This window comes from Mytilus trossulus, chromosome 9 (assembly GCF_036588685.1).
Source record: "Mytilus trossulus isolate FHL-02 chromosome 9, PNRI_Mtr1.1.1.hap1, whole genome shotgun sequence".
In the NCBI taxonomy this organism is placed as follows: Eukaryota; Metazoa; Mollusca; class Bivalvia; order Mytilida; family Mytilidae; genus Mytilus; species Mytilus trossulus.
Genome location: NC_086381.1, coordinates 12,323,889 through 12,429,544, shown reverse-complemented (window position 1 = coordinate 12,429,544; position 105,656 = coordinate 12,323,889). Strand labels below are relative to the sequence as shown.

Sequence of the window (105,656 nt, the reverse complement as noted above, 5' to 3'; positions counted from 1 at the left end):
AACCCCTCAATCTCTAAATATTCTAAAAATTTAGCGAATCATTGTAACCTATTAAATCCCAAATAAATCAAATCTATAGGAATAGCTAATTCGATATTGAATAAAACATTGTTTGAAACCTTCTGAAACAATCATAATTTGTTAAAATGAACAGTGTATGGTTATATCTTTTTACGATACAATAGATAGAGTAAGTAACATATTGCAATACATATTCTACGAATCAATCAGTTGAAAAGGTATGTCTCATTATCTATGTCATACAAACAAAAGAACGACACATCCTACTTGGATATGACTCGCATTATCATAAAGTTCTGCTTTCGCGATGTTGATATGGCTTATAAACGCATGTAAGTTTGTTTCATATCTAAAAACCATGATATTATTAAAGAAATGAAAATTTAATTAGAATCTTTGAAATGGTGTATATCTTAATGGTAACTGTTTTTCTTTGTTACATATTTGTTTTTATTTTTTATAGTGAATAAGATAATTGCACAATCATAACTATTGAACCCCTATTTTTTTTACGTTTTTACCTATTATGTCTATGTGTTGTGGTCACACACTGTTGTCAATATAATGGAATCATATGCGACTGTCATTAAAGAGGTTTAGATAGCTTTGAAACAAGGTTGAATTCAACATTTTCTACATAAATACCAATTAAGAAACATGACAGTTGTTATCCATTCGTTTGGTATTCTTGAGCTTATGAATTTATCATTAGCTTAGAGAGTTTTTGTTTAAATATTTCTAGGAAGTCAGTATTTACGTATTTTAATTTTTTCTAAAAGTAATAAACAAATTTATTACATAGGTGGTAGATAAAAAAAAAGTATCGAAGTTTAACCAAGACGTAGAAGAGGAACAACTGTAAAAAGTCACTATTTTAAGCTTTATCATAAATGATTAGTTTAGATTAAATAAATCATAGGGATATAATCATAAATATCTTAAACTGAATTAGATGTTTATATTTTTCAAGGTGGATAAGATATTTGTAAAATGTAGTTTAACTCACAATCAATTGGCGTTATATAGATTTACATAAACGGTGCCAATTTTAATAGAGGCTTGACATTAGAGACGAAAGATACTAAAAGGATATTCAAATTCATAAGTTAAAAACAGACTGATAATGCCATGGTATTAAACGAAAAGCGACAGCAAAAAGAAAAAAACTAGTACACAAAACACAACATAGAAAATTATAGACTGACCAACACAAACTCTGTTGATTTCACAAGCTCCACTAAAGCTGATGACCGTAACAGCATTCACGGTCATCCCAAGATGTCGGTTGAAAAATTAGGTCAGTTTCTGTTTTGTCTATTAAAGTGTTTCTTTATCATTTTCTTTACAAAATCACACATTGAAACGATGTAAATTTATTAAAGAATCACTCGGAAATCACAAATTACTTCCGAGAAATGTGCATGAAACGGGAAATTCGATTTGAAAAAATCGATAAGATGACCGTAACATAAAACAAGGATGAACGTGATTGGTACAAGATGACCGTAACTTGTAAAGGATGACCGTAATTTGTAAAGACTGATTGTAATTTATATAGGACGACCGTAACTTTTATAGGATGACCATCAATTCAAAGAAATATTCGTATTGTATTCAAAGCTTTTTTGTTGAGTTTGTCGATCTTTCATAAATTTCTTTTTTTTAAACTATAATATAATTGGCCGTATTTTTGATTTATTACAATGATAGTAAATTGCATGTTTCTCGTAAACAATGAAATATTTATTGATAACGACGTTAAAATTTTTACACAAATTGACAGCGATACGACGAAAATTTGAAGAAACATGAATGTGTCACTAGTACACGGATGCCTCATCTACACTATCATTTTCTATGTTTAGTGGACTGAAAAAAATGGGATAAACTGTAATTTGGCATTAGAATTAAAAAAATCATACCATAGGGGAAGTGTGTACTAAGTTTCTATTTAATTAACTTGAAGCTGGACAAACGGACAAACAAACGGACAAACAGACGAACGTACACACAGACCAGAAAAACATAATGCCAATAAATGGAGCATTAAAAACATTAATAATACATACGAATATTTGGTAATCGAGCCCATGTGTATGGTTCCTGAGGAAGCAGATTAAAATCTTAATTTGTCTTAATATATGCAGACGGGAACACTTTTGAAATAGAACAAAAGAATCGAAGCTCTTTGTTTATCGAGAAAGCGATAAATGTTTACTGTTATGTTTGATATAGTAACAAAATTTTAAAAAGTTAATAGAAACAACTAAAACGACAATTTTCTTCTCAATTACGAAGTGATTTATTTAAAAAAAAAACATTTGCATAAGTTTTCAATGTATCTATTACATACTAATGCAAAACAATAAGATATCAAGTCGACGACATGGGTATCTAAAAGTTGGATGTAGAAAATGCATAACCTCCGATTTTTTGTTTACCACGGACAGAGAACATATCAATCTTTTAGTTCAAAAATATTTGTGTCTGCCCTTCCATTATGTGAATCATTAAAAAATTCCCCCAAATAGGTAACGATTGTATCGAAAAGAGAAAATCGAGTGCACCTTTTTATGTTAGGGCATGTTTGGGTGTATATTTTGTCTTTAAAACGTACAAAGCAAGAGTATTTGATATAGCATCTCGCTTCAGATTCTATCATTTTTATATATCAAAGCTACAGATTGACTTTATAACGTAAATAAAATGACAGTACAAAAAGATGAAATATATGGGTCAAGTAAAATACCTATCTAATAAATCGCAAGAAGCAGAGTAGGTGTGTTCGAATAGCCTTTTTTTTCTAAAAGTACTTGACGACAGTCTTTTAATTTGGATAATGAAAATGGACATCTTCGAAAAAATATATGATTTTCTTGTGTGTGATAACTAGGGTTTATAATATTCAACCACTGAAAATGTTTAGTCTGCCCGTCCACGAAATATTTAATTAAATTTTTTTTAAATGCTGAAGAATTTTCGAAAATTACACCTGACATCCGAACAGACAATATTTTTTAAGGTTAATCAGTGCAGACAAGATCATTAACTGATGCTCATTAGCTAGTAGATACATTTGTCTTTTAAAATATAACTGACATTTAACGATCGATCGTTATAGTGCTATGTGGATATAACGATCGATCGTAATGGTGCTATGTGGACAAATTTACCAGTTTTCAAAAGCAAAATTGGCAGAGCGTCATCCCTACAATGGCTTCCATTTCTACGATTGTGAGCATAAACTGGCGTAATAGGGAGATAATTTTGAAGAAGTAGAATCCCGACTGTATGAATAACATTTCTGTATATATACAAATTGACAACGTTCCGCCTTGTGATACGCTATTCGTACAATATAAAAAAGAAGATGTGGTATGATTGCCAATGAGACAACTATCCACAAAAGACCAAAATCACACAGACATTAACAACTATAGGTCCCCGTACGGTCTTCGACAATGAGAAAAGCAAATATGTAACACATAAACAAACGAAAACCACTGAATTGACAGGCTCCTGACTTTGGACAGGCACAAACATAAATGATGTGGCGGGGTTAAACATGTTAGCGGGATCCCGATCCTCCCCTAACCAGGGACAGTGGTATAACAGTACAACATAAGAAGACTATTTTAAGGATCTACTTTGCTGGAGCTCACCTTCACTTGTTAAGACGTATGATATTTTCATAATATTTCTGTTATTTTATTTGCACGACAAAATGGAAGACGATGTAATATCAATGGGTGTACATGCATTGGCATTTTTAAAAATGTTCATTTATTATATGTCATTAAAAGGAATCCAAAAAATAAAAAAAATCTTTTGTCGAGCAGTTGGAGGCTGTGCACCGCATTTTTTTCATTATACTTGTAAGGTGTCATTTTATCGCGCTTTTGTAGCATGTTTTCCCTACCTGTTCATTTGCATGTCTTTTTGCAAATTCATTTTAAAAATTAAACCCTCTACTGTAAAAAAAAAAAGATACATATGGTAATCTTTGCATTTGAAGCACGTCTTATTTTCTTCTACCTACAGGATAAAACTCTCATATTAAGATGTTTATATCAACACGATTAATCATTTGATACAAAAAGGTAGTTATATAAATACGGATATTTCTTAGAATGTCATCTTTTGAAAGTTACGGTCATTATTTACAGATTACGGTAATCTTAAAAGCAATTACGGTCACCCTTGTTATGAATCGCTGATTCTGTTATTGTAATCTCGATTGTGATTTACGGTCATCTGAGCGATTTCTCATATCGAATTTCCCGTTTCATGCACGTTTCTCGGAAGTAATTAGTGATTTCCGAGTGATTCTTTTATAAATTTACATCGTTTCAATGTATGATTTGTAAAGAAAATGATATAGAAACACTTTAACAGACAATACAGAAACTGACCTATTTTTTCATCCGACATCTTTGGATGACCGTGAATGCAGTTACGGTCATCAGCCTTACCCCAGTGAAGCTCTGGGAGGGTAAACTAATCCTGCTCTACGTGAGGCAACCCTCGTGTTGCTTTTATACGTTCAATCTCGGTAATAAATCTAATCTGGTTAGTCACATTTGAGGAAAAGATTATAACTACCATAATTGCATTGTATATATTTATCAAACAACAACAAAACCTTTACTTGATCTTCTACCCTTGTTAGGAGCAACGGTGGCCAAGTGTTCTAAGTAGTTTTTCTACTCTTGTTAGGAACAACAGGCGTCAAGTGGTCTAAGTAGTTCTTCTATACCCTTGTTGGGAGTAACGGTGGTCAAGTGGTCTAAGTAGTGCTTCTACCCTTGTTAGGAGCAATGATGGTCAAGTGGTCTAAGTAGTTCTTCTACCCTTGTTAGGGGCAACGGTGGTCAAGTGGTCTTAGTAGTTCTTCTACCCTTGTTAGGAGCAACGGTGGTCAAGTGGTCTAAGTAGTTCTTCTACCCTTGTTAGGAGCAACGGTGGTCAAGTGGTCTAAGTAGTGCTTCTACCCTTGTTAGGAGCAACGGTGGTCAAGTGGTCTAAGTAGTTCTTCTACCCTTGTTTGGAGCAACGGTGGTCAAGTGGTCTAAGAAGTTCTTCTACCCTTGTTAGGAGCAACGGTGGTCAATTGGTTTAAGTAGTTCTTCTGTCCTTGTTAGGAGCAACGGTGGTCAAGTGGTCAAAGTAGTTCTTCTACCCTTGTTAGGAGCAACGGTGGTCAAGTGGTCTAAGTAGTTCTTCTACAGCAATTTCTTGCCAGTCAACATTGAGGTTATTAGTTCGAATCCCGCTCGTGCGAGTGTACTCGACTCCTATCTTAATGATCTGTAGCTAGCTACAAAAATCCGGTTTAATCAATCATTTTATACATAAGGAAATGCTGGAACCAAGTCAGGAATATAACAGTTGTATTCCTTCGTTTGGTGAGTTTGAGCTTTTTGATTTTTGAAAGGACTTTCTGTTTTGAATTTCCCTTTGAGTTCGGTATTTTCGGCTTTGTTACTTTTGACCTACATATTCCGAAACTTGTAATTTAATTACAACATAATATCAATCAGTAACAGATAAACGTCTTCTTTTGTAAGTTGCAATTAAAATTTTACTAAAGAGAATAACCTCGTTATTCACAATCAAGATCAGAGGGATTGAACAGAAGTCGACAGTTTTTCTATTTATCCTTACTTCTGATTCTATTACAAGATTATGCACAATCAAGATCACAGGGATTGAACAGAAGTCGAAGTTTTTCTATTATCTTTACTTTTGATTCGTAACGCAAAAACACACGCATATTTCCTTCGTTCCTCTTTAGTCTTCCAATTTGTTCACAGAACGACAATACTATAGAATGCACGTAACAATGAATTCAGTGTTAATTAAATGACTTGTTTGATCTGTGATGTCTTAAAAATACAATATCTAATTTTTGATTTAAAATATAACTCTAAACGTATTTGTGATCAAGAGACCAAAAACTAACGAACGTTGTATGTCTTTCAAAGTCGTGTTCTGGTTAAATATATCAGTAAATGCTGTGTAAAATTATATTTCAAAAGGGTGATGAACTTAATTATTTTCAAACAGAAAGTTGTAAACGGTAACAACTACTATACATTGTATAATTACCAATACTTAGAACAAAATTTTACAAAACTTTTTCTTTAATTCCAGATTGACTGTTTTATGTATACCGATCGTTATGGTGACAATTTATGCAATACTTCACGAAAGTAAATATCTTTCAGCCACCACGTCGAATGTGGCCGATAAAACTAAACAAAACAATACTGTGCATAACTCCGTCATTTCTATAGGTGTTTCCGTTTCTCCGCCCTCACTGTCTCAAAAAAATGAATCAAAAGCTTTTTTGGGGAAACGAATATCTGAAAAGAGTATCATGCTTACACCGCTTTCAGACCCTAGATTGATTTCAACGAACGTTTCATTCGAAATTAAAACGACCAAAGTATCTTATAAACGAGTAGCATTTCTGAAAGTCCACAAGGCAGGAAGTACGACAGCACAAAACATATTTCTACGTTATGGTGAATCTCGCAACCTCACATTTGTTCTTCCAATAATTCGACAAGATCATTGGGATAATGTTATTGGTATAGAATCAACATTGAATGACAAAAATATTCTACCTTCCCCACTAAATAAAACATTCGATGTATTATGCTGCCATGTTTTATACAACAGTGAAGCTTTTCATAAGTATATGCCAAATGACACAGCGTATGTAGGCATTGTTCGTGAACCATTTAATCAGTTCTTGTCGACCTTGAATTATTTCGGAGCTCCATATATTTTTGAAAAAATAAAAGCACTCAATAAAGTTTTAAAGTATCTACAAAATCCTACTCAGTATGAACATGGTTTACCATATAAGTGGTCAATGACAAACAACAGAATGGCAGTTGAATTTGGATTTCCTTCCAATCTCTTCCGTCAATATTCAGAAGATGAAAGTATGGAATATTTGAGGAAACTTGATAAAGAATTCCAGTTTGTGATTATAATGGAATATTTCACTGAGTCTGTAGTTATGATGAGACGTATATAAGCCTGGACTATAAAGGATGTCTTGTATTTCAGGCAAAACGCGGCACGACAGTCATATTCATTCGCCGATAACACTCACAGATATATGTACGAAAGATACGCTAAGTTAGACTACGACTTGTACCATTTCTTTTACAAACGCCTGTGGTCACAGATTCAAAAGGAAGGTCTAGACTTTCATTTAGAATTGTTATATTTTGATCGGTTACGTAAAGAAGTAGAGGACTATTGCAGGTCGAAAGTAGATAAAAGAAGCAATTATATAGTCGCAGCTTCTAGGTGGTCTGCGGCATTTGTGGTTTCTCGAGACGATTGTGATTATCTAGATATGTCTGAGTTGTTTTTTGTGGAGAAAATAAGAAGGCGTCAATATGGTATTCAAAAAAGAGGAAATTTAATGGAAGAAATGTTTAAACAATCATAAATGATTTTTGTAATATCACAGAATGTTGTTCTTGGACATATTACCAGTTATATTACATCACTCATACTAGTAGTACACAAATTCTCTTTCGGGACAGACAAAATTGAAATACACCCATGTAATAGCACTCTAGCTTTAATCGAACATCTGTAAATTTCATCTATTGGGAAACTGAGAAACCTTTTAAGTTCATAGAATGGCTTATTGTCTTGCCCATCTGTCATTTGTATGTTCTATTATTCTATTTTTACAGCTTTCTGAGCAGTTTACCTTGGGTTAACAGATACAATGTACATGTTTCACATTTGTACATGCCAGTTTTCAACCAATGTTTAAAGTCTTTTAGGAAAGAACTGCATTTCAGAAGACATACACTTCTAAGAATAATCCCTGTTTGTTTTGTTTCTGGAAATTTTAAATTGATATATTATAGAGTGCAATAATCCTCCTGTTTCAATGCAAACTCATATACAAGCAAATTTTTGCTCAAAGTGGTATAATAAAAAAAAAATCACCAAAAGTTTCATTTCTGCAAGTGTGTTGGTTAGTTTAAGTATACTATGCCATTGAAAGCACAAATTGCGCCAAAGATGGATGGATTTTACATACTTTCTTACTTAAAAGGAGTGCACCAATAAGCATAGAATATAATATACATAAACTCCTTATAGCGGATTCATGTTCAAGAATATTGGACATTTTCAAGCGAGATAACCAAAGTTGTTTAAGAATTTTCTATAAAAACTCTGATAGTCTTAAATTTCTCACCGAGATATAATCCTATTATGACACATGATAACTCGTATGTGTCTTTTAAGTAAGTCTTTATAATTTTGGTAAATTGACATAACCTCGGTTTTGAATGTATCTGTGTTATTATATTGTTAATTTTTTTTAAATGTATCATGGCCACGGTATATCAAAGTCATAAACAAAATACGTCATTTTGATACAATTATCTGTATCAAATCTCTTCAAACTCGATAGAACTTTCAATAATCAATTACCACTTATTATTTCTAAATGATGAAAGTGGGCAAAGCAGAAACTATTATAAAGTCAACATTTCTATTATGTCGATCCATTTGTATACTGTGCATACGACATCTGTCGAACGGAGGTTTGGAATTTGCATTTCAAAATGCAAAGTCGACAACAGAAATCATTGATTCAAAATATTTTTTCTTGATAATTAGATTGTTTCATTATTTTTACAATGTTACCTGCTATGGAAAAACTAACTGCGACGAAAAATGATTTTTTAAAGATTTTTTCAAAACATCAACACATAGTCAAAGGTACCAAAACCACAATAGAAACATAGGGGGTATATATTATTTTCAAATGGCCATTGACAACAGTAAACGCTGAATTAATTTTTTATTCTGAAGAATCATTTTTGGAAATCCTTCTTTAAGTTCACTTGCTATGGAGATTTTTATCACACTTAAGGTAAAACGATATATTGAAAATTATAACAGGGTATAAGTGTTTTGCGGAAGCCGATAAGGGCCATTAAAAAAAAAATAATGTCGTAATTTCGACATAACATGTCATAATTTCGACATGACATGTCGTTATTACGACATCGCTATGTCGTAATTTCGATATAACATGTCGTTATAACGACATCGCTATGTCGTAATTTCGAAATATCATGTCGCAATAACGACATCACTATGTCGTTTTAACGACATAGCTATGTCGTAATTACGACATCGCTATATATGAAAGAATATGTATTATGATTGGCAAGAGACTAAATGACACAGAAATTAACAACTATAGGTCATCATAATGCCCCAAATAATAAGAAATGCCCCGCATAGTCAGCTATAAAAGACGGAGGAAAGATACCAGACTGAGAGGGAGAGTCCCCGAAATGCTGTGTGGTAGATAATGTTATTAATTAATTATAAGCTCCCTTGGTAAAACTCCAAATTTCATATTTAATGTATTTTATTGTTAAATTATAATTTACATGAAGCTTAATAAGTATATATTTGTTAATTGCATAGCTTTTGCAATTTGAATTCATTGGTTAAAGATTTCTATTTATATTGTAAAGTTTGATCTTTGCATCGTCACAAAATCTTTGGTTACCTTCTTTGGATACCTTCAGTGAGAATCTTATATGTTTTATAGATCCAGGTAATGATTGGAAGATACCGATACCAGCTGTGCAGCGAGACATGTTGGATATAAAACTTGATAAGGGAAGTTAATGGAACTTGTACTACCAAGGCAAGCCATTCTTTCTATCTCCCTATACATAAGGCAAACTATATGGCTTCTTGGAAAAATTATTGCTCTATTTCTACTTTCAAACGTTGGCCACAATGTTCCTACAACCCCTAGGATTTAAAACAGAATCCACAATTTCGTCCGATAAACAAAATAAAAAGGTTAGAAAACATGAACCAATATTAAAACAAATTGTTTTGAATTATGTTTTTACAGCTCTTGATCATCCTAAGTAATATTAAGAATATTTGAGGATTGAAATGACAAAGCTATGTGAAAAAACGGATGTCCAACGTTACATTTATGAAAAACTGTTTTAACTCTTATGTATAGTGATCCTATTTCTTATTCTCGGATCTTCTTGATTCTTGGCAGGAACAACGACATGTGTCGATTCTTTGTGGCGTTAAAGCCGTTATTTTACCAGATTTCATTTGACTCGGTGGCTGCATATAAAGCTGGAATAAGAAAACTGTCCGACGTTTTTCGTTAACTCAACGACTGAAAGTAGATATAGCAGAAAATGAATAAAAAGAGTAAGACAATAATAATATCTAATAAAAGTACAAATATTTGCCTCATTTGAGTTCAAATATTAGTAATTCAATAAAATCTTCTCTACACAGTCGTTTTTCAAACGGTAGTCATTTTGTCCAAGTTGATATTTCATTTTTCAAAGCAGTTAACGCGTATTTTTTATAATTTATCAAAATATGCCAAGATTCTCTTCTTATTAACTACATGTTTGGGTATTGAAGGAATAGAATACTTCCATACTTTACAAAACGGTAGCCAATTTGTCCAAACGTCTGAAAACGTCGATAATCCTTAAGACGCTAATTTCTGACGTTACATGTGCTAAAGTTTTATTTAAATGTTCATGATAATTAAAACAAATCGTGTTATGAAATTTTGAAAAAGAGGTGGATGATTGCTGCCGAAAAAAACAATTCATGTTGCTATAGACTCCGCCCGGGAACACAGGTTCGACACAGGTTAAGTTTTGCAATTTTTATAATCGTATGTAGCTTTTAACGAGTTATTTAAAAGAATTTGGAAATGGGGATAAAATCCCATTACATGAACTTCGTCCAACTTTTGCAAAGACAAACTGGAGACACCAAGACAGTCCTCTAAATGTAAAATGCGAATTGAAATTTATGTTACGGAAGCACTCCGAAATAGATCATTTAAAGTCGTCACTTCAGTAACTTAAGGTGCAATCACCAATATTAAAAGACTTAATACCAGTTCACAGAATGTTTTACTTCGCGATTTGTTATGCTATTCATGTTATAATTGTCGTGATGAAAGTAATTCCTGTACTAGCGAAGCCGGAACTTTTCATCAATATAAACTTGTGCATGAAATGAAGGTAATTGAAAGATGAATCCCAAACAGCGACGAAACCCGTTTCATCGAATTAATAAAACCCGGGATTATATTTGCCGTTTACGCGGACGATCCAGGAGTAGATTACTATATTTTAAAATGTATATATCTAAAGATGACTTGAGAAATAATTCTAAAGCCAAGGTTCAATTAGTTGAAGGGGTGTATTTCGACAACATATGTGCCAGGGAAAATACAATTCTATTCAAATTTAATCAAGGGTAAAAACGTTCGATTTACTTGCAGAGTGTCGGATATATTTGTATTGGGGTTGAATTAAGATATAGAAAGTTTACAATGACAGATGATATCACAGTGGATGATATGCACCTTGAAAGATAAACATCCTATGATAAAAAAAAATATGTACTTCCGTCCCATCTTTCCTTCCTACATTACTTGCGACAGTACTGCATTTTTAGTTGAAATAACTTAGGGTAAACATTATCAAATCGATTTCCACTACTCGAGGTAGTTTTTGATAAAATGACATCACAAAACGAACAAAACCAGAATCAACAACCAAAAAAAAAACCGAATAAAACTTGCAAAATTAATCGAATTCAACAACCCTCTTCGACACCGCTTTTTAAGTGTAACGTGTTGTAGGAACATTGTTCCCAACGTTTGAAAGTAGAAATAGAGCAATCAATACTTCAATTCATCCTTATTACAAGAAGCCATGTAGTTTCCGCTTATTTACAGAGAGAAGGGATGCTTGACTTGCAAAGTCAGTCCCTTATATCAATCCACAGCATGTTCTTCAACTAATAGAATTTTAATACCACCTTGTCTGGCTGTACAGCACTTTTAATAACAATTTCAAAGACTGAACTTAAGACTAGCAAATTTTATTTCTATTCTAATTCATTAAAACTTTCAATGGAATCTATAAACATATAAGTTTCTCACTGAAGTCGGCATCCCAATGGGAACAAACTGTGCCCCTCTACTTGCTGACTTGTTTCTTTATTATTATGAGGCTGACTTCATGCAGGAACTTCTTAGGAAGAAGGATAAGAAGTTAGCAATATCCTTTAACTCTACTTTCCGCTATATAGATGACGTTCTTTCACTAAACAATTCAAAATTTGGTGACTATGTGGATCGCATCTATCCCATCGAATTGGAGATAAAGGATACTACAGATACAGTTAAGTCGGCTTCATATCTTGACTTACATCTAGAAATTGACAATGAGGGTCGGTTGAAGACAAAACTTTACGACAAAAGAGATAATTTCAGCTTTCCAATTGTGAACTTTACATTTCTAAGTAACAACATTCCAGCAACACCTGCATACGGGGTATATATCTCCCAATTGATACGATATTCCCGTGCTTGCGTTTCCTATCATGATTTTCTTGATAGAGGGTAACTGCTTACAAGGAAGCTATTAAACCAAGAGTTCCAAATGGTGAAGTTGAAATCATCCCTTCGTAAATTTTACGGACGCCATCACGAGTTGGTTGACCGTTATGGAATAACCCTTTCACAAATGATATCGGATATATTCCTTACGTCGTAACTACAATCTCCTTCCCTTTCATGAATTTGACCTACCGAATTAGACTATTTACCGGATTTGTAATCACATAAGCAACACGACGGGTGCCGCATGTGGAGCAGGATCTGCTTACCCTTCCGGAGCACCTGAGATCACCCCTAGTTATTGGTGGGGTTCGTGTTGTTTATTCTATGTTGTGTCATGTGTACTATTGTTTTTCTGTTTGTCTTTTTCATTTTTAGCCATGGCGTTGTCAGTTTGTTTTAGATTTACGAGTTTGACTGTCCCTTTGGTATCTTTCGTCCCTCTTTTGTCCAAAGAAGGTAACCAAAGACTTTGCAACGATGCAAATATTTAACTTTACAATATAAATAGAAATCTTTAACCAATGAATTAGCAAAAGCTATGCAATTAACAAACATATACTTATTAAGCGTCATGTAAATTATCTAACAATAAAATACATTAATTATGAAATTTGGAGTTTTACCAAGGGAGCTAATAATTAAATGATAACACTGTCTGCCATACAGCATTTCGAGGACTCTCCCTCTGGTATCTTTCCTCCCTCTTTTATAGCTGACTATGCGGGGCTTTTCTAATTATTGGGGGCATAATGATGACCTATAGTTGTTAATTTCTGTGTCATTTAGTCTCTTGCCAATCATAATACATATTCTTTCATAAATAGCGATGTCGTTGTAACGACATAGCTATGTCGTTATTGCGACATGATATGTCGAAATTACGACAAAGCGATGTCGTTATAACGACATGCTATGTCGAAATTACGACATAGCGATGTTGTGATACCGACATGTTATGTCGAAATTACGACATAATTTTTTTTTGAATGGCCCTTATCGGCTTCCGTAGTGTTTCCCGTTTACATCAATGATAACTAGTTATAAGATTTATCAATGACATAGCACGTGTACTGATTAATGTAAGAAAATAAGGCCGTTTTCAGACTAAACGCCATGTACAGTAAACATGTTTACAATTAGTTTAAAGCAATGTACACTGGTTTGACATTAAATTGTTTCACATCTATACACCTTGTTTAATTACCTGTATATCAGATTTGTTCACACTTGTAAACCTTATGTCATTTAAATGTTCATTACGTAGAACCAAATGCATTTTTTCGGACAACTTTCCTTACAGTTAGGGTACGACTATTTGACTTCAAAAAGGGGGGATGGATTTTTCCTTGTAAAATATTCTGATCCCTAAATTGATAAACAATTATCCTGGTCATACAGATGATGAACAAATATTCTGAATCCAGAGTTTCAACATACATTACAGTGTAAAATATTGAAGAAAAAAATCATACATGATTGCTAGCATCGAAAAAAAAAACGAATCAAAATATTCGCGTGAAAAAAAAATCTGACTCAGTAAAAAACATATCCCCCTTTTTTTAAGTTCAATGGTACGGTTGCCGCTTTATGAAAGCCATTTTGATGATTTGCAGTAGTTTAAATATACTAAAGATGTCTCGATTACACTGCAGAAGCGTGTTTACAGACGAAGAAAGAGGATTGAGATGTTAAAGATCCCTATAGTTAATACATATCTATCTTTTCTATTTATTTCAAATGGTATTCTTCTGCTATAAGTGTTTGACAAAGGGAGGGGGTAATGATTTCTTTTTTATTTCTAAAGTTTGTTTTAATGGATCTGAGATACTAGACAAACAATACAATTTACCTCGCACTGTTTTTTTAGAAATGTAATTTAAGTGAATCGTTGTTTGAATAAATACCAAGGGCAAATATTTCTGTGTACGTTCAGTCGATTCAGGAAGACCTTTTCAACTGAATAATGTGTTCGGCAATAATGATGTTTTGAGTCGTGATAAGGGGTTTAAAACTACGGAAAGTTTTTTTTATACCAAATACATATATCAAGTTCAGACAAATATTTCTGTAAATAATTTCAGTAATAATTGTTAAAAATTTGTCGTTTGTTAATTGGTTCATAGTATTACTCGTTTCTGTGTTTTTTTATATATATAGAATAGACCGTTGGTCTTCTGTTTGAATTTCTGGGGCTCTTTATAGCTTGTGGTTCGGTATAAAGCAAAGTTCTGTATCGAAGGAGTACTTTGACCTATAATGGTGTATTTTTTACTTATTGTGACTCAGTTGGAGAGTTGTTTCATTGACACTTAATACCACATATCTTCTTATTTCTATTATATGTTATGATGATTCCCATTTTATAAAAATGTATTTTACTTGGGGATAAAAAAGGCGACTCTGATGTTTTGTTTATCTGTAATTTATGTCACTTCTAAGGATCCACTGTACCTAGTCTTATGTAGCGTCCTACGTAACTTATATGGAGAAACCTGTGTTTTTGTAACTCGATATAGGAAGATGTTCTGTGAGTGCCAATGTGACAACTCTCCATCCAAATAACATTTTATAAAAGTGAATCATTATAGGTCAATGTACGGCCTTCAACGCGGAGCCTTGGCGCACACCAAATAACAAGCTATACAGTTCCCCCAAAATAACTAGTGTAAAACCATTCAATCGGGAAAAGCAACGGTATAGTCTATATAAAATACGCGAAAAGAGAAACACGTAAAATTTACGTACACAAACGACAACTAGTGCAAATTAGATTCCTGACTTAGGACAGGTGCAAACATGTGCAGTGGAAATAAATGTTTACTATTTTTTGTCTGTTTGTCCATTTCATTTTAAGCCATAGCGATGTCAGTTTATTTTCGATTTATGAGTTTGACTGTTCCTCTGGTATCTTTCGTCCCTCTTTTAATAGTACCAATAGAACAACATCACAACATAGAAAAACACACGATAAAATATCAATTGAAAGGCTTAAGGTGGTACCTACCCTAACACTACAGGGAGGTAACTCGGTAAAGTCAGCTTAACGTTTTAATTACGTTGTGTTGTAAAAGAATATTAAGCTTCTCAATGATCAAAATTAGTGTTTGTCAAACTGCTATATACCCAGTGTATTTTTTCTGACAAACGGTTGGTTCAAAAAAAAATATTTTTTTATATTTTTGTTAAAGGGTCAAAGTAAGTACTTCGACAAAATTTTATGAAAATTAAACGAGCCAAATTAATTTTAGTGCAAGTGTTGGGTGCCACCTTAACCCAACCAAAAAACGTAAATTAACACACTATTAACGAATACATTTGATCTGCGCTACATGAATGTAAATACATTGTTAATAAAATATTAGGGACAAACATTCAATGGCAAAAAGCAAACAAACAAGTAAAAAAAACATTATGTTTATATAGATTAGACCGTTGTTTTTCCCATTTGAATGGTTTTACACTAGTAATTTTGGGGCCCTTTATAGCTTGTTGTTCGGTGTGAGCCAAGGCTCCGTGTTGAAGGCCGTTCTTTAACTTATAATGGTTTACTTTTTAAATTGTTATTTGGATGGAAAGTTGTCTCATTGGCACTCACACCACATCTTCCTATATTAAAAAAAACATGGCAATACACCACCGTGAAATATTTAACCCTAAGAAAATAATCACTTTTGAAAGAAAGAAAAAACGGTTTTCGGGATATATACAGGTTAGTGAAAAATAACTTTGTCGTTTTAGGTATACTACTTCTGTCTATATAAATCTTCCAATAGTTTAGAATACCAAGAAAGGTAATTTAATTTTAAAGAAATCGTTATTTTATTAAATTGGTTATTGTACATGGTGTAGGTCGAAACTATGCAAATGAAACATTTGAAAATCTTTAATATGTCCAGCATAGGTAATTTTCTGTATTATGGTGAAAACTTGAGTGATTTATAATGTACAATATGTAAATGATTACTAGTAAATGTTTAGAAAAGTCAATGAAAGATTCGATATAATGATACCAATTTCATAATATCAATGAAAAACAAACATTAAAGAATTATGCAACGTAAAAATTCTTACAAAGATAAGATAAGATAAGATAATTTTTATTAACCAATCATGGTGCCCAAAATTTGAGCTATACAATCAAATGAATAAATTACAAAATAAAGCACAGAAAATGATAAGAATGTGTCATATATATGTAATTTATAAAAAAAATATTTATAACAGGATTTTTTTCATTTTGAATCGGATAGTAATTCTAATATTTCTTTATTGTTTTATTAGTCTTTGCAATGTTATAAATATTGTACGCTCTTTGTTTATGCCTAAAGCTCTAGAGATGTGTGTAAGTTATCTATATTTGTTTGTGCAGCATTACCTGAAAGTAGGAATTTGTGTCCTTATTGCATAGATAACAAAATAGTAGAACAATAATTCCAAAGCTTATGAGACTGCGTGGAATCGAGAATCCGGAAGTAGTAAATTACGTTCGCTTCTCTTGTTTTTTTAATTTTTGCTAGGTATTCAGAATTCTCTGGTTTCATACATGTAGTGGCATTAAAAATTTCAATGTGACGAGGAACTCCCGCACCCGGAAGCGTCCTTTAGTTGACCCCCTCAAAAAATATGTATTTTGAAAATATGTTCAGTGATAATGGACGTCATACTCCGAATCATACACATGAAACTAGAATTAAAAATCATACAAGACTTAGAAAGACCAGAAGCTCCTCACTTGGGAAAGGCGCAAAATTGCGGCGGGGTTAAACATGTTTTTAAAGATCTAAACCCCCCCCCCCTTATACCTCTAGCCAATGTAGAAAAACAAAAGCACAACAATGCACAGTAAAACTCAGTTTAAGAGAAGTCCGAGTCCGATATTAGAATATGAAACAAAAGAATATGAAACAAAAGAATATGAAACAAAAGAATATGAAACAAAAGAATATGAAACAAAAGAATATGAAACAAAAGAATATAAACAAAATGACAATAATACAAAAATAACAATAGACTACTAGCAGTTACTGACATGCCAGCTCCAGACTTCAATTAAACTTATTGAAAGATAATGTCTTCATCATAAGAATACCAGGCATAATCCCTCCTGTTAGGAGTTGAGTATTATACCATTATGAAAAATATGAGAACATAAACAGTGTCATTCCAACAACTGGTTTTAGAATAAATGTGCTTAATTCCGATGCAAAGACCCTACAAGTAAATAAATATTAAAGCCAAAATATGCAATCTTTAGTTACCTGACAATATAAGCGTAACTATTTCTCTTCTTAATAAGTCTGTTCAAAGGTTGTGTTAGCTTTTGAGGTGAATACTTACATGTTTGTGCTTTATATTACCATAAAAAATTAGATGTGAAATACCTGAACGTAAAAGATGTCTGCATGTTGAGTTATATTTACGAATGATTTCCTTATACCGATGATAAAATTTAGTAAATGTTTTGACTAGTTTGTGATTTCGAAATCCTGGTGTAATATTTTTTTTCAGTAATTCATAAATTTTTCTTGCTAAAAGCTAATACGTTGTTACATACACGAGCGAATCGTACAAGTTGAGATATATAAACGCCATAAGATGGTGACAAGGGAACATCATCATCTTAAAATGGATAATTAACGATAGGAAATGAAGCATATGATAAAAAGGTCATAGCATGTCATTTTTCACATCGCAGGTAATATCATCCCTCGGTCAATATCAGCCCTCGAGCCATGCTATGCAATAATCTGATATTATCACGCATAAAAGATAAATTTTCTGGCCCTATATATATATTTTTAATCATTAACAAGGTATCCAGTTACTGAAACAGAATATCCGGAAAGAAGTATTATCAGTAATTGCTTTGAGGGATATATGTAGTGAACGTTTCCCTCTCTTTTTCTCTTGTAAACAACTATAAAATGGTTTGTGAAATCCAAAAGAAAAATTACTCGCTAATCTTGTAATTTTGGATAATAAAACTTCTCTTTTCAAGAACCAACTTTGTAATGATATTACGTAATCTTTATCACACCAGGCGAAGAACTGATGCCGAGGGGTGGCGAAGAGGGGCAGATTTGAAGTCAATTTGGAAATGAATATTTGAACACAGGCGGACATGGCGGCTTGACATTTTACCTCAGCATGGAGGAATAAGTGCACAGTTATGGTTTCAATTCAACTGTATATCAACATAAAAAGAGTTCCAAACTGCTTGCCATTAAAAAGAAGAAAAAGAAAAAGACACGCCGTGTTTCCGTGTTTTCGTATGTTTGAAGCAACATTGAATTGCTCCGTTCAATAAACCTGGAATATTATCTTGCTTTTTACTATACCTACGTGCTATATAAATAAAGGTAATAGTAGTATACCGCTGTTCGAAATTTATAAATCGATTGAGAATAAACAAATCCAGGTTACAAACTAAAATTGAGGGAAATACCTTCAATATAAGAGGAATAAAACGAAACAACAGAAACACTAAAGAGCAACAAAAAACCAAACGACAATGCAAAACACACAGAAACGAACTATGAGATAACAATGGCCATTTTCCTGACTTGGTACATGACATTTTAAGAAAAGATGGTGGGTTGGTCCTGGTATTGTGGCTAGCCAAACCTCCCGATTTTATTACAATGTTAAATATAACACTAAAATGACAATGTTACATGACAGTGCTACAATACAAATAAATAGAATAACGCCAAAGTATCAGGCTTATAATTTAATACGCCAGACACGCGTTTTGACGACATAACCCTCATCAGTGACGCTCAAATCAAAATAGGAAGAAACCCAAACAAGTACAAAGTTGAAAAGCATTGATGAGCATGTTTTGTGTCTACATACGACTCATCAGTGACGCTCAGGTCAAAATAGTAAAAAAAGCCAAACAAAGATGACGAGCATTGATAACCAAAAATTACTATATAATTGAAATACACGTCACACCGAAGTGATAACTATCCACAGAATAAAGAACACGTAAAACAACCTAGGTCAGCACATAAAAACAGCATAGCCGAACAACGGATTGTTTGTCACTAGATAGACGCACAAAAGTGACGTCGCAGATAAATTTCCAAAAATTTCCAAAAAAATAAGATACAGTTCAAGATTAGGTTTGTATAACGATATGTGATGTATTTGATAACAATAAAAAATACAATAATATTGTAATATAATTGTGTTATTAATTAGATAATTAATTGTATCATCTAGATTTGTCGGTATTTCTTTTTAATCAAACTGTAAACCAAATACATCGCATAAGTTTAGTTGCCCCAAACTAAAATCTAATAAAAAAACTGGGTGATTAATCATCTTTACCCTCACGAAAATAAAATAAAAGTTAGAACTACAACTACAGTATACATGTATTTTTCTGATTTACAATTATATATATACAATAGTTATCAAAGGTACCAGGTATATAATTTAATACGCCAGACGCGCTTTTGACGACATAACTCTCATCAGTGACGCTCAAATCAAAATAGGAAGAAACCCAAACAAGTACAAAGTTGAAAAGCATTGATGACCATTTATGGGCATTTATACAAAAGACAAAACTGAATATGAATTCATTGTGGTAAGGGAGTCCTGGTTGTCTTCTCCTTTTGGCTAGTTTTTACATTTCTTGGATACAAGTGCGACTTTTTGCATGCAGGTTTACCATTACAACACTACTTTTAAAGTCACACGACTACCTTCATATAAACAGTTGTTTATTTTATAAAACGTGGACATTATTTTTGTCAACTTTTTCCAAGGTTGATTCAGTAGTTTGATACAAACGGCTTTTATAATTTCATGGTTAAGGTATTGACTTGGGTTAATTGATAGTCTAATCTTTAACTAAGATGTATTAAAAGGATGAAAGTAACATCTTGCAAGACATATTAAAATTAATTAATCAATTAGGTCATGCATGTTTGTCTCAATAAATGTATCAGTGCACAAGGATAAAATATTTTTTTTAATGTTATAAATGAGGTGAGCTACTGAAAAGTACTGAAAACTGGAATACGACACAACATTAAAACCTTGGTTATTAATTCCAGCAATGTGTAAAAAACAGATGTAAGTCATGTTTTTAAGAGTTTTCAATGGCAATTTTAAAAAGCTACTGTAGTGAGTTATCAAAAGTATCAAGCTTATAACTGTTAGTATTTGTAGTCAGTCAATGGAATTAGTTTTTCATTTGAGTAAGTATTGTTTTATCATCATAAGATTCCGATGGAAGCTGAATAATGTAAGAGTTGATTTAGGTTTGTTCAAAAAGACACAAAATTTAATATAAAATGTTCTTAAAGGGTCAGCCGTTTTGATTCCCGCCGTGTAAATCGTGTTCAAAAATATATAGAAGAGTCACGTTGAGTGATAAGGCATACCAATAAAGTCTATTAAAGTAGTTATTCAATAGTTATCAAAGATACCAGGCTTATAATTTAATGCGTCAGACCCACGTTACGATACAATGTATGATATTATCAAAAAATTGGACTTTTTGTTTGACAATATATTTGTTGAGTTTGGGGGATTTATATTTCAACAGAGAGTCGGTATTCCAATGGGTACTAATTGTGCACCCCTGCTGGCTGATTTGTTTTTGTACTCGTATGAAGCAGAATTTATTCAGAACCTTCTAAAAGACAAAAAGAAAAAGCACCTTGCGAAATTCTTTAATTTTACTTTCCGATATATTGATGATGTTCTATCGTTGAATAACCCATACTTTAGCCAATACTTACATCTCATATATCCCAGTGAACTTGAAATTAAGGATACTACTGATATTAGAAGGACTGCTTCATACCTTGATCTTTTCCTCAATATTGACGTAGATGGACGACTTCACACGAAAATCTATGATAAACGGGACGATTTCAACTTCCCAATTATCAATTTCCAATTTCTAAGCAGTAACATACCCTCTGCCCCTTCGTTTGGTGTTTACATATCACAATTGATACGAAATTCACGTGCTTGTTCACACTATACGAACTTCATATACAGGAGTGTGCTCCTTACGCAGAAACTGCTCCAACAAAGTTATCAAGAGGACAGATTGAAATAGACACTCCGTAAATTTTATGGACATAATCACGAATTGGTGGATCCATACGATGTGTCTTTAACCAAACTAGCTAAGGACATTTTTACCACATGGTAGATTGTGGTTTGTCATTATGTCGTATAATCTTTCAATTACCAAACGTGACTTATTCCCGATTGTGACTGTTTTGTTGATTGTGAATTCGCATTACTATAAGACGTGTCACGGTACTTGTCTATCCCAAATTCATGTATATTGTTTAAATGTTTAATGTTATATTTGTAATTCTCATCGGATTTTGTCCCATGTGTTGACGTCTTTTTTTATTATATTTATGTGTTATGGAAGGAAAAATTAATCACCGCCTTCATTTATTAAATTTAATTTTGTTCAACGTAATCTGTACGATAATTTACGTTTGAAGTTGGATTCATAACATACTGGACATATATATATATTATAGTTAATTGCTATTAATAAGTATTGCAATATGCATGCAATAACCGTTTTATTGTATAGCAATATAAAATTTGAAACTAAAAATTGGTTTAAACTAAGATTTTGTCGTTGATGACGTCATGAATATTGAAGATTTATTGCACTAGTGCAATATTAGAATTTATTGCACGCTGACTTTTGGTTACTTTCTGTGGGAAATATTATATTGCTATACAATAACAGTATTTAGTTCTAATATAATCTTTTATCATATGTTTAGTAGTAAATACAGTAGTTTTGCATATGTGATAAATAGCCTGCTGTTTAATCCACATCGCGCATATTTGATGCGCACCCTTTATCGCATACCCTTTATCGCACCCCTACCCTTTATCACACCCCTGGTTTTTTTTTTTAATATAATCAGTTTTATTTTTATTTTTGCTCAAGAAAAATTTTCCTCAAAATAGGTAAATTGTTTGAATGACGTCACGAACGTCACGTTTTCTATATTGTATGTGACGTCACGAATGTCAAGTTTTCATATTTTTTGCATACTAAATGCAACTATGAAAAGTACAAAACACACAAATAAATACAATAATAAACAAAATATTTTTTAAAAACAACAGCACGCAAATTGTAAGGTGCTTCGGATAAGTAATTGATCAGTTCTTTAAAAGGCCTTTGAAACAAGACAAAAATAGAATTGAAGGTACCCCAGTGCTATGGATCAGAAAACAGTTCATATAATATAATACTCTTCTGTTGAAATATATGATAAAGCGTATAATACATGGCAAAATCCGTATCATATGCCGTATCACCCTCGACCAATATCATCCTTCGGGCCTAAAGGCCCTTGTGCTGATATTGATGTCTCGGGATGATACGACATATGATACGGATTTTGCCATGTACTATTCTCTATAAATCAATCCTAATTCTATCTTACTTTTGAATTATAGTTTTTCATATGTGACGTCATTTTTTAGCTGTTTCAGAAATTTCATAAATTCAAATGTGAGGTAATTTTTGTGCCTTTTCGCCATCGTATGTGACGTCATTTTAATGATTTATTGCGTTGAGGCCTGGACTGAGTCGGGAGTGTCTATTCTGTGTTGGTCTTAGCATTATGTATTCGGGTTTAGTTTTCTGTAATTATTCAATACTTCAGTTTCATTATGTATATCTCTTTTATATTCATTTGATAAAATTTACTGTTTACAATAGCATTGATTGTTCTAAATGATAAGATGTTCTTATCCCAAGCATGAAAACATAGCCGTATTTGACACAACCTTTTTCAAATTTTGATCTTCAGTGCTGTACAACTTTGTACTTTTTTCACTTTTGATCTTATATATTTGGGCTTCACTGGTGAGTCTTGTGTGGACGAGGCGCGTTTTTGGCGTATTGAATTTTAAACCTGATGCTTTTTGTTATCTATTAATCATGTGTTTCTTTGTCTAATATGTTCTCCTATTTATTTGTATTGTAGTCCTGTAATATTATGTTGTCATTTCAATGTTATATTAAACATTGCCATTAAAGTGCGAGGTTTGGTATGTCACAAAACCAGGTTCAACCCACCATTTTTTCCCTTTAAAAAATGTCCTGTAACAAGTCAGGAAGATGGCCATTGTTATATTATTGTTCGTTTCTGTGTGTGTTACATTTTGACGTTGCGTCGTTTGTTTTCTCTTATTTTTGATTGTAAATTCACATTGCGATAAGACGTGTCACGGTACTTGTCTATCCCAAATTCGTGTATTTGGTTTTGATGTTATATTTGTTGTTCTCATGGTATTTTGTCTGATGCTTGGTCCGTTTCTGTGTGTGTTACATTTCAGTGTTGTGTCGTTGCTCTCCTCTTATATTTAATGCGTTTCCTCGGTTTTAGTTTGTTACCCCGATTTTGTTTTTTGTCCATGAATTTATGAGTTTTGAACAGCGGTATACTACTGTTGCCTTTATTTAAATCACGTTGAGGTCGAATTTGTATTTTTCAGACTTAAATTCATTTACCGTTGTCTAGTGTGAGATTAATAATTTACATACAACTGCAGTTAGATATTCAGAACACCTATGCAATATATATTTTGTTTATTTCAGATTCAAGGTTATCACATTTTCTGTACTTTTGGTGGCACTCTATGTACTTCTGCAGGATACAAACTACCTTCGTTATGTGAATTCATATGTGGGAGACAACGATGAACAAGATAAAGAGCTTAATCAAATCTTTGAGGTCGAACCTTTTAAAAATGTTGATAAATCTTCGCTAAACACGACACAAAATCAAAATATCACTTTAACAAAACATACCGAAGAGTCTAATGGGCATTCAACACTTCCAAAACCTAGTTCGATCTCGACGAATGATACACAAAATATTGAATTGAGCAAAACATTTTTCAAAAGAGTGGCGTTTGTGAAAGTTCACAAAGCAGGAAGTTCAACCGCACAGAACATTTTTCTACGCTACGGTGAATCTCGCAACCTAACGTTTGTAATGTCGAGAGTTCGAGACCATCAATATGACAACGTTATCAGTTTACAGTCATCTTTGAATAACGATAACATTCTTCCTCCTCCGACAAATAGAACATTTGATATTTTATGCTGCCATGTTTTGTATAATAATGAAGCGTTTAATAAGTATATGCCAAATGACACAGCGTATATAGGTATTGTTCGCGAACCATTTGATCAGTTCTTGTCAACTTTAAATTATTTTAGGCCTACTCATATATTGAAAAACATTATAGCTGAAAACAAAGTTTTAAAGTATCTCCAATATCCTACTCATTATGAACATGGTTTACCATATTGGTGGTCAATGACAAACAACAGAATGGCTGTTGAATTTGGTTTTCCTTCTAATCTATTTCGTCAATATTCAGCAGAAGAAAGCATGGAGTACTTGAGGAAACTTGATAAGGAATTCCAGTTTGTGATTATAATGGAATATTTCACTGAGTCTGTAGTTATGATGAGACGTTTATTAGGCTGGACTATAAAGGATGTCTTGTATTTAAGGAAAAATACAGCACGAAAGTCATATCAATTTGTTGACAATACCAATAGGTATTTATACGAAAGATTTGCAAAGTTAGACTACGACTTGTACAATTTCTTTTACAGACGCCTGTGGTCACAGATTCAAAAGGAGGGTTTAGACTTTCAATTTGAATTGTTATATTTTGGTCGATTACGTGAAGAAGTAGAGGATTATTGCATTTTTAAGGCACATCACAGCAAAGGTTATTATGTCGAAACCTCGAAGTGGTCTACGTCATTTACAGTTACTCAAAAAGACTGTGAATATCTTAACATGCATGAGATGTCGTTTGTTGAAAAAATACGACACCGTCAATATAACTATCTTGAATAAGATTCATTAATTTGTAGATGTTAGAACATATCGGCTACAAATAGGTTTAATGCGCTCTAGAACAATATTGATTCCTACATGCATGCAGAACGTTAAAATAAGAAAAACAAACGACAATCTGAATTGCATTAATTTAAATAAACAGTTATTTTTTTTTGCTGAATTAAAATGAGTCTTATGTGAGAATTGCTAATTTGCCTACCTTTTTAAAGTTAAGACCATTTTAACATTTGTTTGTAAAATATGAACTGAGAGACACCATTAAGTCCAAATGTTTTATCCCTAGGCTGTATCATATCACTTTCTCGTGATTTGCATTGAACATTATCGAAAATATTCCAAAAAGTACAGACCCCGTCGACCAAAAAACAATATACTTACAATGCAGAAAATACATTTCACTGACCTCTACAAAATCGCTACGGAGCTCGGCGTGTACCTGTACAGTTATATAAATAGACAGTATATACGAAAGGCGTAAGATAGAAAAATTGTATATATTTAAAAAGGAGAGTGACCGCATTATGTTGAAATGGAACCCTTTGTAAATTGATTTAAAGATAAAGTACCACGAAAACATGTCGATTAAGAGGGGAGATACATACACATCGTATCGGTCAACTATCAAAGCGGGACGATGATCGACCGTACAACACACAGAGGGTATGTTGCACCTATAAAGAAGTAAGACGTTGACAATCTGGAAAGTTGAAATCATTACGTTTGTCCTAGGTTCTTTTGATTTTTTAAAGATGGCCATAAATGTAAATATCTGGATCAAGATTAAGGAATAAAGCAAGTTTTGTTAGTATCCGTAATTTTCGTTTTTGGTTAACAAGGATATATGCAGTGGAGGCCAGCGCTGGAAAATAGTGTTTTGATTGACAGGACATCATCAATACATTTAAAAGTAAAGTACAAGAAAGTCTAAAGAAGATTTTTTTCTTGTATTTGAGAAGAATCTGTTCTCTTCTTCAATTAGAGTTTATAATAAAGTCGACCTGTAAAAGTGCATTTTTAGTTCCAATTGAAATATAGAAGGTCTGTTGAAATTTCGTTTCGATCAGTTCAAGAAAAAAATTGTGAGGGTTCCGCGGAACCCAGTGCCTTGTCTTCTGTATGAAGCTACAAAATTTTCGGTTCTCCCTCGAAACCATTTGTGAGTATGGTCTTGAGAAACGATGATAGTCCGTCGGAAGGGGACGATAAATGGCTGACCCGTGTAAAGTGAGAGCCATATCTCTTGCACGTAAAATACACCATAGTAGATTTCGAAAAAGAGTAGGCTCATGCCGCTCCAAGGCAGCAAAGTGGGAATGGATTAATAAAAGTTGCGCCAACTTGTTTTCCAATCCATTATAAATAGATATGATTAAACTAAAATTATTAAAATTTCATACACTTTAACCACAGAGTAAATGTAATGTTTTTACTCGCAGAAAAGTCCATTTATAAGTAAAATGCAAATAAACATGATTTTTGTTTCACAAAACTTACTTCTAGATACTATCTTATGATCATAAAAAAGCTTCTGTCCATGTTTGGTAGAAAGCCAGGATAATTTAAGAAAGTTATTAAAATTTCAAAAACATTGCCCACAGAGTGAATATTTGACGACCACAACGTAGACGACGACGACGACGACGGAATATACGATCGCTATGTCTCGCTTTTTTTTTTAAAGAACACTAGTATGTAAAGGCGTTCACTCATTGTACTACCAAATTTAAGGCAAATGTTTAAACACAATACCTAGAATTCAGTGATAGTCTTGTTCATATTGGAAAGAAGATATGTTAACCTATTGTTAGCATCATCACCAGGGAAGATGACAATCGAAAAGAAATTGACCAGATGGATAGTTTATCTATTTTTTGCATCTAGAGTACAAGTTAATCTCGTGTATGGATTCCCACAACTTCCATTCTTCTCTTTGAACCGTCGTGTAATACTTGTCCCTGCTAACTTTTGGTAAAGGAGAAACCCAAAAGTATAAATGCTTTCCGGAATCTGGTCGTACCCTTTATTTTGTAGATGATATAATTTCTTAGTGTTGTGACATCAGGGCACAAGTAACAAATACAAAGGAGTTGGTCAAACTGATTTTCCATCTGAGATTATGTCCATGGATTTTAATATTGGCAAGTCTTTACGGAGAGGGTAAGATGGATTGGATAAGGCATATTCCACTTTTTTGTGTTCACAACATGATGAGGAAATGGTTTTTACTTGGCTAAAGCCTTCGGTTTTCACTATTCTTTTTGCATTTCTAGGGAAAACTTCAGTTTTACATTCAACCGTCTTCAGTTCCTCTCAACATGTCAGTGAAAAGGGAGCAAGACCAAAATATCTTCCTGAGAGAAGAGGTTCATAAGCTCCTTTGGAAAGCTGGTATAGGAGTTATAAAGTAGTGAGAACTTGATTTATTAGTTAGTGCATCGGACTACTAACACAAAGGTTCCTGGTTCGATTCCCGTTTGGGATGAAAATTTAAGGAACTCAATTTTCGGCTCTCCCTCGACACCATTTGCGAGTATGGTCTTGAGGAAACGATGATAGTCCGTCGGAAGGGGGCGATAGATGGCTGACTCGTGTTAAAAGAGAGTCGTATCCCTTGCACGTTAAAGACACCCTTGTAGATTTCGAAAAAGAGTAGGATAATGCCGCTACAAGGCAGAACTCGCATCCGCAAAATGGAAAGGGATTAATATAAGTTGCAAAACTTGTTTCCCAATCCACTATAAACGAATATGTTTAAACTAAACTTAACTTGATTTATACTCAAGCAATTTTTTTTTATCTACAGGAAAAGTGACTATATGAGACCTCTAATACATCTTTCCTACATGAATAGGCATCTCATTTCAAGTTGGAGACAGACATATATATATATATATCAGTGGTCCATTTCATTTGGGTATGTCACGGTAGAAAAGGGATGATCACTGAACTAGTATACTTATATATATATATATATATATATGTATTTAGGGGCCAGCTTAAGGACGCCTCCGGATGCGGGAATTTCTCACTACATTGAAGACCTGTTGGTGACCTTCTATTGTTGTCTGTTCTATGGTCGGGTTGATGTCTCTTTGACACATTCACCATTTCCATTCTCAATCTTATATGTCACCGGACTTGACAAATGTGTGTATACATATCCATATCTAGGTCAAATTCCACAAGTTCATTCGGTAAGTATGGTAAGATGAAGTGTATTCGTTCTATTATTTTTTTACCTATCTGCAGGTATTTACCAGATTTTCCAGGTATTAGTTTCGTATTGACACATCCACTGGATTTGCATCATCCTTATCTGGACGATTCGTCACTGAAGAATATTTTTCTAACCCTTATGGGGGATTGACACTCAATTGGATATATATTCACTGCTCAGAATGAGATTTCTCCTGGAAAAATTCGGATAGGGTCCCCAGACAAATATTGTGAACTTTCCTTCCTAAATTCCCTACTTTCTTCTAAAAGATTTCATACAAGGTCAATACAATCAAAACCAAGGAGTAAACAAAGACTCATAAAACCAAAGGACATTTACATCAGTTATAAATAATAATTAAGAAACAACACGAACTCCACTAAAAACCGGGAGTGAAATCAGTTGCTCCGGAAGGGTAAGCATTTCCTTTACCGTATACGGCACCCGTCGTGTAATTTCTTTTTTAAGTTCGGTAATGATGGAAGGTTATTATGACTGAGGAAGAATATCATATATGATTTCTGTCACACTTTTGTCATAATGGCCAATCAGCTCATGCAATGGCGACCGTAAAATTTCTTATGATGACCTTAATCTGAATGATTAATAGCCTTGTCTTAGCAACTTTTTAGAAAGCAGTATTCCTAGTTCAACAAAATCAACGTTCTTTGAGCTAGTTCTAGAGTAACGAGGACAGTAACGTATCAATTGATACACATGTACTCCATATGCTGGTGCCGCTGATATGTTGCTACACAGAAATGGAAAGTTGACTTTAAGGAAAATTAAGATCATCGTGTTTGTCATAAGTTTTGGTATCAGTAGTCATTTCAAAAATGGTCTAGATATGAAGCAGATTTATCTAAGTCGGTAGTATCTTTAATTTCATGTTCACTTGGATATATTAAATCTAAATCACTGATTCTATTGTTCTTAAGAGACAGTACATCATCAATATACCGAAAGGACTTAGGTGAAATAAAAAGACTAGGCTAATTTTTTTCTCTCCTTTCTGTACAAGACCTTGGATAAATTCTGCTCCGTATGAATATTCAAACAAATCGGCAAGTAGAGGAGCGCAATTGGTACCCATTGGGATTCCAATAGTCTGATGGAAGACCAAACCTCCAAATTCAACAAATATGTTGTCAATTAAAAAGTCCAACATGGCAGTGATATCCTCGTCGGTATATTTTCTCATTGACTCTGTATGATTTTTCACAAAGTAAGCTGAATTCCAGCCCAAACTAGATATTTAAAACGTCTACTGTCCTTTTTGTTAAAGAAACATAAACTGACGAGTTCTTTCAGTCGAGCTTTAAGTTTAGTATGTGGAATAGTAGTATAAAGAGTTGAAAATCAAAGGTCTTAATGTCGGTACACTGTTTTAATGATTGAGATTGTAAATTCACAAATAACTCTTCTGAATTTTTCAGTATCCCCATCTGATTAACACCACTTCTTGAACATGCCATTTCGGAATATTTCTGATGTCCTTCTTTGACTGCAGTGAGTATGGCAGTAAGAACTTTGAAAAGGGGTTTAGTTGAACAATTGGAAAAACCTGCAAAATACCTTTGCTTATTAGGAATCTAATATAAGGATGGAAGATCCTGGTCTTCAGCCTTTGGATTAACACCAAAGGAGATTAGAACCAATTTGTGGTATTCCAAGATCTCTTGCTTCGTAAGCGTACTTAGTGTATATGTAGGATTTTCAAGTGTGTTATTTATCCCCAGTTCCTTAATCAGGCAGTCAATGTAGTGTTTCTTGCAAACAAATCAATATTGTTTGAAGCTTTGTCAGCTGGAACGACAACATATTTGTAATGGAGGCAAGACAACTCATCTATGACCTGAGGGTCTTTAAAGATTGAAGGAGCTATGGTGCTCAATGATCTTTTAAGCTTACTTACTCTTATCTGAATCAATGACCTCACTGATTTTATCCACTCCGAAAGAGTGTCAACCTCAACCTTTTCTCTTTTTGCTCAGTCTTTTGCATAACCCTCAACAGAATCCATTAGTAGTTTGAAGTTCCGCTTCCAATTGATTGGCTGTGGCTATCTGCATTTCGGACCCTTGGACAAAAGTTGTCTCAACATGTAGTTGTTGACTATGTTTATGTCTCCAGAAATAACATGGCCAGCAGGATTATACACGAAATGGGAATGTGAACAGGCACAATCAGGTAGTTTAGCTTTGAGATCATCAATATTTAGATTCTGCAACACTTTTTTTGTGATTAAATTGTTTATATGCAACAGGGTTGGTGTAGGAATACGATACTATAGGAGAAGATTGATCCTTAAAGTAAGAAGGAATGTTGTTTTTTACTCATTTATGGTGAAGAATATTACTTATATTTATAGCTTCAAAACCCTTGTTTGTGAACTTCAAATTGAAGAATGAACGTTTTTGCAGTTCCTCTGAATGTTCAAAAGCGGGTCTGAATAATCTATGGTAAGCAATATCCATCACCATGGCAACTATTTTATACTTCGTAGATGGACTATCTGTAGTGTGGCATTCTTCACACGCTTTTAATAGAGAGTTCAGTCTAGAAAGCGGAAGTGAGTACATATTAGAGCGAATGTGATGAATTCCGAGAGGTTTATTGATATGTTCGGTATGGCCATCTATAGAAACATTATGCATATGCATATATATATATGTCAATGGTTCCTCGGCCGACGAAGACTCCTATTGAATAAATCCGTCACATTCACAACTACAGATAGGGCTACTCAAGTTACCTACAGTGTCTATTTTATCGGTACATCCATAAGGTGTTGCGGTAACTAATTCTCTGATCCAGTACTCTTCTTTTTGTCTGCGAAACGGTGAACTTAATGTTGGATCGAGGATTTCAGAAAGAAAAAATCATTCTGATATTGTTGTTAAGGGGGCTCACGGGTCTGAATCGATTTTTTAAAATTTTATACAGGATTTCAATACATTTTTCTATAAATGCACTTTGTCTTATACTTAATATAAAAATGAAATAAAAAAAATGGTGTCACCGTTCATTTAAGCTCACAATCTGCCTTCGAAAGAAGCATACATTTTTGTTAATGTCCTTTTTTTCCTGTTGAACTAAAAGGAGAAATAGCGGTAATATCGAAATAAAAAAAAAGTACTAAATTACAGAAATCGCTTAAATTTTACAATTATTTAGTTTATGTACAGCTTATTCGAAAACAACAATAAAAAATATATAGGTCACCGATGTGTTAAAAAAGATATTTCAATTTTAATGCTAAAAATGGCATTTTTGCATCAAAGGGAGATATTTTCGAGCTTTTTCAATGATATCTACATTTTCAAAGTCAGCTGGGGCCAACACTAATTGATTTTTGGACTGATTTTTGTGCCATATGATAAATGAACAACTACTAAAGGTAATAAATACAATTTGAAATGAAAAATAGATGTTTAATTTTGTTCTGTGTATTGCACAAGTTACTGTCTTCAATAATCTATATACTATTGCTTTATTAAATCTTTCTTGCAATAGAGCAACTAGTGTGTGTTTGTAGGGTGGCACTTTTAGATACTACTAAGTAATAGAATACATTAATCAAACCAGAAAAGAAATAGTGTAGTATTAAACTAAGTGCTATAAATAGCAGTAAACTTAAAAAGATATTACAAAGAGGGGTGAAACAGATGAAAATAAATATTGTTCAGGGAAATCAAATTAAAATACAGTTGTACACCAAATCAAATTGATATGCCAACTTATTTTGGAATTTATTTACCTATAACTAGTATGTCTGTTTATTTTCCTCCCACATAGTTATAGATATGGTGATATTCTATGTGACTGTCATTCAAGTGAGAGGTTTAGTCAACTTTAAAGCCAGGTTTAATCCACCATTTTCTACAAGGAAATGTCTGTTCCTTCACAGTCAGGAATATGACAGTTGTTTTCCATTCATTAGATGTGTTTGAGCTTTTGATTTTGCCATTTTGTAATTTTGTAAAGGAGTTTCCATTTTGAATTTCCTGTAGTTCAGTATTTTTGTCATTTCACTTTTTATATGCATACCATAATTCATTTACCAAACTTAATTTAATACTATCAATGGATGTGGATTTGACTTACAAGAAAACCATAAGTCATAAACTATACTTAAATAGCATATCGTTATCAGTTTGTTCTTTATTGAAACAAAAGACAAGAACTTCTACCATACGTTATTCATTCACAAGGGTATATATATACTCTTGACATATAGGGTATATATATACTCTTGACACATATAAATTGCAATATAATAAGTATGAAGAACAATATGACAAGATTTGTGATTTATTTGTTTATTTGTGTACATCCACCCAGAGGACAAAGAAACAATCATATATCTACATATCACAGAATTATAAACAAAAATCACTAGCAGTCAAACATAATTATCATGTATAACTCATCATTACCTGATGCCTCTATATCTTTCTATAAAATCGTAATGGTCTATCATTGGTAAGACAAGTCATTCAATATATTAAAATAATTCTAAAGAACTGACAATAGAATATAGAAAATTATCTTATCAAAATTCAGATTTACACATCTTTTTCTTTTGCTAGTTGAAATAAGTGTAAATGTTTTAACTAACCGACAGCCCTTATCCAATACATAGTCTAATATCATTACTTTAAAATCATCTACAAAAATACAGTATCAATGAGACTCTAAGGTTATGTATGTCAAACTATTTTTTTCTAATATCTGACACATAAATATTGGCTGTCAAGAATGGTTTCATACTGTAAGGGGCTCAGCTTTAATGATACTTTAAAGCAATAGTAAAAATATTAGCCAAAGAAACATGCATACTCAAATATAATATTATATTAACGTCAAACCTGATTTTTAATAGGTTATCTGTGAGACAATATTATAGAAATGTTAAGTTACACATGATAACAAAGATCAATTAGATCCACATCCACTTTGGTATGATTCAACAATGTGGAATAATCATTACACTTCTATTTCTCATTTAATATGAACCTCAAATTCAAAAACACAATATAAAATCATAAATAAAAACTGTAATATAAACTGGAACTGGATATTAGTGAAATAATGGAAAAGTGGCATGCAAAACTACCCCAGTCTGTTGTTGGTGTATTGGAAGGCATCACTTAAAAAAACATTTAAAAGAATAGCTACAGTGCATGAACATTTTCAAGTTCAAATTTACTCTCCCTTTCAATTAAACTTAGAAATAATTTCCCCATGTCCATGTACTGTGGATACTTTTTGTGGGATACTACTGTGAAAGCAGAAATTTTCGTGGATGATTTAATTTCCTTTATTTCGTGGAAAGAATATTGCAAACTAAATTAAAATTCACCCGAAAATCTAACCTACATATCATATCACTTTCATTTACTGGAAACCACGAAATTGAATCCCCATGAAATCTTATATAGACACAAAACAACTAAATTTAACCACTAGAAATTTAAGGATTTTGCAGGTAAAAGTGAACAACAATTTTTTGTACAACAAAATATAAATTTCCAATAAACTAAAATCAGTCAAGTATTGAAAAGAATACAATTTTCATTAAATCACAAAATAATGGAACCCACAAAAATGAATGAATCCACAGTATTAAACATATTTAAATCAAGGAACGACCTGATACATACTGTCGGGTAAATAAAGGTCAGTTTATCAAACCAACAACAAAATGAGTTTAATAGTATTCCCTAAGTGTATGATATAATAAGTTTAAATAAAAACACAAAAAAAATTGTGTAACTAAATTAAGTCAGTCTTTGCTATTTTTATTTTCATGATTCATGGGTGAACTACACAAAATAACTAATAAATAAAAAACAGATGAATAATAAATAAAATGGAAAACAAAAACTGTGAATATGATGGAACAATCTAAAACAAGACAACATTTTATTGCTTGAAAGAAAAATCAATTTTCTCAGCATTTTTTTATGGATTTTCAAACGAACACATGTAAGAAGTTTCTCTGCAATATCAACAGGTCATCACGAAATAAACTCATCATAAATACCAGGATTGAATTTGTTTGCAAGGAATCTTCAGTGACACTTGAATCAAAAGAGTTAAAAAGACCAAATACAGTATGAAGTTTCAGCAAATAGAACTTGCTAAATTGTATTAATTTTGTCCAAATTTCGATCTCTTTCCATGAATCATTAGACACAGTTTTAAGCACTTTTGTTGATTAAATCAAAATAAAAAAAATAAGTCCTACAATCACATTATTGTTTGTGGTTGATTTCTAATTAATCATTTGTATATTTTGATGGGAGTCCGGTCTATTAGTTGAAACCAGAGTTATCCACAAAGAAACAGACATTTTTTATCACAAACTGTTAGTTAATGGCACACTGTTATTTTTACATCTTAACATGGGTACAAGGTTGAACAATGCATGCTGGTAGTCTACCAGATATCATAGTTTTTCCTCTAATAGTACAATAGTAAATAACAATCGTAAAATACCGAAAGCATTGTAGCATATCAATTAGCTATTTACAATCATCTCTTTTGAAAAGGGAAGATCAACTGAATGTATACTGAAGCTTTCTCTTCTTACATGGACAAATATTAGAGGTCAAAAATATATTAGAGGTCAAAAATAAAAAGCTTACATTCTGCGTGCTTATGTCAATACAACACAAATTTTGAAGCAGAATGGTGCCTAAGGTTAAGTTTGACCTAGCTGATCAACTTCGTAAAAATGTTTCCTCAAAAATGGAAATGGTAAATAAAACAACACAGTGAAAATGGAATGTGGTACAATCATCATGAGAAATACAGACATGTTACACCATCATGAGAAATACAGACATGTCACACCATCATGAGAAATACAGACATGTCACACCATCATGAGAAATACAGATATGTCACACTGTCATGAGAAATACAGACATGTCACACCATCATGAGAAATACAAGACATGTCATGCCATTATTAGAAATACAAAGACATGTCATTTTGGATATCACATTTATAATACTACCTGGTTTAAGATAAAATACATCTATTACTGGAAAAACTGAATATTTATTTGGTCTTGGCTGATTTCAATGTTATATACATGAAGTTATTTTTTCGAATCCAATTTCAAATGACTGGTTTAAACTCAGTACTTTTTTTGGTAATGGTATAATGGCTGTTAAAATATTAGAACTGAAAAAACAAAATGAAAATAATTTTTTTTGAACAAAATGAGAAAAATACAATTGTTGTTTATTATAAATGGTTGTTAAAATGTCTGTATGTGAAACACTGAAATCAACATGAGGTACACACACCTATGATGATGTCATTTATAAAGCCCTGCTGTGTGGAAATGCCACCATACAATAAGAGTCATAGAGTTCATAATTTAATGTTAATATTTGTAGATGATAACGTTAACTTTCAAAACTAATCAACTTTTACAGAAAATATTTCTATAGCAACCAAAAAACTTGGGTTTGTCTAGTCTAGCTAACTAGATTGCCAATGATAAAATCATGACGTAACACCAAAATAACTATCTTTACACAATCTATAAATAAATGACATGTTTTGGCTGTAGACCTTCAAAAGCTTTATGTGTCTCTGCTAAAATAATAAATTAAAAAAAAGTGTAAATTCTTTTTAAAAAAATTGCCACTCATCTGATTAATGCTTTTTTGTTTTTCTATTTAAACATACAAGGTACTTGCAAAAAAAAAGACATTTTATTTAGATAAACCTTAAAAACAGATCAATTGTTTTACTTTACTAATATAGTTGTAAAATTAATCTGAGAAAAGGGTTTATGTTTTATGTATCTTAACACAAGTACCATGTATTTCTAAACAGGTGCATCGTTCAGACTGTTCCATTATCTTTTAAAAAATTCTTGCCAAATACAAATGAATGAGTATTTGGTTAACACTAACTTGTAAAAAAAACAAGTCATCAAAATTCTATTTTTAAATGAAATCATGACAGCAATGAAACCAAGCATAACACAAGGATGATTTATTTATTCAATGGATGAGTATTTTGTTAAAATGAACCAACGAAACGCTTCCAGTTGATTTTGAAATTTTAAGAAAAAATTTGAATAGTTTATTCCTGGAACAGCCCAATAAAGTTCTTCTTAGCAATTGAACTACAAACAAATTTGATTTGAATATTTTTAAATTTAAAATTGTTTTTGACTTCTCTCTTTTAAATATTGCATAATTTTTATTAATACAATCTAATTTTGCCACTACAACAAAAATATAAGCTTCCAAAAAAGAAAAGAAAGCACCCAATTTGTATGTATTGTAAGTAAATATGGATTTTAAAAAGCATTATATAAAACCGCCTTCACTATGGGTTATATAAATGTACATATTTAAAATGAACAGTAAATGATATTAAAAACCTCTGAGAAATAATCAAATGGAATTCTTCAGACAATTGTCAGCAGTTAATATATAATTAATATGCGTTAAAGTGTTATCATTTAGGTATGCCCATCTGAAACTCATATAACACTTGTAAATTTTTGCTTAATTTTCTGTTTCCTCTAAAGCAAGTCAACTGCAGTAATACATTTGGAGTAAATGCTCTTTCAATTATTGCCTACATTCCTCAAAAATGTTTATTTTAGATAATTTACAGAGAGGTATCAATAATTCAGTTATTTACGTAAATTCCTTTAAATGCTATTTATATAATTTGTAGCATGAGGATTAACATTGATTAATGTATAGATTTATATGGAAATAAAATATAGACAGATATTTTTGTAGGCAAATCTAATTACTTTAATATTAATGTAGACGATATTTTCATTTTGTAATACTGTAAAAAATTATTTTCAACTAATAAACCAACTGCTCAAAATATTTGCCCCCAGATTAATTCCTTTAGAAGAAATTTCCCTCTGTAAAAAAAAATCAAAACAAACACAAAAGCTAACAAATCTTCTCTTTTTTCCATCACTATTAAAAGCATCAATGTAAAATGCAGGCCAGCTGTGTTTATGGAGTAAATGGCACACTATTAAGATTTGCTGTATGTTTTATGATTGCTTTGGGAACGGTTGTTTGCCTCTTTGTGTTAATCCTTCGAATCGTTTGTACGTATAGTTTATAAACACCCAGTCTTTATATTTACTGTCTTTGTCACTTTCACTTGATATCTGCTGCTGATTATTCTGGTTTGTAGCTATAAATAGAACAAAGACATAATGATTGTAGCTATAAATAGAACAAAAACATAATGATTGTAGCTTTAATAGAACAACAACAACATTACAATGGTGTACAACACCAGAGGCCAAGTTCGGATGGATATCTAGAGTAGATGGGATTGACATGGTCATATATAACACCTGTTATGATTGGATATAGCTTTCCTGCCATTAACATTCGAGGAGCCCTGGGTTGTGGCAGGATTCCTAGAGATCGACTCGATATCCCGGATGTTATGACGTCAATCCAATCAAATTTGAATGTAAACATATTCAGAGTAGGGGCCCGGTAATCTAGAGACCTTACTCATCATGATTATGAACTGTTCATATGGAACTGTAGTCAGAACTCGAGTTCCATCCCAACTTGGCCAGAATGACTCGCTTTTAAAATATACTTTTTTCAAATATTTAAATTCTTGCATCATTGATAATATGACCTGGTCTGGCTGGTCATAGAAAAGACTTCATAAATATAATTTACTGTTTCTTTGCCAAGCATGCAGCATAACACAAAGACATGTCAGCTCAAACTAAACTAAATGTATGAAAAGGGGGAAATGCGTCTTCTTGGAAACTATGGTCTGGTGACATAGCATGTTCAAAATAAAGTATGTTGGTCTTGTTAAAAAAAAAAATTGTACATATCTCATTCATATATGTTAACCTTCTAAGAAGCCATTGTTTTCTGGTTCACATTGAGCAACTATCAATCAATCAATAAATCTATTCACAACAATGTTAGCAGCAAAATACCCAAATTTCTCAGTGAAGCAATTCCTGTAAACTATGTAACATTACCAACATAGCATATGTAAATAACATAACATCAAAACATACAGAAATAATAGTATTGTTAGTAAGAACTATATTTCAGTTAAATTCATAAGAATAAATGATATAACCAGAATGATTGATCTTGAAGATTAGTTCAATTTTCAATGAATATGGAAAGTATACAACTGTTAGTCAGACATAATTGATATGTTTCTTTCCTAACATGTATAAGATCTTTATAAATCAAAATATTCAAATAGTTCACTTACGCCACTTGAGATCAATTTCTGGAAAATCGTCGAAGTTTGATGTATCGTCTATACTTTTAACATCTACTGGAATGGCTGCTGGTCTCTCCCTGTAAAATATACAAATATGTTTATCAAATTGCGTTGAGACACTTCATCCTATAACATCAGAAATCAAATCTTTATAAAAAGTCTGTACAAGAATGTGTCCTTAGAACAAGAATGCCCCAATTGCACTATCATTTTATGTTTAGTGGACCTTGAAATTAGGTCAAAACTCTAATTTGGCATTAAAATTAGAAAGATCATATCATAAGTAACATGTGTACTAAGTTTCAAGTTGATAGACTTCAACTTCATCAAAAATTACCGTGAACAATTTTTTTTTAACTTGAAGCAGGACAGACAGACAAAGGGACAAACAGACCAGAAAACATAATGTCCATAAATGGGGCAAATCAACTCTCAGAGCACCTGAAATCACTCTGGTTTTTTGTACTTGTAGGGTTCATGTTATTCAGTCTTTAGTTTTTTTATGTTTCGTTTTGTATACTGTTGCTTTACTTTTGTTTTTCATTTTTTTGAAACTGCATTGTCAGTTTGTTTCAAACTTATGAATTGAGTATTTCTTTGGTATGATCTGCCTCTCTCTAACATTAAATCAAAGTCGCAGATAGTCAGAGAATTCAATTTCCTTTTAAATTTTATTTTTTTCAGACATATCATGTTTGTTTTTTTGTTTTCTTTTAATTACAATAAATTAAGAAATCAATATTTTTACTATCACAGCTTATGTCTGTGTGTGCTTTCTTAGTTTTTCGGAAGCTTTGATCAAAAGTAATTTGCTGATTTCATGAGTATGATAAACAAAATACAAGGCAGTAAATAGTCCAGTTTTCTTTTTTATAGTAGGTTACGATGGAGTAAAACTTCAACCAGTTTTCCCATGTCATTTTCAATTCAACTTCAACCAGTTTTCCCATGTCATTTTCAATTCAACATCAACCAGTTTTTCCATGTCATTTTCAATTCAACTTCAACCAGTTTTCCCATGTCATTTTCAATTCAACTTCAACTAGTTTTCCCATGTCATTTTCTATTCAACTTCAACCAGTTTTCCCATGTTTTTTTCTATTCAACTTCAAACCAGTTTTCCCATGCTATTTTCAATTCAACTTCAACCAGTTTTCCCATGTTATTTTCTATTCAACTTCAACCAGTTTTTACACGTTATTTTCTATTCAACTTTAACCAGTTTTCCCATGTTATTTTCTATTCAACTTCAACCAGTTTTCCCATGTTATTTTCAATTCAACCTATTGAGAAGGTGAAGGAAATGTAAAAAGTGTCGTTCTATTTGTATTTGTTAATTTGAAAAACATGTGAAGTAAATAAAACCATACACACCTGATATGTTCCCAATCAACTCCTTTAAAAAATACATGTGATTTAATTTCATCTATACTATTAGCACCTATTCTATGTTCTGGATCACAGCAAAATCTGGAAATATATATCATAATATATACACTTTTCATGAGTACCCAAAATAACATATATATCACTATATATGTACAATAAAATTTCCAAATAAATAGCAAGAATTACAATGGCCACCATGCATTAAGAGAAGGCTTAACTCAAGCAAAAAATATCTGATATATGAAAATTTTATATTCTAAACTGATTTCTTTAATGATATTTGTCATATCTGGGTTTCTGTCTCACTGACATATATACCAAACATTTCCTTCTTTTATTATAATGGCAAACTTTGAGATATTAATAGGTTAATTCTTGTCCAAACAAAAACTTGCTGATACATATCAAGCATCTTACAATATTGGTTAACAATTATAAAATGTCTCACATCTAAGTCTTTGGTCTATGTTGTGTTTTGTGAGCTGTTGTTTATCTGTTGGTCCTTTTCTTTTTTAGTCAGGGATTTGTCTATTTTTTCTTGTGAGTTTGAAAGTCTATTCTGTATCTTTTGCTTGTCTTTTATTTCAGAGATGTAATGCGTTTTTGACACATTTTCAACCGTAAGGAGGCATGAGGGTATAAAAATTTCAGAAAAAAATTAAACATTTTTTTTTCTTTACAAAGGAGTAGGTCCGGTAAGACCCCTTTTTGGCCCCAAAATATAGCAGTTTTACAAAATTGTTAAAATGTAAAGTGGCCACATTCGTGTTCATCCAAAATATTGAAATGGAAGTTGTATTTGATGATAAAACATAACATATATAAAGATTGAGGATGAACACGGATGCGACCACTTTCGTTTTTGACAAAAACCATCTGAAAAGTGACTTTTTTTTCTCATATTTAGTAAATTTTTCATATTTGGGCTTGAATTGGATGGTTTTAAATGACTCAATAAATTAAAATCGTTCACATACATTAATTGAATCATATGAAATAGACACTTAAGTGTTTAAAAAGTGGTCAAAATCTTCCGTCAGATGAAACTGAAATTTGAGGCCAAAATCAGTCCTTACCGGACCTTCTCCTTTTATTTATTACTTAATTAGTTGTTACTTAATCATATGGTACAGAAACAATCAAAAAAATAAAATTTCGTTTTGACCGCAGATGACTTTCAAAATGTATATATCATTGAAAAAGCTCAAAATTATCTCCCTTTGGTGCAAAAATGTCATTTTTTGGGCATTAAAAATGAAATATCTTTTTTATTTCATCTGTAACCTTTTTTTTTTTTTTTTTTATTATTTTCAAATAAGCTGTACTTAAACTTAACAATTGTAAAATTTGAGCTATTTCTATAATTAGTTCTTTTTTTATTTCGATATTACCTCTATTTCTCCAATTAGTTCAACAGAAAAAAAGGTACCTTTACAAAAATGTATGCTTCTTTCGAAAGCAGATTGTGAGCATAAATGAACAGTGACCCCACTTTTTTATTTTATTTTTCTATTAAGTGTAAGATAAATTTCATATATAAAAAAATATAGCAAAATCCTATATATATTAAAAAATTTTTTTTATTTAGACCCGCCAGCCCCCTTAAGGTAATTTTGATGAACATGCTATCTGAATTAACAAAGAGCGCAAGGGCTTAATGGTCAATTTAGATACGACATGAACCTTCTCCTTTGCACATGGCTCTTATATGTATTCTAAGACTTACCTTTGAATGAGTTCCCTAGCTTCATTAGATATAGGCATTTCTGGAGGGAATATTAATGTTTCTCTCCAGTTCATAACCTTCCGGTATGTTTCTTGTGGATTTTCAGAACAAAATGGTGGGTAACCTACAATTAAATTTTTTTACCTTTTTTTTAGATGTAATATTGTTAAGGCATTTTTACTAATTGTTTGTTGTTGCTTTGATGGGTAGTGATCTAACTGATGTATTCCCCATATCTTATCAAATGCATAGCAAAACTACATGATATCATCATATATATATAACAAGAATGTGTCTTAAGAAGACGGATGCCCCACTCGCACTATCATTTTCTATGTTCAATGGACTGTAAAATTGGGTAAAAAATCTAATTTGGCATTTAAATTAGAAAGATCATACCATAGGGAATATTTGTACTAAATTTCAAGTTGTTTGGTCTTCAACTTCATAAAAAACTACTTTGACCAAAAAAAATTTAACCTGAAACTCTCACTTTAATTTTCTATGTTCAGTGGACCTTGAAATTGGGGTCAAAAGTCTTATATGGCTTCAATTAGAAAGATCATATCTTAAGCAACAGGTGTACTAGGTTTCAAGTTGATTGGACTTCAGCTTCATCAAAAACTACCTTGACCAAAAACTTGAAGCTGAAGCCAGACGAACAGACGAACTAACGGAGGCGCAGACCAGAAAACATAATGTCCCTCTACAATCATAGGTGGGGCATAATTAAAAACAAGCATTTTGAGAGTATTGCATGGCATACATACTACACAGCTACTTTTGCATAGGTACTATTAATGTACTATTTATGTACCACAAATCTGTAGTACTGGAAATCTACTTTTAATATTCAGTACTATTGTGTTACTTATGAATTATTGTAATATTTAAGTACCTGTATTTTACAGTACTTGATTTGTACTTAAAATTTAAGTACTACAGATTTTTGGTTGCATGGTTTCATTTTCAGCATTTTGAACGTTTGTCTTTTTCAAATCTCATGAAGTTATGATGTTCAAACATGGAATACTGTGATCATTGTTGGTATCATTTTTGTACCAATATTTTGAGTACAAATCAAGTACTGGATAATACAAGTACCTAAATATTACAAGTAAATTTTCAGAACTACAGATTTTAAGTATAGAAATAGTACCTATGCAAAATTAGCTGTGTAGTCACCTACAAGTTAAAATTCAATGTACTGAAACAAAATGTGACCGTAATCAATATTTTTTTATGGTGTAAACTATATAACAAATCAATATCTTAGAGCATGACAAAAAATAGTGTGGAAAGCTGATTATTTTCCAAGTCCAAGGACTATAACTCTGTACATAATAGTCAGATTTGAAGAAAAAAATCACTTCTTTTTTTTTTTTTTTAAACTGTATCAAATTCTTAAATGTGTGGTCTAGAAAATGTGTAGGTATGGTTAAAAATACTTAGGTTTTCAATATCCTACCTTTCTTACATTATAAAATTGTTATAAGTATAAAATTTAACACAGGATAATTTACTGCCACATGAGCCATACAATGTCCTTACCTATCATCATTTCATACATAATGACCCCTAGTGACCACCAATCACAGCTTGTGTTATAACCGGTTTGCATAAATACTTCTGGTGCTATATAATCTGGAGTTCCAACTGTGGAGTATGCCTAAAAAAGAAAACAATAACATCCAGTTAATTAAAAGTCATTGAAACAGCTGTTTTTACAAAGTGCAACTTTTAGTATGAATGAAAAATTGGCTTAATAAATAGGTTATGATATAACAAATGTTAATAATTCTATTTCTAATGAAGAACTGGCTTAATAAATAGGTTATGATTTAACAAATGTTAATAATTCTATTTCTAATGAAGAACTGGCTTAATAAATAGGTTATGATATAACAAATGTTAATAATTCTATTTCTAATGAAGAACTGGCTTAATAAATAGGTTATATTATAAACCAGATGCTCCGCAGGGCGTAGCTTTATACGACCGCAGAGGTTGAACCCTGAACGGTTGGGGCAAGTATGGACACAACATTCAAGCTGGATTCCGCTCTAAATTTGGATTGTGATTAAATAGTTGACACAGCATAGGTTTCTGACACAGAATGAATGTATTCAAATGAACTTAAAATTTTTGTTTTCTCTTAGAGCAATTCACTATGCTGTTGAATATTAATCCTCTCAAAAAAATGTTTGAAGAAATTTTCTTTTTATTTATGAAATTTCAAATGAGAAAAATTGAACCCAATTTTTTAATCACATCCCCCTTTCCCTTATTCCAAAACTAATTTCAATTAAAATATTCTAATGGAGTTTGCAACAATTACTACTCATTTAAATACATCATAAAATATTAAGATGTAAAAAAAATTGCTTGTTATCACTGAATGGTAAAGATTATTTAAATTTATCAGTTGGTAGTAAAAAGTGAATATACATTGTATATTGTATATAACAAAGATTTAAGTTGATTCTGGACAAAGAAAGATAACTCCAATTAAAAAAAATTCTTGCAGATATTTCTTGCTTACTATACTGGACAAAGAAAGATAACTCCTAGTTAAAAAAAAATTTGCTATTTCACAATATTGTGAAATTAGATATTTCTTGCCATTGCACAATACTGTGCAATTGAAAAGACTTGCTATTGCACAATACTTAATATAATAATTTTAGATCCTGATTTGAACCAACTTGAAAACTGGGCCCATAATCAAAAATCTAAGTACATGTTTAGATTCAGCATATCAAAGAGGCCCAAGAATTTAATTTTTGTTAAAATCAAACTTAGTTTAATTTTGGACCCTTTGCACTTTAATTTAGACCAATTTTAAAACTGGACCAAAAATTAAGAAACTACATACACAGTAAAATTTGGCATATCAAAGAACCCCAATTATTCAATTTTTGATGAAATCAAACAATGTTTAATTTTGGACCTCGATTTGGGCCAACTTGAAAACTGGGCCAATAATAAAAAATCTAAGTACATATTTAGATTCAGCATATCAAAGAACCCCAAGGTTTCAATTTTTGTTAAAATCAAACTAAGTTTAATTTTGGACCCTTTGGACATTAATGTAGACCAATTTGAAAACGGGACCAAAAATTAAGAATCTACAATCACAGTTAGATTCAGCATATTAAAGAACCCCAATTATTCAATTTTGATGAAATCAAACAAAGTTTAATTTTGGACCATTTGGGCCCCTTTTTCCTTAACTGTTGGGACCAAAACTCCCAAAATCAATACCAACCTTCCTTTTATAGTCATAAACCTTGTGTTTAAATTTCATAGATTTCTATTTACTTTAACTAAAGTTATTGTGCGAAAACCAAGAAAAATGCTTATTTGTGTCCCTTTCTGGCCCCTAATTCCTAAACTGTTGGGACCGAAACTCCCAAAATCAATACCAACCTTCCTTTTGTGGTCATAAACCTTGTGTTAAAATTTCATTGATTTCTATTAACTTAAACTAAAGTTATAGTGCGAAAACCAAGAAAATGCTTATTTGGGCCCTTTTTGGCCCCTATTTCCTAAAATGTTGGGACCAAAACTCCCAAAATCAATACCAGCCTTCCTTTTATGTTCATAAACCTTGTGTTAAAATTTCATAGATTTCTATTCACTTTTACTAAAGTTAGAGTGCGAAAACTAAAAGTATTCGGACGACGACGACGACGACGACGACGACGACGCCAACGTGATAGCAATATACGACGAAAATTTTTTCAAAATTTGCGGTCGTATAAAAATGTTAATAATTCTATTTCTGATATAACAAATGTTGATAATTCTATTTCTAATTTAGTCAGTATGAATGAAGAACTGGCTTAGGCCAGGATTTTTTAATTTGTTGGTTTACGGATCCGCCGACCCGATTTTGCCGATTTCCAAAATAAAAATAAAATCGAATTTTCAGGCTTTTTTTTATTCTCGCGACCCTAACAAATGCATTATCCCTGAAAAAAAAAAAAATGTCCTTTTTTATGAAATGAAATGCATTAATCACTAACAGAAGTGATGACACTTTCTGTTGTGAAAAATGAAACTTTCAGTTTAATTTTCTAAAAATAAACAATTATTAATGACCTTGAAATGTCGTTTGTGCAAATAATTTTGCGGAACGAAACCTGTGTTTAAAACCAATTACACAATAAGTTAGTTTTCCTTATTTGTCACCAGTCCGTAAGATGCATGTTCTCATATAAATAGACTTGTCCAAATGTGGACAGGTGGAAGTTCAAGACATCAAGTTAAAATACTGAATTTTAACAAATCATTTGATATTTTCTTGTTTTATAGATAATAAAAAAATATTGTCCATTTGGATAAAAAACGGGACTGCATGACAACAGATTATTTAACCTGATATTTCAGTGGACAAGTCTATTCCGTTTTTGACACGTGTGTTGAAACTTTTTTTGGTACGAGGTTTTTACTCTTTTTTTTTCTTTATAAGTTTTCGTGCTTATTATTTTTCACCAAGTTTTGATTAAAAGCTAAGTCAAATAACTGACGTGAATCTGTTTTTCTTGTTTGTGAAATGACGATTTAATTTTCGTCTTTGTCAGTGTACCCCCCCTTTTTTTACGGGAAATTATTAGACAATGTCATGCGATGTTTACAGCTGAGCAATAATATTTCATCAAACTAAAATTTAAGAACGATGAAAAAATAGTATGACAAACATATTATTAGAAAGGTGAAATATATTTTTATTTTGCATATCAGTTTTCTGTCTTGAAAGATCTTTTTTTTTCTTTTTTTTCTGACCGACCGACCGACCCGACTTTTTCATGGAGAAAATCCGTAAACCAACAAATTAAAAAAACGTGGCCTTAATAAATAGGTTATGACTTGTCACCATCAAATTAGTTATTAGCTAGTATTACTGGCAGACCAACAGTTAAACTGAATGTCTCTTCATTTGAATATTACATACCAGAGCTCTTCTATTCCTTTTCCAGCTTTCGGCCCTCCTCTTAGAATCCATGGGATTCCCAGCTGAAAGAATGGGAAAATAAATTATTAAACATTTATCAAAAATAATTTCTCTTTACCAGTAATTCTATGAAGACCACTTTTTTAAATCCTCATTATAATGTCTTGTCTCAGTGATGTATATCCCACATCTTTTTTTAAAAATCCTATTTTGATGTCTTTTTATGGTGAACATATGTGTTGTTGGTTAACAGATAAAATCTATATGTATGTATGACTTTCTGCAAGTAAGGACTATATATAATACAAACTTACAGAAATCACTAGATTTGGCATTTGAGAGATCCTTATAATATTCTGTTCTATGGGACTTTTTCAAGCCTGTACATAAACCAAAGTCAGATAATTTGATATGTCCCTGAAAAATACAAAATCATGAATTTAAATTGTGAATTTTACTTAACTTTGAACAAAACAAACACATTGATTCATTCTCATTTTATTTATTATTGTTCATTTCAGTATTTTTTGTAATCTTGGTTTCCTATAAGGAGGGTGGATGTGAATTGCTTCAAGTATTTGTGTCAGCAGATTGCAAATGAATACAAGTGAAACTGTAAGCTATTGCTCACTGATGATATCCCCGCTGCAAGTGGATAACATTACTAGTGTAAAAATATGCAAGTGTTCTGTAAACAGGAAGTTGTCGAGTGATGAATCTGAAGGTACCAGTCTTGTTTTACAACTCTAATTTCCGGTGCATGTCAAAACATGGAGGAAAACAAAATAGTGCATGTTTTTCTGAATTTTTTTCTGAATTCAATTTTTTCTGTTTGATTATAGGTTTATGCAGAATTGAAACATATATATAGACTTTAAAAAAAATCTTGCATCTTTTGGGGATATCAATCAAGGAAAGTGGAAGGATATCATGTTTACTGGAAGTGGTGCGGCCTAGTAAAAATAGCAAACAGAAAGTAGAAAAAAAATGTTTTGACTTCAGGATTGCGTAACTTTTTATTCTTCGTGGTAACACTCTCACAATTTCGCATTAGTACATACATAATATGAACATGAATTTTTTTTTCTATGTAGCATTTTTTATTTTTTTATTTTCAAAGATCAGCTGTTTAGCATGTAAGCCTATGGAGCAGCCAATTACAAGACTGCAACCTGAAAATGCATCACATGAAATAGCGAACTTATTTCAAGTTTGAAACCAAATTTAAGAAATCCTTTTAGTATAGTTCATGAGAAAAATGTGACAAAAATTTTCAACTTGGCTGTCAGGTGTAAAATGATACAAGTGTTCGTTAAACAGGAAGTTGTTGAGTGATGAATTTGTCAGAGGTAAAACAGTACAACCCCTTTTTTTAAAAAGTGGGGGAATAATAATTAATTAACATTAATTAACAAGCTAACCAATTTGAATCATTGACATTATTTAGTGTTTCAATTTTTAACGTACTTTCACATTTGTTCATTTTTCTATGCTATGCTGTGCAATGCTTATTTAATTAAGTAACAGTAAGATTTGATTTTCAAAGATGTCATTTATTCCACTCTACCCTGATCTCATTCATAGAAGGCATACAATGTGGGAGTAGGATTTAAAACAGCAAAAACATACCATGACATTGAATTTAAAGAGGCATACAATGTATTTGTATTATACCACGGTTGTACCCTCAAAGCTTTTTTGAAAAGCATCATATCAGAATATCAATCAAATCATTGGAATACAACTTCATATAATTTTGTCTTTAGTTTCTATGTTGTGATTTGTTTTGTGTCTTTTAGGTTTTTTTCATTTTTTGGCATGGCACTGTCAGCTTGTTTTCAGCTTATGTGTATGCATATCCTTTAGGCATCTTTTGCCTCATTTCTATGGATTATTTTAAGGTAGCTGGCAGCATTCCCCTTCCTGGAAATGTTTTTCATTGTAAAATCACTAACCCCTAATTGTTTGTTTTACACATACAATGTAATACTCACTCTAGCATCTAACAATAAATTATCTGGTTTAATATCCCTATGTATAAAGCCTAATTTATGAATGGAATCTATAGCCACAATTGTTTCTGCCACATAAAACTGTGATTGCTCATCCGTTAAAGTGTCTTTCTTCATTAACAATGTCATCATGTCACCACCAGGTAAAAATTCCATTATGAGGTATAAATTTTGTTGGTCTTGGAAAGAATAAAACATTTTCACAACCCAGGTATGATCTGCTTCTACTAAAATATCACGTTCTGCTCGTACATGAGCAATCTGAAAGAAACAAATTGCAGATTAGAGACAAAAAATAAATTACTTACAAAAATAAATAAGTTGGAATATTAGAAAATTGAAAGGTTAATGTTTAAACATTTGATATTTTTGTATTGACATGTTTGTTCCATTGTTCTTTTTATCTTTGATATGTTTTTCTTTGCTTTATTTTGATGTAGCAAATTTGATGGAGTGATAACATGCATTATTTGTACACAATTTTCATGTAAATCAGATGTTCCCATTGAAATTGTGGGAGCATTTTTTTTCAGGGTCATTTGCAAAGTGTATGACATCCGACAAACAAAATGACAAGCAAAAAGTGCACAAAAATATCATTTTGGACAAAGGAAATCTAGATGGTATGAAGTTCGGTTCACCATGCAGTACTGATAAAAAGTGTGACAAAAAATATTTGTCAAACAGTTGAATACAATACAATCCCTACTACAAGGTCATTACAGAATAACATTTCTCTAATTCTATGGAAATTTATCCCTTTTCGAACCCATTGTATAAAAAAAATTAATCAACGTGTGGTTGCTGGTGATCTCAGAAGATCATTGGATGATTTTAAGGGTCATGACCTTTTTGGCTGACTGGATGAACCAAAATTAATGAAATTGACAACTTCGTGCAATGTGAAAGGCACTCGAAGGGGATTTTCGGTAAACAAAAAAAGAAAATGTCTTTTTAATCATTAGAAAAACAGATTCTTACATAGTTACTCGTGGATTATTGGATAAATCCAATCTCGATAGTTAAATTATAAATTTTAAAGTACTCGCCGAGGCGGCTCGAACTTTAAAATTGATAATTTAACTATCTCGATTGGATAAATCCGATAATCCACTGGTATCAATGTAAGAATCTATATTTCTCTAACTCTTCTTCAATTTATCCCTTTCGGCACCCATTGTATAAAACAAATTTAATCATTTGATCTCAGTACTTCATTGGTTAAAATCAGATTATGACGTCTAATTTTCTTGCTTTTCTCATAATTTCCTATTGTGACGGCATGGAAAAAAGTGACCATGCCTGAAGAAGTCACAGAGAAAGAACACATCTTTTTGCAGATCATTTGAAAAGAAGGAATAATTTTGCCTGCATAATGTTAGAAAATCATAAGAGAAACAGATTCCATCACCAAATCTTGTGTAATACGATATTTATTTCACTCTCCACAATTTAATTTTTAAAATTTAACTGTCTTGAGTAGATAAATATCGTATTACACTTGATGCAGTGGTAGAATCTATATTTCGACTTATAAAACAATTGTATTAACTATATAGTATTACTTGTGCTATTCAGGTTTTAAATTTTTTATTTTTATTGTTCTACCAAGTACTTTTTTTCTTATACACTTGTAACTTAAAACATTTCTGAGTAATAAACTTGATGGTATACTCAGAAAAGGCCACATTAAGAATGAAAATGTAGGACAAAGATAACACATAGCTTAGAACTGTATTGTTATATAAAGTGGAGTGTCATATAACACAATAATGTACAGGTTGTGTTAAGCATACCCATAATTCATAGTATTGTAAAACAGGAAGAAGGTGAAAATATCATTGCTATTATTTATAATTCATGTCTTCTTGAGAAAATGATCAAGGAAATTGCACCAAATTTAGACTTTTTAAACTTTTGCAATAAAATGATATTATCTCAGCTGATACTACATTTGTATAATCTTGATGCATTATTTTGGACTTAAAATTATATGCCTGAACAGATTTTCAGGATGCAGAATGCAGACTCGTGTTAGTTAGAAACATGAATATGTGTCTATAGGACACCACACCACAATCCCATTATCATATTTTCATACTTACTGACAGAAATTAGGGTCTAAACCATAATTTAGCATTAAATTTAAATTACTATTTTTCATAGAATATAATCATCACTTTCCTCCTCAGTCAAATCTATTTATCAAGACTTTTGAATAGGCAAGCTTCAGTGTTTATCAGCATATGATTATCTATATAGATGTCTTCATTTAATAAAGGGAAAAACATTAAAAACAAATTGTATTTCTGTATCTTAATTTTCTAATTTCAGTTATCTACACTGATCATAGAGATAGCAGATTAGGCCCTTACTCCCTAATATCTAAATCAAATGTTAATCAATATCACGTTATTGGGTTTACCTAAAAAATATCACAGAAATATCATTATTGAAAATCTGGACATAGTGCACATATACAGGGGTGATGATGTTGAAGGGGGTTATAAACAACCTTGACTGGCTATATTAAAGGCCCTCGGACAGTAGCAATACAGGGATCAAATCATGTTCTAGCTTAATCTGGGATTAAATAATGATATAACCATAACTTGATCAAAATCTCTCATATACATTGAAAGACCCAGAACTATAGTCATACCTGATCTTTCTCCAGCATGTCAGCTTTTCGTAAAATTTTCATGGCATATACATGGCCAGTATCTTTCTTCTGTACTAATCGTACCTAAAATTACAAAGTCAAAAATTAGTTTATACTAACAATGGTCATCACATTAAATATAAGTTTACATATACAATGGTCATCACATAATTATCTTTATTTTCTATTTTAATAAAATATAATACACAGAAGTTAATAACACTTTCCTAATGATACATAATTAAAGACAATTTGTGGAATAACTATCACCTTTATGGTCATACATAGTCACGACTTCTTCTTTCTGACTTTAATTTGTATGCCCTTTTCTATCATATGAGATTGTTCTAACAGCTTAATCTCATAAGGGTATTTAAAACATCATATTATCAATATATTTTTCATGATGTTATTTTATGTATCACAATATTAAATTCTTGAAAATGAGCAACTTAAAATTACTGTGCCTTAAAATTATTAATTTGTTAAAAAAAATATGTTTTTTTATAATTATTTATGAATATTTTTCACAATCAGTACATTAAAAATAATGGTTTTTATATCTAACCAAAATAATAATCATCTTTCTTGTCAACAACTTGCAGGTCATATTCCAGGAAATTTGTGATGATGTAGGTCATTCTATACCCATTAACAATTTAATGTAGTAAATTGTACTAAATAAACTCTCATGCAAGCATGATATATCCGTCTATTAACCAATTGTAAAATAATCACTGTTTAAAGGGAACACTTTACCTAAATTAATGGTAACATAATGTAAACATTTAACCTGAATGAATTGTAGTTTTGATACCATGTATATAAATCTTCTGTACACTTTTTAGTAAACTTAACAATACTTTACTTATTTTGTTCATGATGGTCTGTCTGTTGGCTGTGTTTTTAAAACAATGTATAACAATTAAATTTCTGTATTACTCAGTTTAAGTGATAGTCCCATCTATTATGGCCACAAACTTTACAGTCAACACCCTATCCTTCAAACAGTTTTTGGGGAAACACAATTCCTATAATTTTATGGCTTTCAGTTTCATTTGAGGAAACTATAGTGCTCTATTTATACCTCCATACCATGGTGAGTAACTGACAACTTAACCACATGCTCAGAGCAAACCAATGGGGAGCAACTGATCACTGGAAGGTAAGTTACTGATAACTCAAACATGCTCGTAGCTAATCTTGGCTGAAGAAACTTACAACTTCAACTCATGATGTTAGCCAACCTATGGTGAGAAACTGTCAACTAATATTTATAATAGTAGCCAACCTATGGTGAGTAACTGACAACTCATATTCATAATAGTAGCCAACCTATGGTGAGTAACTGACAACTCATATTCATGATGGTAGCCAACCTATGGCGAGTAACTGCATGACAACTAATATTCATGATGGTAGCCAACCTATGGTGAGTAACTGCATGACAACTAATATTCATGATGGTAGTCAACCTATGGTGAGTAACTGACAACCCATATTAATGAGGGTAGTCAACCTATGGTGAGTAACTGACAACTCATATTAATGATGGTAGCCAACCTATGGTGAGTAACTGACAACACATATTCATGATGGTAGTCAACCTATGGTGAGTAACTGACAACTCATATTAATGATGGTAGCCAACCTATGGTGAGTAACTGACAACACATATTCATGATGGTAGCCAACCTATGGTGAGTAACTGACAACTCATATTAATGATGGTAGCCAACCTATGGTGAGTAACTGACAACTCGTATTCATGATGGTAGCCAACCTATGGTGAGTAACTGACAACTCATATTCTTGATGGTAGCCAACCTATGGTGAGTAACTGACAACTCATATTAATGATGGTAGCCAACCTATGGTGAGTAACTGACAACACATATTAATGATGGTAGCCAACCTATGGTGAGTAACTGACAACTCATATTCATGATGGTAGCCAACCTATGGTCAGAAACAGACAACTCATAACTGACAACTCAAAAACTTGTTGGTAGAAAACTAGTGTCTAGTAACTGACCACTGAAACACATGTTAGCAGTCAACAGATTGGAAAAAATGACAACTCTAACTATTCTGGTTGCCATCTAAAGGTTAGAAACTGACAACCCAAACATATTCAACTGGCTACTCAAACACATGACAACTCAACTCAACCATATGCTTTCAACAATTTTTGGTGAGTAACTGACAACTAAAGAATTGCTAGATTGAGTACAATTTCTAATGTTTCAAAATGACCATGACTTGATAGGTTAGTGACCTATTTTATACCAAAACGGATTCCCTTGCATGATAGCATTAGATAGGGTAGCAGTCATACCTTGGCAGTAAACCAAGTTAAATGTCACTTAACTTTCCAATGAAGACAAATTCCCTACAGATAGAAACTAAAATTGGGTTGAAGAAATAGAGGCTACAAATGTTCTGAAGAGGTATCCAAATTATTAATATGAGACATTATTATGAAAGCACTAAATTTTAAGTTCTATTTCAAGTTCAGGCGACATTTATGGGATACCGGATTACAAGGTGTATTTGACATTTTATGGTATTGATTTATTGGGAGGGTGCACAGATAATATGTACAATCTCCAATCAATAACCTTACTTTCATGTTAAGTTTACGTTAAACAGGAAGTGGATTACAAATTAAATATTTGAACACTTAAAAGTTTTAAACACAATAAATAATATCAAACCTTATTTTTGTTTGCTTTCAATTTTACCCAGAGTGTCTCTACGCTAGTTTTCTATAAATAATTTACGATATCTAAAGTACCACCTGTAAACCTTTACGCACTTGGTTTAGAAACTAAATTTAAATAGGGTTACGGAAAGAACATATGGACTAATTATAAGAAATGATTAAACATAGTTCTTCAAAACATTTAACCAAACTTTGTGGAAAAATAGTTTTAGTCTAATACAAGAAACTAATTATATAACCGTTCCTTTCTTATTCTAAATATTTATTTTATCTAAATCTTTCAAAAAAGATCAAAGTCACATCTTTTTTACTGCTACAGTAATTTAACATTCTAGAATAGGAAGTTACAATGGAGATATTTTTTCAGACACATCTAATAACCAGTGTCGGACAGTCCAAAATAAAACCATAACATGTCTGTTTGAGATGTGTTATTTTTCCAAAATGGAAAAATATGCATGGATTATATCGATCTTTCATACTTCAAACATTATAAAGAGCACTTAATCGATGAGAAATCAAAACTTTAATTAGCATGAAGGGTCCATAACTTTGTTAAGGGTGTGTCACTCTAATAAAATTCATGACTTAATTAAAATTTGGTGAATAAGATTTCCTCTTAAGAAATTTTATTGTTCTGGATGAAATAAATTTATATGAAGTAAGGAAATAAATGTATTTAAAACAATTTATATAAAAATATATTATAATAGTTTTATTTAGACAGGAAGGAGTTAGCGGGATATTATAAACAGGATCACTACAAAATACTACTTAAATAGTCAAAAATAACTGTGTAATTTCCTTCAACTATTTCCCCCTTCTGTGTCTAATCTTTTTACTTTGTTATATACAACGTATAATCTTCCCATTTATGCCATTCATTTCTACTTAATTAACATGTGTTTATTCAACTCAATACCTTTTTTGGAAGACATGGTTGGGCATTATAAAACTGAATTACATGTATACCATACAACACAAGGATATTTACTATTACAGTATTATAGTAAAACTGTAGTCTAAAGTTACTATATCAATGAAAAAAGTCATTCACCTTACACCAATTAAATCAGCAAAATTTACGATATTATTCAAACCACCCTTAGACACTAAAAAACCAAGGACTTACAATTTTATTGGCATAATTCAAAACACCCTTGGACTTTAAAAACCAAGGACTTACGATTTTATCCAAACTTTTTTTTATCAGGCTGATTTAGATATTTATGTCATTCAACTCCAATAAGACACAGCTTGAAAGTCCATTGATTACGATTTGAATAACTTTTTGTCATGCAAATTAAAATCATTAAATAATTGAAAATGTTTACAGGAATTCTGGTCGTAGTAGATATTAATGAATACAGGTAATGATGTTTATTATCTGTAGACATCTGTGTAAGGTTCATGTATTATTGATGCAATATTATACTCAGAGATGGGGTCAAATTCATGCTGAATCATTGTGTTTATAAAAGTTATAGAAAGCAACTGATTTATAAACCTCCTGGTACATGTATTTATGGGTAATCTTACACAATGTCACTTAATGCAACTAAACTCCATTCTGGCATTGAATAATAATTATTTCATATACTTACTTTTGTTGCTAAATAATCGTTTGATGGACAAGTTATCAGCCATATATATTTAAAGAGCTTTTCCTTATCTTTAATTGACTCCAATAATTGTCTTGTAATTTAGCAATGCTACCTGTATACATCTATTGCATATTTCCTTCATTTCCGCTATCTTATTTTAATACAATAATTCAAATAGGAATAACAAGTTCAAAAGTTCAAACATCACTATTACTGTTTATACTGTTAATTCAATTTTGTTTCATTTTGGTGAATCCATGTTGATTGTCTTATCTATTTTTAAATAGTTCTCCGATTTTACAAATGAAAAACGTTTTATGTTTTATTTTGAGAATTCATATTTTGAAATGATAACTAATTAATAATGCAATTAAAATGTATACAGGAACATGTTGAGGAAACAAATAATCAATTGTTTTTACACAAATTTCTGAAAACTGCAATGCATTTTTCAAAAACTTAAAAAGTCTTCATGAGAATTAAAATGCAAGTAGATATTGTTTAAAATATATATGATTTCTGTATCAGTATACAGAGAGTCTAAAATCATACCTCAATGCATTCCAGATATTTCTGATGTACTTCAAGGACATGGCTGGCATCTAGCGTTCTAATTTTCAGTAACTATATTATAATTCATATACTTGCTATGTAACAACCTAACCTACCTCTCCAAAAGCTCCTCGACCTATAACTTTAAGAGGTTCAAAGTCATCTACTCCTAGCCGCGATCTCTTTAGACGTAAAAATTCTGTTTCTTTTACTGCATGCTGTTGTCTTAGGTCTTGCTTCTGCAAAGATATTGAAATAATGTATCTATTTATATAAACAATTTACTAACAATGAGCATGCTTTACTCAAAGCAAAATGTATTCTCAATTAAATTGATTTGTTTCCCCTGACAATTTCCAGGTGCATTGTTAGTGCAGTCATTTTCTGCAACACGCTTTAAATAGCACTACAGTATTTTATCAAAAATAAGCATCTTAGACCCCGTTCACACTAGGACATTTTTATCCATTTAAACTAGACCGGTTAACTTTAGATCGGTTTAGGGGCTAATGTGAACGCTTTGAATCGATCTTCAATCGGTCTAAACTAAAACACCAAAAGAGGTAGTTTAGTTTGAATTGATCTAAAGTAAACCGATCTTACTTTAAATGTGAATGCAGAGATCGGTTTGAACTAGTACGATTGAATCGAAAATAACGTATGCGCATGTAAAGCGGCAAAACTATCTCAGAGGTTAGTTGTTTAACCCATATTTCTCTGTTAAAAGATCTTTAAAACAAACTGTAAAGATGTTGTCTTCGTCATAGCATAGATTTGCAAAATCTGTGTCTTTTTTTTAATATGTTGATTTTTTCTTTGCAGGAACCGCAATATTTCCGGCGTTGTGTTGTAACTTCGTTGCTACAGTTGTTTTTTTTCAAAATTAAAGAAAACTGCAATAACACCAGTATCAAAATTTTAACTTGAAATTCAAGAGAAACAATAAGTTTATCCAATTTTTTTCCAAGTGTGTGTATCAGTGTATCAACACATGAATTTGATAAATCAGTTCTATTTATACACATTGTTTACAGTTTTACGGGCAAAAAGGTTAGACCGATTGCGTTTTTAATTGTAGTGTGAATGCAGTGGTTCAGATTAGACCGATAGAGATCGATATGATTAAAGATAATGTGAACGCTAACTGGTTTTATTTAGATCGATAAAACAAAAATGCTAGTGTGAACAGGGTCTAACAATGACCAAAACCATTGGTTCATATACTAATGAATTTTCCTGTTCACACAACATTTGTCAATTAATTAGGGAGGGTAGGAGGGGTCCTGATCCCGAAATCCTGGGCTTAAAAACACGAAATCCCGAGGTCCCGAGATTCGAAAAAAGAATTCCTGGGATCCCGAAATCCCCAGGTAAAAAACAGCCAATCCCGGAGTCCTTATAAAGGGTCTATCCCCCCTCATTAATGTTCTATAACAATCAACCAATGAAACACTATCAATCATGGCACCCATACCAAAGACATTAATATCTTCACACACTTTTATTCCTTATTATTGTTTTGAATGGCACTCCTTCCACATGGCTAAAACACACTGCAACATATGATCAGGTATGATTTGTAATTGGGAATAAATTGAGTTTCTGCCATACCATCATTTTTTAAGTTCTCAAGGACTTTTTACTTTCAAGTCACCAAAAAAGTTTCGAACATTGATAATCAACATTAAAACATATGTAATGCTTTACTACCAAGCATTGATGATCTTAGATAAGCTTAACTTCATACTGGGAACTATTAGAATGTTACATGACATGTACATGAATGGAACTCAGCATTACACACAATTCTTGAATTCATCAGGATTTTGATAATTTAAAATAATTTATTCTTATTAACTATATTTGAGAGATCTTACAATAAATGAAAGTTGTAATTATATTCATGCCACAAGATAGGTCAAAGTTATACAATTAGAAAGCTGCCTCACTAACATCATACAATTATGGCCTGTAGAAAAGGTGATATAATCAAAATTGTCAACCTCAAAAGGTTATTACCCTACAGCTGGAAGTGAAGTTACTTTTTATTGTTGGTTTAGACATGGATGTAACCAACAATAGGTCACCATAGGACATTCAACAATCAGCATAAAAAAACATACTGTATTAAGTCAGCTATCAAATATTACAAAATATAAAACAACTGAATTGATTACAAATATTACAAAATATAAAACAACTGAATTGAATACCTCATTTACAAAAGAAAATCAACGACAAAAAAACCAAATATGACAGAAAGCAACCAAAGACAACCGTCGATTTAAAGGCTGTCCACTTGGGACTCATAAAAAATATGGAGGGGTTAAACTTGTTCTGGATTGCTCAAAGTTTATTTTATAAAAAACTTAATTGGTATAATTGGCATAAATTGTATTTAGGGAAGGTGATAAACCTCAAATATTTTTTGGGAAAGAAGGTTAATTAATCAAGTGTGTAGAAGTCCTCGACATCTCTGTCAAATCTATATCATGAACATCAACTTCCTTTGTATTACAGTTTTAATTAACATGCATTTACATAAATGTAATTAGGAGTTAAAAGCATATATACATGAAAATTTTCATTACAGCTTGTTTTTTATATCATGACCTTTACTTCTGAGGATGTCACATTAATTCAAACACATGTATGTAATGATTTTTACTATGGTAAACAAATTGTATAAATATAAAACTTTTAAGGTAACTATTTATAAACATCTGTGACAACTATCATGAAACTTGTATGATCTTCATTATATTATTTAAGGGGGCTCGGGGGTCTAAATGAATTTTTTTATTTAATATAAGATTTCTCTATATTTTTCTACAAATGAACTTTATCATATCCTTAATAGAAAAATGAAATAAAAAAATGGGGTCACCGTTAATTTACGCTCAAAATCTGCCGTCGAAAGAAGCATACATTTTTGTTAATGTCCTTTTTTTTCTGTTGAACTAATAGGAGAAATAGGCGGTTATATTGAAAATAAAAAAAGGACTAAATTACAAAAATCGCTTAATTTTTACAATTATTTAGTTTATGTACAGCTTATTCGAAAACAACAATAAAAAATATAGGTCACCGATGAGTTGAAAAAGATATTTCAATTTTAATGCCAAAAAATGTCATTTTTGAACCAAAGGGAGATAATTTAGAGCTTTTTCAATGATATCGACATTTTAAAAGTCATCTGGGGTCAACACCAATTGATTTTTTGGAATTATGTTTGTACCATATGATTAAGTAACAACTACTGAAGGTAATTGATAAAATTTGTGATGTAAAATAAAAGTTTTTTTTTTCTTCTGAAAATCTTATAACCGCGAGCCTCCTTAAGTGCGAAAAAATCATTTACAACTTTTCCATACACTGGTGAAAAATTTGCATCTACACCAGCCCATATCAGAGCTGCTTTGCATATATATTTACCTGTTCTTCTGTCAGGCCATCTTTGTCCATGGAATGTTCTAAAATTCTGTATCTAGAAAGAGAAAACAATAATAACTTTTATTTTTTTTAATTAAGAAGAATAGGAAGTTTTATTTTTTTTGTAATTTTGTTTTGACTGTCTTATGTAAGAGATAATGCTTTAAATTGGATAGTCCCTGATGTTAATTATTCATAAAGTATTTTAAGAAAGCAGTCAAAAATTATCCAAGGTCTTTCAGACATGTGGCAATGCATGTCCAGTAATAAATGGTTTGGTCCAGTCTCAGAGTTCAGTTAAATGTCATCAATTACTAAACCAAATGACTAGTGTAGCTGTAAGCAACCATTGTGCAAATGCATCTCACAGTATAACATTCTTTACACATGAAAATTGAAACTCTTCAGAAAGCTCGATTTATAGTACATGTGAATTTTTTTAAATATAGGGCCAATATGTTTAAGAATATAAATAGTATTCTGCACACGAATATTTGATTTGCCATGACTCTGAAAATATATCACATTATACCATATTTCAGTAAGCTCTGATAAAAAGTGTGACCATAATTTGATGGGATGGTCTGACAGACAGAGGTTAACCAGTATAAATACATCCTTTATAAATATGCAAGACAGACTTTTCTCAATCTGAGTGACTACTGAGAAACAGACTTAACTTAAATTTTACTACACTCAATACATAAATATTCATGATTCATATACATTTGTGATATCATCACATCCTTATATTCAAGATGTCATATTTATTTATATCCCCTGAGAACCTTATCATTAAAAAATTCTCATAAATATTTTATTCTTGTGATTTCATTTTTAAGTCTTCATTTCTATTTTAAAATTGTTTGCTTCTGTTGGCGAATCACTTCAAATCTATTGAATCCATATTCCATACAGGGGAGACATTTTTTCATGATATTCCATGGCTGAAAATCTAACCTAGGGTTAATTTTCCAAGGGTTTCATTTGATAATATGACACATGGTATATAAGTATACTGGAAAGGATCTGAATTCATTTTTTTTTATATCAACACTTGAAACATTTCATAATAAACACTAATTATGTATTGTATCGGAAAACAATTTGACATCAACATAGAAGTTTTAATTATAAGTAATTGTTTCTTATACCAGTTATCTACTACACAATAGATAGTACATATTTTCTTAATCTGCCAGAGTGAAAATCAAATATTTTTGTTCACTCAAATGGTAGATGTCCAATCAAAATGATGAACAACACGCAGCATGACAAGAAGTGATATTGTTTGATCCTAGATGTATATAAAACCCCTAGATGTTGGTATAATATCTATGGTTTGATCTAGTGCTATGCAGTCATATTATATTTTCTGACCTTCAATTAGTTAATTAAAACATACACCCTAATGATAATTTGATTACTTTTATTTACGACTGAACATAACAACTATAGGTAAGCCACAAAAATCTCTCTGTAGTGTTGTAAAAATCTATACAGCCATAAAGCCAAACAATTGAGAATTTACTGGCAATTCTCACAACAGTTATAACATTCTGTGATGTTTACAAGTCAAACAATTGTGTAATAATAGATAACTTCATAAAGACAGAGATGTAAACAAGAATATCTTAATTATATACAAGTGTAAAACCCTTGTAAAAGATGTACACAACTATTTTCCAGAAACAAATTAGGATGATTTTTTAACAATGCAATAAAATAAATTACTGACACAGAGATATGTCTTGCATGTATGAAGTTTTGATAGTAAAATTAAAATGGTAACTCTTTTACATTCAAACTCTGCAAAACTTTCAATGCCAATCATAGGTGGATTTTGGTGCCCCACTTCTGTGGAAACATTTGGTTGATTATATAGGGAATCACTGAAGCATGATTGAAGCATGCTCTCCCTTATGAATTTGAAATGTTCTGGGTCCACCACTGCCAATGCATCATAAATGAGGTCGAAGGCCAAATGGTCTCCATGGAAATGATACTTCAAACAGGAGTCAAAATCCTGGATCTGCACTTTGCCAACAATATATATCTATTTTACTAGCTTAGCCTTTCCTCCTCTTTCTATTCCATGTTCTGATTACCAATCTTTATATGACTGCTCTATTAATTAACCTAGGGTCAGTGAGAACAATCTACATATATTTTACTAGCCCCCCCCCCCCTCTTTCTATTCCATGTTCTGATTACCAATCTTTATATGACTGCTCTATTAATTAACCTAGGGTCAGTGAGAACAATCAACATATATTTTACTAGCCCCCCCCCCCCTCTTTCTATTCCATGTTCTGATTACCAATCTTTATATGACTGCTTTATTAATTAACCTAGGGCCAGTGAGAACAATCAACATATATTTTACTAGCCCCCCCCCCCCCTCTTTCTATTCCATGTTCTGATTACCAATCTTTATATGACTGCTCTATTAATTAACCTAGGGTCAGTGAGAACAATCAACATATATTTTACTAGACGCCCCCCCCCCCCCCCCCCTCTTTCTATTCCATGTTCTGATTACCAATCTTTATATGACTGCTTTATTAATTAACCTAGGGCCAGTGAGAACAATCAACATATATTTTACTAGCCCCCCCCCCCCTCTTTCTATTCCATGTTCTGATTACCAATCTTTATATGACTGCTCTATTAATTAACCTAGGGCCAGTGAGAACAATCAACATATATTTTTACTAGCCCTTTTTCCCTCCTCTTTCTATTCCATGTTCTGATTACCAATCTTTATATGACTGCTCTATTAATTAACCTAGGGCCAGTGAGAACAATCAACATATATTTTTACTAGACTTTTCCCCTCCTCTTTCTATTCCATGTTCTGATTACCAATCTTTATATGACTGCTCTATTAATTAACCTAGGGCCAGTGAGAACAATCAACATATATTTTTACTAGACTTTTCCCCTCCTCTTTCTATTCCATGTTCTGATTACCAATCTTTATATGACTGCTCTATTAATTAACCTAGGGCCAGTGAGAACAATCAACATATATTTTTACTAGCCCTTTTTCCCTCCTCTTTCTATTCCATGTTCTGATTACCAATCTTTATATGACTGCTCTATTAATTAACCTAGGGCCAGTGAGAACAATCAACATATATTTTACTAGCCCCCCCCCCCTCTTTCTATTCCATGTTCTGATTACCAATCTTTATATGACTGCTCTATTAATTAACCTAGGGTCAGTGAGAACAATCAACATATATTTTTACTAGCCCTTTTTCCCTCCTCTTTCTATTCCATGTTCTGATTACCAATCTTTATATGACTGCTCTATTAATTAACCTAGGGCCAGTGAGAACAATCAACATATATTTTACTAGCCCTTTTTCCCTCCTCTTTCTATTCCATGTTCTGATTACCAATCTTTATATGACTGCTCTATTAATTAACCTAGGGCCAGTGAGAACAATCAACATATATTTTTACTAGACTTTTCCCCTCCTCTTTCTATTCCATGTTCTGATTACCAATCTTTATATGACTGCTTTATTAATTAACCTAGGGCCAGTGAGAACAATCAACATATATTTTTACTAGACTTTTCCCCTCCTCTTTCTATTCCATGTTCTGATTACCAATCTTTATATGACTGCTCTATTAATTAACCTAGGGTCAGTGAGAACAATCAACATATATTTTACTAGCCCCCCCCTCTTTCTATTCCATGTTCTGATTACCAATCTTTATATGACTGCTCTATTAATTAACCTAGGGCCAGTGAGAACAATCAACATATATTTTTACTAGACTTTTCCCCTCCTCTTTCTATTCCATGTTCTGATTACCAATCTTTATATGACTGCTCTATTAATTAACCTAGGGCCAGTGAGAACAATCAACATATATTTTTACTAGACTTTTCCCTCCTCTTTCTATTCCATGTTCTGATTACCAATCTTTATATGACTGCTCTATTAATTAACCTAGGGCCAGTGAGAACAATCAACATATATTTTTACTAGACTTTTTCCCTCCTCTTTCTATTCCATGTTCTGATTACCAATCTTTATATGACTGCTCTATTAATTAACCTAGGGCCAGTGAGAACAATCAACATATATTTTTACTAGACTTTTCCCCTCCTCTTTCTATTCCATGTTCTGATTACCAATCTTTATATGACTGCTCTATTAATTAACCTAGGGCCAGTGAGAACAATCAACATATATTTTTACTAGACTTTTCCCCTCCTCTTTCTATTCTAAAGAGTACACCCAACCACGACAGTACCTGGTTTGTTTGTTTACATTGTGTCTCATTTGAAATTACTTTACACAGTCTTGCTAAAGATAAATACGATAGAGATTAATATTGAACTTTAAATGATGACTAGGAAGAAGACGAAACCAAGCACAAAACGCAAGCTTATGGATTCGTCACAGAATACCGATTCTTCGTTCGATTTAACTTCCAAACAGCCATACAAGAAATCAAATAAAAAACAAAATAAACAACAAAAGGCTAGTAATTCAGTCGATTATAGTGAACAAGGAAATATTTCGTCCCAGATGACACCTGACAATTTCATACAAAACCAAAAACAGCAAAACAGCACACCATATCCGTATCCGTACCCTCCCCCTTTTTCTGGACCCCAACCTGTGCATTTTAGCCAATTTACACCGCCCGTTGCGGATAGTAGTATTCTCAGTCATATTATGTACAGCATCAGTTCTATTGATTCTAGATTGAGTAAACTTGAAAGTATGGATAAAAAACTGGATAAATTTGACGGTCTTTGTGAGGCAGTTGATAGTTTATTCACCAGGGTAAAAACATCCGAATCTGATGTTAAAAAACTCACTACTCAAGTATCTGAATTAAATAATACGTGTGACAGTTTTAATATCAAACTTGACGAATTAAATGCAGAAAAGGATAGTTTGTGGATTGCACAGGCATCTGGGGGTTCTGGTAGTCCAGGAAAGGGGTCGAAATTAAAGAAAGAAATAGCTGAAATACATAAACAAAACAGCGAGTTAAAGTCTACCGTGTCCGATTTGCAATATGAGGCTACAAAAAACAATCTAATATTCTACGGTATTGTAGACATGCCAGGTGAGGATGTCCAACATCTGCTTAGTGGTTTCGTTCGCGATGAAATGGATGTTAAGACAAATATCAATTTCCGCAGCGTTCGACGTATGAATAGCAAATACAAGCCAAGGCCAATAATTGCAACTTTTGACAATTTTAAACAGCGTGAGGTAGTGAAGTCATCTGCTTACAAATTGAAGAGCTCTCCGTTCGGTCTCAGTGTACAGTATACACCAGCTGTTCTCGCTAAAAGAAAACAATTGCTCCCAATTCAAAGAGAAGCTCGTGCTCAACAAGCTAAAGCAGTGATGATCAGAGATAAACTGTATATAAATAACGAGCTTTTCGATCAGATTAAGCACAAACAATTCTTACCGAAAACGGAAACTCAGATACCGAATGAGAAGATCGATGTTGATACATGTACTGACAAGACAACTCATCAAACTGACGAGAAGCAGGCTACTACCAAAGAAGACTAGGATAGCGTTGGAGGTTTTGTGTCTCATTCAAAAAACTATGACAATTTGAAAGTAATTTCTTGGAACGTGAATGGTGGTATTCAAAATAAACTTGATAACATTGCATTTTTGAATTTTATTTGCACATATGATATAGTTTTTCTTACAGAATGTTGGTTTAATAATGATTTTAGTTTTTCTATTCCTGGTTATGATTGTTTTTTGTATGCTAGACGCAAGTCTAAATCTACTCAAGGAGGAGGTATTGTAATTTTAATAAAAGAGTGTTTTTCTAATAAAATTTCTATTGAAACATGTATTCATGATACAATTATATGGTTGAATATTGAAAAGGATATTGTTACAAGTGATAAAAACTTATTTATTGCTTGCGTTTATATACCCCCTGTCAAATCGAATTTTTATAAACTTTATAATTGTGATTTATTTGTTGATTTAGAAAATAGTATTGAACTTTACTCTTCACTTGGTGATGTTATACTTTTGGGTGATACAAACAGCCGAACTGGGGCAATAGATGACTTTGTGAGTAACGATAGTATTCATACTACTATAAGGAGTAGACTTGATGATATTTTTGATTATTCTGCTGATATAGAACTCAATGTAAGAAATAATCCTGACAACAATACGAACTGCTATGGTCCGAAACTTATCTCGCTATGTAAAGCCTCGGGTTTGAGAATATTGAATGGCCGGCATAAAAATGGTTTTGCGAATGATTTTACATTTTGTGGTGCGAATGGAATGAGCGTTATAGACTACCTATTAGTCCCAGTGTCACTTTTCCCGATAGTACGTCAACTTATTGTGTCTAATTTTACAACTTTTTCCGACCACGCATTTCTACATATACAACTTTCATTACTGTGTAACAAACAAAATTCAACACTGTATCCGGATGATGAAACCAGAGAGAATCTGTCGCAGGACAAATTTAAATGGAATGATGAATTAAAAGAACAATGTAGAGATTGTTTACTGAATAATATGGAAAAGATAAATATGTGTCGTGAACGCATTGACTTTGATGGGCAGCAATTACTCGACAATTCGTTGGCCGAATTCACTAGTACGTTAAATGTCATTATGGCACCATTTTTTAAAAAGAGGTCAAACAATTATAAATCTGACAGATCTAATATTTGTGATGATAAACCTTGGTTTAACGCCCATTGTAAAGACCTTCATCGCCGCTATATAAAATGTTTAAATATATTTAATAGACTAAAATCACAACTGAACCATAGTAATTTAATCCGAGCGAAAAAGGACTATAAAACACTAGAACGTCGCCTGAAACGAGAGTATATGCGCACCGAAGGAAACATGTTAGACATAATGAGACTTACAAACCCAAAATTGTTTTACAAGAAATTTAAAAGGAAAGCGTCTCCTAAACATGCTGTACCATTAAAGTTGTTCCATGAACATTTTAAGTCATTGTGCTCATCAGACACAGATGCTGTACTGGACGACAGCCAATTTAATAACACTGATGGTGAATGCGTCTATGAGGAACTTGATAGAGAAATTACAGAAAATGACATTTTGAAAGCTATTCGTAACCTTAAACGTGATAAAAGTCATGGAGTTGATGGAATTCTTAACGAATATTTTATTGAATACAAAGATGTGTTTATGCCTGTATTACTGTACATTTTTAATGGAATTTTACAGTCCGGAATTTTCCCTACGGACTGGGCTAAAGCCATACTTATACCTATATTCAAGAAGGGCAATGTGCTTGATCCGAACAACTACAGAGGGATTAGTTTAGTCAGTAATTTTGGAAAGTTGTTTACGTCCGTTCTCAATCAACGTTTAATAGACTGGTCGGAAACGTTTGATATTGTGACCGATGCCCAGTTCGGCTTTCGCCCCGGTCTGGGTACAGTAGATGCTATTTTTGCTCTTACATCATTAATTTTCAAATCTTTATCAGCCAAAAATCGTTTTTATTGTTGTTTTGTAGACTACACAAAAGCTTTTGACACTGTTCAAAGATATATGTTATGGTATAAACTATCAAAAATTGGAATACAAGGTAAATTTTTAATGGTTATCAAAGCAATGTATTCTAATGTAACTTCTTGTGTAAGTGTTGATGGGTTCAACTCTGATTATTTTACTAATGAAGTAGGTTTGATGCAAGGTGAAGTCTTATCACCGATATTTTTTTCTATGTATGTCAATGATTGTGAAATGGCTTTTATAAATAGTGACTCAATTCCTTATGAGATGAAGGAACTAAATTTATTTTTACTAATGTACGCTGACGATATGGTTATTTTTTCAGAAACTGTATCTGGGTTACAAACATTACTTGATACTTTGTATGATTATACCTCCAAATGGTCACTTAGTGTGAATATAGCAAAAACGAAAATTGTTGTTTTTAGAAAGGGTGGTAAAATACATGACAATGAAAAATGGTATTATAATAACCAGGAAATAGAAGTTGTAGATAAGTTTAGTTATCTTGGTATTTTGTTAAATTTTAATGGTAAATATAATGTGTTACAGCAGAAACTCTCAGAACAGGGTAGAAAAGCTGTGTTTGCCTTAAGGAGAAATGTAAAAGATATATATTTGAATTTTGTAACTTTACTTTCACTTTTTGATACTTATATAAACAGTGTACTTTGTTATGGTTGTGAAATTTGGGGTGCTCACAAGGCACCAGCTATAGAAAGGATACATCTGGGCTATTGTAAAAATATTATGAAAGTAAAAAGCTCTACTAGTAATGTCATGGTGTACTATGAGCTAGGTAGATTACCATTATTGCACACCAGAAAATGTCGAATGTTTAAATACTGGTTTAAGCTGTTATGTACTACAAACTGTATTTTGAAAAACTGTTACTTTTTTTTATATGACGATTTACAAAAATGTCCAAATAATAAGACAAATTGGTTGTATTTTATTAAAAATGAGTTGCTCAGCATAGGTTTAGGTGATATTTGGTATAATCAAGGTTTATTTTTAGATAGTAAGCTCTCCAGTAGTTTTTACTTGATAATTAAACAACGCCTGTTTGATTGTCTGAAGCAAGATTTTGACAGCCAAATGAATAATTTAATTAAATGTACAAGTTATAGATATATGGTTCAAAATTTTTGTTTACAAAATTATTTATGTAAACCAATACCAGTTATTTATAAGACATGTATTACCAAAATAAGACTTAGTAGTCATGATTTAGCTATAGAATGTGGGCGCTATTCTGCAATTCCAAGAAGTAATAGAATATGTAGTTTTTGTAAAAACGACATTGAAGATGAGATGCATTTTATTTTAAAATGTCCTACTTATCAAGGTCTTAGATCTTATTTTATAAAACCATATTATTGGAGAAAACCTTCTATGTATAAATATATACAATTAATGAGTTCTAATAATCTTAAAGAATTATGTAATTTGGGTAAATTTATATTTCGTGCACAAAAATTAAGATCTAACATGATGTAATATGTTTAACACATTACCTTCTGCTATCTATGTATACTTGTGTAGTTTATATGTTGTATGCCTATAGTTGTTATGACTTTGGTAAATAAAGATATATATAAGTTATTCCATGTTCTGATTACCAATCTTTATATGACTGCTCTATTAATTAACCTAGGGCCAGTGAGAACAATCAACATATATTTTTACTAGCCCTTTTTCCCTCCTCTTTCTATTCCATGTTCTGATTACCAATCTTTATATGACTGCTTTATTAATTAACCTAGGGCCAGTGAGAACAATCAACATATATTTTACTAGCCGCCCCTCCCCCCCTCTTTCTATTCCATGTTCTGATTACCAATCTTTATATGACTGCTCTATTAATTAACCTAGGGCCAGTGAGAACAATCAACATATATTTTTACTAGACTTTTCCCCTCCTCTTTCTATTCCATGTTCTGATTACCAATCTTTATATGACTGCTCTATTAATTAACCTAGGGCCAGTGAGAACAATCAACATATATTTTTACTAGCCCTTTTTCCCTCCTCTTTCTATTCCATGTTCTGATTACCAATCTTTATATGACTGCTCTATTAATTAACCTAGGGCCAGTGAGAACAATCAACATATATTTTTACTAGACTTTTCCCCTCCTCTTTCTATTCCATGTTCTGATTACCAATCTTTATATGACTGCTTTATTAATTAACCTAGGGTCAGTGAGAACAATCAACATATATTTTACTAGCCCCCCCCCCCTCTTTCTATTCCATGTTCTGATTACCAATCTTTATATGACTGCTCTATTAATTAACCTAGGGTCAGTGAGAACAATCAACATATATTTTTACTAGCCCTTTTTCCCTCCTCTTTCTATTCCATGTTCTGATTACCAATCTTTATATGACTGCTTTATTAATTAACCTAGGGCCAGTGAGAACAATCAACATATATTTTACTAGACGCCCCCCCCCCCCTCTTTCTATTCCATGTTCTGATTACCAATCTTTATATGACTGCTCTATTAATTAACCTAGGGTCAGTGAGAACAATCAACATATATTTTTACTAGCCCTTTTTCCCTCCTCTTTCTATTCCATGTTCTGATTACCAATCTTTATATGACTGCTCTATTAATTAACCTAGGGCCAGTGAGAACAATCAACATATATTTTTACTAGCCCTTTTTCCCTCCTCTTTCTATTCCATGTTCTGATTACCAATCTTTATATGACTGCTCTATTAATTAACCTAGGGCCAGTGAGAACAATCAACATATATTTTTACTAGACTTTTCCCCTCCTCTTTCTATTCCATGTTCTGATTACCAATCTTTATATGACTGCTTTATTAATTAACCTAGGGCCAGTGAGAACAATCAACATATATTTTTACTAGCCCTTTTTCCCTCCTCTTTCTATTCCATGTTCTGATTACCAATCTTTATATGACTGCTCTATTAATTAACCTAGGGTCAGTGAGAACAATCAACATATATTTTACTAGACGCCCCCCCCCCCCCCCTCTTTCTATTCCATGTTCTGATTACCAATCTTTATATGACTGCTCTATTAATTAACCTAGGGTCAGTGAGAACAATCAACATATATTTTTACTAGCCCTTTTTCCCTCCTCTTTCTATTCCATGTTCTGATTACCAATCTTTATATGACTGCTCTATTAATTAACCTAGGGCCAGTGAGAACAATCAACATATATTTTTACTAGCCCTTTTTCCCTCCTCTTTCTATTCCATGTTCTGATTACCAATCTTTATATGACTGCTCTATTAATTAACCTAGGGCCAGTGAGAACAATCAACATATATTTTACTAGCCCCCCCCCCCCCCCCCTCTTTCTATTCCATGTTCTGATTACCAATCTTTATATGACTGCTCTATTAATTAACCTAGGGTCAGTGAGAACAATCAACATATATTTTTACTAGCCGCCCCTCCCCCCCCTCTTTCTATTCCATGTTCTGATTACCAATCTTTATATGACTGCTTTATTAATTAACCTAGGGCCAGTGAGAACAATCAACATATATTTTTACTAGACTTTTCCCCTCCTCTTTCTATTCCATGTTCTGATTACCAATCTTTATATGACTGCTTTATTAATTAACCTAGGGCCAGTGAGAACAATCAACATATATTTTTACTAGCCCTTTTTCCCTCCTCTTTCTATTCCATGTTCTGATTACCAATCTTTATATGACTGCTCTATTAATTAACCTAGGGCCAGTGAGAACAATCAACATATATTTTTACTAGCCCTTTTTCCCTCCTCTTTCTATTCCATGTTCTGATTACCAATCTTTATATGACTGCTCTATTAATTAACCTAGGGCCAGTGAGAACAATCAACATATATTTTTACTAGACTTTTCCCCTCCTCTTTCTATTCCATGTTCTGATTACCAATCTTTATATGACTGCTCTATTAATTAACCTAGGGCCAGTGAGAACAATCAACATATATTTTTACTAGCCCTTTTTCCCTCCTCTTTCTATTCCATGTTCTGATTACCAATCTTTATATGACTGCTCTATTAATTAACCTAGGGCCAGTGAGAACAATCAACATATATTTTTACTAGCCCTTTTTCCCTCCTCTTTCTATTCCATGTTCTGATTACCAATCTTTATATGACTGCTCTATTAATTAACCTAGGGTCAGTGAGAACAATCAACATATATTTTTACTAGCCGCCCCTCCCCCCCTCTTTCTATTCCATGTTCTGATTACCAATCTTTATATGACTGCTTTATTAATTAACCTAGGGCCAGTGAGAACAATCAACATATATTTTTACTAGACTTTTCCCCTCCTCTTTCTATTCCATGTTCTGATTACCAATCTTTATATGACTGCTCTATTAATTAACCTAGGGCCAGTGAGAACAATCAACATATATTTTTACTAGACTTTTCCCCTCCTCTTTCTATTCCATGTTCTGATTACCAATCTTTATATGACTGCTCTATTAATTAACCTAGGGCCAGTGAGAACAATCAACATATATTTTTACTAGCCCTTTTTCCCTCCTCTTTCTATTCCATGTTCTGATTACCAATCTTTATATGACTGCTTTATTAATTAACCTAGGGCCAGTGAGAACAATCAACATATATTTTACTAGCCGCCCCTCCCCCCCTCTTTCTATTCCATGTTCTGATTACCAATCTTTATATGACTGCTCTATTAATTAACCTAGGGCCAGTGAGAACAATCAACATATATTTTACTAGCCGCCCCTCCCCCCCTCTTTCTATTCCATGTTCTGATTACCAATCTTTATATGACTGCTCTATTAATTAACCTAGGGCCAGTGAGAACAATCAACATATATTTTTACTAGACTTTTCCCCTCCTCTTTCTATTCCATGTTCTGATTACCAATCTTTATATGACTGCTCTATTAATTAACCTAGGGTCAGTGAGAACAATCAACATATATTTTTACTAGCCCTTTTTCCCTCCTCTTTCTATTCCATGTTCTGATTACCAATCTTTATATGACTGCTTTATTAATTAACCTAGGGCCAGTGAGAACAATCAACATATATTTTACTAGACGCCCCCCCCCCCCCCCCTCTTTCTATTCCATGTTCTGATTACCAATCTTTATATGACTGCTCTATTAATTAACCTAGGGTCAGTGAGAACAATCAACATATATTTTTACTAGACTTTTCCCCTCCTCTTTCTATTCCATGTTCTGATTACCAATCTTTATATGACTGCTCTATTAATTAACCTAGGGTCAGTGAGAACAATCAACATATATTTTTACTAGCCCTTTTTCCCTCCTCTTTCTATTCCATGTTCTGATTACCAATCTTTATATGACTGCTCTATTAATTAACCTAGGGTCAGTGAGAACAATCAACATATATTTTTACTAGCCCTTTTTCCCTCCTCTTTCTATTCCATGTTCTGATTACCAATCTTTATATGACTGCTCTATTAATTAACCTAGGGCCAGTGAGAACAATCAACATATATTTTTACTAGCCCTTTTTCCCTCCTCTTTCTATTCCATGTTCTGATTACCAATCTTTATATGACTGCTCTATTAATTAACCTAGGGCCAGTGAGAACAATCAACATATATTTTTACTAGACTTTTCCCCTCTTTCTATTCCATGTTCTGATTACCAATCTTTATATGACTGCTTTATTAATTAACCTAGGGCCAGTGAGAACAATCAACATATATTTTTACTAGCCCTTTTTCCCTCCTCTTTCTATTCCATGTTCTGATTACCAATCTTTATATGACTGCTTTATTAATTAACCTAGGGCCAGTGAGAACAATCAACATATATTTTTACTAGCCCTTTTTCCCTCCTCTTTCTATTCCATGTTCTGATTACCAATCTTTATATGACTGCTCTATTAATTAACCTAGGGCCAGTGAGAACAATCAACATATATTTTTACTAGCCCTTTTTCCCTCCTCTTTCTATTCCATGTTCTGATTACCAATCTTTATATGACTGCTCTATTAATTAACCTAGGGCCAGTGAGAACAATCAACATATATTTTTACTAGACTTTTCCCCTCCTCTTTCTATTCCATGTTCTGATTACCAATCTTTATATGACTGCTTTATTAATTAACCTAGGGCCAGTGAGAACAATCAACATATATTTTTACTAGCCCTTTTTCCCTCCTCTTTCTATTCCATGTTCTGATTACCAATCTTTATATGACTGCTCTATTAATTAACCTAGGGCCAGTGAGAACAATCAACATATATTTTTACTAGCCCTTTTTCCCTCCTCTTTCTATTCCATGTTCTGATTACCAATCTTTATATGACTGCTCTATTAATTAACCTAGGGCCAGTGAGAACAATCAACATATATTTTTACTAGCCCTTTTTCCCTCCTCTTTCTATTCCATGTTCTGATTACCAATCTTTATATGACTGCTCTATTAATTAACCTAGGGCCAGTGAGAACAATCAACATATATTTTTACTAGCCCTTTTTCCCTCCTCTTTCTATTCCATGTTCTGATTACCAATCTTTATATGACTGCTCTATTAATTAACCTAGGGCCAGTGAGAACAATCAACATATATTTTTACTAGCCCTTTTTCCCTCCTCTTTCTATTCCATGTTCTGATTACCAATCTTTATATGACTACTCTATTAATTAACCTAGGGCCAGTGAGAACAATCAACATATATTTTTACTAGCCCTTTTTCCCTCCTCTTTCTATTCCATGTTCTGATTACCAATCTTTATATGACTGCTTTATTAATTAACCTAGGGCCAGTGAGAACAATCAACATATATTTTTACTAGCCCTTTTTCCCTCCTCTTTCTATTCCATGTTCTGATTACCAATCTTTATATGACTGCTCTATTAATTAACCTAGGGCCAGTGAGAACAATCAACATATATTTTTACTAGCCCTTTTTCCCTCCTCTTTCTATTCCATGTTCTGATTACCAATCTTTATATGACTGCTCTATTAATTAACCTAGGGCCAGTGAGAACAATCAACATATATTTTTACTAGACTTTTCCCCTCCTCTTTCTATTCCATGTTCTGATTACCAATCTTTATATGACTGCTTTATTAATTAACCTAGGGCCAGTGAGAACAATCAACATATATTTTTACTAGCCCTTTTTCCCTCCTCTTTCTATTCCATGTTCTGATTACCAATCTTTATATGACTGCTCTATTAATTAACCTAGGGCCAGTGAGAACAATCAACATATATTTTACTAGCCCCCTCCCCCCCTCTTTCTATTCCATGTTCTGATTACCAATCTTTATATGACTGCTCAATTAATTAACCTAGGGCCAGTGAGAACAATCAACATATATTTTTACTAGACTTTTCCCCTCCTCTTTCTATTCCATGTTCTGATTACCAATCTTTATATGACTGCTTTATTAATTAACCTAGGGCCAGTGAGAACAATCAACATATATTTTTACTAGCCCTTTTTCCCTCCTCTTTCTATTCCATGTTCTGATTACCAATCTTTATATGACTGCTCTATTAATTAACCTAGGGCCAGTGAGAACAATCAACATATATTTTTACTAGCCCTTTTTCCCTCCTCTTTCTATTCCATGTTCTGATTACCAATCTTTATATGACTGCTTTATTAATTAACCTAGGGCCAGTGAGAACAATCAACATATATTTTACTAGACGCCCCCCCCCCCCTCTTTCTATTCCATGTTCTGATTACCAATCTTTATATGACTGCTCTATTAATTAACCTAGGGCCAGTGAGAACAATCAACATATATTTTACTAGCCCCCTCCCCCCCTCTTTCTATTCCATGTTCTGATTACCAATCTTTATATGACTGCTCTATTAATTAACCTAGGGCCAGTGAGAACAATCAACATATATTTTTACTAGACTTTTTCCCTCCTCTTTCTATTCCATGTTCTGATTACCAATCTTTATATGACTACTCTATTAATTAACCTAGGGCCAGTGAGAACAATCAACATATATTTTTACTAGACTTTTCCCCTCCTCTTTCTATTCCATGTTCTGATTACCAATCTTTATATGACTGCTTTATTAATTAACCTAGGGCCAGTGAGAACAATCAACATATATTTTTACTAGCCCTTTTTCCCTCCTCTTTCTATTCCATGTTCTGATTACCAATCTTTATATGACTGCTCTATTAATTAACCTAGGGCCAGTGAGAACAATCAACATATATTTTTACTAGCCCTTTTTCCCTCCTCTTTCTATTCCATGTTCTGATTACCAATCTTTATATGACTGCTCTATTAATTAACCTAGGGCCAGTGAGAACAATCAACATATATTTTTACTAGACTTTTCCCCTCCTCTTTCTATTCCATGTTCTGATTACCAATCTTTATATGACTGCTTTATTAATTAACCTAGGGCCAGTGAGAACAATCAACATATATTTTTACTAGCCCTTTTTCCCTCCTCTTTCTATTCCATGTTCTGATTACCAATCTTTATATGACTGCTCTATTAATTAACCTAGGGCCAGTGAGAACAATCAACATATATTTTTACTAGACTTTTCCCCTCCTCTTTCTATTCCATGTTCTGATTACCAATCTTTATATGACTGCTCTATTAATTAACCTAGGGCCAGTGAGAACAATCAACATATATTTTTACTAGCCCCCCCCTCCTCTTTCTATTCCATGTTCTGATTACCAATCTTTATATGACTGCTCAATTGATTAACCTAGGGTCAGTGAGAACAATCAACAAAGGTATAACACACACCTGTTTCTATTTATCTTTACCTATAATCTAATTAAGGCATCAGGTTAATGTACATCCTCTATCTACTATTTAATGTAAACAATATACAACATCTGACCACCTTTACACAGTCGTAATACAATGTAGATACATGTTGCCAATCAACTGCCTTTCAAATCATACCATTTCATCAGAATTTATAAAACATTCAAATTCTCTTTTCATCTATGTTTTCAATAAATGTACAGGTTGATTTATTCTAATTGCTAAAGTTCTACCCTAGAACAATAATTGGGATGACTTTTTTAAAACGCTTTTGAATTACTTAGCATACTGCATTGTCTTCATATGATGCTTTGGTCCTTTTAATAATTCTTAGTCTAGTTAGCAGACAAATTGTCTCAACTACTTAAAATTATCATAAATGAGAATTACAAAAAGTTAAAATCTCATGTAAACAAACATTAATAACTTCACAGAAATAAATCGTTCTGTTTTAAAAGAACCAACACCTAAGTCATGTTTTACATCACAGATCAGAATTGAAAGAGGTTCAAGGCAATGTTATTTTGCATGAAAGACTTTTTCAGCTATAGTTGTTGAAATATTAATTCAAAGCCATAAAAGTTTATTTTGTTATGGAAATAAATAGTAATAAAGATGTCTCTTAAAAGTAATATTGATAAATATATTTCTGTGTATAGACAAAATGAAATGAACAAAGTATAAAATTATGCAACCAAACCATTTTCAAATAAAGGTTTGATCAATTACCGGTACTCATTTAAAGATCTATAGAAGAATTAACCATGCAAGGGGATTGAACTATAACAGGGTATCATTGACATAAGAGAGTTTAATCTTATGTATACACATTACTGGTAACATGTCAATAATATCTTCCAGACAGTATTAGGTAACCATAACTTTATGCTCTAAAAGTTCAGTAAAAACATATTAGTATGATCATATGCATGTTTATAGATCATGCCAATAGTTTTCCATCAATTAAATTAAGAATCACCAGGTAGAGACCTGAACTCCTAAATTAGGGTTCTTTGAACTTACTTAGGTAACACATTCTAGTCTCTGTTTTTCAATCAAATTTTAACTGATACATAGTTTATTGAATAAATGCACATTTATACCCCAATGGGGTTGAAGGCATATATAAATGAACACAATACATCATACAATGATAGCAATATACGACGAAAATTTTTTCAAAATTTGCGGTCGTATAAAAATAACAACAAAAGAACAAACATTATATACATTAAGTATCTATCATGCAGTTGTTGAGTCCACTCTCCTCAGTGACCATGACTTTTTAACAAATGGAGCCGTATACTGCATAATTGACAGACACAATAAATACTATGGATTCTTTTAATTTTCGTGATACCGATTCCATAGATTTTGTGGGTTAGAACCTTTAGACATTTATTACAGATCTTAATGTTCAAAGAAATGCAATCAGCACCAAATAATTTTTTCTCAATCCACAAAATTTTTTACTTTAATAATGATCAATAATGAATGAACCCACAGTACTTATAAGTTTTGTAGAGACTTACTTAGAAAATTCATAAGAACGGCAAATGATACTCCATAATAAAACAGATGGCATATTTACCAAAAACAAAGATTGATATACTCAAATGCAGAATGACCTCTAAATTTGATTAGATAATAAATTCAAGGCTTTTATGAATGGGCTGCTCTGGCTCCAAAAAAAGTTGGAGCCAGAAAATCGCCAGCTGCTATATTTTAATTGTCGCCAGTTTTTAGATTATTGCCTCTTCAAATGCACACACAATTTGATGACTTTGCTTTTTTCATAAGGAATTTAAAAATTTTGTTCAACTAAAATCATATTACACACATGTTCATGTCAAGGTATATGTTCGACAAGAATAAATGAAAGTAATACATGTAGTAAAACAGAAATTAAATGCACATTTGGTTCCTGTTGGTTTAATATTTACAATATCAATATGTACTTCACATTTTATCAAGTATACTATTAATACTCTTAACTACCTAATAAATTACATGTATAATGACTTGCAAAAAACACTTTTTAAAACTACTTTAATCTGAAGTATAACCCAATAAACCAATTTTTCTTGATATTCACATGATTTTAAACACGGATATTAATATATATCCATATAAAGTATTAACATTTGGTATACTGATGAATAAAAATCGTTCAATGTTAATTTAAAATTCATCAAGATTTAATATTTCAAAACAATTAAAAATTTATATAGGTACATATGTCATTAGTTCTTTTTATAAAACAAATCTGACGACTACGTGCTTCCACCTTATCTCATATCCTTGTAAATCACGAAACAAGTCCATTATAGTTCAAATTCATGAATATTTATTTGGGAGTAGCGACGCATATAAAAAAGATCTGAATCCATAAACTACTTGTACCCATAACTGCGTAATATAAAAAAAATCCATTAAAAATAAAATGTCATTTAATTTTTTATTTGAGTGTGCATAACCAATGAATGTAACTCGAAATATAACACCAAAAAGAGACCAGGAAACAATTTAAAACTGTCCTATCTCTTGACTTAGTAAATTTTGTCACATTTATTGCTCTGCTTAATACAAAAAAAATATGACTGTGTGTGCAATAACAAGGCGAATCTCTCTATTTTTCATATTTTTCAAGGAAAAACTCCACCTTCCTGAGATGACAAAGTCTATGTTTAATATGGAAAACCCAAAATTCCATCTGATAAGATCTAAAATATAAAGTTGGACATTCACACCTTAACATGATACAAAATAATTCTGTCAACTATTTTCTAAACTGATTTTGTATGGACAAAAATAGGTGATAACTAAAAATTTTAAAAAATGTGTGAAAATGTTATCCCTATAAACTCATGGCAATTTAATAACTATTTCTCACTGTAAAGGTGTTTTATATTTGCTTCTTACTGAAGGTCAAATGTTGACCTCTGTGAGAGTTTTGTGGACTTCCTGTCTCATTAACATGTTTTCCACTTTTAATCAATTAGACCAAATGTTCAAACACAGATGAAGACCACAACCATCAATTTTAATGCTTAAAACATGATTGCCAATGAGACAACTATCCAACAAAGTCCAAATGAAGTGGATTTAAGCACCTGTGGAATGAATGCCAATGAGACAACTATCCAACAAAGTCTAAATGAAGTGGATTTAAGCACCTGTGGTATGAATGCCAATGAGACAACTTTCCAACAAAGTCTAAATGAAGTGGATTTAAGCACCTGTGGTATGAATGCCAATGAGACAACTATCCAACAAATTCCAAATGATGTGGATTTAAGCACCTGTGGTATGAATGTCAATGAGACAACTATCCAACAAAGTCTAAATGAAGTGGAATTAAGCACCTGTGGTATGAATGCCAATGAGACAACTATCCAACAAAGTCCAAATGATGTGGATTTAAGCACCTGTGGTATGAATGCCAATGAGACAACTATCCAACAAAGTCCAAATGAAGTGGATTTAAGCACCTGTGGTATGAATGCCAATGAGACAATTATCCAACAAAGTCTAAATGAAGTGGAATTAAGCACCTGTGGTATGAATGCCAATGAGACAACTGTATCCAACAAAGTCCAAATGATGTGGATTTAAGCACCTGTGGTATGAATGCCAATGAGACAACTATCCAACAAAGTCTAAATGATGTGGATTTAAGCACCTGTGGCATGAATGCCAATGAGACAACTATCCAACAAAGTCCAAATGATGTGGATTAAAGCACCTGTGGTATGAATGCCAATGAGACAAATATCCAACAAAGTCTAAATGATGTGGATTAAAGCACCTGTGGTATGAATGCCAATGAGACAACTATCCAACAAAGTCCAAATGATGTGGATTTAAGCACCTGTGGTATGAATGCCAATTAGACAACTATCCAACAAAGTCCAAATGAAGTGGATTTAAGCACCTGTAAGTCACAATACAGACAGATCAGGATAATTAAGATTGCAGTGGAATTAAATATGTATGTGACTTGTTAGCTCTCAATCCTCCCTACCTTGGGACAGTGGTGTTACAGTGAAACTTTAAAGCAAACTGTAAAACAAATCAATTAGATATTATTGAGAAGCAATAGTTCACTTGAACTGTACATTGTTAAACTGATTGTGCAAGACACTGATGGGATACAAAGTTTGAAATGTTGTAGTCTGATTGTCTGCTTTAATACATTGTAATTATTTCTCTGGGGATGTTTTGTTTAATTCTAAAATTCTGAATTTTTAATATCTTGATTAAATATAAATATCTTTTTATACTCTAAGTGATTGCACAGATAAAGTTAAAAATAATGTATAACCACATGTCTATTGTTGGAGACAATATGTTCCCTGATGAATTGTTTATTTTTCTCTCTCTGGTTACTGTATTAAAGACATATAACCCAATTAGCTTTAATCCACATCTATCTGATGAACTGTTTGATAAACAAAATAAGAATCACGTGAGGATTTTTTTTTATCAATGTTAATTAGTCTTTCAAAATTAATATATATAGACTAAGCAGTTTTTAGTGACAGAGAGCAATCCAACAGTCAAAGTAAAACAGACTAGCATACAGTCTTTAAGTCCATGGATAAAGAGTTAGAAAAGCAAATATTACAAAGACTACTACCAACATAGTTCAAGGCTAACATAAATGAAGCATTTCACTGCTAACTAACAGCATAATGATCCCTGTCCCATTTAGTTCATCTAAATCTTGATTCTGTCTTTATCATCATATGAATCAAAGAAATGTATAATAATCACATGATACAATCTAACAGCCATTATTGACATTAGATCAGCAAGAGACAAATAAAATCTCACTTTATATTACTTTTAAACATCAAGAGATTTTACAGATTAATTCAAGAGTAATTTCATGACATTCTACGAACATCTTGAAAAAAAGACCAAAAGATTTGATTCAAACAGACAAGATCTAATGTCCACTACACTGCAAACAGACAAGATCTTCTGTCCACTTTACAGCAAAGATCTGCTGTCCACTACAGAGCAAACAGACAAGTGATCTTCACAGTACCATACATACTTTCTGGTATCTTGATAGTAATAGCAGATGCTATATAGACATGATAGAAGTTCACTAAATCATTCTGTCCTTCATACACAGAAAATAAGAGATGCAGGTGAAAACCTCAGGTGAAAACATTCTGATTGTTGATTATTGACAAGATCAGATAAATATACTATCTTTTTATATATAAGCCATCCAGCTACATTTATATACCATAGATTCTGAGATCAGAGGAAGATTTATCCCAACCACAGCATGTATATTGTAAAAACAATTATATAGTACATATAACAAGACACATGATTGATGGCCATTGCCTTTGATCTTTTTCTTTGTATACTTAATCGGTTATAATAGAAATATACATCACTTCCTAATTGCCGGTTAAAATTACAAATTTTTGGAATGAAAGAAGAACTTTATCACAGTATCAAGTACATTTGTAGAATGATACCTGTTTTTTTCATGGTTTGATACATTTTCAACTGTGATATTTTTTTAATGTGGATTGCAAAATCAAATCTCCATTGGACATACATGTGCATATCAATGATGATCAAAACTATGTATTTGTACTTGAAATTAAATCTAAAAAAATAATAAAATACAGGGAGAATCTGTCCATGGGACACTAATGATGACCCCTTTATAACATTATCAAGGGATATTACTCACAAATGTTACAAGTGATGCAAGCCAAACTTGATCTGTATGTTGTGGTATTTATTTAAGTATTGAGTATAAGTTTCATAACATTTGGTTGATGCAAACTTAAGTTAGAGATTGAAAGCTAATTTTAAGATGTGTGTAAGGATCTAGGGAAGGATAACACTTATAGAATATCCACCCTCTACCATAGTGGGGGCATAAAAAACAAACTTATAAGCATGCTAAATCATATGGTATAATAAATAAAGAGCTTCCAAATCTAATACAATCAAATACATTTTTGTAGGTAGCTGATTTTAAGTTTGGCAATGGGGCCATTGAATGGTCCATCTATAATATCAAACATTATCTACAATAAATCACTACTGTGTTTAAAGGTTTAAAAGTGGGAACATTGGGACTTTTGTTACAAAAACAACTGTATCATATGAATGAGTAAACTCATAGAAATGCTCTGTCAGCATTTAATAAATCAAAAATGACTAAGAAAATTTGTGTTTTACATTGTAAATTTGTGTTTTCAACTTTTTTAATCGTGTAAATTTGTGTTTTCAACTTTTTTAATCCACTTTTATCAAAATAACAAATAACATGTGCATGCAACAAAAATAATAAAATTACAAAACTAGATGAAATTACTGCTATCAGAATTAAATTGAACTGCTCTATGCTATGCAAAGTTAAGACCATTAAAAATGCATGCTGTTAATATAAGGGACAACATCAAAAGTTCAATGTAGGATAAAAAACTTAATTCACATAGTTTTTTCACTGACCCCCACACCCCTCTTTAACTTAATTTGGGAAAAATCGATTTACCAATAGGGATATATGTAAAAATCGATTTTAGATATACAAAACTTGCAGAATTTTAATTCCCCCACCCCCAAACTATTTGATTTAACTTTTTTTTATCCTACATCAATCTTTTGATGTCATCCCTAACACTAGTCTATGTTTTTGCTACATTAAGCATAACTATAAGTTTAATTTGGTAAAAATTACATTTTACAAGACAGGTTTTTTAAGAAAGTCTCTGTGAATGACAACTTTAATAAAACAGGGTAATATACAGATCAAACCTTGATACAGTGATTTTTCTGGTGCTGAGGGGAAGGGCCCAAGACAGGTGCACATGGAAATAAATGCTTGTGAAATGTTGGATTTGGGGAGAATGTTAATAGTCTGTCAGCTGTGTGCAACATGCTACGGGGGTTTGGGGACATGCCCATCAAGAAATTTTGAAAAATAAGGTACAAAATTATGTATCCTCAGAAGAAATAACCGCTTGAATTGCAACCAAGAACAAGATCTTTGTAGACATAAACCACGATACGACAGCAACGAAGTCTTGCCATGATGTTAATTTTCAATTTGGAAATTCAGAGCTGAAAATTGGAAAAAAAGAGCATATTTCTCTTTGGGATTGTGGCCCAAATATCGACCCCTAAGTGAAGGTTGGAAAATCACTTACTTAAATATTAAGTATAGACCTTTGTACTTTGCTAAAGAATATATCCCATTATCTTAACCTAAAATTAAAGATGTCTTCTGTATATTTGTGTTGTTGGTTTGCTGTTTTATAAACTTAAATATAAAATCACACTTGTATCTATATACATGTACATGTATAAAGTAAAATACATAAATTTTAAAGTACAGGGGTTCTTTTCACAATAACAAAATTTAAACTAAAGTTATATGCTGAAGTGTTCAGGATTAATAAGTTCCTAGTTTAGTTTTTTTTGTAAGTACATATTGTCAGGTAATCTTGAAGAATAGAACAAGTCGTTCGGACTTAACAGCACATTAACAGAATACGATATGAAAACACAAGGAAGTAACAAATATATATTAATTTTTATCTTTTGTACAATCTAAACATGTTTTCATAGTTTTAAAGCAAGACAATAAAACTTAATTTAATATCATTCAAACTAAGAAATCTTGTAAGTTCTGTTCCCTTTGAATGTTGACATAAAACACATGCCATAGAGACACATTACAATACAAATGTGTGGTAAGGTGGACTCTGTCATTCATAAGGTAATACTAAGGTTTGATGACAGACCAGATTTGTTTAAAACATGCATTATGTCATTCAGACTAATTTGTCACAAAAATACCAACAGCAGATTTAAAGTTTTATTTACTGGGTTATTAAAAACTTGTTTTTAATATCCTGTCTTTTTAAAGATTTATGTAAATTTTACACGAAAGATTGGTATAATTGGCCTTCATTTGATTCTTATGCAAAGCTTTTTTACATTTTTATGCTAGACTTGACAATACAACAAGAGGTCCATGTTAGGTCTAATGTACTGGTACATGTACAAGATTGTTTACCTTCTCTTCCTTTTAAATGATCTTAAAAATGTGTAAAATATAATTATACTAACATGGACCTATTTTTATATTAACAAGTGTTGTATAAAAAATTCAAAACCTTCTCTTTGGAATTGTTTTAAATTTGTCAATTCTTGGGCCTGTTATATCTGACTATGCAATACGGGTTTACTCTTTTAGTCTCTTTATTAAAGGCTATACGGTAACCTATAGTTGTTAATTTCTTGTGTCATTTGGCCTCTTGCCGAGAGTTGCTTCATTGGCAATCATACGGTTCATGCTACATATTCCTACATTTTTGTATTTTCATATTTTATGAAGAATCAAATCAAAGCTAACTTTACGTAACTTTTTGTATAAATTATTATCAGGCCATAAGTCAAAATATAAAATTTATTCTAACTTTTCAAAATAACCTTAGCACATCAAAACATAAGCTTGGCACATCTTTTAAACAAACAGAAAACCAGTTCAAAAATTGTATATAACATGAAAGCAGAGACAACTTTTGATGTCCTTTTAGATAAATTAAATAGAAATCTAATATGTATGAATCATAAATTCTGGCTCCTTAAAGAACATTATAGTGCAGATATGACATTTAACATATGCTAAACTAGAAGTACAGAATGCCCTTGGACAAATAATGCAATTTCAGTTTAAGAGAAACAAATTCATGATTAATTTTACGTAAACAATAAACCCTCTGGTGTTCCTTGTTACCTTTAACATTATATTATAATTCTAATAAAAGCAATCAAGATTAAAATGTAAAACCAAATAAGCTATTTTTATCTACAGAACAATCTTGTTAAATGGTGTTAGGTGACTATTTGCTTGAAGAACTACAAATAATAATATGCACATGGTTTCAAATGTCAAGTTTTGAAATGGTTAAAAAAAAAACAGGTTACAAGAAAAGCCTTGGAGAGCTACATTTGTAGACACACATTTTGCACTAACATTCATCATGTCCCTAATAAGCACTCAATTTTTCCCCTTTCTATGAAATATAGGGATTTTTTTCTTGATCATGAGAGCCAACATTTAGGACATGTTGGATATCATGATACCATAAGTTTTAGCATCAAGGAAGCTTTTTAAAATATGCAGTACAATATAGAATAGATTGCTTGGATGTGTATTTTTATTGTTAACCACACCACAAGCTTATTGGGTAATAAGGCTCTAAAAAACATACAGTTTATTTTTCTATTCTCAATCCTCAACCCCACTTCCTAGTACATTATATTCAAAAGTATTAAAGCTGCATATATATGGTATGGGCTTCTGGCATATTATTTATAGTGAAAAGACTGCATGAAATGTCATTATTCATGGCCTTCCCCTCCATGGATAAATCTAATATGGCAGTTAGAATGATTTTTACTCCTCAAGTATACAGTTTTATTTGAGAACTATTTTTACTTCTCAAGTCTACAGTTTTATTTAAGCATCAGATGAAATTCCAATCACAAAATATATTTCCATATAAAGGTACATAAATTAATCCTACACTGAATCTTATGACAATTATCATGGCATCTTTTTGCACAAAGAAAATAAGTATTTGTGTTTATTGATGTCTACTAAAATACACCTGGCCATCCCAGTTGATTAATCAGGTAAAATAATCATATATAATTACTATATATAGAATACAGAAAATCATTCTCACAAAACCCATAAATAAAGTTTCTTTATTGTTAGAGTACATATATATAAATTGGATTTCCATTTTGGTATCTTAATGATAATTTAATAGACTTATTTCTGACCTAAAAAAACATCCATAATTTGCTGCTATCTTGCCATATAATATATCGGGTATTTAGAATTCAATAACAAAACAGAATTTCTGTCTTGGAAAAGCAATGTAAACTGCAGTTAATGTTACCTTTTCCTTTACTTCATTATTAATTTAAATGTATGATCATGAACAATTGAAGTGATACTTTGCATCTAAAAAAGTAGAACTGATCCTGTAGAATATGTGTAGAAGCACAATGTATGCTAAAACAAGTATATTCATAACTGATTGTGTGTATGTCTGTATATCATTAATGTACCCATCCATGAACAAACCGCCGTATTTTTAAACAAGATTTTCAACAAAATTACTCAACAATTTTTGTTCTGCCATTATCAATTTTTTTCTCGTTGAAGTTGTCCACATAAATGTTATAAATAAAATTTTAACAGGATTCTCATAAGGAACAGGCTCTTTTTCGTGCAAGAATCTAAATGGTAAAAGTAGTTGTGACCTTGACCATTATATCAATATGCTACAATTTTTCTATTTACTAGATCTTGGTAAGATTCTATAAGGTTTAAGTAGCAGTTTTTAAGAGTGACCTTTGCCTTGTTTTTTTACCGTGACCTTTAGCTTACCTTTTTTCTCTATCTTGGTAAGATTCTATAAGGTTTGAGTAGTAGTTTTCAAGAGTGACCTTTGCCTTGGTTGCTTTATCTTTTGTATGGTTACTGACCACTTGTGATTGTTCTCCTACTGTGGCCATCTTGGAGCGGCGACTCTGAAAATATAATAAATCATAAATTTTTGTGAACAGCAAAGTTGGTACATGTATTGCCAAATATTTTACTATTGGTTGTTTAATGCAATGTTTCACAATAAGAACATTTGTTTTCTCGTTTGAGTTGTTTCACATTGTCTTATCTGGGCCTTTTATAGCTGACTATGCGGTATGGGCTTTGCTCATTGTTGAAGGCCGTACAGTGACCTATAGTTGTTAATGTCTGTGTCATTTTGGTCTTTTGTGGATAGTTGTCTCATTGGCAATCATATCACATCTTCTTTGTTATATTGATCTTACTGGCCTATAGAATGGAATTGTTGATCAGTCATTTTTTAATTTACAGGGCTTATTTGACCATATAACAAAAATTTCAAAAAGGGACAAATTTGATGTACAAGACTAAAATACAACAGGTTTATTCAAACAGTGTCACACTTATATCAAAAATAATTTTATGAGAAAAATGAATTTTAAGCAATACTGGAAAAACAGAATTTTAACTAATGTTTTACTTAAATCCCTAATCTTTTGCATTAGGCATTAACTCTGCTGCTTTTCATTGAACAAGCCTACCCTGTATGCAATCTTTGAACCAACAATAAATTACATGTGCAATAAGATTTAGAATAAGCCAAGTGATATGTCAGTACAATTGCTATTGAATAGAACTGACTAATATGACTTCATATTTTACACCTTGTTACAGCCATGCAATAACAAACAAAAAATTTAACAATTACAGTGGTATTGTTTACAGCATTACTTATATACTCTGGTAATTTGTTAAACAAATTATAAACGGCAAAATCAAAGGCTCAAACACATCAAACAAATGGATAACAACTGTCATATTCCTGACTTGGAACAGGCATTTTCTTATGTAGTAAGAATGATCTGTAGAAAGTTTTACTTTTGTTTTCCCTGATGAGGGTAATTAAGAGGAGAAAGTTTAATGCCTTATATTCAAATTTGTTTGTAATTTTGGATCATTGTTTCAAATCAAAGAACAAATTTGGATAACAATATTTGGATGACTTTTGGCTCTGATGGTTAATCAAGATGTACACATCCTTTATAGCAGTAATTGAATGTTATTATTATACAAAACAAGACAATTACCAACAAAAACATTGGGTTTTAGAAAGGTAATGTTATGTCAAAGTGGTGATTTTAAAATTTAAATAACAATGAATAGATTTGTGAAAGGTTGAATTGGGCATAGATTTAATCTTGATTAATTATAAATCTTAATAGCTACAAATAGAAGTCTTGTAAATAAAACAGAAAGGACAAATTAGTGGAGATCTTGACCACATCTTTGAGAATATTACAATGTATTAATGGAAATATCTCCATATCTCATATCGCTGCATAATTCTGTTTGAATTTTTATTTTCAATTATTCTCTCCAGGGTTTTAAAGCAATAATGTTCCATGCTAACATAGTGGAAAGATTTTATTAATAGAACCTACTGGTATCATATGTGCTTGCAATAGTTGTCGGGAAACAGTGCTGTATAAAGACCAATGGTGCATTCTGAAAATGCTGGGAAGAACTGACTGTCAGTTTTTTTAGCCAAACAATTTTCTTGATGTCATGCATGTCTTTTCAAATTTCCTTTCATTGGCAAAAATTACAAAACATGTACATTGTAGTAAGCAATTGTTCAGTGTAGTATATTATGACATCTTAATGAGGGTACACTACTGTTTAAATCTTAGAACAAAGCTATTTGACCATAGTTTTGACAGCAGATTATGAAGAATATCCACTTGTGTCAGTTTGTCAACTGTTTTCTGTCAATTAAAGATTCTATTTCAATTCAACCATTGAAGCTGGAACTCTAACTTATAAATTGTATTAATCACAAGGTCACTGAAAGGTTAAACTGGACAGTTGCAAAGTTCAAATTCTAAGAATTATACAAATTGTCAATATATGGAATCTTTGAATATGGTCTTTTGGACATTGTCTAGGGGATAAAAAGTAAACCCTCCTTAAATAGAACAGAAGGGTGAAAACAACATTCACTTCCATTTACACACAAAAAAATCCCCCTTTACCACAGCTTCTGGATTGACAACATCAAAAGCCTTAGGTACAAGAACTAATTTGTTAGAAATAAGCCATAATTATGAATGTATTAAGTTTCTGCAAGGAAAGAAACAGGTCAAGATTTAATAATTTTACACACAAGGCCAATTATGTACTTATGCCTGTGTACTCTGGTCCTTCTAAGATGGTAGTATGTTTATGGGTGTAGTACCATGTACTGTCTAACACCCAACAAACAAAGCAATAAATCTTACAACAACTTACAAACACTCCAAATCTTTTGATTTGAACAAAATTAAAGATAAAACAAATTGATCAATGCTCCATACATTTTTATTTACCTGCTCTTTAGTAAATAACTTTGAGACCAGATCCAAAAGAAATGGTTTATCCATGTTCAAATACTAATTTGATATTTGATATAAATCCATTTTACAAATGGGAATGTATTTCTGTTTGAATTGTACAACTTGACATTTATATGCACATGAAGAATAAGCAGTAGGCACTTAATGACAAATGGGGTTTTATGTTTAAGTAAATGACAAAATTAATACCATCGACTCAATAACCTTATATACACATTTCTGTGCACACGACCAAAATCTTCTTAAAAGATTAAACATGTCTCTGGCATATGGCCATTTGATATACTTTTTAAACTTTTTCAATTGTCTTTTCTGATATATCCTGAAGGCTATTTATAACTTTTATAAATATCTAATCCTATCTATGTTAATCTTTATTAACACGTTAAAAAATTAAGGTCAATAAATAGAACTACATATAGATCAGCAGCATGTATAGGAATAGGAATTCGTTTAAGACTTCATGTCAACAAGCTATTTTTTTTATTTCAAACTTTCACAATTTTTATTGAATTATTGATTGTTGGTCCTTAAGACGGTATAATTAACAGGCAAACATACATACCTTAAAAAAAATTGCCAATCTCTTCATTTAATAGTCAATGAGAAAAACAGTGTAAAATCCATATTCACAAAAATCAACCATGCTCTCATTTAATTGTAATAGATTTTAAATCTTGTGGTCAATAAACATGTGTGTCCAGTTATGTTTTAGTAGTAATTAGCATGTTGTACCTGTCCAGTTTTTATGATGACATTTGTAATAGAATGTCTGACATTGACTTCCTTGACAAGTTACAATCTGTACAGACACCTGTCTCTGACCAAACCAACATCACAGTCCACATAATTAATATATTTATGGCTTTATTGGAAGGTTTAACAAATGTCCACACACTAAATTTACAACCAGCAGCAGACTGTGACTTATAATGACATGGACATAAATTCATAGTGAATTTCACTTAAACCATCAAGCCTCTTAATCATGTTAACATTCATACCAGAAGAAGGTAAAACATTTTCTGAAGTGAAATGTAAAAAAGTAAAACTTTGAATGTGTTCCACATTCAAGAACCAGTTGAGTTTCACTTTAAAATAAATGCAAGAACTGAACTGCCAGAATTTTTTTTTTAATTTTGTATGCATGACAAAAATGCATGCATGTACATTTATCTAAATTTTCAAATTCAATGCCAAATTGTAATTATATAGTTTTCCCTGTATCAGCAAAATGTTTATCCTAGATGTATAATACTGACCGGAGAATTTTAATAGTTACAAAATTATCTTTTAACAAAAGTTTTACCAAAAGAAATATTTATGAAATCATCCTTATTTCTGATTTTTTGGGCAAAACTTTCATTTAACTGGAGTGTAAACCACAAAAGTTTTCTTTACTGGGTACATTTACCTAAAACATGTATCATCAGATACAAAATGTACCTACATATACAATGTAAACCCCTTGTAGTCTATTGAATTCTTAATGAAATAAAAATATTATCATTCCCAACAAAAATATAGGTATAGTGTAACAAAACACTACCTATGTTTAAATATACACCATATATTACTGGGGTTTGATCACCATTTAATTATAGACCACAAACCACAACAATAACTTAAGGGTAATTATACTAATATAACAAAACTCTAAGTTTTACCCAGTCATTGCTTTCACACTCAATAAACACCCTATACAGTCATTATAATATATTGGTAAGCAATTTATGTGGTTTTGTTAGAACCTGAATATAGGTTAAGTATCAATATAGGTTTTGTAGGTAGTTTGAAAATTGTACAATATATTTTGACCTCTAGATCAAGATGTAATCTGATTGCTACAGCTTTTTATACATGTTATAAAGAGTTTCTGTTTGGTTGCCTTAATTTGACCAGTTTTTTAATTCCTGTAAATAAGGATAAAAAATTAACAAATAACTGGATAAATCTCCATCAGACATAAAAGAGGGACAAAAGGTATCAGAGGGACATTCAAACTTATACATTGAAAATAAAACAACAACACAATAGCTAAAAAAGAAAAAAACAAACAATAGAACACAAAAACACAACATAAAAAAAATAAAGACTTAGCAACATGAACCCCATCAAGAACTTGGGGTGATCTCAGGTGCACTGGAAGGGTAGGCAGATCCTGCTCCACAAGTGGCACCTGTCATATTGCTATAGTGTAAGAAGGAATTATCTCATATGGGGTTCGAATTCCTCAGAAATAAATAGTAAATGACATGCAAATCAAAAATAATAAAAAATGTTAAAAATTTGAAAGTTAAACCATAACATCATAACATTAACTTACATGTACAAAATGCAATGTTTTCCTCAGTTAATTAAATTAAAATATCTAAATATAAAATTATATGTCAAGCAGGTCTGGTAATTACATATAGGTCTTATATACAATTATCCATCAATAATGGAGTACTTTAATTGGTGGCTGTTTTTAACTCTACTTTTGGCACTTTTGTGCTATTTGTTGGTGGTCAGTTTTTCTTGGTAAAAGCTTAGGAGTCCCAAGTGCCTAAAGAACTACTGATCTGCAGAAGAAAAACTGATAATCCTAAGATTGACCTTGAGCAAACTTGCCACATACAGGATTCAAACTCACCTCAGTTTTTACAGGCTGGTGATACAGTACTTTGGTCACCAATTGCAAGGCCCCTTTGATTTCTAACTAGTAGTCAGTAGTAACAGTACTTAGAACTTCCAGGCAGGAATTATTACAACCAATCTTTGTACATGTTACAAAATAGGGAATATATGTCTATGGGACACACATGATGGTCTTAGCCCTTAGACCTTCTTGCATACATTGTATCATATAAAGTTATAAAGGGGCATAACTGAAGAACAGTTAAAGTTACGCTTCCCAAATTGGTGCTTTATCTGAGTTTTTAGGTAATAAGCATAGTGTATAAGTGTTTAACATTTGGTTGAGGCAAACTATAGCTAGAGAACAGAAAAGAAAAATCAGCAATTTTTCCATTTGTAAAGGGCATAACTCTAGAAATTAAAAGTGACATCATCAAAACTCAAACTGGTTCTGTATTTAGTGGTAATAAAATAAGCATACATGTAGCATATTAGTTATATTCATAACATTTGGTTGAAGCAAACCTAAGTGAGGTAACAGAAACAAGATTCAGCAATTTTCCATTTCAAAAGGGGCATAACTCTAGAACAACAGGGGCATAATTAATATATACATGTATATAAAATGTAATATTGTACATATTTTGATATGGTTTTGGTATGGTGTAATACTTTTATTATTAACTTGAGACTTTTTTTAAAAGTTTATATTTAGATTTTCACTATAAAACTGATATAAAAGCGTACTGCTGAGAGCCCAGTTTTAAGAATACTATGATACTCATGGCAGATAATTGGTGTTCTAAATTGAGTGAATAAATAAGCCCTTTAAACCCGGAACAATTTCATGTTTGTCATACAGAATGGTATCTTATCCATTTTTAAGGCTAAAGCCTATAATGCTACCTTCTGATGCATTTTTTGTGTAGATTAAGAGGAACTTTTTTATTTATCCTATATGTGTTCATGGTGTTAATTTGTTGTTTCATGGACAATGATTTTGTTTTATGATTAACCCTCCATCTCCTTTAATTTAAACAATGGAAAAATATACCCACAGTCGTATTAACATTTAATGAAGTTTATACAATAAAATATATAACACAGATCAACTGCTAGATGAAATCAATATCATAACGCCTACTAAGAACATTTACCCTACAACAAAATTCTGGAGTCTTAAATATTATGTAATACATGTACACGGTCTTCATCATACATCTGTATTGTTCTCCTCATCTAATATAGTTCTCCTGTACAATTATGTACATGTAATTAATTCTATCAATGAATTATATAAACAACTCAACATTTTCTTGTTGACATAAAGCTAACATTAAGTTTATGCAGGTTTCAGAAAGTATACTAATTACGTTTAGTAATTTATAGTATTTGTTTGTAAAATGAACAGGTGTCAATGTTGAATAAATGCCCTACCTCATTACAAATGTATAGTATTTTACTAATACTGACTTGGATGATGCAGTGTTCCCATCTGCATGAAAAACAATTCCATTCTATCAATAAGTAAAGTATACATGTATGTGTTGCATTCTTTGTTTTTGATCACAACTTTGAAAACAGTAAACAGAATTCAATAACCATGATCATGACTAAAGAAGGGAAAACAATTTTTGTTTCAGTGAAAGAGCTTGTTGGATTTGGAAATCAACATTCCTGTGTGAAAGAGCTTGACAGATTGGGAAATCAAACTGAAAGAGCTTTTTGGATAGGAAATCAATGTGTGTGTGTCACTGTGTGAAAGAACTTGTCGGATTGGGAAAGCAATCTTCATGTGTGAAAGAGATTGTTATATATATTGTGAAAGAGCCTATGGAAATGAGATGTCAATCTTCCTGTGAGAGAGCTTGTTGGATTTGGAAATCAATATTCCTGTGTGTGAAAGAGCTTGTCTGATCATCTGATTGGGAATCAATTTTTATGTGTGTGAAGGAGAATGTCAAATTTGAGATCAATCTTCATTATAGTTTAAGAGCTTGTCTGTTTGGGAAACCATTAGAATGCACGTGTATGAAGGAGAATGCCAAATTCGAGATCAATCTTCAATATTGTTAAAGAGCTTGTTTAAAGTGGAAATCAATCTTTGTGTGTGAAAGAGCTTGTGGTATGATATAAAAGGAAATATATCTTTGAGCATGAAGAAACTTTATTGATAGGAAATCAACTTTCTTGTGTGAAGGCACTTTTCCTGGGAAAAATAATCTGAAATTAATGTGAAAGAGTTTGTTGGTGGTTTGATGAAGATTGGTAATTGATAAGGAATTGCTCTACCATTTGTCTACCAATCAAAGCAATGAAGATAAATGATGAACATGTAAGTTGAAAGTGGTGGCATTCATATGCATGATCACCATATAATAAACAAATACATTGTATATAACAAACAATGCAGGAAGTATGTCAGCAACATGTCAGTCTCTACCTGAATGCTGTGGGGTTAGGAGGTGTCTATTTGTGTTTTTATTTATGAAGCCTTTCACTGCCATTGCTAGAACTACAAATGTAAGATGATTCATATTAATCTGAAGCTTCATGTGAGGAATCTCAGATTCTTTGCACACAAAATTCAGACAGACTACCGGCTGTGAACATCACTGAAGAGACATAGATTGACGAAATGATAATGTGGTGCAGAAAAATTATTCCTTGTGAACAGCATCCTTTCTTCACACTTAACCACAAGTCCTATGGCAATGGCATGTAAAACTGCTTTCAGGCTTGTAAAAATGTTCTCTACAAGCCAACAGAATACAACTATTTTCTTTTAAATTGATAAGCTGGACTCAAAAGTAAAGCGTGAAGACCACCTTTGGTTGTGTCTGTAATTCTTTTTTAAATCTAGTTTCATAATTTTAAAAGCTAACTATCCGTGAAATTATTGCTATAACGGAGGAAAATTGTTTTCTGATTATTTGTTGGGTCTCCAAAATGCACTGGTAGTAAGCTTGATTTTACTTCTGACAGTGTAACAACATGTGAAAGGCAAATGTGAACACTAAAAGTGTTTGTTCCAATAGCTTAAACAATGTACCAGCATTGTGATGAAAGTGGTTATCCAATACATGAGGGTAGGAATGGCCTTCACCTTCAGGCATCAAATGGTCACTTTTGACTGCCTTTAGCATCAAATTGGTTAAAATTTTATTGTAATTTGCAAAATATTCTTGTTGTGAGTGACCAGAGGTTTTAAATATTTACATGTATCTGTTAATACTGTTAATTTTGAAAAAGGATTAAAAGTAATTCCTCAAAATCAGTCGATTTTTTTTTTTACGCCATGACATTATAAAATGTACATTTTATTGTCAGGCACTAAATATTACCATGATTTGGCAAGAATGTTTTTATTACCGTATATTGTTATAAAGGTAAACCCATAAACCTTTTCACGATTTTGGAATCTGCGAAACTTGACCCCAGAATCTACTACACGTACGTAAACTATTAACATCAACCAACTATCACTTTTTTTAAGGCGTCAGACATTAACTACTTCATGTATGATGTCAAAATTTGTGAAACTTTGAGTGATGTTCAGTTATGGCAATCAAATAGCAATACATTGTATTGTCATGAAAGTGTATCATGAACGGTCCTCATATACATGTATGGTGTTATATGACAAGACTGAGGAGAAAATCAAATTTTAATTAATGCTCTATCCCTAACGTTTGAACCAGATAAAACTATGAGAGATTATCTAAACTTATGTTTTAGCCTTTCCAATGGCCAATTTTACTTCCTATATTAGGGTATTTATAAGTTTTGTCATGTCTATTTTTTAAGAACAGCACAGACATTCAAAAAGTTTCTGAATAAGTCTGACATCCAATCATTTTGATCTTAAAACTTCTCAAATTACCTGAAGTCTTAATTTTGATATCTTAGTTAAACGGTATACGATATGACACTATTGTTTCTTCATACTGAACAGACAATACCAAAAGAATAACGTGGGGCTTTAATCACTCATGACTGATCCGTTTTCAGGGCGACAGTATTGACGGTTGATAATTTACTTACCCGGGCCTTCAGGAGTTTATTCTTAAGTCTCCAAATTTCAGCGGTTAAGTGAAAATTCACATGGAAAAGATGACTGTCAGGCACTTTTCCACTTCTTTTTCCTTGCTTGATAATATGTCCAGGTGATTTCACTGTTTACTCTTACCGGAAATGAGGTCATCCGCCGATCATGTCATTAAATAGTTCATCAAACTTTCCCAATTAAGTATTAATCAGCTGAGAAATCGACCATATTTATGAACTATAGAATCATATCATTGACTTCTCAGAGTTAATAAAAGGAGAAAAAATTAAGTTTGAACCATGAAACATAATGTTGAAACTTTGTTTACATTTTGAGCACTTGTTATTCATACGCTTCCGGCGGAGAGAAAAGTGCACTTTTGGTCAAAAGTGTTGAACTTCAAAGTCACCATATACCTTTTGAGTATTTTCCTTTCAGCTAATAGATCAATGCTTTAAAAAAAGATGACGTAACGTCAACTTTTCAAATACTACATCTGAGATTAGTCCTGTCACACATGTGTTTAATACAAACATAAATTACATCAAACTTGAAAGTCCATTTGTACTCAGATATTCACTTCCGGGTTAAAACGAAATGAGCCAGCCAAATGATTCACCGAAAATCTCTCCTATAAAAGTGGAAAAAGATGTTGAGAAAGAAGGACAATCTGGATCAGAGAGTGAAACAACACCAGAGAAGCAACTAAAGGAGACAAAAACTGATGGAAAGGCATCAAGTGTTAGTCCATCTCAGGAAAGAAAAAGAAGGTTTGAAACACCAGAAGAGGAAAGTGCTAATAAACATAAAAAAGAAAAACAAGAAGAAGAACGATTGAAGATGCAGTACGTAATAAACAATCTGTTAGATTCTCGCAATGTAATACATGTGAATGGCATACCTTTGTTCCTCTAAATACACTGAATATCGGTATCAGGTTCGTTCGCGCCCAATACACTTTCGCACCCTACACGTTCGCACCCAAGGTACGTTTACACTCTACACATTTGCGCCCAATTTTAATTCAAATTCCAGTTGAAAAATATGAAAATCATGATTGTTGTTTTAAATTGCTTTGAAGTAAGTACTGAATGTATAAATAGCTTGGTATGTCACTATGTGTGAAACATTGAAGATTTTAAATGAAAAACACAAAAGATAATTGTTTTTAAAAGCTAGGTCCTTTTGATCTGAAACAATGTAATATAGCAATACAATATTATGACCAAAACATGATAATATGTATTCAACACACAAAAAAACCTAGTCAGAATCTCAATTCATTTTGAAACAAGTCAATAAAACAAAGTTATAGCAATACGCTAATCAAAACATGATGAAGAGTTATTCAACACAAAATAAGACATTGACAGAATTGCACTTTATTTAGAAAGGATTATTTTTTTTTAACAATACATTATCCAAAATATGCATTAAGATTTATTCAACACAAAAAAAATTCTTTCTCACTTTATTTTGAGACAATGACAACAATTATACTTATAAGAATACACTTGCCAAAACTTGATTACAAAGTTATTCAACACAAAACCAATTAAAATTGGGCGCAAACATGTGGGGTGTGAACGGATTTTGGGGGCAAACATGAGTGGGTGTGAACGTGTATGGGCGTGAACAGACCCGGATTCCTGAATATCTACATTGACGTCATTATACAAACAACCAATCTGAATAATGAATTTATCAAAACTCTCCCCACTGACAAATTGCCTTAGGGATCTCCATGACTGGCTTTATGATGGCCTACCCTCCATCAAATTATCCCTGCAATTGTTTAATCATCATCCGCCATGGTCTAATGATTCCCTCTATTGAAAAAAAAATGGTTTCGTTTCTGATGCTGTCATTTATGTTAGCAATTATGATCAGTTGCCCTTAACTGCACAACCTGTACATGCTGTAGGCCTTTTCAAGTATAATTTAAAGGTTTCTCCTGATTTAGGTTTTATAGCCCTGAGGGATAATATCCAAATCAAGACTCCCTATAACTAGGCTTTACAGGTACATGTAGATTGACACACCTGAACACTACAATGTAGATTAAGATAGACAATTGATCGCATTATTTTGTGTCAGCAATTGCTATTGAAATTTTCGAGTGAAAAAATAAATTGTCAACCAGTTAAAAGGAAAAAAACAAAACACCTCCAATATGTTTTATTGACTTAACCAATCAGCATCCCTCTTTTGAAACTAGTAAAAATAAGACATACAGAAAAAATAATTTGGTGCCAATAATACAAGTACATCAATAAGGGATGATATTGAATCCCTGTACAAATTAAAAAGTAAATACATGAATATAAACTTGATAATCTGAAGAAATTTCTTATCTTAATTCCTAATTCATTTTGTAGTTTAATTTACAATCCTTTTACATGTAAAACATCTTGTTTTCATGCAGAATCAACAAATGCATGTTTTATAGTATATTACTATGAAATTTTCTGTTCAAAGTCACTAAAACCTCTTTGGAAGTTTTTTGTTCACCATTCCTTACATGCAAATAAAGGTATTAAATACTTTCCATGACCATGATGACGCGACACTGGGTTTATCATGGTGAATGTTCCTCAATCATTCAGTTTTCATCCATGGAGATCATTGCATGGTGCCCCATACAAAATCGTTCAACTTTTTTCACTAACTCGCCTTACTCTTGTATTCCAACAGCCTATTGAACTAGCCCAACTTATGTTCACCAGGGACTATTATTGTTGACAAAGTAATTTCAAGGGATGGTAATTGTGTTTCGGACCTTATGCTAAAGGTAGACTCATTTTCTTCCACTTTTAACCTTATTTTTCTGAGTTAAAGTTGTGATTTAAATTGAATTTAATTGCAGTTTTTTAAATAAAAAGTAATTTTGAATGTCTATTTCAGGGTTTTGGTGTCAAACTTTACAGAAGATCAACTTAATAGATATGAAATGTACAGGAGAGCTGCATTTCCAAAAGCTTCAATTAAAAGGGTAACATATAATTTTTGTATAAATAATATTGTAAAATATGTACATGATGTATGGTGCCTTAAACAAAAATTCAATGAAAGTATCACTCAGTTATAAACTTGTTCATGCACATATAATGCAGTTTTAATTACATAAAAAAAAACAAATTTAGTGAGAACAAATGGGTCATCTAAATATATACATGTTGAAACAGACCAGACAACACCACTACAAAATTTTAAAGGAAATAAAGTCTACTTTGAAAACGAATAGTCGTTCGTCGATTGACAGAGTTGTCTTTTCATCAATACAAATGGCGGTCGGAAACGAAAAGTCAAACGGTCAATTTATGAGAGATAAAAAGCTTCTGTTTTGCTATAGATGATGTTTAAATGACAATAACGAATGATAAGATAAATAAGAAGACTCGGTAATAATGATTTGCTGAATATTAACCGTTTAAACACATTTTTAACGTAAACAAGTACATCCGAATGTCGACATTTTGGCAACATTGAGCTAACAGGGTAACAAAAACCGATCTTTCAAGCATTGTAAAGACATTATTCTTTGTTTTAATTTTAATACACTAGGAAAATCTTTTACAGAGCAACCTTTTCAACAACTGTATCAGTTGTTTAGGCGATCTGAGACTGCGTTCTCGAGTTGGAGCACGTTTTTCAATTTGCAACTTTTCTTGAAGCACCGGTCATGAAATTAATTCAGGCTGGAGAATCTGAGCGTGCAAATTTGCCTCGGCCACAGAAACCCGTGGAAAAAATAAATTCATTAGTGAAAGTGTTAACAAGCAAACCATTATAAGACATCTTTACATGAAGAAGTTTTCTTTGAAACTATTCAAGTTTCAGTCAAATAACATATATGTAAAGGAAAAGGTTTCACAAAAAAACACTTTACAATAAAACTCTCTCTTAATTCAGTATATGTTATGATCAATTTTACATAAATACTATGTTTTGCAATATATAACATAAAAAATTCAAAATTAATGACATGACATGAGTGAATTATTTCAATTCTAATATATGCAATTTATTGGATTGAAATAAGCAAACAGCTTTGTTTTCAAATATGGAAAAGTACAACGTATCTTATTATAATTTATTATAAATATAGTTTAAACTTGCACAGTAAATTGACTTGGCTTTATTGTTTTAGTGTTCATCAATTACATGTAGCTGAAATATCATCAACAATAAATAGACTTTTGGCTTGAATTCATATTCCTAGAGTTTAATAGGTTTAACATAATCATTTGCCCTGCAATATAAATAATATGTACAGGTACTAACTTTAAGTACATGTAACTGTTACAAAAATATTCTCTGTGAAATGGGTATTTACTTAAAATCCAAAACGTAATCTGGGGATGATAGTGATAACCTTTACAACAATAATGTTTGATAGCATATATATACAAATGAAACATTCCAGCAATAAAGCATCATAGTAAAATGATGCCTAGAGCCTGAGGCAGAACAATGCAAGGCCCTGTGTCCAGTTAAGTAATTAAAAAGTTTATTTCAGTCCATTGTATTTTGGTTAAAACTGTCATATTAAAAATGCACTTGTTTTGCTTTATAACTATTTTGTAATGAGCATCACTGATGAGTCTTATGTAGACGAAATGCGCGTCTGGCGTACTAAATTATATTCCTGGTACTTTTGATTACTAATTATGATTGCTGAATAGTCTAGACAACTCTCCACTAGACACTAAATGGCATAAAAGGTAAGCACCCATACAGCCTCCAACAATGAGCAAATTTCATACAAACGAGTAAGCTATTAAAAGCCCTGAAATGACAAATGTAAAATCTTTTTATTGCAGGTAAGTCTTTTACTGCCTATTTATGATTTTAATGTATGATTTTGTAGCTGATGCAATCCATCACCAAGTCCAGTGTATCACAGAATGTTGTCATAGCCATGTCTGGTATTGCCAAGGTATTTGTTGGTGAAGTAGTGGAAGAAGGTAATACATTTGTACTAAGATTGACGGTTAAACTTCTACTAGGTCTTATACAGATAATAATTTTAGACCCTTTGGTTTGTTGGAGATATTTCTCACAGTTACATGTATGAGGTTGGATTTTCTTTTAAACTTCTGAAAGAATATTTGGCACAAATATTTACAGAAAAACTGAACAAGCACTTTGGATAAAAAAAACACCTGATGGGTTCAACATCCTGTATGATTGTTAGTGAAATTATTTATAAAAACAGTAAAAATACTGGAAATGAACGTCATAGTAGTAGTTATAGAGTAATGTATCCAAGCGATGTAATTGTTGTTTCAATGTGAACGTCATAGTAGTAATTATAGAGTAATGTATCCAACAATGTAATTGTTGATTCAATGTTGTAATTATAGAGTAATGTTTTCCAATGATGTAATTGTTGTTTCAATGTAAACGTCATAGTAGTAATTATAGAGTAATGTATCCAACGATGTAATTCTTGTTTCAATGTTGTAATTTACTCCAATGAAGAAGGTCATAATGGCTAAAACATGGAAAATTGTGTTATATAGTCATAAGAAGATGTGGTATGTGTGCCATCGAGACAGCTCTCCCTCCAAGGCACAATTTGTAAAAGAAAAACCATTATAGGTCAAAGAATGGTCTTCAACACAGAGTCTTGGCTCACACCAAATAGTAAGCTATAAAAGGCCCAAAAAAATGACTAGCATAGAACCATTAAAACAGGAAAACCAACTGTCTATTCTATATAAAACACTTATGAACCACACCAGCAAACAACAACTACTGAACAGCAGTTTCCTTTTTAGATTTTATTATATACATGTATATATAATACTTTTTAAGTTCTTTCTTCTGATAGGGAACTTATTAAATTCTGTTACAATATCAATGAAACGGTTTTGGGTTATTTACTTAGTTCCCAGTTTTCATCAATGTTAAGCTCATTAAAGCTTATAGAATAATGTGTTACTAATTGATTATGGTGACAATAAATTGATTAATAAAAATAATCTGTGAGAAAAGTGTCATAAATCAATACACTGGTCAGTGAATGTGTTGAAGCCATCTAATTTCTAGATGTCAATCTTTATAAGACATGTAGATAGATAGGCGTTTTTATAGTTTAAGAAATAAACGTTATTTTAGAAATGAAATACTTTTACTACAATTGGGATAAGGATTCAAATGCAGACAGTAGAGAAAACTGGGAATTTCAGAATTGTTAAATTTTGAGCCAAGAGGATTAAAAGTAAAAAATATTTTTATTGATAAAAAATTTAGATTGTTAGACAAAGAGGGTTTACTATGTTTGAATGATGTTCAAATCAATTTCAAACTTTACCGTATTTTTTAATTGAAACATAGAGCTTAAACTGTACATGTATATAAAGAAAAAAGTTCTTAATTAAAGTTGCTATATATCTGTGGTTAACATAATGGGGGGAAAAAGTCGAGGATTTTAGAGTTTGTCAAATTAGGTGGAGTGTAATGCAGCACAGAGTATATACAGATGTAACTCGTAACTCATCATGAAAATTTCAATGCATTTTTGTAAATAATTATTTTATATTCAATGTTGTATTTATTCCTCCTTATATATACAAGAATTTTTAATGTTTTTTGTTATTTGTATTTCAGCTCTTGATATTATGGAACAGTGGTCAGAATCAGGACCAATTCATCCCAAACACTTACGAGAGTCTGTTAGACGGCTGAAACATAGAAATCATTTACCAAACTCTAAAACAAAGAAAGTCCTTTTCAACACCTGATCATGACAAAAAATGTCAGAATTGACAAAAGAATAGGCTCTTTGGGCAAGAGCATAATATAAAATCATCATCATGAAATAGTACATGTATTACCTTTATTGTGAATTATTGTCAAGTGACAAGTCAACATTCAAATGAAATAGTTGTTATGTGAATGCTCATTCAAATTAAAATAGTGTTGTTTGAATTTTTGTTTGATGGTTGTTTTCTCCTGTGTAATCTGTGACACCTATGAAATCGAATGTAATCTATATTATTTGCATGTTACTTATTGGTTATCAGTTATAGAATTTGTTTGGAAATGGTATGATTTATACAATGGCAGCCTCTGTCAACAGGTAAATATGTAAGGCTGTAAACATCAATGCTGTAAAAGAAAGCTAATGATATCGGGTCACTAGTAAATTGAGTCCGTTCATCATCATTCTCTTGATGTGTTCATTATATTTGGTTTTTATTCTTTATCTTGTTTTAAATTTAAAACTGAAAGCCTTATTTTTTATGTGGAATGAACTGTGAGATTCAAAGAACTTAGAAATGTATTTTCCTGCTCTGTGAGATTCAAAGAACTTAGAAATGTATTTTCCTGTAATCTTATAATGGTGATAGATTGATTGAAGTCTGGTGGTAAATATTTAATTCATATTCAGGATGATCTTCCCATATAATAATGTACATTTATAATTCTATTGAGATACATTTGTATCTTCCTGATGAGGGTTGATTCTGCAAAATGTATGTTATGATTTATCTTGAAGTATCGGTGTCTGCTAGAAATGACTATCTCAATATATAATTGAAACAGTTCAAATTAAAGGAAATGGATCAACTCCTTCAAACTGAGTATTGAACCAACCAATCAATGGCTTTCTTACATACTTACAAGTGCAACAGGTTAGGTTCCACATCAATCTCCGTACAGCGCTTGTTTCCTTTCCGTATACTTAGTACACTACAATACAATAATATTTAGTGTAGTGATACGAAGTAAATACGGAATGGATGTGAGCTCTGCGCCAGAGATTGGTTCCACATGTGAAGTATGATTTGCTTAGCCTTCCCAGCCACCTGTGTTCGTGTTGCTCAGTCTTTTGTTTTCTATATTGTGTTAAGTGTTCTCTTGTTTGTCTGTTGGTAATTTTTTTTTTTTTTTAGTCATGGTGTTGTCAGTTTTTTGTTGACCAAGTTTGAGTGTCCTTTTGGTATCTTTTGTCTAGTCCAATGGTATATCTTGATAAAAATATAACACCAAAAACAAGTTAACACAGTTTGTATATTTTATTATGTTGTTCTTTGTTTTACAGTTTATTTACAGTAATGTCATATCAGTTTCTTTGAGCACCTATAAAACCAGCTGAAGGACACTTTCGGGTGCTGGAATTCTCGCTACATTGAAGACCCATTGATGACCTTTGACTGTTGTCTGCTCTATGGTTGGTTTGTTGTCGCTTTGACACATTCATCATTTCCTTTCTCAATTTTATAACCATGAAATCTTTGACGTTTGACAAATGAACCATGAAAATGAGGTTAAGGTCAGATGAATCTTGCCAGATTCATGTTACAATCATTTTATACACCAACTATAGTTGACCTTTTGCTTATGGTATTGGACAAGTAGACCATATATGGGGGAAAAATATCAGTTGGGCATGTAAACTGTACAAGCATTCCATATACCAAATATAGTTTCATGAAATGAGGTCAAGGTTAGATGAACCCTGTCTGACAGACATGTAGGCCTTTCAAGGAACCCATATACCAAATATAATTACAAAAATTGGAAATCAACCAATGTGCCATGAACATGAGGTCAAGGTATAAAGATAAACCATGCTAGACAACATATATACACCATGCAAACATTCCAGACACCAAATGACTTATTGCTTACATTATTTGAATAACAAACAAAACTATGAACACTTGCTGTTTGGCAAACAACCATGAAAATGAGTTCATGGTCAGATGGACATATCATGTTACAATCATTCTGTACACAAAATATAGTTGACATATTGCTTATGGTATCTGACAAATACACCTTATAAAAAAAACCATGGAGCAATGAAAATGCAAGTCGGGCATGTACTTATAATTTTCTGTGTTTTCTAAGTATAGAGGAAAGTTATTGTACTAACAGTTCTTTCTTATATACATATATGAACAGGTGAAATTAAAGTAGTATCATGTGATTGGTCATTTTTGGCATGACATTTATTCGACAGACATGTAGACCGAACAAGGAACTAATATACCAAATATAGTTATCTTATTATTAAAAATAAGTGAGAAATTCACATGTCCGAGAAAATGTTTTTTTTTTCTAATTGAACCATGAAAAGTCAAGGACAATGGACAAATGACTGGTGAACTTTTGTAACATTAGATGTATGAAGCATCCAGGTCTTATTAAATAAGAAAAATTATACAAATAGTTTATGCCATTCCAGCCAAGGCTGGATTGAAATCTCTGTTTTGCCTCCTGTTAATATAATCATAGGGGAGACAAAAATCACAGAACCATTGACCTTAATGTATTTCAAGATTAGCTAAAATTTCAACAATTTTGAATATTTCATAAAATTGTCAAAAATATAAATTGACTGCACTAGCCAAAGGAATAAGCAAGATTCACTTCTGGTTTTATTTTACATCATTTTATGGATTTGTCCCATGTTTGATGGTGGCAACGTATTGAAAAATTCCTTGCAGAAGTTTCATAAAAATATTCATTTCTGAATATGCATATGGTAGTTTGAATTTGTGAATTGTTTCTCAAGTTAGGGTAAACTTTATATCCCTGCCCTGAATGTAACAGGATATACTATTTTCCCTGTCAGTATGTCTTTCTGTTGCATGTTTCTGAGGAACTTCAAATTATAGCTGCCTGAAATCTGTAATCAGGCTTCATGACACAGATTCAT

At 32.0% G+C, this 105,656-nt stretch overlaps 4 protein-coding genes across 6 annotated transcripts; 3 read left to right on the top strand and 1 right to left on the bottom strand.

Moving 5' to 3' along the window:
* The first annotated feature begins 6,400 nt into the window (after positions 1–6,400).
* Positions 6,401–7,069, top strand: LOC134684304 (galactose-3-O-sulfotransferase 2-like). The gene has a single exon (XM_063543590.1). It carries the CDS (start codon positions 6,401–6,403, stop codon positions 7,067–7,069), a length of 669 nt encoding a protein of 222 aa, XP_063399660.1.
* Positions 7,070–20,491: 13,422 nt separating this feature from the next.
* Positions 20,492–25,632, top strand: LOC134683594 (galactose-3-O-sulfotransferase 2-like). The gene is made up of 2 exons (XM_063542902.1): positions 20,492–20,590; positions 24,120–25,632. The coding sequence occupies exons 1-2, from the start codon at positions 20,574–20,576 to the stop codon at positions 25,399–25,401; spliced, it is 1,299 nt and encodes a 432-aa protein (XP_063398972.1). The 5' UTR covers positions 20,492–20,573; the 3' UTR covers positions 25,402–25,632.
* A 7,291-nt stretch (positions 25,633–32,923) lies between these two features.
* On the bottom strand, positions 32,924–96,215 carry LOC134685128 (serine/threonine-protein kinase 38-like). 3 transcript variants are annotated; one of them, XM_063544595.1, is made up of 13 exons: positions 95,977–96,215; positions 86,744–86,886; positions 59,972–60,023; positions 56,653–56,775; positions 51,656–51,739; positions 48,976–49,254; positions 47,296–47,398; positions 46,982–47,043; positions 43,576–43,693; positions 42,025–42,148; positions 40,284–40,379; positions 38,898–38,986; positions 32,924–37,826 (listed from the first exon to the last, which is right to left on the bottom strand). In XM_063544595.1, the coding sequence occupies exons 2-13, from the start codon at positions 86,869–86,871 to the stop codon at positions 37,681–37,683; spliced, it is 1,404 nt and encodes a 467-aa protein (XP_063400665.1). In that variant the 5' UTR covers positions 86,872–86,886; positions 95,977–96,215; the 3' UTR covers positions 32,924–37,680. The 3 variants fall into 3 exon arrangements, with proteins under 3 accessions (XP_063400665.1, XP_063400664.1, XP_063400663.1); XM_063544594.1 differs by lacking the exon at positions 95,977–96,215 and adding an exon at positions 89,879–90,089; XM_063544593.1 differs by lacking the exon at positions 95,977–96,215 and adding an exon at positions 89,287–89,421.
* A 123-nt stretch (positions 96,216–96,338) lies between these two features.
* Positions 96,339–102,916, top strand: LOC134685130 (transcription initiation factor TFIID subunit 11-like). The gene is made up of 4 exons (XM_063544596.1): positions 96,339–96,825; positions 98,885–98,972; positions 100,851–100,947; positions 102,596–102,916. The coding sequence occupies exons 1-4, from the start codon at positions 96,578–96,580 to the stop codon at positions 102,727–102,729; spliced, it is 567 nt and encodes a 188-aa protein (XP_063400666.1). The 5' UTR covers positions 96,339–96,577; the 3' UTR covers positions 102,730–102,916.
* The last annotated feature ends 2,740 nt before the right edge of the window (positions 102,917–105,656 follow it).

Bases quoted from the DNA above. Each gene is read 5' to 3' on its own strand.
- LOC134684304 (XM_063543590.1), top strand. From the start codon at position 6,401: ATGCTTACACCGCTTTCAGACCCTAGATTGATTTCAACGAACGTTTCA.
- LOC134685128 (XM_063544593.1), bottom strand. From the start codon at position 89,340: ATGGATAAACCATTTCTTTTGGATCTGGTCTCAAAGTTATTTACTAAA. The intron at 86,887-89,286 runs GTAAATAAAAAT...TTATATTTTCAG, and splicing joins AGTTATTTACTAAAGAGCAG to AGTCGCCGCTCCAAGATGGC. The intron at 42,149-43,575 runs GTAAGGACATTG...ATTTAATTGTAG, and splicing joins TATGTATGAAATGATGATAG to GTTACCCACCATTTTGTTCT.
- LOC134685130 (XM_063544596.1), top strand. From the start codon at position 96,578: ATGAGCCAGCCAAATGATTCACCGAAAATCTCTCCTATAAAAGTGGAA. The intron at 96,826-98,884 runs GTACGTAATAAA...TGTCTATTTCAG, and splicing joins GAAGAACGATTGAAGATGCA to GGTTTTGGTGTCAAACTTTA. The intron at 100,948-102,595 runs GTAATACATTTG...TTTGTATTTCAG, and splicing joins TGGTGAAGTAGTGGAAGAAG to CTCTTGATATTATGGAACAG.